The 144,179-nt window shown below is 38.3% G+C and overlaps 4 protein-coding genes, 1 long non-coding RNA gene and 1 other non-coding gene across 9 annotated transcripts; 3 read left to right on the top strand and 3 right to left on the bottom strand.

The window, feature by feature from the left end:
* The first annotated feature begins 7,166 nt into the window (after positions 1–7,166).
* On the top strand, positions 7,167–15,422 carry LOC126826767 (threonylcarbamoyl-AMP synthase). The gene is made up of 5 exons (XM_050555857.2): positions 7,167–7,395; positions 8,393–8,588; positions 9,973–10,207; positions 11,458–11,591; positions 12,465–15,422. The coding sequence occupies exons 1-5, from the start codon at positions 7,353–7,355 to the stop codon at positions 12,520–12,522; spliced, it is 666 nt and encodes a 221-aa protein (XP_050411814.1). The 5' UTR covers positions 7,167–7,352; the 3' UTR covers positions 12,523–15,422.
* Positions 15,423–16,098: 676 nt separating this feature from the next.
* LOC130013601 (uncharacterized) lies at positions 16,099–19,373 on the bottom strand. Its single transcript, XR_008788787.1, has 3 exons — positions 19,174–19,373; positions 18,626–18,684; positions 16,099–17,621 (listed from the first exon to the last, which is right to left on the bottom strand). It is a non-coding gene; the product is annotated as an uncharacterized LOC130013601 (long non-coding RNA).
* A 4,029-nt stretch (positions 19,374–23,402) lies between these two features.
* LOC126827863 (heat shock 70 kDa protein 14) lies at positions 23,403–34,010 on the bottom strand. The gene is made up of 11 exons (XM_050557431.1): positions 33,938–34,010; positions 31,817–31,897; positions 31,059–31,190; positions 29,148–29,253; positions 27,943–28,033; positions 27,578–27,682; positions 26,185–26,346; positions 25,454–25,609; positions 25,053–25,155; positions 24,644–24,685; positions 23,403–23,408 (listed from the first exon to the last, which is right to left on the bottom strand). The coding sequence occupies exons 1-11, from the start codon at positions 33,992–33,994 to the stop codon at positions 23,403–23,405; spliced, it is 1,041 nt and encodes a 346-aa protein (XP_050413388.1). The 5' UTR covers positions 33,995–34,010.
* A 19,102-nt stretch (positions 34,011–53,112) lies between these two features.
* LOC126826759 (uncharacterized) lies at positions 53,113–56,894 on the bottom strand. The gene is made up of 4 exons (XR_008788855.1): positions 56,301–56,894; positions 55,988–56,073; positions 54,374–54,580; positions 53,113–53,192 (listed from the first exon to the last, which is right to left on the bottom strand). It is a non-coding gene; the product is annotated as an uncharacterized LOC126826759 (transcript).
* Positions 56,895–64,544: 7,650 nt separating this feature from the next.
* Positions 64,545–101,650, top strand: LOC126826750 (SRSF protein kinase 3). 2 transcript variants are annotated; one of them, XM_050555826.1, is made up of 15 exons: positions 64,545–64,612; positions 64,702–64,777; positions 81,338–81,438; positions 82,046–82,157; positions 83,069–83,156; positions 86,094–86,181; positions 87,037–87,143; positions 88,037–88,199; positions 90,738–90,883; positions 91,534–91,807; positions 93,013–93,369; positions 93,893–93,984; positions 95,173–95,280; positions 95,851–96,013; positions 98,877–101,650. In XM_050555826.1, exons 1-15 carry the CDS (start codon positions 64,552–64,554, stop codon positions 99,059–99,061), a joined length of 2,121 nt encoding a protein of 706 aa, XP_050411783.1. In that variant the 5' UTR covers positions 64,545–64,551; the 3' UTR covers positions 99,062–101,650. The 2 variants fall into 2 exon arrangements, with proteins under 2 accessions (XP_050411783.1, XP_050411785.1); XM_050555828.2 differs by lacking the exons at positions 64,545–64,612; positions 64,702–64,777 and adding an exon at positions 73,511–74,165.
* Positions 101,651–116,819: 15,169 nt separating this feature from the next.
* Positions 116,820–135,679, top strand: LOC126826758 (uncharacterized). Of its 3 annotated transcripts, none has more exons than XM_050555843.2 (7): positions 116,820–117,024; positions 118,604–119,809; positions 125,442–125,462; positions 127,557–127,919; positions 128,424–128,894; positions 133,483–133,552; positions 134,233–135,679. In XM_050555843.2, the coding sequence occupies exons 2-7, from the start codon at positions 119,740–119,742 to the stop codon at positions 134,309–134,311; spliced, it is 1,074 nt and encodes a 357-aa protein (XP_050411800.1). In that variant the 5' UTR covers positions 116,820–117,024; positions 118,604–119,739; the 3' UTR covers positions 134,312–135,679. The 3 variants fall into 3 exon arrangements, with proteins under 3 accessions (XP_050411800.1, XP_050411801.1, XP_055958494.1); XM_050555844.2 differs by having other exon boundaries at positions 116,820–117,192; XM_056102519.1 differs by lacking the exon at positions 116,820–117,024 and having other exon boundaries at positions 118,476–119,809.
* The last annotated feature ends 8,500 nt before the right edge of the window (positions 135,680–144,179 follow it).

Below are 144,179 nucleotides of genomic sequence, written 5' to 3'. Positions count from 1 at the left end.
TTCTACTTGATGTGAAAAATTAGCCAATGAAACGGTCTGGCTAACGGTTCTTGGCCTTTTTATGCACGGAACTGTGGATAAACCACTAGAAACGCCAAGGCTGATTCATTAATCAATGTCTGACGTCATAGATCAAAAGCCGCTCGTTTGACCCCTGGCGTGAACTCCCATTATAACCTGTCAGATCTTCATGTAGTGTAGGCCATCGAAAGTATAAAAAACGAAACGAAATATAGATCTGTATTTTAATCTGATTGGTGCAGAGAACGCCAAGAACTCGCCGTAACAGACCGTTTCATTGGCTAATTCCTCACGTCAACTAGAACGCCTGTTATATACTATTCAAAAAAAGTAGGGGATATTTGATTTTGGGGGCATAATACTAAAATATGCAAATGACTACGAAAAAAGTCACTATAGAACCTAACAGAAGAAACATTTCCAGTTACATGTGACGCCCAAACGCACCAATAGCTACCGCATGGAATGCAGGTGATGCTTGGGATCATCATGGGGGTCCAACCCAAGATTTGCACGAATCTGACTTTGAATGTTACAGTCATTGTGGCATTGAATTCCAGGGTGGAAACATCAGTTTAATTGTTTTAGTGACCAGAAAACAAATTTTGATATGCGTCGGCTTACCCAAAATGAAAGGTTACGTGCCCTTGGCATGCTACAGATCGGCACAACACAGGCGGTTGTGGCGCGGACGATGAATGTTTCTCAGTCTGTCATAAGCAGGCTATGGTCCAGATACCGTGATACACAATCTGTACAGGACAGACCACGCTCAGGTCGACCAAGGGCGACAACTCAAGCCCAGGATCGATTTATCCGTACCTTGGCCTTGAGAAATCGTGTCATCACAGCAAATCAGATCAGCGCTCGTCTTCAAACAGACACTGGTGTGCGAGTGAGTGGCCAGACGATTCGGAATCGACTGCATAGGGGTCACCTTCGCGCCCGACGTCCTCGCGTAATCCCTTGTTTGAGAGATCATCACATTCAGGCAAGACGTCGTTGGTGTAGGGATCGTCAACACTGGGATAATCGACGCTGGAGCAATGTGATGTTTTCAGATGAGTCAAGGTTCACTGTTGATTTTTTGGACAGACGTAGGAGGGTGTGGCGTCGTCGAAACGAGCGCTTCCAAGACGTTAACGTCATCAGACATGATCGATTTGGGGGTGGTTCTGTTATGGTGTGGGAGGCATCACTGTTGCTGGAAGAACGGCTTTACATGTTGTAGCAGGGCGTGTTACAGGCCAGTACTACCGGGACAACATCTTGGCAGTCCATGTTGTGCCGTTCGCACCACGTCATGGCCGCCGTTTCATCTTCCAGGATGACAACGCAAGATGTCACAGGGCCAGGATCGTTACAGGTTACCTCCAACAACAGAACATCACCACATTACCTTGGCCAGCACTGAGTCCCGACCTCTCCCCCATCGAGCATGTCTGGGACATGCTTGGACAGAGGTTACGTCAACGTCAACAACGTCCTGCCAATGTCCAAGAACTTGCTGCTGCGTTGCAACAGGAATGGGACAATCTGGACCAAAATGACCTTAGACGTCTCATTAGGAGTATGCCACGTCGGATCAATGCTTGTTTGGCAAACAGAGGAGGATTTACCCGTTACTGACTTGGTTGTGATGCTGTGGTAACTTTGCTGTTTGACCCCGGGTATCATTTTACCCTTATAATGGTCAGTCTGTGCCTTACTTAGTCTAACGATCATTTGGAATAAATCGATGAATGTGAACTTCATTTCATTTTGTCATTTGTTTCTTCGTCAGTTTCATTAGGTGACTTTAATAACACTTAAAAATCAAATATCCCCTACTTTTTTTGAATAATATATATATATATATATATATATATATATATAGCGCGAAGCCAATTAATGTTACACATTAAATATATCTTTGTAATTTTTTACAGGTAATCAGCGGATGTCGAATTAAAGCCTCTGAAGAATCTAAAAGATTATGTAATCCCACTAATATAAAACCTGTTACATTAAGCAACACAAACCTACATTTTATTAACTTTCACTGTCTCATCTGTAATGGTTTTAATCCCAATCATACCACCTATTGGAGTCTTCAAATTATTCCCCACACAATCAATCTTGATTTAATTACTGGAGGTTTTGAAAAACTTATTCAAAGCGGTCAGTTCTCCGTCAATCCACTTCCTCAATCAGGAATTAATTTAACGTATTGTTGTAATAAAATAATTGATCACTGTGAAGCCCCAACTACCATGGAAGATAAATGTTCTAGTTCTCATAGTTTCTATCTAAAATATGGTCGTGATCATAAACATTGTCTTAAAAATCACTTCTGTGCTGAATGCAATAAGAATTTATATCCAGATATTTGTCAATGGAATGAAATGAATATTGCCGACATAAAAACGATACCGCGCTTGGCATTTTTAATAGAGATGGGGAATAAAGATAGTGTCAGCGTAAAATCTTATGGCACACGAAATATGATGCCTTGGTCAAGTGCTGAATGTAAATCACCTCTAAACGATGAATTTGGTGTAGACATTACTGATTGTACCCTTCAGGAATGTCAAAAAAACATTCAACTTACTGATGGCAAGTGTCTCTTAAAGAATAAAATCTTTTGTTTCGTCATTATTGCTAACTTATCACTGATTGACCAGGATATTAATATGGACAAGTTATCTGGAATATTGTCTAAGCAAGGGGTAGCTACGTTAAGTCAAATGAATTTTACTCTTGGATCGTTCAATACCACATTCTACAAAACAACTAAGTTAATACATTGCAAGCCGCAATTTGTAAACAAAACAAATGGGGTTAATATTTTGCAATTTCGTGAAATATATCTAGCATCTGTAGCAATAAGCCTTTCTAAAACTGAAATTTCTGGTAATATTTCCATTTGTGCTGAGATCAATCTAATGGCTTGCTCGGGTACACTTTTCTGCTCCAGGTATCATAGTCTTATAATATCACCACATCCGACCATAAATAAAGGGTCCAGCAAATTGATTGGTAATTATGTATTGGCTGTTGTTGTATTGATGAAGTTTATGGCCCCAATAATCGGGCGGTAGGGGTACTTGATAGCCTGTGCCCCAATCCCGTTGTAAATAGAAGAGAGCCCCAATATGATTAAAACCAAAGATCCTATTTCGTTTCGTTTTTTATAGTTCAAAATTTCTTTTTACTTTCTTCACTACACTAGGATTTCTAAGATTTGGTATATAACAGGCGTTCTAGCACTCGGCAAACCTCAGCAGATTCCAGTACCCTACATCTAGCCTCGGCTGTATGACGAAGTCCGCCATTGGAACTACTTTCAAGTTCCGGGATTACCAACGGCGTTGCCCATGACGACGCCCTTGTGGAATGTTTTATCATGCAAATATTTCAAAGTTTGAAGCTGTTTTTCTTTCAAGTTTGTCCGATTTTCTTCAAACAATGACAACTGAAAATTCTACACACGCATCGAACGACGCAATTTTAATAACTTCTTTTTAAAAACGGCAAGTTTTCCTAATAAGTAAACAAATGCCGCATCGGAATTGTATAGGCGTAGGTACATATCACTTGCCGCCATACAGCCGAAGCTAGATGCAGAGTAACGGAATCTGTCGAGGTTTGCCGAGTGGCGTTCTAGTTGACGTGAAGAATTAGACAATGGAACGGTCTGTTACGGCGAGTTCCTGGCGTGCCCTGCACCGAACTGTGCGTAAACCCACAGAAACCTAAACGCTGATTGATTAATCAATGTCTTACGTCATAGGTCAATAACCGCTGGTATGAGTCCTGAAGCGACCTGCCAGTACAACTGGTCAGATCTTCATGTAGTGTAGGTCATCGAAAGTATAAAAAACGAAAACAAAATATAGATCTGTATTTTAATCAGATTAAAAATGGCCATATAGAAATCACAATATGATAGTCTCAACATGATCAAATGCTTCTTGTATAAATGTATATCCAATGACTCTTGTTGATCAATACCAAAATAAATTTATTTATTGAAATTTTAGTAGAATTTATTAGTGTTATGTCCAGATCTGTATATTATGGTGACTGATTGGTATCATGTCGTCATGTCGTGGTGTCATCCTTCATAAGGCGACAACCCGACATCACGACATTTTAACCCGACATCACGACATTTTTAACCCACAATACATTTTCACCCGATACAACAACATTTAAAATGTCGTAATGTCGCAATGTCGGGTTGTTGTGGTGTCGGGTTGTCGTGGTGTCGGGTTATCGGCCATATTCCTCTCAATATTATGATTATATACACTGATCCTGGTGTTGGTCAAGAAAGTTCCCCGCTATTTTGCAGCGTGGTTTCTTCCTGTCAGTAGTGCAGGACAAAGGGTCGAGCAAAGTACAATGTCTAGTTGTGTAGATGGGACACAAACTAAGCTCCTGTGTACACATTGGCGTGCACTTAAAAGAATCCTTCACAGTTGAATTTCGATGAAGAAATGCCACGGATCATTGAAAATTTCCGTCATAGCACTCAGTATAGCGTATGCCTATCTTCAATAGCCCGATTGGTGCAGAAAAGTAGGAAAATAGAATGAAATGAAATTGTGTTAAACGTCCTTCTGTTCTGCTCCGACTGGGCTAATGAAGACGGACATACGCTATACAGTGTACTGTGAGGGAAACTTTGCCCGGATAGCAGCGCTACGGCCTACTCTTATATTGAATTCCAACTGTCAGGGGGTCGTTTACTTTCTCGGTAATATGTACACGGAACCTCGATTTTTCGTCCCATCCAAAAGACTATACGTTATCCCCTGTCAGGCCCTCCGTCCTGTGCCTCTGTAAAGTGGAATCACGCCGGAAAATTCCCGATGAGCTTTCTCGGTCAACGCAGTGATCGAACAGGAGACCTCAACGTTAGCGAGCCAACGTCTTTTTCATTGAGTCACCATGACTACCAGAAAAGTAGGACATTAAACCCCATTTCCGGAGTAATTCCTCTTTGACAGGGGGGGGGGGTGACAAAGGATAACGTATAGTCGTTCAGATGGGACGAAAAACAAACGTCCCATTTACATATTGGCGTGCACGCAAAAGACTCCCTGACAGTTGGGATTTAATATAAGAGTAGGCCGTAGCGCCGCTATCCGGGTAAAGTTTCCCTCATATAGTACACTGTATACGGTATGTCCGTCTTCATTAGCCCAGTCGGAGCAGAACGAAATGAAATGAAATGGAGTTTAAGGTCCTACTGTTCTCCACCGACTGGGCTAATGAAGACGGGCTTTACACCATTCAGTGTGTTATGAAGGACATTTCGCCCGGTTTTGCCAGGACAGCGGTGCTAGGGCCTACTCTTATATCGAATTCCAATTGCCAAGGGATCTTTTACGTGCACTCAAATGTATACACGGGACCTTGGTTTTTCGTCCCATCCGAACGACTAGACTGTTGTCCTAGTCAGACCCTCCTCCCTGCACCCCTGACAAGGAGAAACCACGCCGGAAAATATGATGAACTTTTTCGGCCAACACCGGGGACGAACCTGCGGTCACGTCCAGGTTAACGAGCCAGCTTCCTACTCATTCAGCCACTGTGGCCCCCGGAGCAGAACAGTTGGACGTTAAACTCCATTTCTGAACCAATCGGACTATTGAAAATAGGCATACGCTATGCAGAGTGATATTACGGAAATTTCCAACGGACCGTGGCATTTCAAGAGAGAGAGAGAGAGAGAGAGAGAGAGAGAAGGGGTTGAACGTCCACTCGACACAAACTAGGTCATTTCGGGACTAGCGTGGCATTTCAAATATGAAAGATTCTTTATGTGCACGCCAGTGTGTACGCAGGAAGTTGTTGGTTTTTTTGTTGTCCTATCTACAATACTAGGCACTGTTCTTTGCCAGCTAGGTCCTCTCCTGCACTATCGACATGGAGAAACCGCGCTGCAAAATCCCGGGGAGTAATATGTATTAAGAGGAATATGGCCGGTAACCCGACATCACGACAACCCGATAACCCGATATCACGACACCACGACAACCCGACATCACGACATTTTAACCCGCCAATACGACATTCTTACGCTACATTACGACATTTTTAATGTCGTGGTGTCGGGTGATACCAATCAGCCACCATAGTTTATAATGTCTGCTCAAAACAAGGGTACGTATAGACCCGAGAAAATTTGGTCTTCCTGGAATTGCACGCAAAAAAAAGAAAATTGTCCAACACAGCGAGTGACAGTTATGTATTCACTGTCTGGTTATAATATGAATCAAATAACTTGACAAACATCAATTACCTTCTCTTTATAAAAGTTAAACTACTGTTAATTATATATTATTTGGGAGCTATTAGTCGTGGTTATGAAAACTGTTGGGTATCGTTGTACGTACGATGGTCCGAATTTTGACTCGGAATATTACCGTTCTTTCACTTTAAAATATTGAAAAATTTGCGACGTTTAGGATGAGAGCGCACCCCATTAATATGATTGTGCTAACTTTTACTAATAATATTTAGAAAGCTTATTCAGTTATCTTTCAGAATATATATAGCTGGATGCTCCGAATTTTGTACGATGATCCGAATTTGGACATCGAAAAAAATACTGGTCTATCTTTAGATTTAGAACATTGAACAATTGGCTATGTTCAGGTTGAGAGCGCACCTCTTTAATATGATTGTGCCAACTTTTACTAATAATATTTGAAAAGCTTATTTAATTACTTTTTAGAATATATTTAGTTGGATCATCAGAATTTTGTACGATGATCCGAATTTTGACACGGGATTTAACGGTCTTTCCCTTTAAATATTTTTAAAAATTAGCCATGTTAAGGTTGAGAGTGCACCCCTTTAATATGACTGTGCCAACTTTTACTAATAATATTTGGAAAGCTTATTTAATTACCTTTCGGAATATATTTAATTGGATGTCCAGAATTTTGTAAGATACCGGTAATGCGAAATTAAACCTCTGTTCTGAGCTAAAGGAATGGATAAAAATAATATATTCTACTTTCATTTGATAGACGTAACGTTGGATTTTATTGGTTGATAAAAGTAGATGAGTTTGGGCGACTGTTGTCTTTATTCTGAATAGGTTGCCAACGAACAGCCCATTTGTGTTCGGTAAGTTGAGTTGTCTCCCTTGGAACATTTTCATATTTTAGTACCGTGAAATGCTGATGAAATTTGGATGCAACTTGACCGGAAGCACGTGTAATAACAAGAAATATGTCAACAATGATTGTAAACACATTGGGTTAGATTTTACCATAGAGACTGAGTGAAAACAGTAAGACGGACTGATGGTATAACACTGCTAGACTGGTGTCATGGCTAGAATCGTCAAGTTATTGTCTCTTCTGGAAGGGAAAGGTAAATCTAAATCCAAATGATTGTATTAATGATTTAAAGTAGCTAAGTCCGTAACTCAATATCATCCAAAATCTTCGACATTGAAAACACGAATTTTTTTTTCAATTTAAATCAGCATTTATGTTGTGATCTTACCTGGAAAAGATGGGCTTCTGATATCCAATATTTAAGACAAAATAAACATTTTACCATTGGTACACGAATCGTGTACCATAATGCGTTTCAGCGCCATTTGTAACAAGGTGCTCAAAGAATGAGGCTAGACATATTCCACAAGTCATGTCAAACGGTGATATCATATTCTTATTTGGAGAGCATGAGCAATAAACAATATCGGTGTTGACTGGAATAACCAGACGCTAGAAACTTACTTGCGGTTGAGACTTCAGGCGTATTTCAACGAACATAACTGATGACAATTCACAGTAAAACGGACACGATTGAATGTAAAACAGTTTATATAAATTCATATTACATTATTATATGTGTTGCGACCCATTTGTGCCAATTTCTAGGTCCAAAATATTAGCGATTTAGCTCCTTTAATTATAGGTTTTTTTTTTATAAATCTCCTTCACCAGTCTTCTTCTCCGTCTGTCTCTCACTCTCAGTGATGATGTCCGAATGGTTAGCATGTGCACGCTGTTTCATAAAGTCTGTCATGGTAACTGGCGTGGTTTCGAATCCCCGGTTGTACATAACAAACAGTGACGATGGCCGAATGGTTAGCATGTGCACGCTGTATCATAAAGTCTGTCATGGTAACTGGCGTGGTTCCGAATCCCCGGTTGTACATAACAAAGAGTAGGGTTGCTGACTTGCTCTGTCCAACTTCGTGGGTTTTCTCTGGGTCCTCCGGTTTCCTCCCACTGCTAAAACACCTCCTATGTGCAAGCGAATTATTGAAATTAAATTAAACCATATGTTAGTCCCGAAATGACCTAGTTTGTGTTGAGTGGACATTAAACCCCATTTCTCTCTCTTTCTTTTATTTCAGAACAACATTTATTACAGAAGTCTGCATCAGACGTGTTATTGTCTGGTGGTGTGATAGCTGTACCAACCGATACCATATATGGTATTGCTGCGTTATCACAGGATGTAGAAGCTATAAATAGAATCTATAATATTAAACAACGTGATTTACAGAAACCAATCGCAATCAGTGTCGGCGATATTGACGATATTTACAGGTAATGGTAATCCTACTTTTTCTCGGGGTAGGGGGTAGCCGAACGGTTAACATATGTGCGTTGCATCATAAGGTCTGTCATTAAAAGTCAAATGGTTTCGATTCCCCAGTTGAACGTGACAAGGTGTAGGGTCGCCCGCCAACCTCTTGGGTTTTCTCCGGGAGCTTCTGCCCCACTGTTGAAGACCCCTACGGGCAAGCGAATTATTGAAATATCCCCCCCCTCCCCAATTCAACCCAGGGGACTATAAAAGTTGGCCTGTAATTGTGCAGTGTATTATGTATTTTTAGTGCTGGGTATTGCGACTGCAGTCACGATACAATACATATTGCGATACTTTTGCTTCGATACGATTCATATTGCGATTTATAACCAGGACAATATTTACCAAGAAAATAACAGGATGAATGAATAGTTTTATTTTTATTGGAGTCACTAAAACCCGGAAAGAAAATTACAATTATTATTCAGGTCCAAATAAGGACCAAAACAATTTAAGGGAGAGAGAGAGAGAGAGAAATGGGGTTTAACGTCCACTCGACACAAACTAGGTCATTTCGGGACTAACATATGGTTTAATTTTATTTCAATAATTCGCGTAGGGGTCTGTAGCAGTGGGAGGAAACCGGAGCACCTGGAGAAAACCCACGAGGTTGGACAGGCGACCCTACTCCTTGCCACGTACAACCGGGGATTCGAAACCCCGCCAGTCGACTCAATGACAGACTTTATGATACAGCGAGCGCATGCTAACCATTCAGCCATCCAACCCCCCACAATTTAAGGGTGTTGTGTACCTATGGATAATGTATGAAATGAAATGGGGTTTAACGTCCTGCTGTTCTGCTTCGAAGTGGGCTAATTAAGACGGGCATACACGATATAGTGTGCTATGAGGGAAATGTTGCCCAGACAGCGGCACTATGGCCTACTTTTATATCAAATTCCAACTGTCAAGGGATTTTTTATGTGCACAGCACGACATTGTATACATGGGACCTCGGTTTTCTATCCCATCTGAATGACTAGACAGCTGTTCTTGTCAGGCCCTCCATCCTGAATAACTGACAAGGGGGAAACTACGCCGGAAAATCTGAATTATCTTTCTCAGCCAATGCAGGGATCGAACACCCGACCTCCAGGCTAGCGAGCCAGCGTCTTACTCACTTAGCCACCGTGACCCCATAAATAATTATGCTTTTAATGGATAATGTGTGACATGTAGAATTAAAAGTGACAGGTTACTTATTGATGCAACAAAAAAAACATTAAAAAAATAATTTAAAAAAAAATTGATTCAATACGCGAATCGTGATTCGTTGATTTAATGTTATATCGTGCTAGTATTTTTGTTGCTATGACAACAATGTGTTTTTTTTTTCAGGTGGAGTAAAGTAACGGTGAATAATGATTTGTTATCAGAATTATTACCAGGTCCGGTTACCGTGGTGATGGAAAGATCTGAGGAATTAAATCCACGACTAAACCCAGATACGAAGCTGATCGGTGTACGCATTCCCGATCACAAGTTTATTCGTAGCTTAGCACAACGATGTCGACAACCGATAGCTCTAACCAGTGCTAATATTAGTTATGATAGGAGCTCTCTATCAGTAGAGGTAAGAAAGACATTAGTTATAATTTTTTCCAGCGCAGTTTCCCCTTGTCAGTGTTGCAGGACGGAGGGCCTGACATGGGCAGTGTCTAGTCGTTTGGATGTAAATTTATCATAAATTATAATGTGATTTATCACCCAATAATACATTCTACAGTAGATATCGCTTGTGTGATATATTTCATAATCTACTGCGATATCTCCTTACATTTATTTATTTGTGCATGTAAGAAGGGATTGGGTGATAAATAAAATCTCCTACTCGTCTCTTTTGGTATAAAAAATATCAAAAAAGACTCGTAGGAGAATCTCTGTGTAAATTTATCATAAATTATAATATGTTATAAATTTATCATGAATTATAATGTGATGTAAATTCTATGACATTAGATAATGAGTATCAGGTTTATAACTGTTTAATTTCTCAAAAGATGTTGAGTAATTAACAGACTGGTTAATTACTGAACACTGATCCAGAAAGTAAACAGTTATAAACCCAACACCCATTATCTAATCTATTGTTTGCGATATCACTTCGGTGGAAGCGGACGTTAAATAAAGCTATTTCACACACATATCTAATCTAGACAGACCCTTTAAACTATGTAACAGTAGGAATCCAATGGTTTTCTATGATTCTCAACAGATTTGAACAGTTTTCCAACAATAGTTTGAAATTAAACATTAAATACAGAAACTCCTGATAAAACAATACAACTAAATAATACCATAGTTGTAGCGATTGTTGTATTCTGTATAATTGTTGTTTTATGTATTCTGTATAATTGTTGTTTTATGTATTCTGTATAATTGTTGTTTTATGATAATTGTTGTTTTATTTATGTATTGGGGGGGGGGGGGCGGTGGATGGCCGAATGGTTAGCACGTGCATGCTGTATCATAAGACCTGTCATTGAGTCAACTGGCTTGGTTTCGAATCCCCGGTTGTACATGACAAGGAGTTGGGTCGCCTGTCCAACCTCGTGGGTTTTCTCCGGGTTCTCGGGTTTCCTCCCACTGCTAAAGACCCGTACGCGCAAGCGAATTATTGAAATAAAAATTAAACCATATGTTAGTCCCGAAATGACCTAGTTTGTGTCGAGTGGACGTTAAACCCCATTTTTCTCTCTCTATGTATTCTGTATAATTGTTGTTTTATTTATGTATTCTATATAATTGATGTTTTATGTATTCTGTATAATTGTTGTATTATGTATTCTGTGTATATTTTTAGAATTGTTGTTTAATTTACAGGAGTTTAAACATTTATGGCCAAAGCTGGATCTTATAATAGATGGTGGTATTTTAAGTTCAAGTGGAGAGAGGTCAGGGTCAACTGTTGTCGATTTATCAACTTCAGGCTTTTATAGAATTATACGACAGGGGAGGTAATTTAATTAAACATACATTATACAAGAGCTAGATCTGCCTATTGCAAGTCTTTCTTTAGGCCTGAAATGTTATATAAACTATTAATTAACTTATGTAAACCATAATCAACCCTCAATGTTATCTTATGTGTTGGATTTTCACCGGATTGGAATCCAATCAATGCTCAACACTTATTGATGATTAAATCCAAAAATGGATAATCGAGACTATGTTTTTTAACTTACCGACTTTAGTAATGATGAGCGAGATTCAAAAGCTATAATTTCAATTCGTAGTGTAGCAATTTGACTGAAATTTTCAACATCGTCTATTTACGTTATCTATTTTTTAACTATTATAGCGAGAACAGTCAACTCTTTATCTAATCTCCCATAATACCTCATTAACTTTTAATAATGTATCGAAACAGGAGTTAACATCCTAAGATTCGAGTCCAACTTAAGTTGATTCAAAGACCCTACTTGCGACTCTACATATTTATCGCAACTTTGTGAAGACTTGGGGCTTAAATCGACTCGGTATTAAAGCCAAAGTCTTGTAACTCGACTAGCGGTGTTGCAACTTGGGAAAGCCAGGCAGTCTTTTCAGCACCACTGACGAAGGGGAAAGCCAGGCCCCCTGTTCAGCATCACAGATGAAGGGGAAAGCCAGGCCCTCTGTTCAGCACCACCAACAAGTAATTCTATCAGATTTAAAACTGGACTATCATTAAATGTTCGTGGCCAACAAATCAAACAGCAAAGATCTTTGTAAAATACTGAACACATGGAACCATTTTTGAACTGATTTTCTATTTTTAGCGAGTCATATTTCACAATATTGTAGTTTGCTCGGGATTTTAAATTAATGTATTGTTGTTTGTTTTTCAGTGGTTATGAGAAAACATTAAAGATTTTACATAAACATAAATTACAAGAGAAGTCTTAGCATCGCATCACAGTTTTCTACATAGAAATTTTACAATTTATTTATCTATATGGTTTGAACGATGGAGGGATGATTTGGCCGCAGTTCGATTTGAGCACATCTTTGTATAAACTCACATCTCAATGAATGCAGAGGATAAACGGAACGATTTGAGCACATCTCGATCAATGAAATGATTTGATATACAACTGCTCATGTAGGTATTTGAGTTTTATGAAAAAATACTGAAAATTGTCAAGTTTTTTGTCAAGGTGTATTTGGAAGAGGCGTCACACTAAATCTAACATCAACCTTGTATCATCTGATTTGATATCTATTGTTGATTTCTTACAATGTCTGTGTAGTTTGTGGTGTCCGCAGGTTTGTCTTATCTTTTTGGTTTTGTGTGTAGTGTGGTCTTCCTGCACTTACTTTATAGAATGATATTTTCATATTGTCACACCAAATCTGTAATCTCTTGGATATACATACAGCCGCGGATCCAGAGGGGAGGTTTGGGGGATCCACCAGCCCCCCACCCCCGCTCAGCTACATAAAAATTTTTGTAAAACAACCTTTTTTATGAGAAAAGTGTCATAATTGTGCTTTATCCTTTTTCGTCAGATGGTGCGACAGGATGGGCACTCAAAGCGTGAGATAATGATATAGACATATGTGATATCACAATTAATGCTTTGCATCAATAAAATTGAATCACAATGTCATCGTATTAATTCATAATAAAATTTGACGTCAAACAGGATGTTGGATTTCTCTGTTTTAAAAGATCAATGTGTGTATATACGCCAAAATGACGATAGAGACCATGTATTTCTCAAAAAATTTCAAGCCGAGGGGGGGGGGGGAAGGGAGGATACATTTTCTCAGGAAGCTGGCAAACTCCCTCCTGAAAAAATTCCTGGATCCGCCCCTGACATAGTGTCAGAAATAATTCCTGCTTTATTAGCCACAGTCCATCTGGTGTCTGTCAATTTGTCTTTTTATCAATGTTTTATTTAGTGAATTATTGTATTTTATATTATTTAAAACTGTAAAATATGGGGACCATCATTTAATATGAACCCAATGTAACTCAGGTCACTCTACAAACATTGTTTTTATAGTTAATTAAATCATGTATCAATATCAGACATTTTTGCATTTATTTTTAAAATAGTTTTATTTCGGTTTAGCATGATATATTGACAATGTTTGAAATTCACCAAATGATGTTTATTTATCTTTGTTAATAGTTTTATTTGGATTTAAAGGCTCAATACCACTCTTTTTGTAACTGAATAATATTTCCCAATCTTTATTCTGGTCAACAAATTGCACTATTTTACAATATTCCAATTAATTGATGATACAAATTTCATCTTAACACACCTAATTTAAAAAATTGGAAAAATTCAACTAAATGATTTGAAAAGCCTGACGTAAATCTTTTCAAATTTGACTTGGATTTAAAAATATTTTTGAACCCTTTGGACAAGTAAAATAGGATTTAATGGATAATTTAAAAAACAGGTAGGACACTAACACATCTAGTACTTAGAATAAGGCTATTTTTTATTTTCTGGAGCTGTCAAGACAGCACAAGTGTTATTGTCCCTTTAACATATGTTGACAATGTCTGAGATTCACCAAATAATGTTTAAGTCTCTTTGTTAAAAGCATTTACAGTTGACAATATGTTGACAACATATGTTGACAATGTCTGAGATTCACCAAATAATGTTTAAGTCTCTTTGTTAAAAGCATTTACAGTTGAGTTCATTGGTAGGACCAAAAGCGAAACACATGTTAAAACAAACACACCATGGCGATGCTCGATTGGACGTCCCGGAAACCCCTAAATAGAGACGTTTGAGTGAAAATAGGAATTTGGGGCTAGAACCGGTGTGCCGACTGCACGAGGAAATATCTCAACCAACCAGGACAGCTGAATCATGTTCGTGGTGTTTAATTACATCGTGATTCTACTCACACCACCTCCGTTGTCGGGACAGACAGAACTGTGACAGGACTGAATTCTGTGTCACTCGATTGCAATTCCGTCAATTCTGGACGTTCCAGACTGACAATCCAGCTTCGGGCGTCGCCACACCATACAACTGGTGTATATAAGCCACACCATACAACTGGTGTATATAAGCCACACCATACAACTGGTGTATATAAGCCACACTATACAACTGGTGTATATAAGCCACACCATACAACTGGTGTATATAAGCCACACCATACAACTGGTGTATATAAGTTTTACAATGCCACTCGTCTCTCGATTTCAATATGATGTCACATTTTAAAACAAAACACACTATAGTGATGTCCTCGGGCGTAATTTACAAAAGCTAAAACTAAGATATTTTAAGGATTGAGCCATTTCGTTGGTTGAGAGGTAAAAACACATTGTAGCTCTTGACCCATAAAAGGGCAGAATTTTTACAATATTTTAAGTTTTGATCAATCTGGTTAAAACACAGATCCTATTTCGTTTTGTTTTTCATAGTTCAAAATTTCATTTTATTGTCTTTACTACACTAGGATCTGGAAGAGTTGTTATATTGAGGAATTAGCCAATGAAATGGTCAATGCTGATTGATTAATCAATGTCTGACGTCATAGGGTGTAAAGCCGCTTGTGTGACACCTGACGCTACCTCCCAGTACAACTAGTCAGATCTTCATGTATTGTAGGTCATCGAAAGTATAAAAAACGACTTCATGTAGTGTAGGCCATCGAAATTATAAAAAACAAAATGAAATATTGATCTGTATTTTAAATCAGATTGAGTTTTGATGAATAAGGTCCCAGGTGTATATCTGTTCTAATATTTGTGAGATGACATCGACCGTGACGTTGTGACGTCACATAATTTAGGGAATTTTTGACTCAACCAGTGACTAACCAATGTGTTTATATAGAAATAAATAATTTTTTAATAAGTGTATTGAAAATATATTGTATATCGGGTTAAAATCATGTTTATATTTATTTTTTTTTAAATAAAATTAACAAATACTCTAAAACTTGTCTTGTTATGTTGCTGTAGTTGAACAAGGAACAGATCATCTTGGGGCGATGCTGTTCATAAAAGCCTGAGACTTGGCCAGTTTGAGTACGATCAACATAAAACTAAGTAAACTAAAACATCTAAACTATTTCAGGAATCCGAGGTAGTCAATATTTGCATTTACCGAAATCAAATATCGGTTATTTCCCATTTTATTTTATAACTGGGATACAAGCGCCACATCAGCTATTGTATGCACCAGAGGTTGGCCATTCCCGGTTTACAAGGGCCACATCAGGTGTATGCACCGGAAGTTGGCCAGCCCTAAGCTGCTAACACCGACAAACTTGAAATCATGCCTTGAAAATATTCTGAGAGAGAGAGGGTTAAACATCCACTGACACAAACTAGGTCATTTCGGGACTAACATATGGTTCAATTTGATTTCAAAACTCTTTAGCAGTGGGAGGAAACCCACTCTCTGCCCGTACAACTGGGGAATCGAAACAACGCCATTTGACTCAATGTGACTCAATGACATCCCCCGAAAATATTGTGAGTATATCAAATGAACAACATAATAAAGTTAAATGGTAATTTATTTTACATTTATACAAAAAAAAATATTATACACTCTTCACATCTTAAGGTGGGCATCAAACAGACTGTAACTACATTTACTTATATCCTAAAACACAAACACTGTTCGACATGCAGTTATTGTTTGTTGTCATGGCAACAAAACTATAACATTAATCAAATTAATTAACGATCAATGAAGAAACTTTAACTGAAAGTCAGTACACACCTATTGGAAATTTTGCTTACTATGTATTGACGGGAGAAAATAATAATTTAAACAGAAATGAAATGTGATTTAACGTCCTACTGCTCTGCTCCGACTGGGCTAATGAAGATGGGCATACGTCATACATTGCGCGATGAGGGATGTTTCGTCCGGACAGCGGCACTGCGGCCTACTCTTATATCAAATTCAAACCCTACTCCTTGTCACATACAACTGGGGAATCGAACCCATGCCAGTTGACTCAATGACAGACCGTATGATAATATGCGCACATGCTAACCATTCCCCCCCCCCCTGTCTTAGCAATAATGTTTAGGAAGAAACGTAGCCCCGGTTGCTCCGTGTGGAAGACACGGGCTTGATAACCTGGAGGTCCTTTATGCTGTGTTGGCTGCCTGGGCAAAATTTCCCTCATAGCATACTGCAGTAGCCCAGTCAGTGCAGAAAAGCAGGACCTTAAACCCCATTTCATTTCGTTTCACAAAGAAAAGCTACCAAAAAATTAAAGAGGTTTAGAAAACAAAGACCACAGGCCCCGAGTTCACAAAGACCACAGGCCCCGAGTTCACAAAGACCAAGGGCCCTGAGTTCACAAAGACCACTCAGACTTGAGTTCAGAATTTACTCAACTTTCAATCACTGTTATGAAAAATATCTTTGATCTAGAAACACACAACTTTGCACATAGTTTCTTATTGATGTATTTGATACATTAAATCTACAAAAGTTTTATAATGGGCTATAAGGCGAATAATTTTGAGTAAATTCTTAACTTAAGCTTATCTGTTAACAGTCTAGACCTGTACCAATCAATGTTTAAACGGAGAACATTTTCTTCCTTACTGGTTTCCGAATTTAGTCATCACGTATATATTTTTCTCCTGAATAAATATCCATGCAAAAAGGAAGAATATTTTTAAGCCTAGAGTCGGTTCTAAACAGCGCGTGTTTGATGAGAGATAGGTCTTCGTTAATAACGGTACATGTAAAATAAACAGCGCGTGTTTGATGAGAGATAGGTCTTCGTTAATAACGGTACATGTAAAATAAACACGGGAAACAAAATTTGCCTAAGCGTGAAACATTTCCCAAACAATTTGATAAAACAAAAATAATTTCTGGTGAAAGATGTCAGCCTGATTAACAAATGATGAAGTTCTGTACTGGCCAAGATAAATATGAATTTATAATAATATGAACTAGTTGCTGATTGGTCAACTGATTGCTATGGTTACTGATTCTTCTTTCTGCGACGTTGTTTCGTGACAAGTTATGTGAAGATCTCCGTCCCTACAACAAAAACACAATCAGAAGATTAGATTTTAAAAAACACAAATCAAAGTTAGATGCTTTGACGGAGAGCCTGGCAAGGACAGCTTCTAGTCTTTCGGTTGGGATGAAAACCCGGAAATCCTTCTAGATGTTGGCATGCACGTAAAAGAACCCTTGACAGTTGGAATTTGAAATAAGAGTAGGCTGGGCAAAATTACCCTCATAGCACACTGTATGGCATACGTCCATCTTCATTAGCCCAGTCGGTGCAGAAAAGTAGGATGACATTAAACCCCATTTCATTTCATTTTGGTTCTGATGCTTTGACTTTATTCAACTGACATCAAATCTGTACTCTATTAGATGCTTTAGATGCTATCAGTTCCTCTAGATGCTACATCTAAGTTTAGATGCTATCAGTCCAGCTCTAGAGGCTACCAATCTAACTCTAGATGCTATAGATCCAATTTAAGATGCTACGATCTAACTCTAGATGCTATAGGTCTAGCTCTAGAGGCTACAAATCTAACTCTAGAGGCTACCAATCTAACTCTAGATGCTATCAGTCCAGCTCTAGAAGCTACCAATTTAACTCTAGATGATACATATCTAACTCTAGAGGCTACCAATATGACTCTAGATGCTACAGTCCAGCTCTTGAGGTTACCAATTGAACTCTAGATGCTACGTGTCCAGCTCCTGAGGCTACCAATTCAAGCTCTAGATGCTACTGACCAGCTCTAGATGCTACAGATTCAGCTCTAGAGGCTACAAATCTAACTCTAGATGCTATAAGTCCAGCTCTAGATGCTACAAATCTAACTTTAGATGCTATAAGCCCAGCTCTAGATGCTACAATTCTAACTACAGACACTATAAGTCGAACTCTAGAGGCTACACATCTAACACTAGAGGCTACACATCTAACTCTTGATGCTATAGGTCTAGCTCTAGATGCTACAAATCTAACTCATAGAGAATACCAATGTAACAATGCAAAAAGATGATAGATAAAACCTTACCTTCTGAGATGAAAACTGGATTGTATTGTTGCACCAGCAGGTAAATCTCTCATAATTATCTACAACAATATAAACATTAATTAACAGAGACCACATTACATCCTTGTTATGTTACCATGGAAACATGAAACTCCTTACTTAACAGTAATAGAATAAATAGAAAAAAAACAAAGTTCTTACTTAACAGTAATAGAATAGTTAGAGAAACCCAAGTCTTACTTAACAGTAATAGAACAATACCAGAGTAATAGAGATATAGAGAGAGAGAGAGACAGAGACAGAGAGAGACAGAGACAGAGACCCTCATAAAACCCATGAGGTTAGATAGGCGGTCCTACGCCTTGTCACGTACAACCGGGGAATCCAAACCACGTAAGACCTTGTGATACAATGCGTATGTGCTAACCATTTGGTCACTCCCCCCCCCCCCCATAAGTAATAGAACAATTAGAGAAACCCCCCTAAGTCCTAGTTTTACAGTAATAGAACGATCTGAGAAACCTGTCATGTCTTTAATAGAACAATGGTAAAGAAAATAATTTGTATACCTTGGCTAATAAATCTTGACATTGATTATCTGAATCTGTTTCATATATCTCCATACGAAGAGTTGTCTGTTCTTGTTGTAAAATAAAACTATGTTGTTTCCGTGAAGGTATTAAACTTGACCTGGGTAAAACTATTAGAGGTTTATTTGATTCATTCTCCACCTTTACGGCAACACCATGAGATAAACATCTTATCTCAGCCGATTCTTCATGTATTGTAGGTCATCGAAAGTATAAAAAACGACTTCATGTAGTGTAGGCCATCGAAATTATAAAAAACAAAATGAAATATTGATCTGTATTTTAAATCAGATTGAGTTTTGATGAATAAGGTCCCAGGTGTATATCTGTTCTAATATTTGTGAGATGACATCGACCGTGATGTTGTGACGTCACATAATTTAGGGAATTCTTTGACTCAACCAGTGACTAACCAATGTGTTTATATAGAAATAAATAAAAAAATTAAAAAAAAAACCATTTTTTAATAAGTGTATTGAAAATAAATTGTATATCGGGTTAAAATCATGTTTATATTTATTTTTTTTAAAATAAAATTAACAAATACTCTAAAACTTGTCTTGTTATGTTGCTGTAGTTGAACAAGGAACAGATCATCTTGGGGCGATGCTGTTCATAAAAGCCTGAGACTTGGCCAGTTTGAGTACGATCAACATAAAACTAAGTAAACTAAAACATCTAAACTATTTCAGGAATCCGAGGTAGTCAATATTTGCATTTACCGAAATCAAATGTCGGTTATTTCCCATTTTATTTTATAACTGGGATACAAGGGCCACATCAGCTATTGTATGCACCAGAGGTTGGCCATTCCCGGTTTACAAGGTCCACATCAGGTGTATGCACCGGAGGTTGGCCAGCCCTGGTTTACAGTCTAGTTCCCATATCTAATCACTAAGCTGCTAACACCGACAAACTTGAAATCATGCCTTGAAAATATTCTGAGAGAGAGAGAGAGGGTTAAACATCCACTGACACAAACTAGGTCATTTCGGGACTAACATATGGTTCAATTTGATTTCAAAACTCTTTAGCAGTGGGAGGAGACCCACTCTCTGCCCGTACAACTGGGTAATCGAAACAACGCCAGTTGACTCAATGTGACTCAATGACATCCCCCGAAAATATTGTGAGTATATTAAATGAACAACATAATAAAATTAAATGGTAATTTATTTTACATTTATACAAAAAAAAATATTATACACTCTTCACATCTTAAGGTGGGCATCAAACAGACTGTAACTACATTTACTTATATCCTAAAACACAAACACTGGGTGACATGCAGTTATTGTTTGTTGTCATGGCAACAAAACTATAACATTAATCAAATTAATTAACGATCAATGAAGAAAGACAGTACACACCTATTGGAAATTTTGCTTACTATGTATTGACGGGAGAAAATAATAATTTAAACAGAAATGAAATGTGATTTAACGTCCTACTGCTCTGCTCCGACTGGGCTAATGAAGATGGTCATACGTCATACATTGCGCGATGAGGGATGTTTCGTCCGGACAGCTGCACTGCGGCCTACTCTTATATCAAATTCAAACCCTACTCCTTGTCACATACAACTGGGGAATCGAACCCATGCCAGTTGACTCAATGACAGACCGTATGATAATATGCGCACATGCTAACCATCCCCCCCCCCCCCTGTCTTAGCAATAATGTTTAGGAAGAAACGTAGCCCCGGTTGCTCCGTGTGGAAGACACGGGCTTGATAACCTGGAGGTCCTTTATGCTGTGTTGGCTGCCTGGGCAAAATTTCCCTCATAGCATACTGCAGTAGCCCAGTCAGTGCAGAAAAGCAGGACCTTAAACCCCATTTCATTTCGTTTCACAAAGAAATGCTACCAAAAAATTAAAGATGTTTAGAAAACAAAGACCACAGGCCCCGAGTTCACAAAGACCAAGGGCCCTGAGTTCACAAAGACCACTCAGACTTGAGTTCAGAATTTACTCAACTTTCAATCACTGTTTATGAAAAATATCTTTGATCTAGAAACACACAACTTTGCACATAGTTTCTTATTGATGTATTTGATACATTAAATCTACACAAGTTTTATAATGGGCTATAAGGCGAACAATTTTGAGTAAATTCTTAACTTAAGCTTATCGGTTAACAGTCTAGACCTGTACCAATCAATGTTTAAACGGAGAACATTTTCTTCCTTACTGGTTTCCGAATTTAGTCATCACGTATATATTTTTCTCCTGAATAAATATCCATGCAAAAAGGAAGAATATTTTTAACCCTAGAGTCGGTTCTAAACAGCGGGTGTTTGATTGAGAGATAGGTCTTCGTTAATAACGGTACGTGTTTGATGAGAGATAGGTCTTCGTTAATAATGGTACTTTGATGAGAGATAGGTCTTCGTTAATAATGGTACATGTAAAAAAAAAACACTGGACACAAAATTTGCCTAAGCGTGAAACATTTCCCAAACAATTTGATAAAACAAAAATAATTTCTGGTGAAAGATGTCAGCCTGATTAACAAATGATGAAGTTCTGTACTGGCCAAGATAAATATGAATTTATAATAATATGAACTAGTTGCTGATTGGTCAACTGATTGCTATGGTTACTGATTCTTCTTTCTGCGACGTTGTTTCGTGACAAGTTATGTGAAGATCTCCGTCCCTACAACAAAAACACAATCAGAAGATTAGATTTTAAAAACCACGAATCAAAGTTAGATGCTTTGACGGAGAGCCTGGCAAGGACAGCTTCTAGTCTTTCGGTTGGGATGAAAACCCGGAAATCCTTCTAGATGTTGGCATGCACGTAAAAGAACCCTTGACAGTTGGAATTTGAAATAAGAGTAGGCCGGGCAAAATTACCCTCATAGCACACTGTATGGCATACGTCCATCTTCATTAGCCCAGTCCGTGCAGAAAAGTAGGATGACGTTAAACCCCATTTCATTTCATTTTGGTTCTGATGTTTTGACTTTATTCAACTGACATCAAATCTGTACTCTATTAGATGCTTTAGATGCTATCAGTTCCTCTAGATGCTACGTCTAAGTTTAGATGCTATCAGTCCAGCTCTAGAGGCTACCAATCTAACTCTAGAGGCTACCAATCTAACTCTAGAGGCTACCAATCTAACTCTAGAGGCTACCAATCTAACTCTAGATGCTATGGATCCAACTTAAGATGCTACGATCTAACTCTAGATGCTATAGGTCTAGCTCTAGAGGCTACAAATCTAACTCTAGATGCTAAGAGTTCAGCTCTGGAGGCTACAAATCTAACTCTAGAGGCTACTAATCTAACTCTAGAGGCTATCAGTCTAGCTCTAGAGGCTACCAATATAACTCTAGAGGCTACCAATCTAACTCTAGATGATACATATCTAACTCTAGATGCTATCAGTCCAGCTCTAGAGGCTACCAATCTAACTCTAGAGGCTACCAATCTAACTCTACCAATTCAAGCTCTAGATGCTACAGGTCCAGCTCTAGAGGCTACAAATCTAACTCTAGGTCCAGCTCTAGATGCTACGAATCTAACTTTAGATGCTATAAGCCAAGCTCTAGATGCTACAATTCTAACTACAGACACTATAAGTCGAACTCTAGAGGCTACACATCTAACTCTTGATGCTATAGGTCCAGCTCTAGATGCTACAAATCTAACTCATAGAGAATACCAATCTAACAATGCAAAAAGATGATAGATAAAACCTTACCTTCTGAGATGAAAACTGGATTGTATTGTTGCACCAGCAGGTAAATCTCTCATAATTATCTACAACAATATAAACATTAATTAACAGAGACCACATTACATCCTTGTTATGTTACCATGGAAACATGAAACTCCTTACTTAACAGTAATAGAATAAATAGAAAAAAAAACAAAGTTCTTACTTAACAGTAATAGAAACCCAAGTCTTACTTAACAGTAATAGAACAATACCAGAGTAATAGAGATATAGAGAGAGACAGAGAGAGAGAGAGAGAGAGACAGAGAGAGAGAGACCCTCATAAAACCCATGAGGTTAGATAGGCGGTCCTACGCCTTGTCACGTACAACCGGGGAATCGAAACCACGCAAGACCTTGTGATACAATGCGTATGTGCTAACCATTTGGTCACTCCCCCCCCCCCCCCATAAGTAATAGAACAATTAGAGAAACCCCCCTAAGTCCTAGTTTTACAGTAATAGAACGATTTGAGAAACCTGTCATGTCTTTAATAGAACAATGGTAAAGAAAATAATTTGTATACCTTGGCTAATAAATCTTGACATTGATTATCTGAATCTGTTTCATATATCTCCATACGAAGAGTTGTCTGTTCTTGTTGTAAAATAAAACTATGTTGTTTCCGTGAAGGTATTAAACTTGACCTGGGTAAAACTATTAGAGGTTTATTCGATTCATTCTCCACCTTTACGGCAACACCATGAGATAAACATCTTATCTCGGCCGATTCTTCGTTTCTCTTGATATCTCCTTGTTCTTTACCCACTAAAAACGCCGCCTAAATAATAAAATGAAATGAAATGGTGTTTAACGTCCTACTGTTCTGCTCCGAACTGGGCTAATGTAAGGACAGGCATAAACCATTCAGTGTGCTAATGAAGACGAGCAAATGCCATACAGTGTGCTATGAGGGTAATTTGGCCCGGATAGCGGGCTAAGGCCTACTCTTATATCGAATTCCAACTGTCAAGGGATCTTTTACATGCACGCCAATGTGTACACAGGACCTCGGTTTTTTGTCCCATCCATACAACTAGACAGCTGTCCTTGTCAGGCCCTCTGTCCTGCACCACTGACAATCTTGTCCAACACAGTGATCGAATACCATGGCTCCTTGACGTATTTATATTCTATCTCCTGCGCTATAAAATATTACTGTAAATAAAAGCTCAGATAGTTATGATATCGTCTAAATAAAACCCTTTATTTAGTTAAATGTTTTAAATCTCAGTTTCTAACATTTTTTTATGTTGTCCCAATAAGCCATGGTCCCAATCAGCTTCCATTCAAGTGCAATGATATAATATGTAACACTTTCTGTAACTATCATCTAGGTGTCTATTATCAGCCAAAACCATACTCATCACTGTGGCTCCATTAATAACAGTATATTTCATTGAACTGTTCTTAAATCAACTTTTAACCTTTTCAAATCTACATAAATTACCTGAGCTAATTACATTATTTACCTAAGCTAATTACATTTACCTGATTTAATGACAATAATTGCCTGAGTTAATGACAATATTTAAGTTAATGACAATATTTACCTGAGTTAATGACAATATTTACCTGTTTAGCAGCACCTATAGCTATAACCTCATCACATGTTATAGATGTTAATAAAACAGAATCTAGAAGACAATCATTGATAGTTTTCTGTAAAATAGGGACATTAGCTCCACCGCCACATAATATCACCTGTAATATATAATATCACCTGTAAAATAGGGACATTAGCTCCACCGCCACATAATATCACCTGTAATAAATACATAATAAGTCCACACTCTAAAATTGAATTAAAAAAATATTCTTATTATGGTCTTCATTTTCAAGCTTGTTGCTTTATTCTTAACATGGTAACCCCTTGAAGACAAGCATTAGCTGAAAATAGCTTCTGCTGTAGCTGATTAGCTGCTGTTGCATTAGCCGATTAGCTGCTGTTACATTAACTGATTAGCTGCTGTAGCTGATTAGCTTCTTCTGCATTAGCCAATTAGCTGCTGCAGTATAAAATTAGATGTTGCATTTGTTTGATTGAAAATTTCAGCATGCAATTGAGATGGCGGATATTATTTTTCGACGAACTGTAAGCGGCTCAGCCCAGTACTGCCCTCAATACTGACCTTATTAATGTCTGATTTTGTTAGTTTGGTTTCTCGTAGAATCTGTTCTATCAACTGTACACACTGTTGTAATAAATTATTACATAATATCTCAAATCTACCCCTGAAAATACACAGACAAATAATAAACATAAATACACTTGATTTCTTTTTTCATATCATCCAACATACTAAGTATTAAAATGTAGATCCAATGTGGTCCTATAAAAGAGAAAGAGCAGTCATTTACAAAAGAAAAAAGAGTGTTTTCTAAAGAGACAGCGAGAGAGATTAGTCCTATAAGAAAGTTAGAGAGGGCCTATAAGAAAGTTAGAGTAGTCCTATAATAAATAAAAAGAGAGGGCCTATAAGAAAGACAAATATTGGACCTATAAGAGATAGAAATGTGTAAAATAACTAACCTGGATACGTTGTAATGAAAGTCAATACCATCGTAAAGAGAATCTACAGCACACTGAGCATTAGGTAACGTAGATAACGTGTGTTTACACATCTCCGCAGCTAGTCGTAATTTCGTCATAGATCGTCTGTTATCTCTAATATCACATTTAGCTTGTCTAAAATACAACAAAATACTAGGTTAGAGAGAGAGAGGGAGAAATGGGGTTTAACGTCCACTCGACACAAACTAGGTCATTTCGGGACTAACATATGGTTGAATTTTATTTAAATAATTCGCTTGTGCGTAATGTTCTTTAGCAGTGGGAGGAAACCAGAGAAAACCCACGAGGTTGGACAGGCGACCCTATCCCTTGTCACATACAAGCGGGTAATCGAAACCATGCCACTTGACTCAATGACAGACCTTATGATCTAATGCGCACGCATTAACCCTTCGATTATATATTTTCTGATTTAATTAGAAGCAGCAGATTGGGTTCAAATCCAGTAAAGATCGCAGGCTAGCGATGCCATCTAGAGTTGATTATGGTCTGGATAAGTTAATTAATGTCTAATAAATAGTATAGAAAACATTTCAGGCCTAAAGAAAGACCTGCAATAAGCAGATTTAGCTCCTGCATAATGTATTTTTAATCTGTTATACAAACTACATTTCACAATATTGGCACTTGTGTGTGATGACCGTATTTTTTGATCATGAGTTGAAATATCCACCTGATAACCAACCTACCTTTTAAATTCTGAGACTAAATTTTCTGTTAAAACATCTGTAAAATTCTCTCCACCATATTTCTCTAATGTGACGGAACTGACCACCTGATAAATCCCACGATTCACCTGGAGAATTGTCGCATCCGTGGACGTACCTCCTAATCTTAATACCAGAACACAACTAAAACAAATAAATACACCCATTTTAATAGTCAACAAACAAATATAATGTAGTCATTATAGATATTATACAAATAAAAATGAAATGGAGTAAGCCCGTCTTCATTAGCCCAGTCAGAGCAGAACACTAGGATTTTAAACCCCATATCATTTCAATTTTATGTCTGCGCCAATGAGAACAGAGTACCACATGTTTTTCGTCACATCCGAACGATGACAAGACACTATTTCTTGCCAAGTACATCATCCTACACAACTGACCAGGGGGGAACAACTCCGCATTAGTTGAATTTATTTTTCAAATTTTTGGTAGCCAATCAGATACCATTAACCCAATCATTAGCTTGGTTAAAGATATATTATATAAGATTTAGATAAAGGGCTGGTCGTTCTAGCTCAAACATAGACAATGCAAAATCAATATTCTCAGTTTTAAGGTTTGGCAAGATCTAGCATAGATTGTTCATTATCGTAACAACGGTACTTGGCAACCGACTTATCATCAATTATCCATTTTATCGTGAAATTCATAACACTGACAGCCATCCGATAGTCTAGAGAGTTGATTAAAGGCTTGTTATGTAAATAAATGTCTAATTAATAATTTATATAACATTTGAAGCCAAAATAAACAGTCAATAAAGACCTGTAATAGGCAGATTTAGCTTTTAAATGACTACATATGAGGATCAAGTTGTTATGAAAATAAATGGAAAACGACAAAAATGGTATCTAGTAACGTGGTATTCAGTCCTGTCACAGTTTTGTCAGTCCCGACAACAGATGTGGTGTGAGTAGAATCGTGACGTAATTAAACACAACGAATATATTTCAGTTGCCATGGGTAGTTCAGATATTTTTACATTAATAGCGGCGCATGCATTGTAGCCCGAAATCTCTTTTACACCCGACTGTTGCCAATTTTGGGATTCAGAGGATTTAATTGCGGAACGTTCAATCGAGTATACCTTTGTTGTCTCCCTTTAGTTTGTCAGGGGAGGTAATACATCAGGTTTTAACGTCCTACTATTCTTATACAACTGGGATAATGAAGACGGAGATAGTGTGCTCTGAGAGACATTTGGCCAGGGCAGCGGCACTACAGCCTACTCCTCCTGTCTTTATTAGCACAGTCGGCGTAAAAAAGTAGGACGTTAAACCCCATTACATTTCATTGCATTTATGGCCTACTCCACACACCAGGAGTGAACGGAAAAGATTATACTACATACCTTTCTTCGTTATGATTCTCTTGACCTAGATCGTACGCCAAGGCAGCAGCGGCAGGTTCATTGATCAATCGTAAAACATTAAATCCGGCTTTAACAGCTGATTCACTACAAAATAGAATCATATTTTATTTATCAACATACTGATAGACTTAAAAAACTCTCATTATACTCGGACAGTTGAAATTGGGATTTCCTTTATGTTATGTAAAAAGTTTGATGGAACAGCCAGGTTTGTCTTTTTACCTTATTAGTTCTTTTTGTTGGGAGTATAGTTTGATGGAATAGCCAGGTTTGTCTATTTACCTTATTAGTTTCTTTTTGTTTGGGAGTAAAGTTTGATGGAACAGCCAGGGTTGTCTATTTACCTTATAAGTTCTTTTTGTTTGGGAGTAAAGTTTGATGGAACAGCCAGGACAGCATCTTTAATACCCCGTCCTCCATGACTTTCAGCCGTTTCTGTAATCAAAATAAAAGGATTCAAAACAAATTGAACAAAATTAAAGTAAAGATGCCTCATTTGCATTTTTTGCCAAAATATCAAATTTCATCCATGCTAACACATACTCAGATTAAAAACAGAATCAAAACATCACTTTTAGATAATCTCTCGGATCAGTTGCAGTCGGATTAGAAACAGACCAATCAATTAGATTTCGCGAAACAGAGAGATGGAAGTGGGGTTTAACGTCCACTCAACACAAACTAGGTCATTTCGGGACTAACATATGGTTTAATTTTATTTCAATAATTCGCTTGCGCGTAGGGGTCTTTAGCAGTGGGAGGAAACCAGAGGACCCGGAGAAAACCCATGAGGTTGGACAGGCGACCCTACTACTTGTCACGTACAAACTAAGAATCGAAACCACGCCAGTTGACTCAATGACAGGCCTTATGATACAGTGCGCACGTGCTAACCATTCGGCCATCCAACCCGCCTTCGCGAAACAAAGATGGTGGTGTGTTTGTTTACATAGGGAGAAGCATATCTTTGTGAATACTGAACAGAACAGATCAGAACTAAGTCTTCCATATTTAGTTCACTTACCGGCTTCAAGTGAATAAAATACTGTCTTTGTTTATTTAATGGATAAAGCAAAACATTCTTGTAATAAGATATAGTTCATCAGTTGATCGAAAATAGATCTGTTTTACTACGACCAGTAGATTTCATGTACCCCTGACAAGTGGGGACGGGCCTGTGTAAGAAACCCATGAAATGAAATGGGGTTTAGTGTCCTACTGCCCTGCTCCTACTGGGCAAATGAAACGGGCATACATCATACAGTGTGCTATATGGGAAATTTTTCCTGGGCAGCGGCACTATGGCCTACTCTTTTATCGAATTCCAACTGTCAAGGGTTCTTTTACGTGCACGCCAATGTGTACACGGGACCTCGGCTTTTGTCCCATCCGAACGACTAGACAGCTGTCCTTGTCAGGCCCTCCGTTCTGCACCAATACAGGGGGAAACCACGCCGGAAAATCCCGATGAACTTTCTCGACCAATGCAGGGATCGAAACACGAGACCTCCAGCCTAGCGTCTTACCTGTGTGTAAGAGTGCCACCTACCTAACATCTTGGAATAAATATTAGAAGCTATTTCTACCGGGCTGAAAGATGCTGGTTTTCCTTTAAAATCAACATCAAACTGACAGAAGCCATCTTTATTGGTCACCTGGAAAAATAAACAAATAAATGACAACCAGAGGCCTTATTCGTGAAAAACTTAAAGATACATTATGGGAGATTAGATAAAGAGCTAACAGTTCTTGCTATAATAGTTAAAAACTAGATAATGTAATGGGGATATACTGAAAATTTCAGTCAAATTGGAAAACCAAATTTTAAAAACATGGTAGCCTCGATTGTCATTGTTACCGTTGTAACGATAATAAACAAAGTCTCGATTATCCATTTTTACGCTTAATCATGAACAGCCATTGAATCGTAGATTGAATTCAAATCTGTTTAAAATCATACCCATCAGATGGCATCGATCGAGTTGATTATAGTCTTGTCATGTTAACAAATGTCTAATTAATAGTTTGGTTGCCATTTGAAATCCTAGTGCAAATTTTTGTTCTTGGCCAATGAAAGGATTGAATTCTTAAAATATTTTAGTTTTTGTGAACAAGGCCCCAGAGACTTTAAAGTAACGAAGCAACATTTGCATTTTTTGCTAGAATATCAAATTTCTCACAGCTTAGCTCCTGGTAATATGTACTCAGATTGATTATTTAACATTTCATTAAGAAAACAAAATCATAATACCAACGATAGATAACCTCCCAGTTTGGATTCAGTCGATTCTAAATTAGGCCAATCAATAATCAATCGAGGACAAGAAAATACCAATGACAGATAACCTGCAGGCTTGGATTTAAATTAGGTCAATCAAGGCAAGGATTTGGCGCAACGGTTAGAGAGTAGGATTTGTGACCTAACGGTTGCAGGTTCGCGACCCGAATTGTGCGTCGAATTCTTGTGTCCTTGAATAAGACACTTCATCCCTGTATTCAAGTCTACCCAGCTGTAATTGGGTACCTGTAGGATGGTGTATGTATTACACAAAAAACTGTTGCACTCCTTGAAGCAGCATATGTTGGGGCTCTTTCTAACATTTAAAAAGAGTTCAGCGGTAAAGGGAGGTAATCAGGCTTTACCTGATAGTAATTGTGTAGCGCTTTGAGCATAAACTTAGTTTGTGGATATAGCGCATTATAAATATGCACATTGTTAAGAATTATTCGCAGACAATGAAATGGCAGCAGGCTTATTTATATAGTGAGCGCCATAGATCGATGAAATTTCATGTCAACGTATCTTTATAATAATGAATGGAATTGAACCATTTTTAGACTGATATTTATATTATTAGAGATTCGTCCTTTACAATATCATAGTTTGCAAGTGACGATAAAGCGCTAAAAGGATGTAGTGAGATGTTAATCATTATTTGAAAGTTGTATTTTTTAACCAGAGAAAGAGAGAGAGATAGAGAGAGAGAGATAGAGAGAGATAGAGAGAGAGAGAGAGCGATAGAGAGAGAGAAATGAGGTTTAACTGCCACTGGACATAAACTAGGTCATTTCGGGACTAACATATGGTTTAATTTTATTTCAATAATTCGCTTGCGCGTAGGGGTCTTTAGCAGTGGGAGAAAACTAGAGGACTCTGACAGGCGACCCTACGCAATGTCACGTACAACTGGGGAATCGAAACCACGCCAGTTGACTCAATGACAGACTTTATGATACAGCGCACACATGCTAACCATTCAGCCATCCAACCCCCCTATTTTTAACGAAGTACAAAATCTATTTTGTAATGTTATAAGTAGAGACGGAGAAAATGATGTCTCGGTGAGTAAGGTGTTGGCTCAACAACTGGGAGGTCTCACTATTTCATAATATAAATCGTTAATAATAAGTCGAGTCTGCAACAGAAAAATCCCATGTTTTACTAAAAAAGAAAACTTACAGTTACTGGCCATATCGATATATAATCTTGAACCAATGCATCATTAAAATCTCGTCCAATAACTTGTTTAACATGACAGATTGAATTATTAGCATTTCGTATAATTCCTTGTTTTGCAGCAGCTCCCACAGACTGGAAAGAAAATCATAATTATTAGAATCATTAGAAGGAAATCTCAAACTTAATTCAAATCAGCCATATTCGTGGTTTTTTTTTTATTCTTGTCAAGAGAGAGGGAGAAATGGGGTTTAACATCCACTCGACACAAACCAGATCATTTCGGGAATAACACACGGTTCAATTTTATTTCAATAATTTGCTTGCGTGTTGGGGTCTTTTGCAGTGGGAGGAACTCCGAGAAAACCCACGAGGTTGGACAGGCGACCCTACTCCTTGTCACGTACAACCGGGAAATTGAAACCACGCCATCTGGCTCAATGACAGACCTTATGATATAATGCACACACGCACTAACCTTTCTGCCGTCCAAGCCCCCCTGTTCTTGTCAAACACTGATTTATCTTCTTTGAAGGACGACAGTTTCATAAAATACAAACCATAAAAAAATGTTTTTAACTGCTTCCAATTCAAATTTTGTGTCCAGTTTCTTGGAGAAAAATGACTTAAAAATCAAAAATACTTGCTTGCATTTCTAAAAACCTTTTTGTTCCAAATTTTCAAATTTTGAAATTAGAGTCACATGGCATCTTATTTATCATGGACCCTGAAGATCTAAAAATAAATAAATTTTAAATTACCTGTTCATAGTCTGTAAAAGCTACAACACATGGTGTTACTCGATCTCCTAAATCATTAGCTATAACATCAGTTTGTCCTTCCTATAATAAAATTATAATTAATCAGTTAAAACACAGATTCTATTTCGTGTTGTGTTTTTATAGTTCAAAATATTGTTTTATTTGTCCTCACTTCTGGTTGATGTAAGGGATTAGCCAATCAAATGGTCTGTTAGTAGAGCGGGTAGACCTTCATGGTGATAGTTAAATTTCAAAATTATAATACCCATCACTATTGAATACACAAACCTAACAATAGTGACTCAATGACAATCTTATGATGCAGCGCGTACACGCTAACCTTTCGACCATCCAACCCCCCTCATTCAATAGTCTCTCTATAACACCTACATGTACTTAATGACTAATGTCTGAATACTAATTACATGTAAATACTAACTAATAAAAATTATCTCCCTTTATAAAAGATATTTGTTCAAAAGTCATGGTTTAATCAGTAATGTTGTAATTAATGGTTTCAACATGATAAGTAAACAACAGGCACAAATAATTGCTACTTATGAATGATAGAATGATGACTGTTAAAATCTCAATATATATATCAATGTCCTTAGTTTTTATTTGATCATATATTTTTGATAAACATTTTACTTCATCAATGACTACATGGACGATCTTTCCACAAAAATGTGAACCCAGTCAGTTTGGGTTCTTTCTGCTTTGGACCTAATTTTGTTTCCTTTATGAATATTATGTCAATTTTGGATTTAATAACAGGGTGGTTCAATTCTGTCAAACATGGTCCGAGACCATTGAATATACATAAGTTTTTAGATTATTTTGATTGGAGAGGTTTAATTCTTATTAATGAGCCAGTTAGAGAATTTGTTAGTATTTTTTTTGGACCCACGGTGGCTAGTTTGTTAAGACACTGGCTCGCTAGCCTGGAGGTCGGGTGTTCGATCCCTGCATTGGCCGAGAGAGTTCATCTGTATTTTCCGACGTGGTTTCCCCTTGTCAGTGGTGCAGAACGGAGGGCCTGACAAGGACAGCTGTCTAGTCCTTCGGATGACACGAAAAACAGAGGTTCCGTTTATACATTGGAATGCACGTACATGTAAAAGATCCCTAGGCGGTTGGAATTCGATATAAGAGTAGGCGATAGTGCCGCTGCCCGGGCAAAATTTCCTTCATAGCACTCTGTATGGCATATGCCCGTCTTCATTAGCCCAGTATAGGAGCAGAACAGTAGGACGTTAAACCCCATTTCAATTCATTTCATTTCTTACTTATTTTGTCATTGGCTGGTATAAATGGGTTATTTACGTCCATTTCTGTTACCTTAGGTAAAACAAAGACAAATGATTTATGTCTAGCTCAGATTACCTGATCAGATTAGAGGGGTGTGAAGTACCTAATTAGGGATGTGTTACTAGTTAATCACCACTAATCTATGTAGCCATCTTCAAAGAGAATTGAACTGGATGAGATGAATAGTTGGAAAAATGTTCACATGATTATGTTATGATGAATTGTTATTTTTGTCAAATGATTGTTATTTCTATCAAAGGTAAAGGTAAGCAATATTTGCTAAAATATATTGTTTTTCATTAAATTATTAATGTTTGGTCGTTATGACTATTTTTGGGGCAGGTATAACCAAACTGTTTGTCTGTTATGACCAAAGTCGGGCCATTTGGACCAAAATCAATTTTGGACGTTATGGCTTAGGGCCGTTATGACCACATACATGGGCATACAGCGCCAGTGCCCGTAATTTTCAATTTAAAATTATGAGTAATAATGCGACAAAGTGGAGTCTAATGATAACAGAAAAGTAATTAATTAAATTCTGATTATCAAATACCAGACTAGGAATGTTCTTTGTTCTAATATAAAGCATATATAAGATAGAAAATCAATGAGTCGGATTATGTGGGCTAATTCCCATATTAACGGACGGGTGGGGTGGGACTGAAATTCTTGAAAAAATCAACTTTTTTAACTGGTTTTCTTTGCCCGAATTTAATGGCCAAGACTTTCAAAATAACTTCCTGTGAATCATAAATTTTTATGTTATCGATATGATTGACCGATTTATAGTTCTTGTAGTTAAAATACCTTGTAAACGGCAAGGCAAGCAGAACACGTGCCGAAATGTATTCCGAACGCCGCCATTTTCTTGTAGTTTGACGCGAATCCCTTCTTTCCGGTATTTCATTTCCGGTCTACCCAATGACGCGTCCAGTCTATAAATAAACTCAAAACAGCCAATCAGATCTCGCCAACTGTACACTTATTTAGGAAACCACGTTTTATATCAAAACGACACACTAGGATAAGCCGGCCTCTGATACACGCAGTGAAAATACCGATTTTATGACTGAAACTAAACAAAAACTACGTAGAATTTTTGGTGTTTTTGAAATTTAACATATTTGTTAAGATTTCTTCTTGATTATTTGACAATAATTTGTTGAATCTATTTGATAAATAAGTTTGTAAAATGAAGAATTACTTGACAGCGTGTTGTGTTTTGGTCGTGGTGTATTTCAACTCGGCATCAGCTGCTTTGAAAGGCGACGACTGCGAAGGTGAGTACTTTCTCGGGTTTATTTTTTATTGTCACAAATTTTACCTTTGGGGGTTCGTGGAAAACAGAATCAACCTTATTCTTTTCTAAATATCCTTTTTTGTTACGTACGACCCTCATCCGCATACATGTGTTAAATTAAATTGCTTGAAAAATCAAAAAACCCACACTGTACCAGGGGGTTGTTCACAAAAATAAAATTTTAAAATTTAATGAATTAGAAGAAATGCGATAAATAAAGCTATTTCACATAAAGAAAGGCGTAATTGAAAAAAATAGAAAAAACGGTGGTCGTACGTCTTCAGAATGGTGATAGTCTGCCATTTGACGTCATGAGTTAAAACTTAATAAAACCTCTTATAGTTATAGGCCCAAGGCGAAGGGCGACACTATACAAAATCTTTGAAAGGCTAAAAATAAAATCTTATAGTAAATAGAGTTTATAGCTCAAAGTTCCATTTAAATTATCCATAATATTCAAAATTAAAAACATGAATTAGATCGAGTTTAATCTTGGACCGCGTATCAACCAATAGTGATGATGTTATAATTTGCCGTGAAAATATTGGCTCTGCTAGATAATCAGTAGATCATCTTGAACTTTTTAAAAATCAGTTTCCGATGTCAGTTTACATGATCGCATCTTGTAATAAACAAAGCAAAACATCCAACAAGTCAATAAACTATAACACATACTTGTACTTGCTTGAAAACGTTGAGAGAATACTCTTCGAAACGTCGCTCAAATAAATCAGTAATTGTTCTTCCATAAGTATGTGTTATAGTTTATTGCTCTATCCAGTTACTAAATGCCTCTAAAAGATCATCCAACAAGTTAATGAAGAAGTAATTAATTGGCTTTTCCACAAACAGCAAAAAGTTAAATTTAAAGATTATTTGACAAACACAACCACCATTTTATTTTTTGACTTCTCACATATTTCACCGAAGTGATAAGGCTTAGAATAAAACATTTAGGATGTAAATCAGTTTATACATTCACTTTGCATTACCGTAATTATAATATGTGTTTTTCAACCCATTTTTGTCTATTTTAAGATTCCAGTTCCAAAGAATGGGGCTAGGCCTATACCTTTTAAGTGAATTGGGGGGGGGGGGGTCGAATGGTTAGCATGTGCACGCTGTATCATAAGGTCTGTCATTGAGTCAACTGGGGTGGTTTCAATTCCATAGTTGTAGGGGTCGTCTGTCGAACCTTGTGGGTTTTCTATGGGTCCTCCGGTTTCCTTTCACTGCTAAAGAAATAAAATTGAACCATGTGTTAGTCCCAAAAATTTGCTGGTTTGCGTAGAGTGGACGTTAAACTCCATTTCTCTCTCTCTTTAATTATAAAAGTGAATGATTGAATGGCAAATTGAACGATTATCTCCATAATACAATGTTGTTATGTAGTCGTGTGCTGATTTAAAAGTGTTCATTGATTGAAATGGACCAATTTTGAATTCTGATTCATGTTTTGAATTACATGGGTCTGAATAATAATGAATGAATTACTATTAGAGGTTTAACTCCCTTAAAAAGGTTATGGGAACTACTTGTCAAATAGGGATTTTTTTTGGTCACAGAGCTAGGAGCACATGTAGGGAATGCTTGATTGTCAGTCTGGAACGTTCCGACTTAACCGGATTGCAATCGAGTGACACGGAATTCACTTCTGTAAAGGTTCTGTCAGTCCCGACAACTGAGGTGGTGTGAGTAGAATCGTGACGTAATTAAACACAACGAATATGTTTCAGCTGTCATGGTTGGTTGAGATATTTTCTTATGCAGTAACGCATGCGTTCTAGCCCTGAATCCCCATTGTCACTCGATTGTAACTATTTTTGGGTTTGACAATTAAATTCTGAACGTTCAATCGAGCATCCCCGTAATAAGAGAGAGAGAAATGGAGTTTAACGTCCACTCGACACAAACTAGGTCATTTCGGGACAAACATATGGTTTAATTTTATTTCAATAATTCGCTTGCGCATAGGGGTCTTTAGTAGTGGGAGGAAACCGGAGGACCCGGAGAAAACCCACGAGGTTGGACAGGCGACCCTACTCCTTGTCACATACAACCGGGGATTCGAAACCACACCAGTTGACTCAATGACAGGCCTTATGATACAGCATGCACGTGCTAACCATTCGGCCATCCAACCCCCGATGATGTGTAAGACTTTAATAGAAATGTAAACATTATTTTATTTATCCTTTCAGTCTGCCTGAAAACAGTGAAGAAATTTAAAGATGAATATGAAACAAAATTAGCCAGCAAAAATCCATCCATTGATGACATCGAAAATCTTTTCCGAAAGTTCTGTAAAAACCTGAAAGGCAAAGAAGAAAGATTTGTAAGTTTTTTAGCCGTTTTGTTTTTAAGACAATATTTTATTCTGATTTGTATGGTTGTTGCTCATTAAAAATCAGTCAGGCGATCACGTGGCTAAGGCTAAGTGGGTAAGACGCTTGCTCGCTAGCCTGGAGGTCGGGTGTTCGATCCCTGCATTGGCCGAGAAAGTTCATTCCGATTTTCCGGCGTGGTTCCCCCTTGTCAGTGATGCAGGACGGAGGGCCTAACAAAGACAGCTGTCTAGTCATTCGGATGGGACCAAAAACCGAGGTCCCGTGTACACATCGGCGTGCATATAAAAGATCCCTTGGCAGTTGGAATTCGATATAAGAGTAGGCCGTAGCGCCGCTGCCCGGGCAAAATTTCCCTCATAGCACACTGTATGGTGTATGCTCATCTACATTAGCCCAGTCGGTGCAGAGCAGTAGGACGTTAAACTTCGTTTCATTTTATTTCATTTCATTTCTATTTCAGTGTTATTATCTGGGTGGTGTAGAGACGTCAGCGACTGGAATACTCAATAAGATATCGGGTCCCGTTAAAAATCATCTACCTGCTGATTTAATCTGTGAACGATTGAAGAAAGCAGACAGTCAGATTTGTGAGCTGAAATACGGTAAGTTTACAGGGTTTATATTTTTTCATGTCATCAATTCTTCCAGGTTATTCGATCCCTGCATTGGCCGAGAAAGTTCATCCAGATTTTCAGATGTGGTTCCTCCTTGTCAGTGATGCAGGCAAGAGGGCCTGACAAGAACAGCTGTCTAGTCATTCGGATGGGACGAAAAACCTAGGTTCTGTGTACACATTAGCGTGCACGTAAAAGATCCCTTGAGAGTTGGAATTCAATGTGAGAGTAGGCCGTAGTGCCGCTGTCCTGGCAAAATTTCCCACATAGCACACTGTATGGCGTATATACCCTTCATTATCCCAGTCGGTGCAGAATATTTGGACGTTAAAAACATTTCATTTCCATTGATTGTTTTTTTCCAGAAAAAACTGTTGATTTCTTGACGGTGAATTTGAATAAATTGAAAGTAAAGGAATTAAAGAAGATTCTGGATGTTTGGGGAGAATACAACGCATGTAAAGGATGTGCCGAAAAATCGGACTTTGTGAAAAAAATCGAAGAACTTTTACCTAAATACGAACCAGAGGCCGCGAAAGCCCGGAAAGAGAAAAGTGAATTATAACAATTTAAAGATTAGGTTAATTTATCAGCTGTCTGTTCAAGTTAAGAATGATTGAGTTTCGTTTGTTTGTTTGTTTGTTTGAGAACTTGTTGGTTTTTTTTTTTGAATGTAAATATATATATACCGTATAGATAAAGATTTCATATACATGTGTATCCTTAATTCAACCCTCGAACCGTCTGTTACGTCTTTATCATCTGGTACGTATTTGATCATAAGGTCTGTCTTGGAGTCCAATTACATGGTTTGGATTCCTCTCTTGTACATTACAAGGAATAGGGTCGCCTGTCCAACCTTGTTGGTTTTCACTACATGCAGGTCTTCTGGTTTCCTCCCACCGACAAGAACCCGACCACTTAAGCCTATTATAGAAATACAGTTGAATCGTATAAATCAATGGCTGTTATCTTGCCTCAGACGTTTGGAGGGTTAAACAGTTGCTTCATTCATATTACTACTCGGGAAGGGGGCGGGGAATGGTCAACGCCTGCACATTAGACCATGAGGTTTGTAATTGAGTCAACTAGCGTGGTTTCGATTCCCCTCTTGTAAGTGACAAGAAGTTTGGGCCTCTGTCCAACCTCGTGCGTTTTCTCTGAATTATTGAAATGAAATTAAACCATATGTTAGTCTTAAAATTACCTAGTTTGTGTCAAATGGATGTTAAAGGGACAATAACACTCTTGCTGGCTTGACAGCTCCAGAAAATAAATAATAGCCCTATTCTAAGTACTAGATGTTTAAGTGGCCTACCTATTGTGTAAATTATCCATTACATCCTATTTTACTTGTCCAGAGGGTTCGAAAATATTTTTAAATCCAAGTCACATTTGAAAAGGTTTACATTAGGCTTTTCAAATCTTTTAGTTGAATTTTTCCAATTTTTTAAATTAGGTGTGTTAAGATGAAATTTATATCACCAATTAATTGGAATATTGTAATATAGTCAAATTTGTTGACCAGAATAAAGATTTGGACATATTATTCAGTTACAACAAGAGTGGTATTGAGCCTTTAAACCCCATTACTGTCCCCGGGTCCTGAAAATCAGTGTATTCATATACAATACCCAGAAATATTCTCGATTGTTGAAATTCGTTCCCACACACTGGGCCTAGGATTTGTTAATAATCAACCGAATAGAGAGGGGTATATTGAAATGGACTCCATTCTAGTGGTAGGGGGAGGGGGGGGGCTAGAGCATATCTAAATATCTAAGTTATTTGGCAACCTTTTCGATTCTCTGGTTGTACGTGTACGTGCCTGTCCTACCTCATGGGTTTTCTCCAGGTCCTCCGGGTTTCCTCTCACTGCTAGACCCCTTAAGCACAATCAAATTATTAAAATAAAATTGAACCATATGTTAGTCCCAAACTGATCTAGTTTGTGTCAAGTGGACGTTAACCCCATTTCTCTCACTCTCTATTTGGCAACCACTTCTTGTTTAGATCTGACTGGGGACAGGATATAAGTTGTCTGGCAACCCTGATTATATCTAAGGATACAAGACCCGGTTATTAATGTTTAAATGTAATATATATATATTTAAAATACAGATGTAACGTCATCCTTTAATGTTGGCATACCATAGTTTCTAATAATTTACAGACAACTTATCAATCGTACATTATCTATACTAGATGAAATATTGGACTCGCATGACGTATTTCATTGAAAAGCACGTGCAGGATAGTGTCTGTATTTTAAGTTGTTTAATGGTCTCCAAATAAAGACATTGCGTAATATATTGAAACAACACTCGACTAACTCCTCGTGCAGTATCAATATATTACTTAATGTCCCTCTCTTCACCATTAAACCATATGTAAGTGAGTAAGTTGATATGTAAGTGTGATATATATGAGAATGAGTGTGGGTTAAATGTTACATATTGTCATGTGTATTGGAAAAACATCTCACATTAAAAACTATACGTGCACATTTTACCTTTTTAAAATGAAGAAACAAAAATAAAAAGTCTAAAAAAATGTAGTGGAAGTGTTATGTTACCCTGTATTTAAATTGTGGCAGATTAGTTTTTGTGTGGACGTATATTGTCACCTCCCCTGTCCGTCTGTCCGTCCACAATTTATTTGTGGACATTCCACAGGTCACAATTTTTATCCGATTTTGACGAAACTTAAAATATTTCTTTATATCCCAAAGATCTTGGTTCGTTTTGATATTGTCACATGTTGGACCGTGACATCCTGAATTATGACCCCTGATTGTACGAAAATCGCTTTTTTAGCTTGTTTAGTTGTTCTCTGTCCATCTCTTGCAAAATGTGGGTGTATGTTGCATGGCAACAACTTGTATTTCAAATACAGCGATTGGATGGCTGAATGGCTAGCACTGTTTCTTAAGGTCTGTTATTGAGTCAACTGGCATGGTTTTGGTTCCCTGTTGTACGTGACAAGGAGTAGGGTCGCCTGTGTTTTCTCTGGATCCTCCTGTTCCCTCCCACTGTTAAAGACCCCTGGCCTAAGCACAAGCGAATTTATATATATAAATTGAGTCAAGTGACATCGCTTTGTTCCCTGCTTGAATGTGACGAGGATTAGGGTCACCTGTCCAACCTCGTGGGTTTTCTCCAATATCCCTCCACTGCTAAAGACCCCTACGTGCAAGCAAAATATTGACATAAAATGGAGCCATGTGTTAGTCCCGAAATGACCTAGTTTGTAGTGGACATTAAACCTCATTTCTCTCTCTGTCTGATATTCTATCTGGGGGTTATGTTAATAATAGATAAATTTAATAAATACAAATTCGGTGACTCCTGAACGGAAAGTTGTAGCCATATTGCTAGAATTTTTGCTCTTATAATTAATTGTATTAATTAATGTCTTTGGCAAATTGTTGGATTCACATATTTTATCTAATATGTATGTAAATCAATATGAGTGACAGATGGTTACATAAAAAAAAGTTATCATTTGGTAAGCATTCAATTCTAGGTTGATAACAGATATCTTCTGGGAAATTTCTACTGTAAGTTTCCACTGTTGGGTTTCGAGGTCATTAAACTAATTAACTAATCTGTATGATAATTTACGTCATATTTGACCAATTGGATAACTGAACGTCCAAACCCCAAGCTACAACTATCGTATTTGTGAGCATCCGTCAGACAGCAGCTTGATTCTAAAAGGGAGAAGATGTAGCAATTTCTATCAGTAGACTTGCCTTAGCGAGTCTGGCTGGATCGGGTTTGAGAGAATGACTTTAGTATTGTAATCTACTATGCTTGTGTCTATGTATCCAGCTATGATATATAACATGTAAAAACGAACTGTTGCATTGTTATTCCTTGTAAGACAAACGTCTTAAACTACTGAGATAGATCAGAAGAAGAGAATACACAACGTGAAGTGGAAGCAAAGACGACAGATGAAAATACTAGACAATCACAAGACTACTAAGATATGTAGTAAAAAAAAAGATGCATTAGTCATACGTAGGATGTGGCGACTGGTTTTTATTGTTGTCCGCTCTCCACGTCTGACAGAAAGACTCATGGTGCTACAAAGTTCCAAAACGCCTAATACCAATAGGGTTCATCTTCTCATGACCTCAATGCTTCCCACGAAAATTTGAAAGAAATCCGTTAAAAGCGGTCGGGGGGGGGGGGGATAACTTCGGAACGCAAAGTCGATAAGGTTCATCCTCTTATGACCACCAATTTTTTACAAACATCTAAAGAAATTCGCTAAAAACTGTAGCTTCTATCGGGTTCACAAGACTTTCGGGACGAAACTCGAGCAATGATGTCACAATAAATAAGAATCATCAACATAATCTCCACAAGTAGAGTCATCAACAGCAAGCATCTGAGTCCTAACATCATGTGCGCTGTATCATAAGGCCTGTCATTGAGTCAACTGGCGTGTACGTGAAAAGGAGTAGGGTCGCCTGTCCAACCTCGTGGGCTTTCTCCGGGTCCTCCAGTTTCCTCCCACTGCTAAAGACCCCTACGCGCAAGCGAATAATTGAAATCAAATTAAACCATATGTTAGTCCCGAAATGACATAGTTTTTGTCGAGTGGACGTTAAACCCCATTTCTCTCTCTCTTCCTAACATCACGTGTACAATTCACCATACACCGGTGTTTCAACTACTGATCATTGCTAACGTATACCTCGATTTTTCGTCCCATCCAAACGACTAAGCAACACAGAATTTGTCAGTCCCCTTGGCGCCATTCCTGACGAGTGGGAACAATGCTTAATATTATAATGGCCTATATTTAGGGTGTGTGGTGGGGGTGGGGGGCTTCTGGTTAATCAGTCACCATCTTTGTTCGGCCACAGGGAGAACTGGAAGGTGAGGCGGGATGTCAATCCTACCCTATCTTTTTTACAAGTTGAGACTGATTAGAAAAGTGGCTTAGGTTTACTAACCAAACGATCCTGATTTCAATCCTGGTTTTCCGTTCTTAAAACTGGGTCACTTGCGGGGTGTTGTAAGGGGCCTCACAGTTGGAATGACCTCCGAGCTGCACATAAATCTGGTGCACGGTGGCTGAGCGAGGAAGACGTTAGCTCGCTAATTTGGAGGTTCCGTGTTCGATCCCTGCGTTAATCGCAATTTTCCGGCGTGGTCCCCTCTTTTTCAGTGGTGCAGAACGATGGGCCTGACAAGGGACAAGTATAGTTGTTCGGGTGGGACGAACACCGAAGCACACGTCCACATTGACGTGCACATAATAGATCCCTTGACAGTTGTCATTTGATAGGCCATAGCCCCGCTGTCCGGGCAAAATTACCCTCATAACACACTGTGTGGCGTATGTCCGTCTTCATTAGCATGGTCGTAGCCGGAGCAGCAGAACAGTAGGACGTTAAACCCCATTTTATTTCATTTCATTTCATATATCCGGTAATAGGGCTAGGGATAATAATATATCATTAAACAAATCACACACGTTGAATAGCAGAAACGGTCGTCCGATAAGTATAGAACTGACGTGAACGAAATATTTCATTAGTTCCGGTTTAATGATGCACATTCCATTATAACTAAATACATTATCATTTTTAATTTGATTTTATTCAGCCATTGTGTTCGATGATTGATCTACTAACAGGTGCGCTGCTTGCGAACATGGGGCGTAACGGCGTTAATAATTACAAAATTCGCGTGTAAGCCATATGTGTTTTCTGACTTCAAATATTAGCAAAATATAAGATGAAATATTCTAAAAACAGGTTCGCAAAGGTCACAGATATTATTAACACGTTTTTGACGCCTTTGACACCAAGAATGACAGTGGGTGACTAGTTTTAGCCTACTCACTGCACCACGTCCGCTTGTTTTTGAAGAAAACACTGAAGTAGTTAGTATAAGGATTTATGTTTTGTTCTGGAAGGTCACATGGTTAATTTGTTTCAGAGGTGAACAGACGTGACCCGAGGCATTGGTAGCTGACCAGCGGGAGCTGACGATGTATTAATATTGAACGAAAAGATACACAGTTGCAGGAGCCGTCTTTTATAGAAGAAGGGAAAAAAAAATGTTTCATACGGATCTGAAGATTGGTGTTTGTGTTTTGATTGTGATTTGTTGCGTTTCGAATTCATCCGGAAGCCTGGACGTTCTTTTTAAAAGGTTGACTTCAATCAATGGACGGGCTGTGAGATCCTCCCGTATTCGACACCTTATCAGTATAGCTGTCTGTGGTCAAGGGTGCGCACAACGAAAACAGTGCTACCAATATCTTTACCGAGATGGGCTCTGTTACTACGTTACTCCCATGGAGGACTCGGTTGATCAGCGAGAGTTAACTCCCTTTGAACGGTCCTTACTGGGAAACCGGGTATCAGATTCTGAATCAGAAAATCGCAATAAAGTTGAGAGATCCGAAAAGGTTGAAAGACCCGAACAGGTTGAAAGACCTGAAAGACCCCAAAGAGTTGAAAGACCCAAGAGGGCTGAAAGAGCTGAAAGGTCCAAACGAGTTGGAAGACCCAAAAGGGTCGAAAGAGCTGAAAGATCCAAACGGGTTGAAAGACCCGAACAGATTGAAAGAGCTGAGCGGCCCGAAAAGGTTGAAAGACCTAAAAAGGTTGAAATACCCAAAAGGATTGAAAGACCCAAAAAGATTGAAAGAACTGAACGGCCCAAAACATATGAAAAAGCTAAAAGACCCAAAAGGGTTGAAAGACCTAAAAGGGTCATTGAAAGGCCCAAAAAGATTGAACGAGTTGGAAGACCCAAAAAGGTTGAAAGGCGAGCAAAATCAGGAAAGCGAGAAGGCAAAAAGTCACCAGAAGGTAGGTTTGTTCTTATATTTTGGGTTATTTGAAGTTTGGCGCACTCTCCTTGACGTAAGCGTATGAGTCTTTAGCTTTGGGAGGAAACCACCGGACCCGGAGAAAACCTACGATTCAATGACAGACCTTAAGATCTAACGCGCATGCATTAAACCATTCGGCCAACCAACCCTTCCTGTCATTCGGGTCACAAAGCAACTATCTGAATTTTCGGAGATACATTTCCAATCTTTACGTGTCATTTAATGGTAGGGGGCGAGACATTAAAGATACATTATGGGAGATTAGATAAAGAGCTGACAATTCTCGCTATAATAGTTAAAAACTAGATAATGTAAAGGTAATTTGTTGAAAATTTCAGTCAAATTGGTCCACTCTGAACCGAGATATCAGCTTTGTAAATTTCCGCCCAGCCTCGTTCATCATTACTAAAGTTAGTATGTTAAAAAGCATAGTCTCGATTATCCAATGTTTTGAATGAATTATCAATGAGCGTTTGCAGCCTACAGGATTCTAATCCAGTCGATATCGAAGGCTAGCCTTGACATCGAGAGTTGATTATGGTCTGGATAAGTTAATTAATGTCTAATTAATAATTTAGATAAGATTTCAGGCCTAAAGAAAGACCTGCGATAGGCAGATTTAGCTCTTGCATAATGCATGTTTAAGTAATATATTGAAACAACACGAGTGACGCTATTCACGAGTGTTATATCTATATAGGCTATTGCGCAAAGTCTTAAGTTAGAGACCATCAAACAAAAAGCTTTGCAATAAAACACGTCACATGGGTCCAAAATTTTAACTATTATAAATAATGTACGCATGGCACATTGCCCGTAGGCCTACCATTATTTTAAATAATGATACGCCAACATCAAAGATGAGGATGACGTCACATCTGTAGTTCAAGAGGAGTTAGAGACGCGCTGGTTCTATAGATTAACAATTGTCTTGCGTCTTGATTAATCTTTCTATACTTTTGTCTTCCAGTAAGAATTACAATTTGCAGGTTACTTGTCTCTTGGTAAAGTTTACAAACGAATTAGAATATTCGAGCTGATCGGGTCTCGCAATGAAACACTAGAAACGGTTTCGCGTCCTACTTCTCCGCACCAACCGGGCCAATGAAGACGGGTATACACCATATCATTTACTATGGGGGGGGGGGGGGATTTTGCCAGGACAGCGGCGTTTAAAACTGCCAAGGTTACTATTACGCTTACACCTTGGTTGTTGGCGTTCGTCCCGTCCGAACGACTACAACCCCATTAAGAATGATTTGGCACTTCTCCTTCTCAGGCCTCAGTCCTGCACAACTGGCTTGGGGCAACCAAGAACTTCTCTTCCAACACCGGGTTCGAACCCAGAACCTCCTGGCCCCCCTTGGCCACCGCTTTACAATCACCGAAATCGAACCCAGACCTCTCTGGCCACCGCTTTACAATTTTCACTACTGACAACAAGAGCCAAGCGCTCTAAAAGTGTTAAATTGTCTGCAGTGGAATTACACTCCTGTAGATTATGTTGTTGACCCCTTTGGACAAGGTACATATATCATTAGGCAGTGTATTTACGTTGTGCCGTTAGATAGTCGTCAATTCTTATTTCAGGGCCATGTGACGTCATTGATGATAAGTATTGCTTGAAATTCTTCCCGGATAAACGGACGTGGAAATCAGCCGACAAAATTTGTAGAAAAAAGGGTGGGAACTTGTACATTATACAGTCGGATGATAAATATAAGATACTGAAAGATTATATTAAGAAAAACGGTAAGAATTTCATTGATTAATTATATAGGCCTACAGTTTCGACCGATTGAGGTTGGTAGTTTAACGACCACTTCATCCGAGAGTGTTATCGCAACAGATGTTACCCAAGAACGTGCCCCAAAAAAGGTAGGACGGGAGAGAGAGAGAGAGAAGTGGGGTTTAACGTCCACTCGACACACACAAACTGAAGTTTATATATTTCACCGTAGAGACTTTTGGACCTGCACATACAAAATTTTCACTCGGTTTCTTGCAGCTGGTCTGCGAGTTACCAAACTCTACGAACCATGCGTGTCAAAACACGTACGGCAGCTTGTGATCTGGGGGCTGTTTTACGAAATTTTGACTAAGACAAAATCAAAATTTTAGTAGTTTGATTGGATAATATTAGATTGATTTTAGTGCTTAGCCAATCAAAATTGAAGTGCATGTATCTACTAAAATTTGGATTTCATCTTTAGTTAAGATTTCGAGAAACAGGGCCCAGGGCTTTAGTTAAAGGCGCAGATGTGCCTCGTGAGTAGCGCAGCATCCAAGGTAGCCAACCCTGATTTATATCAAGGCCCATTTATATCAAGGCCCCACTAAGCAACATTTTAGACGGACCTGTCACCCGCCATCATTTTCAGAATAAAGCAGTGGTTCTCAACCTTTCTGCCAACGACACACCTTGGAACACACGAATAAATAGCGGCACACCTGGCTAAATATATATAAAAAATATTTGAATTTTGCAAAATAAAAACATGGCAAGTCAGACGGTATACAACTGTAGACAGAGACTACTCATAGACACATGGAATGACTCAAACTAAATAAAGAAAAACACAGTTATGAACAACGGTGAATACTCAATTGGAATCACTTGGTTTTTCGCATTTTCTTAGTGTGCCGTTTAAAATTTCGCGGCACACTATGACTAAGGAAGATCTCGCGGCACACTGGTTGAGAATCACTGGAATAAAGGATGCTATTGCCAAAATTTCAAAGTCCATTCGGTAATCAGCTGGCGGCCGCTCCAGCGATTTGACTCTCTATTTAATTTATAATTTTAAATTTATTAACTATTAATTTTCTAGTGAAAAAGTTTCGCTCAATTCGCAGTATGGTTTATGTCGGCGCTGCTGATTGGACGGCAGAAGGTGTCTGGCAATGGGTAAATGGTGACGTATTATCGTCCAGAAGTAAACTGTGGTTGCCAGGGGAACCAAACAATTATCAAGACGAGGATTGTGCTGTTATATCACTACAGTATAATTATAAGATGATCGATGCATCGTGTAACAGGCGACTTCCGTTTGTTTGTGAATTTCCCAACAAAATCTAAGTAATTAATACACCAGTGGGTCATTTCATGGTTACCGACATTTTTTTCTTGTATTCAGTCTCGTGCTCGTTTCTAATAGCAATTGTCATCCATATTGGTAGGCCTACTCTCCACTACCGGAAGTTCTACATCAAAGATATATCCCAGTTTGCCATCTTGGGGTTCCCCATGGCCGTCGTATTTACAAATATGCGTTCATTAGTATAACAATTGTTCAGGGGACAAGCTACATGGCACCCTATTTTGACATGCTACACGGACAGTCCCCGCCCCTCAATATAAATTTTGGTCCGAGGGGCATGGTCATAACTACTCTAGATGTAGCTAACCATTTTTTATCAATATTTGGTTGGTTTGATTTCATCGCAAGGGGCGTTTCAAACTAATGAAGACAAATTTGTAAATTGCAAAGTTCCGGCGACACTGATAGTTAAATTTTCCCGCCGTAACTGCATTCTGCACAAAGAGATCCAGCTACTTCATATTTCGAGAATAAATCTCTGCCCTAAATGGCCGCCATATCCAAAAATTAGTATACTGTTTTGTAATGCGGTTCCACTCCGTTTCACATCTGTCAATGTCATACATACAAAGACTAAATAAACTTTTCCAGTTTTACTAAATGGAAGCAGAATAAATACTTAACAAAATTCTCGAAGCATATTTTTTTCGACTGAAATCCTCGATGTAGAACTTAAAATGTCGGTCAACTAGCTTAGTGTCTGTTCTCTTGCGGAGCTAGTTGTAGACAGGCAGCGTGAGTTTAGTAAGCATAAACTGTCGCGTTTTCCGACTCATGAATGAAGAGGTGAATGGCGGCCAGATGGGCTTGGATTCAGACCACAGGTTGTTTTTCCACAAACTTATAAATCAGGCTTTAATCTTGAAATGACCCAAATACGAAACATGACGCGGTATGTCCTACTATCTACTTCTTTAATATGGGTAATTTTACTATCTATAAAATCACGTGCTTTGGTCTGAACTGTATTTTGAATGATAAAATGTTGATGTTCTTGTGTTGATGTTCTCTCTTCGGCGTTTATTATGTTCCTATAGCAACACTGATCGTGCGATTCCTGGTTCCAGCGGGGGGTTTTCATTGTCAGTGGTGCATGACGGGGAGCCGGACAAGATACAGCGTCTAGTACCGTATATATGTTGGCATGTACACAAAAGCACCCTATGTAACAATATATAAGTATGGCCTCCATCTATTACTGGTTTCAAAATCATAAACAAGTTAGACGTCACGTAATCCAATTAATCTGATTAAACACAGATCCTATTTCGTTTCGTTTTTTATAGTTCAAAATTTTGTTTTATTTGTCGTCACAACACTAGGATCCGGGAGAGTTGTTATATAACAGGCGTTCTAGTTGATGTGAGGAATTAGCCAATGAAATGGTCTTACGACGAGTTCTTGGTGTCTCTGCACGGAACTGTGAGTAAACCCCTAGTAACGTCAACGCTGATTGACGTCATAGGCTTGTATGCCCCCTGACGCGACCTCCCAGTACAACTGGTCAGATCTTCATGTAGTGTAGGCCATCGAAAGTATAAAAAAAACGAAACGAAATAAAAATCTGTTTTTTAATCAGATTGTTAATCCAACGGAAATGGATGATATTTTTATATATTCGAGTGACCCATAGGACGTCAACAAAACACAACACATCATATCCTCTCTTGTTTATTAAACTCCACCAACGACTAGATCTATTTGTTAAGGCCAACTCAATTTTCGTCAAGGTCGCTGAGATGTCAATAAGGTTAAGACGCGTAATTATTGTTGGCGAGATTGTAGATTAGGGTTAGGTCCAGGGTTAGGATTGGAATTAGCGCTAGCCCTGTTTACATGTCGTGTTCTTTGACCAAACTTAAAGTTGGCATTATCAAATAGATCTAACCCCACCAACGCTGATGGAATGTATCTTGTTGATTGTTGGTTACCTTTTTGGTTGTTATACACATATCATTACTCGTAGAGTTATTGCATTTTAAATGGATATTTACCAGGTTGACAGTCAAGGTCAATGTCCATTGGCCATAATTAACTATTCCAATAATTCATAAATCGCTCATCCCAGAAATCGGGGAATATAAAATAGCAAAATTAGGCTTATCAAATGAGATGCCATTGAGATTATGAGACGTCCATGTTGTAGTGTTTTCCAGAAGTCTAGCCACTCTGGCTAGACTTTACAGGAGTGGGTTTGAGACAATGAAAGACGTGTTATTTTTAAATATTATGTAGACTATAATTAGGTATCCTGCTTCGATATAAAAACGTATATAAGAAACTCTTGTTATTCCTGATAAACATATGATTTGGCTGCTGTAAATAAGTACATAACGTGAAGTCCAAGAGTAGAGAGTTCCATCAGTATCCACTGCAGTCAAACATAGACGGGGGGGGGGGGGGCGGTCACGGTGGCCAAGTGGGTAAGACGCTGGCTCGCTAGCCTGGAGGTCGCGTGGTCGATCCCTGCATTGGCCGAGAAAGTTCATCGGAATTTTCCAACGTGGTTTCACCTTGTCAGTGGTGCAGGATGGAGGGCCTGACAAGGACAACTGTCTAGTCGTTCAGATGGCACGAAAAAGAGAGAGAAAGAAAGAGAGAGAGAGAGAGGGATGGGGTTTAACGTCCACTCGACACAAACTAGTTTTTTTCGGGACTAACATATGGTTCAATTTTATTTCCATAATTCGCTTGCGCGTAGGGGTTTAGCTGTGGGAGGAAACCGGAGGACCCGGAGAAAACCCACGAGGTTGGACAGGCGACCCTACTCCTTGTCATGTACAACCAGGGATTCGAAACCCCGCCAGTTGACTCAATGACAGACCGTATGATACAGCGCGCGTGCTAACCATTCGGCCATCCACCCCCCCCCCCCCTTGGCACGAAAAAACGAGGTTCCGTGTATACATTGGCATGTACGTAAAAAGTCCCTTGACAGTTGGAATTCGATATAAGAGTAGACCATAGTGCCGTTGCCCGGGCAAAATTTTCCTCATAGCACATTGTATGGCGTATGCCCGTTTTCATTATCCCAGTCAAAGCAGAACAGTACGAAGTTAAACCCCATTTCATTTCAAACCTAAACGATCATAGGCCAACACAAAAGATGTGTGGCAAGGATGTCTCACGTCGGATGTGGTAAGCTTTTGGCGGCTTCGCTTTCCGTATCCGCCCGACAGGTAGTGCTACACCTTGAACATTGGAATTGGATGCAGAGCAGCAAATGGGGTCATAATCCAGTAAATATCGCAGGCTAGCGATGTCATCGAGAGTTGATTATGGTCTGGATAAGTTAATTAATGTTTAATTAATAATTTAGAACACATTTCATGCATAAAGAAATACCTGCAATCGACAGATTTAGCTCTTGCATAATGTATGTTTAAACAGGTAAAAACTCCATTTACGCACTACCTCCATCTTTCTAAATAATACAAAACACTCATTATTTTATCATAAACTTTATTTTACTTTCTCAAAAATTAAAGAAAACAAAAGTAAAAATATAATATTTTTCATAAAATACTTTAGCACCATTTAGTTCATAAGATAAAATCATTATTTTTAAAGACATGTTTTTTGTTTTTTTCGTTTTTAAATATAAATTACATAATTATATAATATACACAAATAACCTGGTTCTATTTACAATAACAAAATTAGATAAATGTCTATTTCAAAACCAGATAATGTCAAATAGCCTTTTGAGAACGCTATTTGTTTTCTTAAGAGGCGTTTTTAGTATTTGATGACGTCATTGTTGAAATCGATAAAACGCTTTTAAATGGTTTACAAAAATGCTTAATCTGTTCTCATAAATAACAATTAAATTCTGTTATGACGTCAAATTTGCCTATTAGAAACTAAAAAGAATCTATAGTTTTTAAAAGATTGACTCGTACAAGAGACAACAGATAAATAAATATAGGCTGATTTATTGAAGCCCCGGTTACACCAAAATACATTGATTGTCCGATTTATTTATGGCACGGTTACACAAAATAACAAGTATTGCATAGACTGGTCTATTCAAGCCCCGGTTACACCAAAATACATATACTGTACAGGCTTTTTTATTCAAGACCCGGTTACGCCAAATTACAAGTATTGTGTAGGCTGGTTTATCAAGACCCGGTTACACCAAAGTTTGTTTATTCAAGCCCATGTTACACCAAAATACAAATAAACAAGTTTATTCAAGACCCGGTTACACTAAAATGAGATTGAGAGTAATGTATTACACGTGAAATTCAAATAGAAAAACGTAAATATATTATGAAAATACCCCAAGATGGTCTTATATACATGTAATTATTTCACGGAAATTGTTTCCGGTTATTTAATCGCGGCACAGGTAGGTTTGGTGATTTAATAAAGTACTTTAGAGTTATCAGTCAAATAGACGACATTTTGGAGCTATCAAGCCGAAAGAATGATGTTTAAATTTGACAGGTTGAAAAGATGGCGTTTCAGATTTACTATTCAAAAGGACGACGTTTTACAAGTCAAATAGACAATATTTTGGAGTTATCAGGCCGAAAGGATGGTGTTTATATTTGCCAGGTTGAAAAGATGACGTTTCAGATGTACTAGTCAAAGGGTCGACGTTTTGACGACGTCTTAGATTTACCGGTCATAAAGACGATGTTTTAAAGTTACCAGTCAAAAAGACGTTATTTTGGAGTTATCAGGCCTAAAGGATGACGTTTTGACGACGTTTTAGATTTACCAGTCGAACAGACGAGGTTTTAGCATTACCGTGCAGTCGAAAAGACGACATTTTTTCTGTAGCTCTTTAGATTTTGATTTCGTCAAACCGCCATTGACAGAAATGCTCTAAGCGTTTCAAATGATAATTTCTTTTAGGCTTTTGTTAGTGATTCACATAAACGTTTATTTATCTTTCGCTCTTTGGGCATTATCTGTCTTTTTCAAAATTAGGTAAATATACAAATTAAACAGGGTTGTAGTTAGCACATTATATGTTATTATATAATATATAAAAAATAAACAATTAATTATATACAAAAATATCATAAATTATAAATATTTAATAAATATATATCGTCAGGAGTCACGGCCCATACGGTGTCGTCCACGTTGTCAGAAGTCACACAACACCCTGCGTCGTCCACGTTGGCAGGAGTCACAAAACACCCGGCGCCGTCCACGTCGTCCACGTTGTCAGGCGTCACAACAAATGATTTCCAGAACGGGGCGGGAATGAGTCCTGTTTGCACAAGGGTCATCTTGATCTTGTCCTAGGTTCAGTACAGTTAGCTAATGGCGGTGACCCTCCCGTAAGCCAAGGAGAATACAGACAAGATGCGTTGGTGGGGTAAGGAGAAATGTTGAGGGAGAGATAAACGGGGTTTAACGTCCACACGACACACCTATATGTCATTTCGGGACTAACATATGGTTCAATTTTATTTCAATAATTCGCATGCGCATAGGGGACCTTAAGCAGTGGCAGAAAACCGAAGGAACGGGGAAAAAACCCAAAGATGTTGGACAGGCGATCGTAGTCATTGTCACGTACAGGTGTGGACTCCAAACCACGTCACTTCACTCAATGACATGCCGCGATCTAAAGCGCACGAGACATCAAGGCCGGGAAGGGGGTAAATAGGGCATTATATTAGGGTTAATATGACTACTTGAATACAACGAAGAGTTATCACCGGTAGCAAAGTTCGGTGTTGAACCAATGGGTGGTAACGGTCTGTATGACGTCATGGTATTAAATGATTCTTGACTGTCATTGGTTGAAACATTGGGTATTTTACTGCTACCCTTCCTTCTGGCACGTGCACGTTTGTTTTGGAACCATACCTGAAAAAAATAGCAGACAATAGCTAGTTTCTTTCACTGGCCGCTTTGGGTGGCCATATTGATAGTTTACAGGCAGAAAGCCTGGCTCCTTGCTTCTGGGTTTTCTTTGTAATAGGCCCATCTTGGCTGCGGAAAGCACTACAAATACCAGGAATAGATTCCAAGGGCTGATTGGAGAGTTTATTCTTACCCCTCCAACACAGGCATTGGCAGTTTCGGGTCTTCCTGATTTAATTATCATATTGCTCAACCATCGCTCAGATATTCGTCTTGGACATCTCGGCATAATATATCAAGGCTGTCCATGGTTCCAGAGGCACGTGTTATTGGCATGCGGAGCCAATCAATTTTTAAAGTGCAGAACAGACATACCGTCCTACACAATATTTATCTAGGGTCGTGTTCAGGAATTCAAGCAGTGGAGGGGTGGAGACATCGGAAGATACCCGAGAATTATATTAAAATCAGAAGCTCTGAGGCATTTTTCTGCTCATTTTGGGGCATACATGTATACGATTATAGTGCACCGAAGTCAAAACGGCGGGAAAGGTTTCGCAAATTTGTTCGACGTCATTTCGAAGTATGTAGGAGAAAGAAATGGTCTGTTATATTTTTTAGATCCAGTGCCGGAGTTCCTGAAGCCTTAGGGGGGGGGGGGGGGGCACAGTGGCTTGATAGCCTGGAGGTCGCGTGGTTTCCCACTGTCAGTGGTGCAGGACGGAGGGCCAAAGACAGTTGTCTAGTCATCCGGATGGGACGAAAAACCGAGGTCCCGTATACACATTGGCGTGCACGTAAAAGATCCCTTGGCAGTTCGAAATCGATAAAAGAGTAGGCCATAACACCGTTAGCGCGCCAAATTTCACTCATAGCACTCTGTATGGCGTATGCTCGTCTTGATTAACCCAATCGAAACAGAACAGTAGGACGTTAAACTCCATTTCATTTTATTTTGTAGCCTTAGGGCCCTCGAAGTCTTAATTTGAATCTGTTTAGTTCACTGGTAGTTGCCTACCAAGACAGTCTACACGGGGTAGATTCCCAAAAACTCCCCGCAGTACTACTTTTTGATTAGACTCAATCCCACTCAGCACTAATGGACTGCTTCATGATTGCTGTCTGGACTAACCAGGGTCATTGGTAGATCCATCCCTATAATTATTAGTGTGATGAATCCTTACCCTTATTTTAGCTTGCGGTATGTTTAATTCTAGAGCCAGACGTTCTACTACATCAGTGTTAGGGTAGGGTTGTTCTATAAAAACTCTGTCCATCGCCTTTAACTGTTGACTAGAGTAATTGATTCGTCCCTTTCTCTTCATCTTCTCCGTATCGTTACCAACAGCGACATCTACCGATGGGGGTTCCACTTTCACTTTCTCTACTTCCTGACAGAAAAAACGAAATGGGGTTTAACGTTCACTCGACACAAACTATGGCATTTCGAGACTAACATATGGTTCAATTCTATGTCAATATTTCGCTTGCATGTAGCGGTATTTCACGGTAGAAGGAAATCGAACAAGCTGGGAATCGAAACCATGGGACTTGTCTCAATGACAGAGAGAGAGAGAGGAGAGAGAGGGAGAGAGAGAGAGAGAGAGAAATGGGGTTTAACGTCCACTCGACACAAACTAGGTCATTTCCGGACTAACATATGGTTTAATTTTATTTCAATAATTTGCTTGCGCGTAGGGTTCTTTAGCAGTGGGAGGAAACCCATGAGGTTGGACAGGCGACCCTACTCCTTGTCACGTACAACCGGGGATTCGAAACCATGCCAGTCGACTCAATGACAGACTTTACGATACAGCGCGCGCACGCTAACCATTCGGCCATCCAACCCGCCTCTCAATGACAGACCTTGTGATCAAAACCACAGGCGTTAAACCATTCGGTCATCCAACCCCACGCTTCTCGAAATAATACAATCAATGTAACGTACAGTGTACTAAAATAACTTGTCTGCGATATAACTACTGTGGAAGCAGACGTTAAACCGACCTCATTAAAATACAGATCTATATTTCGTTTCGGTTTTTTTTATACTTTCGATCACCTACACCACATGAAGATCTGACCAGTTGTACTGGGAGGTAGCATCAGGGGTCATACGAGCGGCTTTTGACCCTACGACGTCAGACATTGATTAATCAATCAGCGTTGACGTTTCTAGGGGTTTACCCACAGTTCCGTGCAGAGAACACGAAGAACTCGCTGTAACAGACCGTTTCATTAGCTAATTCCTAACATCAACTAGAACGCCTGTTATATAACAACTCTTCCAGATCCTAGCTAGTGTAATAAAGACAAGTAAAACGAAATTTTGAACTATAAAGAACGAAACGTAATAGGATCTATGTTTTAATCAGGTTGATGTTAAACAATAAGGAGTCAGTCCGTCAGGATACAGAACCGGTGATCCCTGCAACACGAAGAAACTACTGGTTCCAAAATGCAGATCAGTAAGAGGCCATAACCGACAGGATCGGATTAAGTTTACATGGGACCCCTGGCTGAAAATAAAATGTCACTAGGGTCCTTGCGTCATCAGAGAAAAGGGGGCCATATTCTGGTCAATGTCCATCACACTCACATAAATGCAATTTGCATGTCTGTAAATGGATAGATTTACTTTGCACAAACATAATACAACAAAATAAATAAAATCATAAAATTATATGCTTTATATAAAAGAGCACAAATAACACATTAGAACTAATTTGGGTCCTCTGACTGTAGACCAGTCAGCCTTCCCCATAATTAGGTCAAGAACTGAAATGGGAAAACCTCACCTGTGACACTTGGCCAATATGTCCAAATGTTGGCACCTTGGACAACCGGCTATCCTCGTCTTCCGGTACAATACATTCTGGATGTCCTGAAATGATCGAAAACCAAATACAGACGGTTAATGACACATGCACGGATCTCATATGAACGTCATCGCAGCCATTTTGGACTTGTGTGACGTCATATCTAAAAGTCGAAGCGATTTCCTTAGGCTTTTTTCGAAGATCGTCGCCCCAAGAACAACATAGAACAAAATGAAAGTAGAAAAAGAAGAATGGTAATTCAATTAAGAAATTGGTTCTTAGGTGTTCTTACCTGCTGCTTCTTGTGGCGTGTGAAGATCCAATCCTACTTTCCCCGAGGCCTGACTAAATTGTACACGTGGAGAAGTTCTTCCATTGTTGGTCTGGTAATTGATTGGTTGGTGTTGTTGATTCATGGCCTGGAAGGGGAGACCAACTGGGGGTAGGGAGAATGGCGGGGGCATCTGTTGACTGTGAAGCCCTGGTTGTCCTCCTGGCATGGGATATTGAGGATACATTGGATTCGGTGGGAACATCATATTTTGGTGCTGCATAGCTCCTGCATACGGTGACTGGTGGTACATTGAAGAGGGGTTATAAAAGGGTTGGTATGGGTTTTGGGACGCGTGAAACATCTCCATACCCAGTGGTGAGTGATGTCCAGGTAAACCCAGATACCCGGATGGCGAGGTCTGGGATAATGGTTTGCCTTGTATATTGTTATAACCTGTAGGAGAAGCTTGCCGGAGCTGATGATACTGGTGTGTTGGTGGGGGATAGAAAAATGGATCGTTGAAGGGTGAAAGTCTGCCAGACATGGTCGGGATGTTAGCTGGTGATAATTTGAATCGCTTCCCGTGATTCTGGTTATCAGGTGACGAACCGGTCGTTATTCCAGACCCGGTTGAACAACTGCTCGGGGAGACTTCGAAATTCGATCTTTTAACTGTATGTTCAAAGTCTGGTGTTAGATCAGGTATTATGAGTAAATTACTGGGCGATAGCCTCGATCGTTTTGTGTGATGTTGAGTTTTTGGTGTGGATTCTGCCAAGCCACCGGTAAAAGGAGAAAGTCCTAGATGTCCGAGTTTCATATATTGGTCAGTATACGCCATATGACCTTTCGGGGAGACTCTCGGTCCGTGTGATGGAACCGTATTTCCAGCACTTGTGTAAATACTAGATGCAGTTCCTCTGTGATCATCCCAACTTGTTGACGTGGCATCCGAAGATGTTTGGGTGAGATGAGTGTGTTCAGATGCAATCTTTGGAATACTTAAACCACCGTTTCCCCTTGTTCCTTCGTTATCGCGAATCTGTTCTCGATTTTGAAGACCGTGAGCATTCGTCGTCGCAACGCTTACGTGTACATTTTCAATAGTGGCTTCTTCTGTTTGGATAGGGATACCATTAGCGTTTCTAGGGTGTTGTGAAAACACTGACGATGCATCATGCTGTGGATTGGTATGTGATATCCACGTAGGTAGGTGTGGATTGTGTCCATTTAAACCGCCATTAGCTGTTCGGACAAAACTATTTACTTCGTGACGAGAGAAATTTGCAATAGGCTGGTGATGAACAGGTTCACCAAGGGTACTTAATTTCGCCAGAGCTTGATATGCTGGAGCAGCAAATCTGGGTTGGTTCGATACCGTCATCAGCTCATGGTTTCTATCTGATTTTATGGACGGTCGGGGTTTTGAGAGATTTAAACAACCAAGATTATTTTCTACTTGCACTGTTATTTGGTTGTGCAGGTCTCGGATTCCTGTGGGTGTAGCGATAGAAGGTTGGGACGGTTCATTTTTAATCATTGAAGGAATCATATGGGAGTTTAGTTGGTTGTGTAGGTCTCGGATTCCTGCGGGTGTAGCGATAGAAGGTTGGGACGGTCCATTTTTAATCGCTGAAGGAATCATATGGGAGTTGATTTGGTTGTGTTGGTCTCGGATTCCTGCGGGTGTAGCGATAGAAGGTTGGGACGGTCCATTTTTAATCGCTGAAGGAATCATATGGGAGTTGATTTGGTTGTGTTGGTCTCGGATTCCTGCGGGTGTTGCAACAGAAGGTTCGGGAGGTTCATTTTTAATCACTGAAGGGACCATATGGGGTGTTTTTGATATATCTTTTGAAACATCGTTTGGGCGAATAGTCAGTTGTTCATTTGACTGAATATGTTCGGAAAACTTAGGGTTTTGCATTTGGTCATGTTCGCTAGATTGTTCAGGATTTGACTGTTCAGTAGTTTGCGGGGGGTGTAGTTGTCTTTTTCGTTTGGCTTTTTTCTTCTTAGTTTCTTGAACTTTTACTTTTCCGTCCTCGGTAGACATTTTCTGGTGATGTTCTTTCATTGCGTCGCTGGTAACCTTTGTAAGTGGGTTCGGAGTTTCATTTGGATGAGTTGTTATGTGTTCTCTAGCCGTTGCTTTATGATGGGGGAAATTCTGGCTAACAAACCTCGGAGTATTGGACGACATTGGTGGCCTGTGTGGATACCGTGGGTCTATTGTGACATTTGGAGGATACGGTTTGTGGGTGTCCAAACCTTGTTCCCCATTTGACGAATGATTTGGGGATATTTCTGTTGTATCCGATTTTATATTTGCTGGCGCCAAAAAATGTCTATGGTGCATTATTTGATGGTTGGAAGCCGGATGTGTAATATTGGGTGGTAATATGTGTGATGGAAAGTGTATTCTTTCTGGGTTCATACCAGTTCCATGTTGACCACGCGAAGGCGAATGAGCACTTTCTGTATCACCACCAGCTTGGTGGTATCCTTGGGGAAGCGATTGAGCACTTTCTGTGTGAGGAATAGTTTGATAATAACCTCGGGAGGGCGAATGAGCACCTTCTGTGTGAGCACTAGTCTTATGGTAACCCTGGGATACCGAATGACCACTATCTGGCTGGAAATCACTACGTCGAAGCGCAACACACTCTGGGTGTACTTCTTGTTTAGTTGCGGCTTCGTTACGAGAATTCTGATCTAAGTTCTGTAATTCTAATTCGCTTTCACTGTTCTTAGCATAAGATTCATCATTCGTTGCACCATTGTGTATTTTCGTGTCGCGCGCACCTGTTTTGGTGTGTATATGAATATAAGAGACATTTTCACTGGTGTGCCCTTCATCATATGTGTTTGTAAGTCGGGTCTGTTTAAGCACATCGACTGTGTCTGTACGGTCGTCGCATTTCACATTGTCTGTAATACAATGAACCGAATTTTGATTCGTACTGTCGCTTTGGTTGGAACCTGGTTCAAGGTGAGCTGCAGTATGATCAAAGATTTGTGGATGTTCTGTGGGAACTGATGGAGCTTCTGGACATTCTGCAAGCATTTCTTGATGTTTGATGTCGCTCAAGATAGCTTGAAAGGACTGGTGGAGTGTGAAGGTTTGACTGAGGGAATAATTCTGGAATGATTCCAGTTTGTCCAATAAACTATCATCTTGTGTTTTCGATCTATCTGGGACGTCATCAGTAACAACCACGTGGTCATTACAATGTGATGTCTCTAAAATAATAACCGATTGGTTCTCTTGTTGGCATGGTGACACGTCTTCAGTTCTGTAACGAAACCAAATAAATCAAATTAATGGAATTAATGGAATCAGGGTAATTAACATCGACACAATATCTAGGTCATTATGAGATTGGGTTTAAAGTCCACTTGACACAAATCATGTCATTTTGGGACTAACATGTGGTTTAATTTTATTTCAATAATTCAATGCGCGTATGGGCCTTTACTAGTGGGAGGAAACTGAGGGGACAGGAGAATACCCCCTTGGTAATTGTTTGCAATCATCTACGGTTATTTGCGAAGGATGTGGGGGGCTTTAGACGGTTTGTTCGTGCGCTCTAGATATTTCTGTCCATGTCTCGAGTCCAGGCCAGCAAGTAAATGAAATGAATTGAGAATCACGACAGGGTTTAGCGTCCTACTCTATACAGTACCAACCGGAAATAAGATGAAATGGGGTTTAACGTCCTACTATATAGAACCATCCAGAAATGAAATGAAATGGGGTTTAACGTCCTACTATTCTGCTCCTACTGGGCTAATAAAGGCGATTATACGCCATACAGTGTGCTATGAGGATAATTTTGCCCGCACAGCGACGGTACGGCCTACTCTTATTTCGCATTCCAATTGTCAAGGGTTTTTTGTGTGCACGCCAGTGAGTACACGGGACCTCTGTTTTTCGTCCCATCCGAACGACTATACGTAGTCCCTTGCCCGGCCCGCCGTCCTATTAAACATCATTGACAAAGAGGTGGTTGCGAGTCAAGTTTCGTGCACAGAAAATGGTCCTAAAATCAGACCTGACTTTACCTATAACTGATTGAACGGGTACTCTTCACCGCGATGGGGTTTCGAGGCAACGTGTTGGTCCGAAGGCCCATAGCTACCCCGTCCGCTATTTGCATTCAGACTAATAGTAATACAACGTCCAGAGTAGACCTACACGTAGGTAAGCATTTCTGTTTTATTTTTGAATATTTAATAAATTGACTATCAGTAACTCACCCGTCTGTGGATATGACGCGTCCATTCGCATCGGTTGTAGCATCTGAAGAATCTTCAACTATCAGCGAATCGTTTAATTCGCCACGAGGAAAGGGGCTAACGATAGCTTGAGCTTTACCCATAGTGCAAGGGAGATAACTCCATTTAGTAGCGCATTGCTCGTTCGGGGATTTTAATTTTTCTTGCTGGAAAAACAAAATGAACAAAACCTTATACAAATGTTAAGTCAATTTTAAAAGAGCCAAACTTTCAATAATATTGTTATTATTTTTTTATACACGAGAACATGGACCTCGGAGTCGGAGAGGGGGGGGGAGGGAATGGGGGTTTGCAGTCGATTAACCTGCATCTGAGGCCATCTCAGCCCTGTCTCTCCTGCATGGGCCCCACATGAGCAGTTCGTAGTCTTATTCCATGATTTGATAAAGGGAGATAAAAACAAGTTGTCAAGTTTATATATTTTGGCTGATATATTTTTATCCCACGGGCATAGGCTATATAGGTATTAAAGTGAATGGTGGACAGATTCTAGGAGAACATAGTCAATATTTGAATCAACATTTTCATCTTTTTGGGGGCCATTTTGAAACAAACATGGTAATTCATATCTCTATGCGTTACGGAGTAAGAATTTTACTTGGAATCTTCGATTTACGACTGTCAAGGTATATTTTTTTCGTTCTCTCCGAACGACTAGGCAAATTAAACTTGTAGGTTCCGCCGGCGGGAATCCTTGAAAGTAGGAACTTGGAATCTTCGATTTCCAACTGTCAAGGTATATTTTTTTTCGTTCTCTCCGAACGACTAGGCAAATTAAACTTGTAGGTTCCGCCGGCGGGAATCCTTGAAAGTAGGAACTTGGAATCTTCGATTTCCAACTGTCAAGGTATATTTTTTTCGTTCTCTCCAAACGACTAGGCAAATTAAACTTGTAGGTTCCGCCGGCGGGAATACTTGAAAGTAGGAACTTGGAATCTTCGATTTCCAACTGTCAAGGTATATTTTTTTCGTTCTCTCCGAACGACTAGGCAAATTAAACTTGTAGGTTCCGCCGGCGGGAATCCTTGAAAGTAGGAACTTGGAATCTTCGATTTCCAACTGTCAAGGTATATTTTTTTCGTTCTCTACGAACGACTAGGCAAATTAAACTTGTAGGTTCCGCCGGCGGGAATCCTTGAAAGTAGGAACTTGGAATCTTCGATTTCCGACTGTCAAGGTATATTTTTTCGTTCTCTCCGAACGACTAGGCAAATTAAACTTGTAGGTTCCGCCGGCGGGAATCCTTGAAAGTAGGAACTTGGAATCTTCGATTTCCAACTGTCAAGGTATATTTTTTCGTTCTCTCCGAACGACTAGGCAAATTAAACTTGTAGGTTCCGCCGGCGGGAATCCTTGAAAGTAGGAACTTGGAATCTTCGATTTCCGACTGTCAAGGTATATTTTTTCGTTCTCTCCAAACGACTAGGCAAATTAAACTTGTAGCTTCCGCCGGCGCGAATCATTGAAAGTGGGAACTTGGCTTCATTGCCTTATTTACCGTTTATAATGGATATTAATTGCAATTCTACATCGACCGCACGACGAGCCACCCCACCCCAACCACGCCATGACAAAAAACAAAAACAAAAAAACTCTTCAGGTGCCCCTACTTATTCTCGCGCTTTACAAATAAAAGTAACTATCTAATATCTTTCAAAGAGATGGGCAAATGGCTCTTTTCCGGCCGGTCTTTGATGACCTATGGGGACACAGTCCACAAAAATATTCGACCCGCTGGCGCTTACCGCACAGGAAATATGTCTTTTGAAGATGCCCCCCCCCCTCCATTTCTTGATCCATGCTTGACAAGACAAGAAAGATGTTTTAGATGGTCCGTCATTTTTGACTATACATGTATTCTAGTTAGTGAAGAACACTGAAATTGATATATTTACAGTAACTGAGCCTAAAAGATATTCATCATTAAATTTTGTCCTAAGCGTATGATCTGTGGTATTATATAGGCCTACCATTTTGAAATCTAAACCGATAACAGGTATCTTATAAGCCTATTGATGTGGGTTATTACCACACTGATATCCAGAGAGAGAGAGAGGGGGGGGAGGGGGATGGGTTTTAACGTCCACTCGACACAAACTAGGTCATTTCGGGACACTAACACAGTTTTATTTTAATAATCCGGTTGCGCGTAGGTGTCTTTAGCAGTGGGTGGGGGAAACCGGAGAAAACCCACGAGGTTGGACAGGCGATTCTACTCAATTGTCACGTACATGTACAACCGGGGAATCGAAACCACGCCAGTTGACTCAATGACAGACCTTATGATACAGCGCGCGCTAACCATTCAGCCATCCAACCCCCCCCCCCCTCACTGATATCCAATATATCGGCACTAAATATATAGACTTATAATGTTTATATTTTGTTAGAAAAACATACATAGTACTAAGGAAGGATATGAATCCACACCCACGATAGTTTGCGTTATTTTAAAGAGAATTTTTGTTTTATTTAAACAATACTTTAATTCAGAAGATCTTAATTGGGGTGGGGACAGACATAGCCTATGAAAAACCCTTAAATAAACCTACATTTTTTTAAAAAACAGAACCCAATATTTATGGGAAATCAATCACTCGACTTATTCTAACAGCGCGATGTTTCGACAACTATCCTCCTATCATGTTTTTAGAATAAAACCAGTGATTGAATTCCGATAAAAACCAGTGATTGAATTCCGATAAAAACTGTGCTGCCCAATCGGTAAATACTAATGACTTGAAGATTATAAACCTACCTCTTCCTGCATTGTCTTGAAGTATTTCTGTATCGTAATATTATCACCATTGAATAACACTATTGAATAATTGCATCTAATCGTTCAAACACCGTCTCAGCTTGTACAATTATTGTTATTGGTCAAAACTTGTTAAACATTTAACACAAAGTAGATAAACCTTTCTATCTTGTCAAGCGATCAATCTTTAGTACATGTTCTCTTGTCATCGACGCTTACACCTTTATCATTAATCTCTTTATTACTAACTACCGGAGTGTGACATCCCTGCGGCTTATAACAAAACTCATTAGCTGTTTATCAAGCCGCTTAATTAACACTGATTAATACTAATCACTGTTGATTTAATCGCTAGAAATTTAACTGAGCAATCAAGAATGGTATCAGTCCATATCGCACTAGTTTAGAACTAGAAGTACAAATTAAAGGAGAAAATTATTGGCTATAAAATGTTAAAGCCAAAATTCTGAATTATATATGTAGAAAACTAATGCAATAGGCCTAGTGAAAAATAAACATTAAAACGATTTTTAAAAAGAACAATCCAAAACAAACGGGCTTTAAAAATAGAAAAAAAGATCCCGATGCAGACTTATTTATTGCTTATCGAAAAATAAACGAAAATGTTTTAATTCAAAATAAATACTCGCGAAATTTAATACATGTTTTAAAACTGAAATAGCTTTAAAATTTGGAAAAGAAAAAATCATAATAATATTGAATCGTAGCTTGAAATTGTTTTAAGCTTGTTGTCAATACAAAATGATGTCATTAACCGTGACGTAATGGCATGAAAAATGAGATAATTTTTCCGGGAAATTATTATATTTTATAAACACGGTTTTCTGGGGGTATCGTCCGCTTTTTATTGTTTGTAAAAGTTAAAATATTAATAGCACAATGCGTCTGGTTTATTTCTGGGCGTTGACACATCATTTCAAGGTAAAATAACCAATTTTACGCAAAAAAATAACACAATTAGGTAGAAATTGCACACATTTTGTCTTTTCCGGCGGCTTAAATAATTTAATTAAAAACCGTATCACGAAAGAAAAGGAAATCTATATTGATCCGTATTTTTTCATAACATTACGCTTTATAATTGCATGGATTATTGCGATTAAATAATGATTAATTTGAAATTTCCCGCACTATTCGGAAGATTTTGGTCAATACAATCACCATTACCCACAATTCCAAGCTTCTCAACGCATGCGCAGTGGACCAATACACGGATCTCCGTTAATCATGAGTAACAAAATTCCACGAAAAGGTAAAATATATTTGAATTTATTGAATGTAAATTAATATTATAACATTAGTTACCGATATTTTCATTTTCACGTTCCTCTCTACTTTCAGCTTTGATCCTTCAATCGAGGAATAAACGCCGAGGCAAACCGAAATCTAGATTTAAAAATGAAGACAAGAAAAGATCGTAAGTTATTTTGTTTCATTCATGACTTCATTCTCTCAGCTGACAAACAAATAAAACCGATGTTTTTATTGCATCCACGCTGCATTATAAATATTTAGCAATTTACTTTTGCAGCTTTTTTTTTATTTGTAAGAATTGATTTTTTGCTATCGATTGTGGTCGTGTGAGAGCTGATGAAGGAAGTGACAATGTTGCTAACCAGGTTGATTTTGTTGACATTGTTTGATCATGATTATCACGTCGGCTGTGTAAACTTAAAGTACTAGTAAACTGTTAAGTAGTTCATGCACCATTTAAACATAAATGTTGTCATGCTATTAACTAATATAGGCCACAAGTTGTTTAGATTAATGAACTTAGCAGTAGTTTAGTGAGTCATCTTATGATCCGATCTACTACATTTGAAATCCACTGCCTGTGACTAGGCCCCTACTTCTGTTTGCAACATAAAAATACCCTGGTAAATGGTTAAAGTAACTTAAAGACTCAGTTTTGTTATTTGACAGTGGATAAGCTTATTAGATCAAAACGGAACTGTTCCCCGACCCATACAAACTAAAGAACTTGGCCTGACTCTTTTATATTATTACTATTAGGCATCTAGAAATGGTTCCACTACTCTGATGTCTTCCATCTTAGTTACTCTCCAGCCACAGTAGTGGATCTTCGAAGGACTTAGGAGTTCCTTTGTTGAGCAAGTTTTTTTTTTAGTCAAATGACTACAAAAGAATTACTGGCCTATAGCTTCCTTTATTTCCACATAAACTGACCCCAAACTGTACTGTACATAGCTTAACATTATATAATAAACCAATTCCCATTGAAATAAATGTGAAGCCTTACTGCATAATTAAACCCAACTGCTAGAGCTACACAAAATTTCTCTTCTAACCACCCTGCCAGAAAAAAAATGTGCACTCCATCTCACTTGATCCCACGTCACTTTCCATATATATATGGATACTTGTGAATGATTTGCCACAGTTGCAGCATTTATGCATTTTGGACAAAGTCTAATTTTAGTTTCGATTTCAAAGACCAAAGACACATGGTTTCTGTTATTGACATCTCAGTGAGTTCCGATGTTCTCTCGAAGTACTCTGGCATAGTAACATTTCCTTACAAGGCATGTGATACGGGGGGTTAACACGACTCGATATTTGGCGAGATTTCACCTGGGTGTTGTCATGGCGTCTTGTACATAAGAAATATCGCTTCGAAAATGTAGAAAGCATTTTATTACAAAGAAAAACTGTTCGGTAACTATTTTAGTGGTCCACTCGTCAGTATTTGTGATAGAATTACTTATTTCATTACAAACTAATAATATGTTTTGAGAACCTATATTTACTTGTGCAAAGCCTCTTAGACTGTATCAATTGTAGCAGTGAACACAGTATCACCACGACAATATTGTAGCTAATTATTATCATGTGACAGGAAACCAGAGCTGCAGTGGCATGTTATTTTTAATTATTAGCTAAAAAAAATTAGATAAAACTAGACTTTAATTTAATTGTCAGCTTTTAGTGGCATCAAATTCAACCATTTATAAATTTGGATTCATGTTTGGGGATGGTCACAATTTGGTTAATCTGTACCACTCCCTGTAGACTATTGCAGCAGAATTAAACTTCCATATTGTCAAGCTTACATTTGATACCCCTGTTAATGAGGTGTCAAATTCTGTAATTGCATCAATCACATTCCTTGTTGCAAATCAATGTTTTCCACGGCACAGGTTTGTTAAAATTTCCGTTACATTATAGAACATTAAAGATGCATTATGTAAGAGCTAAATCTTATGTGGGAGCCACGGTGGCTAAGTGGGTAAGACGCTGGCTCGCTAGCCTGGAGGTCGGGTGTTCGATCCCTACATTGGCCGAGAAAGTTCATCGGGATTTTCCGACGTGGTTTCACCTTGTCAGTGGTGCAGGATGGAGGGCCTGACAAGGACAACTGTCTAGTCGTTCAGATGGCACGAAAAACCGAGGTCCCGTGTATATATTGGAATGCATGTAAAAGATCCCCCTGGCAGTTGGAATTTGATATAAAGAGTAGGCGATAGTGCCGCTGCCCGGGCAAAATTTCCCTCATAGCACACTGTATTGCGTATGGCTGTCTTCATTAGCCCAGTATAGGAGCAAAACAGTAGGACGTTAAACCCCATTTCATTTCATTTCATTTCCTATTGCATGTCTTTATTTTGGCTTCCATTGATGTAAATTATTATTTAGATTTAGACAAGCCTATAATATAATCAACTCTCTAAAACATCGGATGGCACAGATGTTAACAAGATTAAAATACAATCGCCATTTATTGATTTAATATAAAAATGGAGAAACGGGACTTAGCTTTGATTAACAAGTAACGTTGCTGCGATAATAAATAATCTAAGTCCAAACATCAAACAGTGATAACAATGCTCGGAATAAAGTAATTTGAATGAAATTTTCAATATATTAATTTTGAAAAATATTTATTTTTGAACTTATTATATAGAACGACCAGCTCTTTATCTAAATCTTACATAATGTATCTTTAACAGTGGAAGTTTTCATGAGACTTGTCAAAATCAGTGTTATAATATTAATGGTAGACGTTTTTCCACGGCACAGGTTTGTCAATTAGTGAAAACATTTAACAGTAGAAGTTTTCCGCGGGGAAATTACTCATGCTTTGGTATAATCCGACAAGATTATCCAGACATAAAAGTTGTGGAATTTTAAAACAGAGTACTACTTAACTGGAGTTACCCCCCTTGAACTCAGAAATAGGAATGATCTGGAAAATAAATACTGACGACGAGAGTCGCATTTCATGATGTCATACAGTCTACTGTAAGAATAAGGGACATTTTGCCCTGGCAGCAGCATGTCTGCCTACTCTTTATCTAACACCAACTGTGAATGGCTCGTACACACTTGACACATGGCAAGGTGTAGGGTCGCCTGTCCAACTTTGTGGGTTTTCTCTGGGTCCTCCGGTCCTCCGACTGCTAAAGATCTCTATGCGCAAGCGAATTATTGAAACAAAATTGAACCATGTGTTAGTCCCAAAATGACCTAGTTTGTGTCGAGTGGACATTAAACCCCATTTCTCTCACTGTCTTACACTTGACCACGTTTTTTTTGTTTGTTTGTTTTTTTCGTTCCATCCTATTCATCAGTCGACCAGATACTGTTGTTTTATGCTGTCATCAACTCTGTCCGTCTGTCCACAATTCTTTGTGGATTCTCTGGAGACTAATAATATTATTTCATTTGTTGCAATTTGGATCCATTGTGAAAATGCCTATATTTGACGTATTTCTGTTTACAGTATTGTTATCTAAGTTATTGCCCTTGTGGGGATGTTGTAGAGTTAAATTATTGAAACGATCCTGACAGCGAAACAAATCACCACTAATGTTAATGAAAATACTGCGCAACCTCTACCTCCACTGGCACCTCTGTTCTCTGAGTCTATTTTTTTTTTTTTTTTTTTTTGATCATGTGGGTAAGACGCTGGCTCGCTGTTCGATCCCTGCTTTGGCAGAGAAAGTTCATCCAGATTTTCCCACGTGGTTTTCCTCTCGTCAGTGATGCAGGACGGAGGACCTGACAAGGACAGCTGGTTAGTTGTTCGGATGGTACGAAAAACTGAGGTCCCGTGTACACATAGACGTGTACGTAAAAGATTCCTTGGCAGTTGGAATACGTTTTAAGAGTTGGCTGTAGTGCCGCTGCCCTGGCAAAATTTCTCTCATAGCACACTGTATGGCGTATGCCCGTCTTCATTAGCCCAGTTTAGGAGCAGAACAGTAGGACGTTAAACCCCATTTCATTTCTGAGTCTATTTTGAAATCCTTGCCTACCATTTTAGACCGAAATGCTTCTTGATTTAAGATCCCACGCACACATTGATGTGCATGCAAAAGGTCCTTGGTAGTTGGAATCCGATATAAGAGTAGGCTGTAGTGCTGCTGTCTTTTCAAAATTTCCCTCATAGCACACTGTATGGCATATGCTTGTCTTCATTAGCCCAGTCAGAGCAGAATATTTCATTTTAATATTCTAATTCACTCCAGATTGTTTTAGATAACATGTACCTAATAATACGGTAAGACAGGTATTATTTAATCTTGTGTATCTATCACTAATTTCTTTCACATTCATTTGATATCAAATCTTTGTTTAAAAATTCGTAAAAATCGTTAAAAACCTCCCAGTATCATCTTATCTGTGATAATTCTCTCGCCTGTAACACGAACACCTCTCACCTGTAGGTTATAACAGTACTGTAAGGTAAGCTACCTGTAATATCCTGTTTGCACTTGCGTTGAATATTGGCCTGATTTCTTTGTATTTAGGGGTACACAGTATAATAGATCTACTGTAAACATGTAGAAATTTGATTGAAGCTTGTCTATTACATATTTCTATAGCGAGTGACATCCTAATACGCACATTTCTTTCTATTAAACATACATTATGCAAGAGCTAAATCTCCCTATTGCAGATCTTTCTATAGGCCTGAAATGTTATCTAAATTATTAATTAGACATTAATCAACTTATCCAGACCATAATCAACTCTCGATGGCATCGCTAGCCTGCAATTTTTACTGGATTAGAACCTGATCTGCTGCTTCTGATTAAATCAAAAAATGGATAATCGAGACTATGATTTTTATCGTACCAACCTTAGTAATGGTGATCGAGGCTGGGCCCAAAATTCAATCGCTAAATCCTTGGATCAGTGTGGATCAATTTGACTAAAATTTTCAGCAAATCCCCTTTACATTATCTAGTTTTTAACTATTATAGTGAGAACTGCCAGCTCTTTATCTTAATCTCCCATAATGTATCTTTAACTAAAAGTAGAATAGCATCTTACTTTTCTGCACGAACTGGGTTAATGAAGATGTCATGAAGGGTAATTCTGTCTGGATGCAGCAGTGTTTCCAACTAGCCTTCATCAAATTTAAACTGCCAAGGATTCTTTTACATGCGCTCCAACCTTTGGGGGAGGGATATACTACTAGTAGTAAGTTATTTGATCAATCAGTCACATTACATGCTTCACAGACTAAAAATTGAGTTCAGTGTCTCCTCAAAAAAGGAAGCCACAGGGGCTAAGTGGGTAAGATGCTAAGTGGGTAAGACGCTGGCTCTCTAGCCTGGAGGTCGCATGTTCGATCTCTGCATTGACCTCGAAAGTTCATTGCGATTTTCCGATGTGTTTTCCCCATGTCAGTGGTGCAGGACGGGGAGGGCCTGATGAAGACAGTTGTCTAGTCGTTCGGATGGGACAAAAAACCGAGGACACATGTATACATTGGTGTGCACGTAAAAGATCCCTTGGCAGTTGGAATTCAATATAAGAGTAGGCCAGAGTGCCATTGCCCGGGCAAAATTTTCCCTTATACTGTTATAGCACACACTGTATGGCATATGCCCGTCTTCATTAGCCCAGTTGGAGCAGAACAGTAGGACGTAAAACCATATTTAATTTCATTTCATCTCAACACAATATTTTGGTCATTCTGATACTAACAAATATGTACAGTAGGCTCAATTATCAAGTACACAAACCTGATAAATGTTATTGACAATTAAATGATACTGGATAATCATACAATCAACAATGTAATGATTGAAACAGGATGTTTATGAGAAGTCATTTAGCCCAGTAGTGATACTTTGACAAAATAAAATAAACAAAATAAAAACACTCCCACGTCTAATTTTTCGAGAGCATTTTCTGAAGGGGGGATGCCTGTTGTATCATAAGATCTGTCATTGAGTCAGCTGGCATGGTTTTGATTCCCCGGTTGTACTTGACAAGTAGTAGGGTCGCGTGTCCAACCTTGTAGGTTTTCTTCATGTTCTCCAGTTTCCTCCCACTGCTAAAGCTAAAGACCCCTACGTGCAAGCAAATTATTGAAATAAAATTGAACCGTATGTTATTCCTGAAATGACCTAGTTTGTGTCACATGGAGTATAAACGCTCGCCCTCTCTCTCTCTCTCTCTCTCTCTCTGATGAGCTGTTACATCATATTTTAATAGGATTACAGTAGATGTACATGTACATGTATCTCACTGTTGTATTTATGTATTGTAACTACTGATTTTCTTGGAAAGTTGAGTTAAAATCTTTCAAAGAATACCACCTACTTGACTTAACTATCTATTGTATGAAAGATATTTCTTCAAGCTAGCTGTAACAGGCCTTTAAACTTTTTCTTGGTAACTTTATATGAAAAGTTGGATTAAACTGTGAAATCGTGCAGAAAATAATACTTATATATATAAAGTGGCGATATGGATTTATGTATAGCTAAAACTTCTGAAAAAATTTGGATTCTTTTATAAATAAAAATCATGTTTACGTGTGTCTGTTTCTCCAAAGCCGGAAAGTTTTTGTTTTCGAGACCACCACACAGAAGAGAAATTTAAAAATTAAGTTGCATAATTGACGAAACTAGTCGTTTAGTTAAATTTCAAAGGAGTTTAAATGATAGTTAAAGATGTCTGCATGGATGACTCTAAAAGGAGTTGGTGATTTTGATCGAAAGATAAGAGGAAATTGTTGTCATTGTGGTGGAAAAAACCACGAATCTTATGAATGTTTTCACAAATTTAAGAAGTGTCGAATTTGCAAGAGAAAGGGACATATTGAAAGAGTTTGCAGGAGGAAGATGAAAAGTTCACACTTTTACCAAGGTCCTGGCTATCCTTACTCAAGAATGGAATATATTTATAGAGGGTCAGTTCAGTAAAGTTTCTATTGATTGGAAATATATTCTTTGAATGGCATTTAGATGTAGAACAATCTGATTAAAACACAGATCCTATTTCGTTACGTTTTTTTATAGTTCAAAATTTCGTTTTACTTGTCTTTACTACACTAGGATCTGGAAGAGTTGATATAACCTGCATTCTGGATTGTGTGAGGGATTAGCCAATGAAACCATCTGTTACGGCAACTTCTTGGCATGTGATGCATGGAACTGTGGGTAAACCACTAGAAACATTAACGCTGATTGATTAATCAATGTCAGACGTACAGTAGTAGGGTCAAAAGCCGCTCGTATGACCTCTGACGTGACCTCCAATACAACTGGTCAGATCTTCATGTGGTGTAGGCGATCGAAAGTATAAAAAACTGAAACGAAATATAGATGTGTATTTATATCAGATTGTTGTTATTCCATAAATAGTGTGTTATTTGATGATTGAAAATATATATAATTACATCGGGACTATAGAATAAGGTAGTACAGATACAATTATTCTCCCAGGCCTTTCGGAGGTACATGTAGTAGGGGACTATTAAAATTGGTCTGTTCATCTGTCACAGTTTTCGGAACATAATAACTCTGCTTTTAATTAAGGTAGAAAGTTCAAACTTGGTAGAAATGTTAATTAGGTAAATATCTTTACTGTTATGTTTGATGAAAAGCATTTTACGCCGAGGCTAAGCAGAGAGATGCACTTTTGTTGGTCGATCCTTTTGAATAAGTGTGAAACGTGGTGAATATTTTCATCACATCAGCAGTCCTTCATGTTTATGAAATCGTGTTGGTTAATTTGATATCATATTCATGGAGGGTGGAGCACGGCGATGAAAGCGTCCCTCCCCCCCCCCCCCACCTCCCCCGAGACACAAATCTGATTTCCTAAAACATTCACGCGGTGATGGAGGTTAATTTGATACCACACAATGTGGGGGTGAAACGCGGCAACGAAGCGTGATGGGCGAACACACACACACATACAAACATGTTGGTTTTACATGTATTAAAGATCAAGCCATCGCTAATTCAAACATCCATCCAGTTAGATTGATTTGACCCAAATCAAACCGATCATGTTCAGTTAATTAAAGACGTATTCTTTTGTTAAACTTGATTAAAGGGGAATATATATAAGATATAGATAAAGGGTTGACAGTTCTCGTTATAATAGTTAAAAAAAAAAAAAAATAGATAACGAAAACAGAATATGCTGAAGATTTCTGTCAAATTGCTTCACTTTGAACCAAGATATTAGCAATTCCATACTAGGCTACTATGGCTAGCCTCGATCGCCATTACAAACGTTCGTATGATAATAAATAAAGTTTGAGTTCAATGGCATGGTATCGATTCCCCTGTTGTAGTTGACAAGGAGTAGGGTTGCCTCTCCAACCTCGTTGATTTTTCTCCGGGTCTTCCGGTTTCCTCTCTTTCTTTCTCTCTTTCCCCACAAAAAAAATTTTGTGGGCATCTAACAAGAGTTGATTATGGTCTGGATAAGTTAATTTTATTAATGTCTAATTAATAATTGATATAACATTTACAGAAAAATGTTTATACCCCCAGTTTACAACATCAAGCTACAGACAATAGTATTTAGTTTTATAGATTAAATTTAACAAACCAATTAAATATAACCTTTTAAAACCAGACTCTTGTAAATTAGACAGTAAAATTAGCTGTATCCTTGTCTTTATTTTCTCAAGTTTTTCCAATATATTCTTCTGAAAAAGCTTTGAAAAAAAGATGGGCAGATTGCCAGAAAGATGGGCAACTTAGAATGTCAGTTGTCTAAGTGGAAGTATGTTTCAACTATTGACAATGTAGTATAAAGCTAGTGCATGCTCTAGACTTTTCCTACAACACACTAAACAAATGTTACACCATTATTGATTGGCTGGCGGTCGTTGTGACATCACAGTCAATTTATGAATGAATTCTGATTGTAGAATTCTAGACGCGCGTGTGTATATGGTGGGTTTGTATGACGTACAACTATTTATCTCGATGTAGACTTTCGGCATGTTTTTCCCGATAAACCAAACTAACTTGAGGGTTGATTGAGGAAGGGATAGAGAGATGCGATCGCCATTGAGGAGAATTATTGATTGATGTAGGTGGTTTGAGGAACAAGATTAACTCCATGATAACGCCAGCTAGTCCGGATGTTTTCTCTCGGTGTTGACCGGGGATATTCAAGTGAGATAATGGAATAGAGTGATGATGATGATTTAAGTCAGTCGTAATAAATCGTGTAAGCGTATTGCTTAGTTCTGTTTGGCAGGACATGCAAACTGCGCAACGAAATACAGACAGAACAAAACCAAGTTAGTTGCAGATTTTGGAAATCTTGTGGATTGGCGTTAAATGACAATAATTTTTCTTGGTTATCAACAAATGCAGGAATATTTGTAGAAATCTCTTTCGGGTTGTTTTTAGATCTGAGACGTCACCAGTTTGATGTGATTGTAGTAAATTTTCTTTTTGATTATTAAATGAGCTCAGATTATTTAAGAAAGTGATTTTGACATTTTTGATTCGATAATGTGTTTATATACCAGTTGATGTCGTCACCAGTTAGAGAATTATAATGGTTGTGCTCAGGTAGGAATTTGATATTATTATATGCATTACATGTAGTTATGTGTATTTTCTGACATTCATAAAGGGATGATTTGAAAAGGTGCGTTTTCCTATCTTTCTGATTTGAAGCTGCTATCTGAATTTTGATTGAATCATCAATGACTGAAGTTCTTTTAGAACTCTGGGGGGTTGGATGGTCGAATGGTTAGCACGTGACGCCATATCATGAAGTCTGTCATTGAGTCAACTGGCGTGGTTTCGATTCCCCGGTTGTATGTGACAGGGAGTAGGGTTGCCTGTCCAAGCTTGTGGGTTTTTCTCCGGGTCCTCTGGTTTCCTCCCACTGCTAAAGACTCCTACGCGCAAGCGAATTATTGAAATAAAATTGAACCATGTTAGTTAATGACCTAGATTGTGTTGTTCTGAATGTTAACCCCCCCTCTGTCTTCTCTATTAAAACTATCCATCAAATGAAATGGTATATTGTCCTTATTTTGTTGTCAAGTAAATTAGATATTTGCAGTTTTATTACTGACCTCCCGTAATTGTTAATACACCATTAATGTGTTTTATTTCCTGTTAGAGAGAGAATACTTTAAAACTATCATGTTAAATGAGTTTACCATGATATATTATTATAATAAATATCACAGTCTATCCTTGAATCAAATGTAATATATATCTACAAATAGCGTGATTATTATACTTTAGTCTAGAACGTAACGCTGATTTACGAGCTAGAGACCATTATAGCATTAACCAACTTACGAAGCTTGTTGGATGAAATAAATATATTCCAGGTATATTTATTAATGTGATTCGGGTAAAAATTGAAATAACTTCCTGGTTATAAAGTAATAAATAATTAAAGATGCATTTCCACGGAATTATTTATTGGGTAGTAATTTCATATTTTGATATATACACCCAATCTTACTAGTAAAATACGGGATTCCCTGAAAAACACCTGCTCAAGACAAAAATGTATGTTTATCCTATAAACGTGGGACGAAAAACCGAGGTCCTGTGTACACATTGGCGTGCACGTAAAAGATCCCTTGACAGTTGGAATTTGATATAAGAGTAGGCCATAGTGCCGCTGCCCAGGCGAAATTTCCCTCATAAGCACACTGTATATGGCATATGCCCTTCTTTGTTAGCCCAGTTGGAACAGAACAGTAGGACGTTAAACCCCATTATGATTTCATTTCATATAAACGTGCTTGAGTTATGATGGCTAACATTTGTGAAAACATAGAGAATTAAACATCCATAGAGAATTAAACAGCAGGAAAAGAAGTTGGCACCGGATCACCAAATTAAGGAAGGAGAGGTTTTAGTCGCCAGATAAATATGTAGAAAATGAGTTAAATTATTGAAATCGCATGGTGAATGTTTAAGGACCTTTCACCATGTAAAGAAATTTTAATCTTTTAAAATGTCAAGATGAATAATAGATCAGGCTTGTAGCGAACATCTGGGGTCCCTCAGGTTCCCTAGCTTTCTACAGTAACATAAAAACAAAATCTGGAGTCCCTCAGGTTCCCTAGCTCTCTACAGTAACATAAAAACAAAATCTGAGTCATAATGTTGAGATGAATATTAGCTATTGTAAATGAAATACATTTCCAAGCCTACAAATAAGGTCACCTGTCGCAGGTATTGTCAGACACAAATTAAAGACTTCATCAGTCATATTGCCTTTACTGTCCGTCGGCCAAAAGTTTGTCATTGATTGTTTGGTTCTAGATTTTTTTAATACACGTCCGTTAAGCCTAACGCAGACGATGGGACATTTATATCGACGAACAAAAACACTAAAATTGAACAAATGTTTTTGTTATCCGCAGATGAAGAAGCCTATTGAATTTCAACGATTTCCGATAATTAATGCCAAATTTATGGCCCTTGATCACAAGCAGTAACAACAAATCATGACAATAACATGACCGACCTGCTTGTCTATATATAATTGCCGTAATGCCCGTACACATTTGTTACTGTACTTACTGTTACTTTGCCTGCTTGAAATGTCATCTAAATAAATCCATAATTGTTCTTCCATAAGTATGTGTTATAGATTATTGCTCTTTCTAGTTACTAAACGCCTGTAAAAGATTACATGCACCTTGATATGTAATGAGTGTTATAGTTTATTGCTCTATCCAGTTATTAGATTACATGTACCTTGATAAATAATGGCCGCCTACCATCAGTATTGAATAATTGATGTGTTTTGTTTTTTTTGTCGATTGAATCATCTTCTTTCTTTATGTCACTGATGACGCTGTTTATAACATGTATCGTAAATATAGCTGAGTTGAGATTGAGAGCTAGAGTAGGATGACTAATACATAACAAACACAGCTACCATTTTATTAATTTATATATGTGAGTGACATAGAGGAGAAAAGCTAAATGCCATTCAGGTATGATTTTAATTGTAGTCGCATCAAATGCTTATTTTACTTCTCGAATATTCTAAGTCATTATTTTTATGCTATTCAAATAATCAATTCAACCCATTACTGAAATCCGATCTTGCATGCACTGCATAGGAATTCTTCCACCCATCATCTGTCACTGTAACCCGACTATCATTTAATCTTGTGTATCTAGCACTAATTTCTTTCACATTCCTTTAATATCAAATCTTTGTTTAAAAATTCATAAAAATCATTTAAATCACATGAAACCTTCTAATTTGTACTTGTGTCCAATTTAAAGCTGACTGATTAATTTTGGTAATGAGTGTCCAATTTACAAGTGTTTAATTTCTCGTTCACTGTTCAAAAATTAATTATGCATCAATAATCAATTGAGTTGTTTATTTTTTAACAGTGATCGAGAAATTAAACGCTTGTTTATTGGACACTCATTATCAAAATTGAATGGTCAGCTTTAAACTGGACACGAGTACAAATTAGATTATTTTTAGTGATTTTAAACAATTTTTAGGAATTTTTAAATAAAGATTTGATATTGAATGAATTTAAAGAAATTAGTGCGTACACAAGATTAAATAATACCCAGGATACAGTGTGTACTGTTAGTAAGTAAGGAGTTAATTTGTCACAGTCTTGGATTTTATTTGATTCGTCTGAACTGAGAGGTTAACAATAGAGCAGAAAAGTAGGATGGTAAACCCCATTTTATTTTATTTCATTTCATAATAATAGGAGGATTGAGTAGCTGAATGGTCTAACGTGTCCGGGGGGGGGGGGGGGGGGATGGCTGAATGGTTAGCATGTGCAACTGTACCATAAAGTCTGTCATTGAGTCAACTGGTGTGGTTTCGAATCCCCAGTTGTAGGTGACAAGGAGTAGGGTCGCCTGTCCAACCTCGTGGGTTTTCTCCGGGTCCTCCGGTTTCCTCCCACTGCTAAAGACCCCTATGTGCGAGCAAATTAAACCATATGTTAGTCCTGAAATTTCTCTCTCTCTCTCTCTCTCTCTCTCTTGTCAGCTTTAGGTCATAAGGTCTGTCATTAACTCAAGTGGCTGCCAAATAGTGGATGCCGAAAATCAGTTCGATTGCAATATTGCAACTACGTTTAATTTAATAAATTAATAGTTTTCTGACCACCATAATATATTGTCATTCTTTTATCCGATGATCTGTTTTGTTTGGACTCCCGTCTCACTTCCATTACATACAACTTAATATTATTCAATTGAATAGAAAGTTTTATTAAATTAATAGTTTTCTATGCCTGATCTATTGTCAATATTTTTATCTGATAATATGAATATTTTTAATTCTCGCTGCCACAGTAATATGAATATGTTTATCTGATTATCTGTTTAGTTGAGTTGTCCATGCTACTGTATATATTTTGTATAGTTCTTGCTGCCACTCTATACGAGTAATATGATTGAATGGAATGTGTTACAGGTGTTAAAGACTACCTGTATACGATCATATGGTTCTTATCAAAGTTTACATTCCTATCTATATTTATAGCTGAACTTTAGATCATGGACTAGCCTTTACATGTATTTAGTATTTAATGTTGTTCACACACCAGTATATATGTTTATAATAGGTTACAAGTCCTAGCTGACATTTTTAAAGTGGCAATACATTTAGATCTAGACAAGCCAGAATAATCGTACTAATTATGGAATATATGTTATTTTAAATTAGAAGTTAGGAAATAAGTTGGTCGGAGGGGGGGTGGGTGCTGGCAACACTTCCTTAAAACAGAAGCAATGCTTGACAGGCCGGGAGATCCATGTAGCTGCTGAATCATTTAATAAAGGTCTTTTAACCCAAAACGAGAGGGTCTTTGATAAATGTCTTTTAACCCGAAACGAGAGGGTGTTTGATAAAGGGTGTTTTAACTTGAAACGTCATGAAGATGAATAAACCACCACTCATATTTCTACATGAAGTCTGTCTTTGTCCGGCTGGTGTACAGGGATTTTTAAATATCTTTCAATTTAGAAATTATAACTGTTTAATCTCTGGTAGCTACTAGCAATATTCTAGAAAATACCAACCATTGTTTATACATGTATCTCTGGTAGTTACTAACAATATTCTAGAAAATACCAACCATTGTTTATATCTCTGGTAGTTACTAACAATATTCTAGAATATACCACCCATTGTTTATCACTGTTACCCGGGTATCATTTAATTTGTGTATTTAGCACTAATTTCCTTCACATTCGTTTAATATCCAATCTTTGTTTAAAATTTTTTAATAATCATTCAACACAAACTAGCTTATTTGGGGACTAAGTATCATTTCAATCTCTATGATTGACTTACCTATAAGCCTAGGGCTCTTTAGCAGTGGACTGAGAGAAGGCGAATGTTGAAGGTTCGATAGGCAATTTGAGGTTTGTCACATACTTAGGGATTCAAACCACAACACCTGACTCAAGGACAGACGCTCAAAGACTTGTAATGTAGGCCAACATAATAACATTGACTTGGCTAGAAGAGCCATTTGGGGAAGATTATTTTTTATAAACTTGCGTGGGAAGACTTAGTTGACTACAACAAGAATATATTTAAATCAATGCACGTAATAAGTTGAAAATCAATAATAGAAGAAAACCGTTTCGTAATTCACTTGTGACGTCAATGTGTACTAAAAAAAATAAATTGTCTGATACGGAAGTAACAAAATTGTCTGGAAAACTAAAACTTGAATATTTGGATAATAAATTTGGTTTGTTCTAGACAAAAAATAATCATTCCAATAAAAGCACTTTGGCTTGTTTAATATCGTGAAGTTTTACGCATAGATTGGGAAATGAAAATAAGATGTATTAAGGGTTTTTTTTACAGGCTTGCCAATGTGTACACAACACCTCAGGATTTTTTTCTCTCCCATCTGAACGACTATACGTTGTCCATTGCCAGTCCCTCTGTCCTGCAGAGAGAGAGAGAGGGAGAAATGGGGTTTAACATCCACTCGACACAGACTAGGTGATTATGGGACTAACATGGTTTAATTTTATTTCAATAATTTGCTTGCGCGTAGAGGTCTTTAGCAGTGGGAGGAATCCAGAGGATCCGAAGAAAACCCATGAGGTTGGACAGGCAACCCTATTCCTTGTCACGTACAACTGGGGATTCGAAACCACGCCAGTTGACCCAATGACAGGCCTTATGATATAGCGTGCACATGCTAACCATTCGCCCCCCCCCCCCCCCCCCCCCCCGTCCTGCAACACAGACAAGGCTGAACCATGCGTGAAAATCCTGATGAACTTTCTCGGCCAACGTAGGGATTGGACATGTGACATGTGACATGTGACCTCCAGGTTAGCGAGCCAACATCTTACTCGCTGAGCCATCGTGGCTCCCTGTTGACAGTCTTATAATAATAATAATGACTAGAACTGCCCGTTAACCTTTACTTCTCTAAAGCATTGTGGGTACATCTTTGATATGTTGCCAATTCGGTTGCGGGTTTCAATTCTATTATGGAATAAGATCAACTGCCATGTATACCCATTGAGCTCTGTTCTGATTCGCCTAACACAATAATCTACATGTATTCTTACAGACATGTAAACATCAATTATATTGGCGAGTCGTCCACATGGGACCTCTAATCCCATTCCAGAAAATATGAACCTGAATGTCAAAATCAACCTATAACATAATTGGAAGTCTTGAGCGTTTCCTTAAGTGTTCCATTTTTTTGTCTCAAGACTTCATTTGTCAGTCTGTGGGCTGCCATAGAAAATATTTCTGATTGTTTGGAAGGAAGTCTGGTGAGTTTATTTATAGAAACTAGTCAGCTGTGAGTTGGTTCTAGAATTCACAGCTTTATGGATGATTTACTCACAACCAGATGTGGCTGTGAGTATAATAATAAAATAAAATGGGGGTTTAATATCCTACACCTACCAGATTAACGAAGATAAACATACACCGTGCAGCTTGTGGTGAGGGATAATTAGGGAAGTCGAAGGTTATTTGAATATTCAAATTTGATTGCTTTTATTTTCATGATGACAAGACAGTGGGTGGGGGGATGGCTGAATGGTTAGCACGTGCACGCTGTATCATAAAGTCTGTCGTTTCGATTCCCCGGTTGTAAGTGACGAGGAGTAGGGTCGTCTGCCCAACCTCATGGGTTTTCTCCGGGTCTTCCGCTTTCCTCCCACTGCCAAAGACTCCTACTCGCAAGCGAATTATGGAAATAAAATTGAACCATATTTTAGTCCCAAAATGACCTAGTTTGTGTCGAGTGAACGTTAAACCCCAAGTGTACGATAATGCGTTTCAGTGCCATTTGTAACAAGGGACTCGAAGAACGAGGCTAGACATATTCCACAAGGCATGTCAAACGGTGACGCCATATTCTTATCTGGAGAACATGCACAGTAATGCTATCAGTGTAGACTGGAATAACCAGACACTAGAAATGGCCATTCGATTGAGACTTCTGGCGTATTTTACGAAACATAACTGATTTGAAATAAGAGTAAAAACGTAAACGATTAAATGTAAATCAGTTTATATACACTTACATTCATATTACATTATTATATATATGCATTGCGACCCATTTGTTTCAATTTCGAGGTCTCAAATATAAATAGAGCGATTTAGCTCCTTCAAGTGTATTTTGATTTTGGTGTGTATCATCAATTCTGATCTGGAGTTATTCCTCGTTAAGTATAATTTGGTCAAAGTTATTTATTATTTATATTGTTTATTATAGAGATGATCGTCAAGACCCAATTTATGATGAAGAAGAAGAAGATGAAGAGATTTTGGGTTCTGATGATGATGAACAAGAAGATCCACGAGATTATTGTAAAGGTTTGTCACTTTAAATAGATTATATACATGTATATACCATAGCAATTGTTATTTGATTGAATCCTGCATGCAGAATACTGTATGTAAAGGTTGCATTTTTGAAAAAAAAAAAAACCCAGTCAAAATGTGTCACAACGTTTAAGCCCCCTGTGCTCTCCCAGTCTCTGACTTTCAAGTGCTTGATTCAAGATCGGAAACTCGAATCTCAGGCGAGGAAAGGGTTTTGTCATGCAGCACAGTTGAAATTTACTCCCCAGAAATTTTAAAAATACAAAGATATTTAATTTTATATCATTGACAAATTGTCAGAAGTCAGTGTGTAAATGTGTTTGTTACTTAAAGTCCTGGCTGTATGGGCTCTTCATATAACTCCCTTATTTATCAAATCTCCCACCTTTTCCAAACTGAGAGAGCCTTTTTAGAGGAGTGATATTTGACGTTCGGAAATTACAGTGTATACACAAAACATTCTGCTTTTCATTTCCCCTGAAATATAAGCTCCTTGTCATGTAGAGGAGTAAATCATATTTTACTTATTTTATACATTATATTTATATATTACAGGGGGATATCATCCAGTGATTTATTTATATATTATATTTTACAGGGGGATATCATCCAGTAAAGATCGGTGATTTATTTCATCACAATAGATACCATGTTGTACGTAAATTAGGCTGGGGTCATTTCTCTACAGTCTGGCTCTGTTGGGATTTACAGTAAGTCTGTTTACATGTATCATTTTCTATTTAATCTGTGGGGGGGGTGGATGGCTGAATGGTTAGCGTGCGCGCGCTGTATCATAAAGTCTGTCATTGAGTCGACTGGCGTGGTTTCAAATCCCCGGTTGTACGTGACAAGGAGTAGGGTCGCCTGTCCAACCTCGTTGGTTTTATCCATGTCCTACGGTTTCCTCCCACTGCTAAAGACCCCTACGTGCAAGCGAATTATTGAAATAAAAGTAAACCATGTGTTAGTCCCGAAATAACCTAGTTTGTGTCGAGTGGACGTTAAACCCCATATCTCTCTCTCTCTCTATTTAATCTGTTTTCCACTGAAAATGTTTCAGCCTTAAAATTTGTTGTTTTTATACGCCTACGCCGACATTTTCATATGGACATATATTGTTGTCGCCCCTGTCCGTCCGTCCACAATTTGTTTGTAGACACTCCACAGGTCACAATTTTTATCCGATATTTATGAAACTTGAAATATAGGTCTATCTCCCATAGATCTCGGTTCCTTTCCATATTGGCATGTATCGGATCGTAACTTCATGGATTATGGCCCCTGAATCTACAAAAATCACTTCTTTTTTTTTTAGCTTGTTCTTTATCCATCTCTTGCAAAATGTGAGAGTATCTTGCCTAGTAACCACTTGTTTTATTTATTTTACTAGATTATAATTAATTTCAGTAATAACACTTTCTAATTTCATGTTTTAAATTCATAACAAAATGAAAATAATTCCATGTTAATTAAAAACAAACTTTAATTAAAAATCTTCCAGCATACATTTTGCTATTTGAATAAAATGAGCAAAATCAAAATTTTAATACTCAAAAATATGCAATTAATTCAACACGTCTGTAACTCCATTTTATTTTATGTTTTGATTGAATTTTTTCAGAGAAAAACGGTTTGTAGCATTAAAAGTGGTCAAGTCTGCTCAACATTATACCGAAACAGCTGTTGATGAAATTAAATTATTGAGATGTGTGAGTATATTATGTATATCCTTGGACCAGTCGGACCACTATAAATATAAACCTTCTGTTTTCCACCGGGTTTCGAATCCCAACTTGTAGGTGGGTTTTCTCGGGGTCGTTCAGTTTTCTCCCACTGCTAAAGACCCTTACACGCAAGTGAATTATTGACGTAAAATTGAACCATGTGTTAGCCACCAAATGATTTAGTTTGTTTTGAGTGGTTCACTACCAGTGTTCCCCAAGGATTTATCGACCGCGGTTCCCATTGTAAGTGGTGCAAGATGGAGGGGCCTGGCAAGGACAGTGTCTAGTCATTCAGATGGGACAAAAAAACTGATGTCCTGTGTTCAAATTGAAGTACCGTATTTTTCGGTGTATTAGGCGCATGCGTAGATAAGGCGCAGGGCGAGTTTGGCAGAGGTGTTTCAGGAAAAAATAAAAATGCATGGATTAGGCACACCCTTCTCCAGCGCCTTGTGAAACAGGTGCCATACCATAGTTACCATACGTGATTCAAATACACCTGCGATCTCCAGTAACTGGGCCAAACTTTACTGTTTACAGTTATAATAATTACCGATATTTAGCTGTATCAAGCTTTATATATATTTCTTTATGAAATTAAACTCTATATACATTTTTTGAATTGCATAAGACTTTATATTAATTACAACTTTCAATTGAATTGTTTCATAACTTAAGTGGTAATTCTGGCACTTGTACGGTAGTCATATTGTCGTTAGAGTCCCGCCCACAACACAAATGGCTGTCTATTACATCCTGTTAAATTCACGAGCAATTGGCTGTGATAAATGAATAGGTATTGATGATAAACAAATGAAATAAAAACTGTAAAAATAATTTATCATGATCAGTTACTCACGGCTTAAATCCTGACTACCGGTAAAAAGAGAAACAATAATTCTAGTTTATTTTATACTATCCAAACAACTGACAATCAAACGATTGTGTCAATTGTCTCGCCCACTACACGCAGCATGACAATACCTAGATTGAGGCCATTTATATCTATCAGTATCATAAGACAATAGCATTTTTAATACCAATCAAAGAAACAATGATTTTGTGAACAACAAACAACTTCATAAAGCATACGATGACAACTCACCGGTAGATAATTAACGATACCGGTAAATTATAACAATAGGTTAATCAGTGAATCTTCGTTGCATGAAAACTATCGGTAACTTGAAACGGCTAAATATATAAGTTACAGCAATGTATAGTAAATAAATTTATTCAGAATGACTACGAGACTGACAAACACTATACTGTACACGGGATAGCCTATTCATTTTACATCATCTACTTTCGAACTATTATAGCAAGAATGGCTAGTTCTTTATCTAAATCTTACATAATTTATCTTTAAGTGCTAGAATGATTCCTATGATTGTATAGTAGTAATTTGACAATCTAATATAGAAATAATTATGTTTTCACTTTCTTAGAAAATATTCAATTATCCCTTTAAATTATCACTTCTATGTAGAGAGATGGTGTAGAGGTTTTAGTATAGAAGGTTACAGTTCTTGGACGACTGTATGACATTTAAATACTGTTAAAACATGTTATCTACATTCAGTTTATGTCAATATAAACAGTCCTACTAACCTCATCTACTCTATTCATATACTAGACTAGCTCTACAAGACATCTAGTCATACTAACCTCATGTACACTATTCACTAGCTCTACAACATTCTGCACACAGAGAACAATCTACTTCATACTTCGAGAATAGATCTCTGTCCTAAATGGCTGCCATATCCAAATATTAGTATACTGTTTTGTAATGCGGTCCTACTCCAATTCACCTCTGGTATAAAGCTTACACAAACAGACTAATTAAACCTTCTCAATTTTACTAAAAGAAAGCAGACTAAATACTTCTCAAAATTCTTGAAATATTCTAAGTGTTTTCAACTAAAATCGTTGATTTAGGACTTAAAATGTCGGTCAACTAGCTTAGTGTCTGTTCTCAAGCGGAGCTAACTGTAGACAGACAGTGTTAGTTTAGTATGGCTCCACAACTTTAGTATGGCTCAACAAGACGTCTTGTAATAGCCATGCAAACATCAAGCTGTACAAAAGTAATAAGACTTGTAGGATTAATTTCCCTTTGGGGATGAATTCAGAGGGAGAGAGAGATCCACTCAACACAAGCAAGGTCATTTTGGGAATAACTTATTGTTCAATTTTATTACATGTACAAAATACAATAGATCGCTTGCCCGTAGGAGTCTTTAGCAGTGGGAGGAAACCGGAGAACCTGGAAAAACCCATGAATATGACAGACGACCCTACTCCTTGTCATATGTCTAAAGGGGAATCGTATCCCCGTCAGTTGACTCAATGACAGATCTTAGGATACAGCGTGCCCATGCTAACTATTCAGTCATCCAACCCCCCAATAAGCTTATATAAAATGTGAAATGACATTGGGGTATAAACGGGGCGGGTTGGATGGCCGAATGGTTAGCACGCGCGCGCTGTATCATACGGTCTGTCATTGAGTCAACTGGGGGGGTTTCAATTCCCCGATTGTACGTGACATGGAGTAGGGTCGCCTGTCCAACCTCGTGGCTTTTCTCCGGGCCCTCCGGTTTCCTCCCACTGCTAAAGACCACTACGCGCATGCGAATTATTGAAATAAAATTGAAGCATGTGTTAGTCCCAAAATGACCTAGTTTGTTCGAGTGGACGTTAAACCCCATTTCTCTCTCTCTCTCTGGGGTATAAACAAGGAATCGAAACCACACCACTTGACTCAATGACAGACCTTATGATCTAAAGCCCACATGTTAAACGATTCTGTCACCTAACCCCGACCCCTTTCACTGGATACAGTTTAATTGAATGAATTATATGTATTATATAATTATAGACAATAAATGAATTACTAAATAATACCTGTTTTTATAGGTGAGAGAAACGGATGAAGATGATGCTTATCGTGAGAAAACTGTTCAATTATTGGACGATTTTAAAATATCTGGTGTGAATGGAACCCGTATCCTTTTTTTCCCTGGTCCACATGTCAAGTGAAATGACACGATAGAAGTGTTTATAGAATTCAAGTCTATTTTAAGGTTGAGATATCAACACAAGTTGATAGTGTGAAGATCCATGGCTCAACCACAATCGTTTTTAAATAAAAACAAATTACTATAACAGTGATTGATTAACGTAATATTTCCAGAAGGAAATTCCACAGGTCATCTGTAGGGGGGGGGGGTTGGTTGGTACAAGTGCATTCTGTACACAGAGATCCAGCTACTTCATACTTCGAGAATAGATCTGAATGACCGCCATATCTAAAACATAGTATATTGCTGTGTAATGCTGTTCTACTCCGTTTCACATCTGTCATACACACAAAGACTAAATAAACTTTTTCAAGTTTATTATGATCTAAGTGGTGAAACAATGGGTAAGACCCTGGCTGGCTAGCCTGGAGTTCGCGTTTTTGATCCCTGCATTGGCAGAAAAAGTTCATCAGGATTTTCCGACGTGGGTTCCCCTTGTCAGTAGTGCAGGACGGAGGGACTGGCAAGGACAGCTGTCTAGTCGTTCGGTTGGGACAAAAATCGAGGTCCCGTGTTTACATTGGCATGCCCGTAAAAGATCCCTTGGCAGTTGGAATTCTGTATAAGAGTAGGCCATAGTGCCGCTGCCCGGGCAAAATTTCCCTCATAGCACACTGTATGGTGTATGCCCGTCTTCATTAGCCCAGTCGGCGCAGAGCAGTAGGACGTTAAACCCCATTTCATTTCATTTCCAAGTGGTGAATGGTTGAGAAGAAAATTCCACTGATTGTCTGTAAGATTGAGAATATTTTATTTGAAGCTTTAACCAAATTGTTTAGATATTTGTATGGTGTTTGAAGTATTGGGTAATAATTTATTAAAGCTGATTATTCGATCTAATTATCAAGGTATACCCGTTGAAAATGTTAAATGTATTATAAAACAGGTAAATAGATTATTTTACTTACATTTTGTCCTATATAGAATGTGACTCAGTGGGTTAAGGTGCTCGTTCTCTAACCTGGGGTTCTGGTGTTAAATAAGGGACAGTAGCAAAAATTTCAAGACTTGCGTCTAAATGAATAACTGATATATAGATCTCGACTGACCTGCTCATCAGCGTCAACATTGTAAGCAAATGTGAGGGGAGCCACAGTGGCTCAATCAGTGAGATGTTGGCTCGCTAACCTGGAGTCCCGTGTTCGATCCCTGAATTGGCTGAGAAAGTCCATTTGGATTTTCCGGCGTGCTTCCTCTTTGTCAGTGGGGCAGGACAGAGGGCCTGGCATAGGACAACGTATAGTCGTTCAGATTGGACGAAATTGAGGTCCCTTGTACACATTGGCGTGCATGTGAAAGGACTCCCGACAGTTAGAATCCAGGCAAAATTTCCCTCATAGCACACTGTATGGCGTAGGCCCGCCTTCATTAGCCCTGTCGGAGCAGAACAGTAGGACGTTAAACCTCATTTCATTTCATTGTAAGTAAATAATGACATGATTCTATTCATGATTCAACGCATGATTTATTATTCACGCTGTTGTTCTACCCACTCACCCAGTTCTACATGTTGGACGCAAGTGTTGAAATTTTGCAGGGTGGTCCCAAAAGTTGATTCTCTGATCATGAAGTTAATCGATGTTCGATTCAGGTGTTGACCGACATATGTTGGAAATTGATAAAGACTAGGTGGAAATGTTGCTGCCCCGGGCAAAATACTCCTCATCATAGCACACTGCATGGCGTTTGCATTAGACCCGTTTGTACAGAAAAGACCAACTTTAAAACCCATCGATATTTTTGTGGAGGTTAACGATATATTATGAATTGTGTTTTCAGGTGTTACAAGGTCTTCACTACCTGCACGTCAAATGTAAGATAATTCATACAGATATAAAACCAGAAAATATATTAATGTGTGTCGATGAAGCCCATGTTAAACGCTTAGCAGCAGAAGCCTTCGAATCTCAAAAAACAGGAGCTAAATTATCTGGATCTGCCGGTAAGTACAGTTACTTCCCCCTGATTAGAAAATATTTTTCCTGTTCGACCGAAATGGCACCCAGTGTATGTCAGAAACAATCTGAAAATACCCAGACTCAGATCTGGCCTCCCAGTTCACAAAGCATTCTTAGACTTAAGATAAGATTTTACTCAAAATTGTTCACCTTTTTTTTAACTAAAATATAGCCCCTTATAAAACTTTGTCGTTTTAATGTATCAAATACATCAATAAGAAACTATGTGCAAAGTTTTGTGTTTCTGCATCAAAGGTATTTCTCATAAACAGTGATTGAAAGTTGAGTAAATTCTTAACTTAAAGTAGCTAAGTCTCTAACTCGATATCATCCAAAACCTTCAGCGCAATTTGTAACAAGCTACTCGGAAGAACGAGGTTAGTCATGTCAAACGGTGACCCCATATTCTTATCTGGAGAGCATGCGCAATAAATACTATCGTTCTAGACTGGAATAAACAGACGCTAGAGATTGACATTCGATTGAGACTTCTGGCGTATTTCGCCAGACATAACTGATTTGAAATTAGAGTAAAAACGGAAACGATTGAATGTAAATTAGTTTATTTACATTCATATTACATTATTATATACCTTGCTACCCATTTGTGTCAATTTGTAGGTCCCAAATATTAGCGATTTAGCTCCTTTAAGTCTGAGAATACATTGGCCTTCTGACTATATTATCCAAAACCCTCAATTTATTTTAGCATATTTTGTTTTAATATCAAGTTGTTCCAAATTATTTAGTTAATTTTATTTTAAATTTATTTCTTTTGAAATACCTAATACCCTGTGCCAGGGTTGGAAAAAAGAACTTTTAACAAATTTATAGCCTAGATAAATAAATTATTAAATAGTGATCTTGATAGTTAATTATGGGCTTGTCATGTTAAAGTAGCTAAGTCTCTAACTCAATATCATCCAAAATCTTCGACATTGAAAACACAATTTTTTTTGCAATTTAAATCAGCATTGGTATTGTGATCTTACCTGGAAAAGATGGGCTTCTGATCTATCTATATATATATTTGTGACTGTCGTTTGTCTGTCTGTCTGTCTATCTGTCTTGTCTGTTCGGGGTTGGCGGCTACACTAGGTCTGCCCCGAGTCTGAAATTTGGGGTATAGGGGTAGCTCGGACCGGGGAGTAACATAGGCCAGGTGGCGTTAGTCTTCCGGTTTCGGAGTTATGACCCCCGAGCGAAGTCTGTCTGTTCGTGGTTGGCGGCTACACTAGGTCTGCCCTGAGTCTGAAATTCGGGGTATAGGGGTAGCTCGGATCGGGGAGTAACATAGGCCAGGTGGCGTTAGTCTACCACTTCCGGTTTCGGAATTATGACCCCCGAGCGAAGTCTGTCTGTTCGGGTTGGCGGCTACACTAGGTCTGCCCCGAGTCTGAAATTTGGGGTATAGGGGTAGCTCGGACCGGGGAGTAACATAGGCCAGGTGGCGTTAGTCTACCACTTCCGGTTTCGGAGTTATGACCCCCATGAGCGAAGCCGGTCTGTTCGGGGTTGTCGGCTACACTAGGTCTGCCCCGAGTCTGAAATTTGGGGTATGGGGTAGCTCGGACCGGGGAGTAACATAGGCCAGATGGCGTTAGTCTACCACTTCCGGGTTTCGGAGTTATGACCCCCGAGCGAAGCCGGGTATCCTGCTAGTATCCAATATTTAAGACAAAATAAACATTTTACCATTGGTACACGAATCGTGTACCATAATGCGTTTCAGCGCCATTTGTAACAAGGTGCTCAAAGAATGAGGCTAGACATATTCCACAAGTCCTGTCAAACGGTGATATCATATTCTTATTTGGAGAGCATGCGCAATAAATAATATCTGTTTTGACTGGAATAACCAGACGCTAGAAATTGACTTGCTGTTCAGACTTCTGGCGTATTTCGCCAAACACAACTGATGACGATTCACAGTAAGACGGAAACGATGGAATGTAAAACAGTTTATATAAATTCATATTACATTATTATATGTGTAGCGACCCATTTGTGCCAATTTCTAGGTCCTAAATATTAGCGATTTAGCTCCTTTAATATATAATGTCTAAATGAATATTTAAGATTTGAAGTCAGAAAAATGACCTGCAATAGGCAGATTTAGCACTTGCTAATGTATCTTTACTTACATAATGTACCTTTACTTACATTTATAATGTATCTATCTTACATAATGTATCTTTACTTACATTATGTATCTTTACTTACATAATGTATCTTTACTTACATTATGTATCTTTACTTACATCAATGTATCTTTACTTACATCAATGTATCTTTACTTACATTATGTATCTTTACTTACATTATGTATCTCTTCTTAAATTCTGGATCTTTACTTACATAAAATTTATGATAAATGTATCTTTACTGGCATAATGTATCTTTACTTAAATTTATAATGTGTCTATCTTACATAATGTATCTTTATTTACATAATGTATCTGTATTAAAGAGTTGAATATTATTATACGGTATATTTGTACTCAGATTGTTTTTAATTGTAGTGAGTACTGCTCCTAAAGAAAAACCCGTTGATCCCTCCAAAATGTCTAAAAATAAACGGAAAAAGATAAAACGCAAGATGAAGAAACAGTTAAAGTTAATAGAAATAAATGAACAACAAATGGAAGAAGTTACAAAACAAAAAGAAGTAAGTATGACACCGAATAATTTAAATATGTATTTCTCTTGTAATATGGAATTTGGTAGCTGAATAATCTAATGTCTGTACTTTAGATAATAATTGGTGTTATTGGGTGGTTGTGCGTATGGGATGAAAAACTGGGCTCCGTAAAAGATCCCTTGGTAGTTGGAATTTGAAATAAGGGTAGGATGTAGTGCCGTTGTCTGAATGTCGTATGCCTGTCTTCATCAAGTTCCTGGACTGGTCTGTGATTCTCGAACTTCGAGCTACGTTATTTCCATTACCGCAGTCGCATGAACATTGGTGTCTAATCAGAGGTTGTGACACTCAAATCAAACTTCCCTTTTACCGACCTCCACGGAAACCTTGACATTGATTGATAGAATCTTGAACTTTGCAACTCAATTAAAACCGGTAGACATTTTAGCTGGAAAGCGCGAGACTTGGTATTTGCGATGATCGAGGAATCTGATAGGGCCCCAGCTGGTTCGGAAACCAATTGAAATTAGTGCCGAAATATTACGTGAAGGCCTTGATAAGATGTACGGAGTTAAAGCGAGATCAAGCCTTCTATTGATGATGGTCCTCATTAGCCCGGTCAGTGCAGAATAGTAGGATGTTAAACCCCATTTCATTTCATTTCATTTTTATTTCAGAAACTACCGAGTTCTGATAGCATTAATAGTCTTGGACAATCCAGTCAAGATATGCCCGAGAGTAGCAGTAGTAATAGTCTTCAACATACCAGCCCAACTTTCTCACATAGTGATAGTACTGCCAGTCTAAGTAACGGGTGCGGGACCATAGAAAATATTGGACGTCTTGAAGAAGACGAACAAGCCCATATAAACGAAAATCCAGTTGTTATGACAACCGATAACAAAAACAGTGAAGAGAGTAAAACAGAACAAACTAATAACAATGCTTTAGGTAGGTATTGATTAAAGTCTTTCACTTTGTGGGGGGTTGGATGCCCAAATGGTTAGCGCACGTGCACTGTATCATAAGGTCTTTCATTGAGTCAGCTGGCTGGCATGACAAGGACCAACCTTGTTGGTTTTCTCCGGGTCCTCCGTTTTCCTTCCACTGTTAAAGACCCCTATGCGCAAGCAAATTATTGAAATAAAGTAGAATCATATGTTGCTCCCGAAATGACCTAGTTTGTGTTGAGTGAATGTGAATCTCTCTCTCTCTCTCTGGTATTCTTCAAATGTAGCACTATTCTTTTGGCCCGATCACCTCAGGGTTGGTTGCCTCTGGGCAGGCTACTGTTTTATCTCTTTTTTTAAGGACTTCACCATTGTGTTTTCTCACGATACCGACTCAAATATGTAACAGGAACAACGATAGTTTTTTTTAGCCATATGTTTTTATGCCACAACAGTTAGTTGAGTTTCACAATAGTCTACATTACATTATTTAAGATTAACATCTCTTTCTCTCAACCCCACTCCTATAAAAGTCTAACCAGCATGACTAGACTCAGGAAACCACTACATCGTGAAATGGTCGTCTAAAGAATTCAATGCATGTCTGACTATTCTACCCCTCACTCTCTCTTTTATAGGTGCCTATTCTTTTGTCTGTGGTGTTTACGTAACAGCTATATTCCAAATATGGAATGGACATACACCCCACCCTGAATATCGACAGGGATTGTTACCTAATATTGTCAACAAATATGATATATGTTTTATAACAAAGAAAAATGGAAATGACCAACATGTTCATTAATATATAGCCCAGTTAGCGTATGAAAATAACCAGCATATACTTTCTATATTTTGGTTAAGAAGTTAGAATCAGTAATTTGTAAAGATAACAAGATTATTTCAGCCATCATATTTCTCCATTCCTTGTCTTTGAATTTGAAAACAATGTCGCAACAACAATATTGTTAAACAAATTGTTATCTTTACAGAAGGGGGGTTGGCTGGCTTAGTGGTTGTACGTGGCAAGGAGTAGGGTCGCCTGTCCAACCTCGTGGGTTTTCTCCGGGTCCTCCGGTTTCCTCCCACTGCTAAAGACCCCTACGCGCAAGCAAATTATGGAAATAAATTGAACCATATGTTAGTCCCGAAATGACCTAGTTTGTGTCGTGTGGACTTAAACCCCATTTCTCTCTATCTTTACAGAAACTGTCTCACCCACGCCAGAGGAAGACACTAAAGATGAGAAAACGGAAACCATGACAACCGTTGAAGATAACAACCTCAATAATCAGATTATACAACAAGAGGTGACGGTCACAAACAGTCTGAGCGAAACATCGGCCATCGCAAAACTTAACGTAACCGATGACGATGAAGAAGAGAAACCAGTGTGTAACGGACATGATAGCGGAGTTATTTCACCCATCATGGAGGAAGAAGAGGTTTTGGATAATGGAGAAATGGATCACTCGCCGTCGGATGTGAATGTCGCGAAATCGGAAGACAACAATGATGAAGATGGAGAGTTTGTCTCGGCCAGTACTAGTAATGAGGATCAAGGTTTGTAATTAAAGATACATCATATAAGATTTAGATAAAAAAGCTGGACATTTCTAATCCTGGTTAATGGATCAGAAGATCAGGGTCGTCTGTCCAACCTCGTGGGTTTTCTCCGGGTCCTCCGGTTTCCTCTCACTGCTAAAGACCCCTACGCCCAAGCGAGTTATATAAATGAAATTGAACCATGTTAGTCCTGAAATGACCTAGTTTGTGTCCGGCTGACGTTTTATAGTAAAAACAGAGGTGTTTCAATTATTTTCTACATCGTTTGTGATTAAATTATAAAGACTATCCGGTTGGTTAAAGACCTGAACTTTGGATTCTTTTCATCTCTGACAGATAGGTTAATTATCCAGGTATTCGATCGGATAATAACTTTTGTAGTTTAGTCTAATATGTAATTTATTAGGTTTAACGAGGTGTTAACAATATATTTATAGGTAATTTATCTAGTAAAAGTTCTCTAGATGCTGTACATGTGTAATTTATCAGGTATAACAAGGTGTTAACGATATATTTCTAGGTAATTTATCTAGTAAAAGTTCTCTAGATGCTGTACATGATGTGTTTGAAATACCTGTTAAAATAGCTGATCTTGGTAATGCTTGCTGGACGGTAAGTATATATATACCTTTACCCCCTGCCAACAGTCATTTCACAATGATAAAAAATTCAGATGAAGAAACCCTTAGATTTAAATTCATTACAATCGATATGTCGACTGTATTTTGGCTGTTTGCATATATGTCAATACATCCCGAGTTAGTAATAATATTTAATTATCAATTAAAATCGTGAATGTTATGATTTTGTTTGTGAAATCCCCCCTTTGCGTTTTTGGATTGCCTCGTGAATTTGTGTTCATTTGAGTTGATGACTGTATCACTGTAACATGGAAAATCTATTCAAAATCACATGAAGCCAGTCTGATTAAAACACAGATCCTATTTCGTTTTGTTTTTCTTAGTTCAAAATTTTGTTTTATTTGTCTACTACACTAGGAATTGAAAGAGTAGTTATATAACCTGCATTCTGATTGATGTGAGATATTAGCCAATGAAACGGTCTGTTACAGCGAGTTTTTGGCGTGCGGCGCACTGAACTGTGGGTATCCCACTAAAAACATCAACGCTGATTAGTTAATCAAAAGTCTGATGTCATAGGGTCAATAGCCGCTTGTATGACCCCTGACACGACCTTCCACTACATCTTCATGTAGTAGAGGCCATCAAAAGTATAAAATAAAAAAAAAAGAAATATACTTTAATCAGATTGGATTTTAATCAACTTTATAAAATTCAGTGGTTTCGAATCCCCGGTTGTACGTGGCAAGGAGTAGGGTCGCCTGTCCAACCTCGTGGGTTTTCTCCAGGTCCTCGTACTGCTAAAGACCCCTACACGCAAGCGAATTATGTAAATAAAATTAAACCATATGTTAGTCCTGAAATGACCTAGTTTGTGTCGAGTGGACGTTAAACCCCATTTCTCTATCTCTCTTATAAAATTCAGGGTTCAATAACGCGTCTATCAGTAGATATGATATACATAGGTGAGAAACATCCTGGCAACGAAAGGTGGGATCAAAGTACACTAATGCTCAGCCAACGATCGAAAACGTCTCATTTGTTTTTATTTATTTGTTGTCTAAGGCCTCTTGTACCTTTGAGACTTGAGGGAATGAGATCGGCTCCTTATTCAGTAAAGACACCAGAGGGACGAGATCACCACGGAGATGACAAATGTTACTAACGAATGCAAGACTGACATTGTGAACTATCACATATTATTTTATTTTATTTATAGCATCATCATTTTACGGAGGATATACAGACTCGACAGTATCGATGTTTGGAAGTTTTGATTGGTGCTGGTTATGGCCCACCTGCAGATATTTGGTCAACTGCTTGTATGGTAAATAATTAAATCATGATATGATTGAATTCCAACTGCCAATGTGTACATGTGACCTCGGTTTTTCTTCCCATCCTGCACCACTGACCAGGGGAAATCCCGATAAACTTTCTCGGGCAACACCTGTAGCGAACACGTGACCTCCAGGCTCGCAAGCAACTTGATGTGTTGAATTCTATCTATTTGTTAGTGTTTAATTACGAAATCGATGTGTAGAAGCTGGTCAAGAGGCTGATTGTGTGTGATAAAGTATTAAGAAATGACTGTTGGTATCTAGAAGGATCATTCCTGTTTCTGGCATGAAAAGTTCCCCATTTGGTAGTTCGAGTCATGGAAATTTATTAAAATAAACACAACAGTTCTATGGATAACAATTACTGTATTTCTATTAAAGCAACGTTTCAACAATGATTCTCTTGTCGTTAGCAAGCACAATACTGATACAGACAGAAGGAACGAAATATATATACTATGTATAATCCAGATTTATCAAATTCGGAAAGAACCTTAGAAGAAAGTATTGTATCAACGTCGTTATTCAATTGTTTGGGTTTTTTTTATATTTTTCAGGCTTTCGAGTTAGTGACAGGTGATTACTTATTTGAGCCTCATTCTGGTGAAGGTTATAGTCGTGATGAGGATCATCTAGCGCATATCGTGGAACTTCTCGGTCCGATTCCACGACATATAGCTCATGCTGGCAAATATTCCAGAGAATATTTTGATAAACGAGGTAGGTTGAGTTGGGGTTAATTTCTTTTAAGGCAGGACACTACCTAAGAATTTTACATTGATAACAGAAACTTGCCATTTAGTGTAATATTAGTATATGATGTCCCAAATCAGATTTGATAATTTGAGCGCAAAATGTATATTTGTTGCCATGGAAATGGTGGCCATATTGGATATTTTTATATATTCACGGTGGCTATGTTAGGAAATCAAAATCTTCAACAATTTTATTGAAACAAACTATTTGTGATTTGGAATAACATATATAGGCATTAAAGAGTGCAATAAGGCATAAATTTTACTATTTGAATGTTAATAAAGAACATTTTGCATCCCACATAAAACAAATGGGTGTGGCCGAACACACCACTAAAAAGATTTTGTACAATAAAATGTCCAAATGTATAACAAACACTTTGAAAATCACCTTATTGCAAACAGTAGCTATAGCACTAATTCGTATTCCAAAGATGAGACCATTATCTCTCATAGATTTTGAGAATTTGATTTTCTAAGACCTGATATGGGTGAAAAATTGAGTACGGAAAAAAGCAAGTTAAAAGTTAAAAATTTGATTTACCTATATACAAGACTAAATATTTAACACTATATAATATAAAGGCTGGACACGACTTGAAAAATCAACAAATTTTAACTATTTTGGGCAATTTTAGCCAATATCAAAATTTGACAGATCAATCTATACAGAGTCTTTTATAAGGTAGTGTCCTGCCTTAAAATACTGACACTGTAATCCAGGTATCGTTTAATCTTGTGTATCTAGCACTAATTTCTTTCACATTCATTTAATATCCAATCTTTGTTTAAAAATTCATAAAAACTGTTTAAAATCACCATAAATTGTTTAATTTGTACGTCTGTCCAGTTTAAAGCTGACCATTCAATTTTGATAATGAGTGTCCAATTTACAAGTGTTTAATTTCTCAATCATTGTTAAAAAATAAACAACCCAATTGATTAATGATTAATTTTTGAACAGTGATCAGGAAATTAAATGAAGATCTGACCAGTTCTAGTGGAAGGTCGCGTCAGGGGTCGCAACAGTTGCGTTCGATCCTATTTCGTCTGGCATTGATTAATCAATCAGCGTTGACGTTTCTAGTGGTTTACCTAAAGTTCCGTGCATCGCACGCCAAGAACTCGCCGTAACAGACCGTTTTATTGGCTAATCCCTCACTTCAACCAGAACTCGCATTATATAAAAACTCTTCCAGATCCTAGTGTTGTGAAGAAAAGTAAAACGAAAATTTGAACTATAAAAAACGAAATTAGACCTTCTGGTTTGAATTTAGCAAAATGTTACCATAGTGGCTAATATAGACAATCAAATGTCAGTGAACCCTATTTACTTAGCCCTTGGGGGTGGTGGTCTAACATGGTTGCTTTGAATCACAAACTTGTACATGGCAAAAATTAGGATCGTCTGTTTTACCTTGTAGGTTTTCTCTGGGTTATCTGGTTTTCTCACACTGCTAAACACCCCTACGCCGAAGCGAGTTATTTAGATAAAATTTAGATAAAGTTTCTAGTGGTTTACCTACAGTTCCGTGCATCGCACGCCAAGAACTCGCCGTAACAGACCGTTTTATTGGCTAATCCCTCACTTCAACCAGAACTCGCATTATATAGAAACTCTTCCAGATCCTAGTGTTGTGAAGAAAAATAAAACGAAAATTTGAACTATAAAAAACGAAATTAGACCTTCTGGTTTGAATTTAGCAAAATGTTACCATAGTGGCTAATATAGACAATCAAATGTCAGTGAACCCTATTTACTTAGCCCTTGGGGGTGGTGGTCTAACATGGTTGCTTTGAATCACAAACTTGTACATGGCAAAAATTAGGATCGTCTGTTTTACCTTGTAGGTTTTCTCTGGGTTATCTGGTTTTCTCACACTGCTAAACACCCCTACGCCGAAGCGAGTTATTTAGATAAAATTGAACCATATGTTAGTCCCCGAAATGACCTAGTTTGTGTTGAGTGGATGTTACATACCATTTCTCTCTCTAGGTTTCCAGGTTGGTTCAGGACATTTCCGCAATTATGGAAACTCCTACAATGAATGAGCTCTAGTACTCGATGTATTTTCCATATTATCCTACATGGCATCGGCAGTACATGACAGCATTTCAGCATTAGACCCATTTCATTCTCTTAGAGATACATTATACACTGTATAACAGCTAAATCTGGGATTAAATGAAATGAGGTTTATCGTCCAACTGTTCTGCTCCTAAACTGGGCTAATAAAGACGGGCATACGCCATGCAGTGTGCTATGAGGGAAATTTTGCCCGGGCAGCGCAGCTACGGCCTACTCTTATATCGAATTCCAACTGCCAAGGGATCTTTTACGTGCACTCCAATGTGTACACGGGACCTCGGTTTTCCGTACCATCCGAACGACTAGACAGCTGTCCTTGTCAGGCCCTCCGTCCTGCATCACTGACAAGAGGAACTTTCTCGGCCAATGCAGGGATCGAACAACCAACCTCCAGGCTAGCGAGCCAGCGTCTTACCCACTTAGCTACCGTGATCCCCATCTGCAGATTACAGGTCTTTTTTTCTAGCTTCAAATGTTATATAAGTTATTATTTAGACATTTATTCACACGACAAACCCATAATCAACTCCCTAGATGATCAGGTGGCTGCGATGTTAATTGGATTAAAACGCATGCGCCATTTAATCGGCTGATTATCGTAACATTGACAAGCATTTATCATAACTTGGTTCCAAATAAAGTATTTTGACTGAAATTTTCAATATTTCATTTTCTGTTATCTTTGAAGTATAAATGCTTTTAAAACAAATTGGTTATATTTTGGTTTGTATTTTTACAGGAGAACTACGTCATATCACCAAATTAAAGCCGTGGAGCTTATACGAAGTCTTGATGGAGAAATACGAATGGGATTCTGAAGACGCAGAGGCATTTTCCGATTTCTTGATCCCGATGTTAGAGTTTGATCCAAATCGTCGTGCAACAGCTGAAGAATCTTTAAAGCACCCGTGGCTCTATTCGTGACCTTGATGATGTAACGTTGCCGCAACGTTACTTGTGTCACGGAAGTTCAATCTTTTGTGTGATGATTATAATTTTTAAAAAGTTTAAGAGAAAAAAAAAAAAAAAAAAATGATGGAACGTTGTTTGAGACGAATTCGGATTTAAAAAAACTGGAATTCACTTAATACATACAGGCTGTTGTTCATGTTCAAGTTGAAACTTAGCTTGTGAAATAAACAGAGTTATACTATCACAATATTACCGCCTATCTTGTTCCTTCTATCCATGTCTCGTGTATATTTATGTAGGTCAACATGGAGGATGTTACTATGGCAACTAGTGTAGCATTATTTACCCATAATTCACCAAATAAAGATGTCCGTGTCAAGCCATTATTATCATGTGTATGTTACTACAAGGTGTCATGTGATTATTTATCAAAAAAGGATATATTTTATAAAATTATTAACCGTATGTATGATGTGATAGCTGGTGTCTCGTATCCTGGCAGTAGAATTTTACAACAGTATTTACATAACCTTTAACCTCTGTCTCTATCACGCTGTTAGACATTTTCCGACTATCTTTACTGAGATTTTAATATTTTCCGTAACCCTTGCCAACAGTCATATCATAATGATAATAGATTCAGATGAAAAACAAAACCCTTAGATTGAAATTCATTATAATCAATATGTCGACTGTATGTTGGCTGTACAACTCGAGTTAGTAAGCAGTAGCGAGTATAGATCTGCGTCCAGTATGATTCGTGGATACTGTCATTTCATCTTCCTGCCCCTAAAACCAGCAACAATTTTAATCTTTAAAATATTTGCAGACTAGTAAAATATTTACAGTGATATTTTTCCATTAGGACTAAGACTAGTAATAGTCTCTCCATTGACCACAATGTAAATCAAAGACAAGGGAGATAATAAACAGCCCTGTATGGAGTCAGACTACTAATTCTCTCTCCATGCCGTTTCTTTACCAGTAACATTTTTTCTTTGAGCATTCCAATGATCGTAATCTTTATAACCACAAACGTTTTATAAAATTATCTTTTAGAGGGGTGGGGTTGTGGGGGATGGCCGAATAGTATCATAAGGTCTGTTATTGAGTCAACTGGTGTGATTTCGACTCACCGGTTTTACGTGACAAGGAGTAGGGTCGCCTGTCCAACCTCATGTCTTTTCTCCGGGTCCTCTGGTTTCCTACCACTGCTAAAGACTCCTACGCGCGAGCGAATTATTGAAATAAAATTGAACCATATGTTAGTCCCGAAATGACCTAGTTTGTGTGAGGTGGACGTTAAACTCCATTTCTCTCTCTCTACTAAAAGTAATAATATTGTCATTAAGGGGAGCCTGGTTTCATTAGCTCAGTCAATGCAGAAAAGTAGGACGTTAAACTCCATTTCATTTTCATCTCATTAAAGGCTCAATACCACTCTTGTTGTAACTGAATAATATGTCCCAATCTTTATTCTGGTCAACAAATTGTACTATTTTACAATATTCCAATTAATTGATGATACAAATTTCATCTTAACACACCTACTTTAAAAAATTGGAAAAATTCAACTAAATGATTTGAAAAGCCTGACTTTAAGCTTTTCAAATGTGACTTGGATTTTAAAAAATTTTCGAACCCTCTGTACAAGTAAAATAGGATGTAATGGATAATTTACACAACAGGTAGGACACTTAAACATCTAATACTTAGAATAAGGCTATTATTTATTTTCTGGAGCTGTCAAGCCAGCAAGAGTGTTATTGTCCCTTTAAGGGGAGGGGGGGATAGGGAGAGAATAATAAGAAAGAATTGCTCCATATAAAAAAACTACATTGGGTTATTTTGCAAAATTGTTAAGCATTGTATATGCTGTAATTTGAGTAGTGGGTACTAAATTCTAGTTAATAAATAGTTCCGAGGACCCAGAGCTCCCCAGTCGACCCCTGTTGGCCAGTCTTGTTTGATTTTTTTATTTGTCAATAGAGTATTTAAAGGGTGATATATTTTCATAGATTAAAGTAAATATAATAAAAGTACTTCTACTTTTATAGTAGATAAATAAATTAAAAATACATGTATGTCCAGTTTTAAAAAATCATCCACTTTTACTTCTTTATTCTGATTTACATCAAATGATAAACCAATCTGGTTAAAACACAGATCCTATTTCGTTTCGTTTTTTTATAGTTCAAAATTTCGTTTTATTTGTATGTACTACACTAGGATCTGGTCAGATTTTCATGTAGTTTAGGCCATGGAGAGTATTAAAAAACCCGAAATGAAATATAGATCTGTGTTTTAATCAGATTGATGGATGGCTAGCTGTCTGACCTCTATAGGCTTCTCCAGGTGTTGATGCATTTAAATAATTGTACATACTATACAGTGATACATATGGTTTGAGTATAAGATAATCCCAGTAATATGGAATACCAAAGTTTCTATTTGTAGTGCTATACTAGATTGTAGGGTGAACTAGTGCTAATGCGTCAGTCCGTTCGTTCGTTCACTCGTTCGTCTATTGGTGAATTATTGTTATAGTTCTATATAACGTGACTACAGTAACTGTAAAATAATAAAACATTTCTAATGGTATCTTGTCATAGTTTTTATTTCTTAGTTATACAGGGTTTGGGTGGTCTTAACGCACGTGCTTTAGATTATAAGCTCTGTCATTGAGTCAGGTTTTGTGGTTTTGATTCCCCTCTTGTACGTGAGGAGGGGTAGGGTCCCCTTTCCAACCTTCTTTCCTCCCACTGCTAAAGACGAAATGAAATGGGGGTTTAACGTCCTACTGGTCTTGTCCTACTGTTATACTCCGACTGGGCTAATGAAGACGGGCATACGCCATACCGTGTGCTATGAGGGAAATTTGCCCCGGCAGCGGCACTATGGCCAACTCTTATATCGGATTCTAACTGCCAAGGGATCTTTTACATGCATGCCAATATATACATACGGGAGATCGGTTTTTCGTCCCATCCAAACGACTAAACAGACCGTCCTTTGTGCACCACTAACAAGGAGAAATTACTTCGAAAAATCCCGATGAACTTTCTCGACCAATGCAGGGATCGAACACCCGACCTCCAGGCTAGTGAGCCAGCGTCTTACCCACTTAGCCACTGTGGCTCACAAGAGTTGTGTGGTTTTTATTCCACACTTGCACGTGACAAGGGGCAGGGTGCCCTTCCAAACCACGTTTCCTCCCCCCCCCCCCCATTATTGTAAAAGTTGAATCTCTGAAAGGAATATCAGTTTAAAAATGGTTAAATTCCGTTCAATATTTACAATCTGAAAAATTAAAAAAAATTCAACATTCGACATCTCGTCAGATGATTAGAAGGCGTGCATAGCTTCCAAAGTACTTGCTTATTCCCTAGTCGTTGAGGGGGGTTGGATGGCCGAATGGTTAGCACGTGCACGCTGTATCATAAGGTCTGTCATTGAGTCAACTGGCGTGGTTTCGAATCCCCAGTTGTACATGACAAGGAGTAGGGTCGCCTGTCCATCCTCGTGGGTTTTCTCCGGGTCCTCCGGTTTCCTCTCACTGCTAAAGACCCCTATGTGCAAGCGAATTATTGAAATACAATTAAACCATATGTTAGTCCCGAAATGACCTAGTCTGTGTCGAGTGGATGTTAAACCCCATTTCTCTCTCTCTCTCTCCCCTAGTCGTTGGAAATAGCGAATTTGAGAAAGCCAGAAACTAATTTAGAGAACGATGTGATCGAGGGTAATTTTAGAATCTTTGAAAATGACGGATTGATATATGGAAATATTGAAGAGTGCTTGTGGGTTAAAATCTATAGAAAAACATAGAGAAAAAAAATCAGGTTTGCTCTCCTCCACCGCCTCCTCTAAACTCTCTCTGGATATTAATTTTCGTGCCATTTGGAATTACAGAAGCCCCCATTATATTCCAATTAGCTGTGGATGTTTGCGTAAGGGACATAGTCAATTTCAAATAACTAATCCATGCTTCGAATTGTAACAAATAACATACTAATGTGTCGGTAATATCCGAAGGAATAAAACTGAATAACCGTTGGGATACGATTTAGAAGTTTTCCTAGAATTCGTGCCGTCGCGAATCGCTACTGGGAACGGCCATTTATATTCTGATTTCATTTGCTTTGTTATGATTGCATGGAGAGTTTTGCCGGGATAACGGCGGCATTCGTGCCTACTGTCATTTGAACCAGTTGCCAAGGGTTTTAATTCCTACACGCCAATATGTACACCAGTGGACCTCGGTTTTATCACACCACCCGAAATACTAGACACATTTCTTTGTCCACCTTGTCGACGCCAAACAGTGAGAGCCAGAATTGAAAAAACCCGAAGGGTCTTCTCGGACTCCCCGTGATCAGTAGCAATATGGTTTCCACGGAAAGACAAACAACACATTGAAAGAACAAGTGGCGTTTGTTAACGGTCCGTTAAATTTTTGTTAGTATTTTCCTATAGAAGTTTCAGCATAAATCTGTAGGAAGAATTATAGGATTTACACTACAGAAACTGTAGAATAACCTACAGGCCCTCAAAATTTCGTCCTATGGAAATGGAATAGCCCCCCCCCCTCCCCCAACCCTCTAGAATGTTCTATAGAATTCTGTAGAAAACTAGGTGTACACCAGAGGATTACGAAAGTCTTCTAATATCTCTGTAAAAGATGACGACCTTCAACACGTGACGTCTCATCACGCGGCGTCAATCATTGGCTCAATGGCGCGTGCATTGTTTACATACGACCTTACTGGGTCGGGCAGAATGGAGCCTTTTACACATTTTAATACCCATTTACACTAAATAGGAAATAATTTTTACTTACTAATACTTCAAACGTCTTTATTTATTTTCTAATACACAAAAAAAAATGTTTAGGATTTAAAGTGCACATAAGATGGGTTTTGGAACTTTTGGATATGTGTAGCCAATGGTTACTATATCAACTTTACGGCAAGTTCACACCAATCTGATTGAAATTAATTCGGTCATCTTCACTCAAAGTCGTAAAAATGGACCTCCCGTGAAAACGACTTTGCCAATTATCGAAAACACTCTTAATCCCCTCAGACGCCAGTTATCACTTTTAATTATGTATATTTTTGATTCCCCCCCCCCAGTTATTAACTTTCAATAACATATATTCTCTGAACTTTAACACCTTGAATCGTGATTACTATGTTAACTTAGTATATTATTATTAGCCTATATTAGATCCTTCAAACCCTTGGATCAGTTTTATTGTGTTATCTTAGTGCTATTATGCTATGTTTTCATAACATTTTGTGAATGTGGTTTTAATTGCAAGACCGTGTGTTTATAAGCTCTATCTGTTATATACTGTTTGTTTAATGTATGGTTTCCCCCTAATCATTTTTCTTTTTCAATATCAGGGTGGTTTTAAGGTTCATGTACAACTATATCCTTGTCATCACACGGTGCTTTTCAGATCTTAGATGTTAAATATGTCTGTTAATTGGTTGAACTCTTCTAATGATTAGTAATAAGAATGGTTTCGCATTGTACATATATATATACCCTCAAGTTTACTAAATGTCATTGTGCTTGATAACGATAAGAGAATACTTATCGAAACGTCGTGCTTGTGTATAATAAACCAGTGATTGTTGTCCCATATAACTGTATAGTTTTGTTTTGGGATTAAGAATGTTGATTAGGTAATTATCTTTTTTTTTACGACGGCCATAATACCTCATGAACGAACTAATGGTAGAATCGTACACCCACACATTAATTGTATAAAATCATTAAGTTTTACTCATCAGTTGTTTATAATTATTATTTACCTAATAATTATTGCTCACCAGTGTTTTTGTAATCAAGTAGCCTCGTATTATTTGTTGATTGGCGTTTAAACAACAATCGTTTATCTTCTTTTTAATAAAAGTATTTTACAATTGCATTGACAGTTTAATCACTCACCAAACGGCACCAGGAACTCCACGTATGATCCCGTGCAATTTTCGTGCCGAAGTTTAACCCCATTTACTACACCCGTAGTACATGTAACCGTAAATGGTAATAAGATTCCCAGCGTTGATTGGCTGAGAAATGAGGGCGATCTATTGTACATGTTATGCATAATCATCGGAAAATTCCATATTCACTGTAAATTTCAAATGGAGTTACGATAAAAGCTGTTCTTTATGTATAGAAATGGTTATTATTATTATATATAGCTAATAATGAATATATCGACAAATGACTGGCGCCATTATATCAAGTATTACGGGGTTATCCAAATTACCGGTAAATGCGCTAATTTCTTGAGTCGTCTTCATTTGACATGTGGCCTATTTAAACGGCATTTGAAATTCACTCTAAAATATTCCAATCACAAATGAAAGACGATAATTCGGTGATTATGATTAGGCCAGTCACGTGGTAATTGGAACGTCAACAGACGCTTGTCAACTTATCTATATTGTATAGATAATGTATATTGTATGTGTAGTGCCTGTGACGTCACCAGCCAATCAACCGGATTAAGGTCGTAATTGAAAAATCGAAAAGCGTTTTGGCGTGTCGGACACTTAAACGTTAACCGCCGATTTAATTTTAATCAGATTGGTGAGAAGTTGCCGTAAAGTTGATATAGTAACCATGGGCTATACATACATGTAATTTAGATTTTTGATCTTACGTGGTCTTTAATTTGTCGGAGGAAAAAAGTTAATATTTGTGGTTCATTAAGTCGCATCGATGTCATCGTTATCAGTGATTGTCGCGGCCTAGCGAATATTCACTGCTGATCAGTGTAGGTGTACCCGGGTAATCTATATCTATGACTTTTCCTAAAGGTAACTCCATGTTAACGAGTCGTTTATAAGTTAGCGAAGCTTTGAACAACAGGCCCAAGGTTATTATTTAATTTATTTATGGATATCATAAACAATAATGATGACTCACTGATTCTAATGGATGTTTTTCTTGTTGGGATATTTTTCTGTTTTTGATGAGAATTATAACACCGCGGTCAAGGTTATGGGGGAAAAAAGGCATAATTTAATATTTTAATAAAAACATCTATTTGTAAACTGTTATTAAAGGTCAATTATTTGATTATTTATAGCTTTTATTATTATTGTAATTACATCCAGTGATTGTAATCTGCTTTATTTAAATTGTTATTAAACCATTCGTTCCGCCCTAGACTCGGAATATTCATCAGTAATTATGAATAATTAATTCTAGAAAAACAAGATCAGTAAGAGATAAATAAGTCGCTTCGAGTAATAAAAATACACCTGTATTGAGAACTGACTATTAAGAAGATTATAAATAAATTGTTTCTGCATCCATTAAATAGATTGATTTTATCTACATGTAATCTGAATAATTGATAACGTATGGATAATGAAACGAGTATTGATAGTTTAATCATCGTTATTATATCTCCGGTTTCGAAATAGGGTTGAATGCCCATTTGACACAAACTAGGTCATTTCGGGACTAACATATGGTTCAGTTTATTTTATTTCAATAATGTGCTTGCGCGCAGGGGTCTTTAGCTGTGGGTGGTAACCGGGGAACCAGAGAAAACCCACGAGGCTGGACAGGCAATACCACTCCTTGTCACGCACAAGCGGGGAATTGAAACCACCCAACTTGACTCCATGACAGAAGACCTTGTGATCTAAACCGGACGCATTAAACAATTCGGCCAACACCCCCCCCCCTCCGCCCACGTCTGAACCTTTAACCTATTTCTATCCACAGACATCGAGGCCAAGATGGTATCAATCTACCGGTACTTTCCCTTTTATTTAATCGCATATAATAGCTATGCATGTTAAAACCTTCATCTTTATTCAACTATTTTAGGGGGCTACCTTGGCTCACGAACCAAGGGTACATAGGTTTGAATCCAGTGTTGGCAGAGAGAGATCCTTGGTATTATTTAGCATGCCCCCCCCCCTTCTTAGTTAGTGGACATAAAACCGTGGTCATGTGTGCACGTAAAAGAACCATTTGACAAAGAATTCGACGAGGAGTAGGCGATACTTCATCTCTCTGAGGCAGTGATTCTCAACCGGTGTGCCGCGAGATCTTCCAAAGTGTGCCGCGAAATTTTGAACTGCACACTAAGAAAATTATTCATTAAAGAAGTCAGCTATTTGACTGGTGAAATTCGAAACACTGCAATAAAATAAGTTCATAGCTGTGTGTTTCTTTATTTAGTTTTGGTCATTCTACGTGTCTATAACTAGTCTGTGTCTACGGTTGTATATGCCGTATGACTCGCCATGTTTTTATTTTATAAAATTCAAATATCTTTCACATATATTTAGCAAGGTGTGCCGCTATTTTTTCATGTGTTCCAAGGTGTGTCATTGGCAAAAAAGGGTTGAGAACCACCGCTTTGAGGGGTGCCCACAACACAGAACTTATATAACATGACAAATTACAAAAAGTTAATTAAAATGAATAAAACCCTACATTCCTTCCATGGTCCAGAAGAAGACGTGATTTTATTAACTTTAACAATAACTTTGACTACATTCCTCCCCCAACGTATTTCTATTTTCTGACTCGACCCCTACTAAGGCCAAGTAAGCAATAAGTAGGGCCTACTTCAGATATTGTAGGTCAAACATGTAGAATATAAACTAATCGCCATTCAGTATGCTGTATTCACGTCGACTAAATACCATTAATATATTCACTGTTGTTTGTATGTGTTTATAACATGGATCTAGAATACTATAATACGATGGGCGTTCCCGTTAGTTCTGTGTTTATGTGTATGTATATCATTAACTGTGTATTTGCTGTAGTAAATGTATGACACAGTAACCCAGATGGTGCATATATCGTTTACTTAGTGACGTCACACTCCATTCCTTTCTATATTCACCATCTGTTCTTATGGTGAGGTGACGTCACACTCCATAACATTCCACACCACCCATGTGTTTATGGTACCGACGAGCGCCGCATCCATGTGTCCATTTGGATGGAGACAATGCGGTTATGTACGATGTTGCGCGCCTAGCGTGCGTATAATGGTTTAACCTGCGTTGTAAATGTAAACCTGGTTGAAAACTGTGTTATAAGCTGTCCTGTATTGTTTACATGAATTGAATCGACACATCAACCAATTCCATGACAACCAGATTACAAACTAGTGATCACAGGTCACGCTCCGACCTCAACGTGCGGAGTAATATTCGCAGATCACAGGTCACCCTCCGGCTTTCAACGTGCGCTGAGTAATATTTGCAGATTACAGGGCACCCTCCGACTTCCAACGTACGCGGGGTAATATTCGCAGATTACAGCCCCCCCCCCCCGCCGATATCAACGTACGGAGTAATATTCGCAGATCACAGGGCACCCTTCGACTTCAACGTACGGGGAGTAATATTCGTAGATTATTTGTCTGAATGACAGACTTGTTATTATATACATCAACATACACCACGTTACCCCCATTCCATTCCATATACACCATCAACATACACCACGTTACCCCCATTCTATATTCATATACACCATCAACATACACCACGTTACCCCCATTCTATATTCATATACACCATCAACATACACCACGTTACCCCCATTCCATATTCATATACACCATGTTAAACATGACGTTAAACCACATTCCATATTCATATACACCATCTATTTTTGTGTGGACTAGAAGTTAACAATCTGATTAAAATACAGATTTATATTTCGTTTCGTTTTTTTTATACTTTCGATGGAGATCTGACAAGTTGTACTCGAAGGTCGTGTCAGAGGTCGTACTAGCGACTTTTGACCGTATGGCGTCAAACATTGATTAATCAATCAGCGTTGGCGTTTCTAGTGGTTTACCCACAGTTCCGTGTAGAGCACGCCAAGAAGTCGCCGTAACAGACTGTGTCATTGGCTAATCCTTCACTTCAACCGAAACGCCGGTTATATAACAGCTCTTCCAGATCCTAGTGTAGTAAAGACTAGTAAAAGGAAATTTTGAACTTTAAAAAACGAAACGAAATAGGATCTGTGTTTTAATAAGATAGAAATGAAATGAAATGAAATGAAATGGAGTTTAACGTCCTACTGTTCTGCTCCTAACCTGGGCTAATGAAGACGGGCATACGCCATACAATGTGCTTTGAGGGAAATTTTGCCCGGACAGCGGCACTACGGCCTACTCTTATATCGAATTCCAACTGCCAAGGGATCTTTTACGTGCACGCCAATGTGTACACGGGACCTCGGTTTTTCGTCCCATCCGAACGACTAGACAGCTTTCCTTGTCAGACCCTCCGTCCTGCATCACTGACACTGAACTTTCTCGGCCAATGCAGGGATCGAACACCCGACCTCCAGGCTAGCGAGCTAGCGTCTTACCCACGTGATCCTCATAATAAGATAGAGAATTTATATCTCGTTCCATTCCATATACACCATCCTATTTTGTGTCAAATTTACACCGTTAAGAATTAATATTGTTAAACCATCGTCCGAAAGCCCAGAAGGCTCATTCTAAATTCCAGATTCCAAATTCCAAATTCCAGATTCCAGATTCCAAATTCCAGATTCCAAATTCCAGATTCCAAATTCCAAATTTGCTGCTGTAGCAAAAAAAAAAAAAAAAAAAAAAAAATGCCAGTCCTAGGATACCGAGTAGCAGAGTAGCTCACTGCAGAGGAACTTTGCCCCAAACTGTTCACATCTGCCGAGGCAAACCTGAACTGGAATATTGTTATTATACTCTAACTGATTGGGGGGCGGGGGGTGTATGGCCGAATGGTTAGCACGTGCGTGTTGTATCATACGGTCTGTCATTGAGTCAACTGGCGTGGTTTCGAATCCCCGGTTGTACGTGACAAGGAGTAGGGTCGCCTGTCCAACCTCGTGGGTTTTCTCCGGGTCCTCCGGTTTCCCCCCACTGCTAAAGACCCTATGCACAAGCGAATTATTGAAATAAAAATTGAACCATGTGTTAGTCCCGAAATGACCTAGTTTGTGTCGAGTGGACCTTAAACTCTCTCTCTCTCTCTCTCTCTCTCTCTCTCTCATCTCTCTCTCTCTCACACACAAAACTGAAACAATACCGGCTCCACGTCTTTATAACATAACACTAAACAACAAACATGCTTTTGATTTTATCGACTTTTTATTCTCCTGTGAGAACTGTTACATGGTAGTTATTGACGATCTCATCAATTATTTATTTATTTCAATAGGCCTTATATATATGATTCATCGGGTCGAGCTAACTTTTAGATTTCAACAACTGATCGAGTAATAAACAGGAAATGCAGTTCATAATCAATCATATAATAATTAACATATACTAATTAACAGCGGGGTTTCTTTAGGAGAATAATAAATAACGACAATGAAAAAACTTTTTCTGCATCAAGCGGGGTAATGACGACTGACAGACGCCACGATAAGTGCTATGAAAGACACTTGATCGCCTGTCCAACCTCGTGGGTTTTCTCCGGGTCCTCCGGTTTCCCCTCACTGCAAAAGACCCGTACGCGCAAGCGAATTATTGAAATAAAAAATTGAACCATGTGTTAGTCCTGAAATGACCTAGTTTCTATTGAGTGGACGTTAAACCCCATTTCTCTCTCTCTCTCTCTCTCTCTCTCTTGATCGAATTTCAACGGTTGTTGGTTATTTTACGCGCTCACAAACGTGTAAACGCAATCTGATTAAAACGCAGATCCTATTTCGTTTCGTTTTTTATAGTTCAAAATTTCATTTTACTAGGCTTTAATACACTAGGATCTGGAAGAGTTGTTTTATAACCTGTGTTCTAGGCGTTCCATGCACGGAACTGTGGGTAAACCACTAGAAACGCCAACGCTGATTGATTAATCAATGTCTGACGTCATAGGTCAAAAGCCGCTCGTATGACCTTCGACGCGACCTCCCAATACAACAGGCCAGATATTCATGTAGTGTAGGCCATCGAAAGTATAAAAAACGAAACGAAATATAGATCTGTATTTTAATCAGATTGTTATATAACGACAATGAAAATACCTTTCTGCATCAACTGGGGTAATGACGACTGACAGACGCCACGGTAAGTGCTATGAGAGAAATTTTGCCAGCACAGCGGGGGTTCCGCCTACACTTAATCGAATTCCAACTGTCTAGGGTTATTTTACGCGCACACAAACGGGTAAACGCAACCTCGGGTTTTCGGCCGATCCTTACGATAAGGTGTTGTTCCTTGTCAGGCCCTCCGCCCTGAACCACTGACTGACAAGGGGAACATTGGAAAGTCCCAAAAGCAAGTTTCAAGAAAATCTTTATTCCAGTACAACATTCGAAACCTATTTGTTATTGTGTATTCGTAATTACACACTGGCGAACTGGGTGTTAACTTTAATTACTGACTTATGTGACAAAACGGATTGAGTTTCACTGTGGTGAGAAAATATTTAACTACTTTTATTGAAATAAATCAGAACGAACAACCAAGTAAAAGGTAATGTAGCGTTTAACCTGGGTGTTAAAAACTAATTAGTAATGTATGTCAAATATTAAAGATACATTATAATCCACGAGATATCAGTAATTACCGAAAACAAATTGCGAAAGAAAGAAATTTTGCTCTCATCAACTCGTACGAATTTATCTAAAATATATAAAAATCGCCGTCGCTAGAACCTGTCGTTGTTGATATACAGGTAAAACAAATGTGTCACTTTAGTAACTCTAAACTAAGGCCTCGGTGGGCTTCCGTAGTTGATTAATTCGTAGCCGGAAGTAACTATATAACATTTTAAGTGTGATAATGACACCTATGATCGTATAATTGCGAGTTGACAACCTAATGAGCAAAAGATATAGAAATAATTACGTTTTGACTTTCTTAGAAAATTTGCAATTTCCGCTTTAATAAAGAGCTGACCATTCTTGCTATAATAATTCAAAAATAGATTATTAAAAAAAAAGAAAATGTTGAAAACTTCAGTCAAATTACTTTGTTCTGAACGGAGTTGTCACTGTTGGAAGTTTGAGGTAGAAATAGGCATCAACTGTGTCCGCACCGTCTACGAGAATTGCCACCCACATATTCTCAATTATCAAGTAATATTCTCAATGGCTATGGTACCTTCGCTTGGCAGGCCTTTTATCGGCAGTGTCCGGTAGTGACGTCAGTGACTAACAGTAAACGTTAGCTTGGTCGGCCATTTATTGATTTAATTTTAAATGGACGACTGTTTAAATCCAAGCCATCCGGGGGTCTACAGAGTTGACTTTTAGCTTGTCATGTTAATAACGGTCTAATTAATAATTTCTATAACATTTGAAGCCTAAATAATCATTGTAGGGGTTTGAGTGACAAATCGTTTAACGCGTGCGCTTTAGACCATAAGGTCTGATATTGAGTCACGTGGCATGGTTTCGATCTCACACTTGTACGTGACGAGGAATAATGTCACCTGCCAAACAGTGTAAGTTTTTGCCGGGTTCTCCGACATTCCCCCACTGCGAAAGATCCCTACGCCCAAGCGAATTTTTGAAATAAAAAATTGAACCATATGTCCGAAAACGACCCCAACTTCCCCGCCCCCTCCACCAACTCTGTCTCCCCATCTCCCCCACCCCTCTCTCTGACCAACTGTGTTTACGTGGTCTATTCCTGAAATGAAAACTGGTGTTTCACACGAAATATTTCCTACACCAAGTAGACCTTTAATCCACGTCTATTATGAATAGAGTTTAACGAGAGGGGCGTGGTATAAAAGGTCAAACGTGAGGTTATTGTCTAGTACAAAATACTTATAGTTTATAGTCGTGTACTGGGTATAAAATACTTGTAGTTTAATACTGTCACTTGTATGTCGGGATCGTAATGTGACCGAACGGCCTGGATAACCAAAGTCACTGCGTGGCGGCACTATCAGATTCGTTGGGTGTCCGAACTGTCTGTATAACCCAGGTGGCTGGATGACCAAACGATCCGTGACTTTCAGCAGTGGATCACCTGTTATCTATGTATGTCGTGACTTTCAGCAGTGGATCACCTGTTATCTATGTATGTCGTGACTTTGAACTCACGACTGCTTGTCCCGCTTTATTACTTGCTTTTATTTTAGGCACATGTAAGCCAATCATTTGAAGGTAATAAACTGAAATATAAGGATACATTCAACACCAGAAACGAAAGGAACCGCTTTAGAGAGAGAGAGAGAGAGAGAGAGTGAGAGGGGGGAGAGAGAGAGAAATGGGGTTTAGCCTAACGTCCACTCGACACAGACGACCCTACTCCATGTCACGTACAACTACGCCAGTTGACTGAATGAGGGACCTTATGATACAACGCACATGCGCTAACCATTCGCCCATCCAACCCCCGTCTAGCACCAAACATGCGTGCATACTACGGGGTGTGAGGCAACCTAATTCTGAAATTAACTAGAAATTGAACCTTTAAATGACTGTAGTATGGGGCATTGGTGTATTTGATTCCCCACCCCACAGCTCACATCTATTTGTCTTCGTGATCCTTGTAACATATGATTACCAGGGAGTCTGTTTATGTGTATATTTACTTGGCCAATCCAACTGCCCCACATGCACCACCCATAACACGTGAGTACGGATTCCTCTCGTTCACGCCGTGGTTCAAACTGTGGCATTCTCCAATGCCGTACCGCTCGACCACCTAACAGCTTGTAATTAAGAATGACGTGCAGTCTGTTATGAAATTAAATGCTTTGTTATTATCTACGTAATAAAATATTTTATATTTAAATCAATTCACATTTCTATTACATCAATCAATATATATATATCTACCACCCATGGTATATAATATTTTATGTTTTATATCTACCAAGAGGTTTGAAAGGGTATATTAGATAATATTTAATATTTGGGACCTAGAAATTGTCACAAATGGGTAGCAACGAATAATGTACTATGAATATTGACATTCAATCGTTTCTGCTTTTACTGTAATTTCTACAGTAAAAACACGAAGATCTGACCTGTTGTAGTGGAAGGTCGTGTCAGAGGTCATAAGAGCGGCTTTTGTCCCTATAACCTCAGGCATTTGATTAACCACACAGCGTTGAAGTTTCTAGTAGGTTACCCACAGTTCCGTGTACCTCACGCCCATAACTCGCCGTAACAGACCGTGTCATTGGCTAATCCCTCACATCATCCAGAACGCCGGTTATATAACAACTCTTCCCGGTCCGTTATTCACGAAAACTTAAACTAAGTTACAACCGAAATTTTAAGAAATACTGCAACTTCATTGGATATATGCAAATTGATTTTACTGGTCAGCCAATCGAATTGCAGTATTTCTTAAAATTTCGATTGTATCTTAGTTTAAGTTTTCGTGAATAAGGGCCCAGATCTTAGTGTAGTACAGACAAATAAAACGAAATTTTGAACTATAAAAAAACGAAACGAAATAGGATCTGTTTTAACCAGATTGTTTCCGGCGTGGTTCCCCCTTGTCAGTGATGCAGGACGGAGTGCCTGACAAGGACAGCTGTCTAGTCATTCGGATGGTACCAAAAACCGAAGTCCCGTGTACACATTGGCGTGCACGTAAAAGATCCCTTGATTGTTGGAATTCGATATAAGAGTAGACCGTAGTGCCGCTGTCCGGGCAAAATTTCTCTCATAGCACACTGTATGGCGTATGCCCGTCTGCATTAGCCCAGTTCGGAGCACAACAGTAGGACGTTAAACCCCATTTCATTTCATTTAATCAGATAATGAGTCACTGTTTATAAATCATGCAATAAACTTTAAACATGATTCATTAGATGTGAGTTTTACGTTAATTTTATTGTAGAAGAAATCTGTACGGATATTATAGTTTTATGATTTATTACCTGGTAACAGGTGGACGGAAGTTGAGATCGTTAATATACCTAGATATATTATACAGGTAAAAATATACACGCTTATACAAATATACACGGAAATCGTTACCTTTATGAATATTCTGAATATATTATAATAAAAGAATGTGAATTGCACGCGCCACAAGAAAATAAAGCCATATTTTACAAGACAATATACACCACCCTATAATCCGCCATTAAGGCTTATTGCGTTAGAAGGCTAATAGCCATTTTCCGTTCTTAAATCTAACTTAAATAAGGTGTGAAAGGCGTCAAAGGCGTTCTTTAGATAAGAAAAAATACACCACCGACGAATATACAGAGAGAGAGAGAGAGAGAGGGAGAGAGAGAGAGATTAAAACGTCCACTCGACACAAACTAGGTCATTTTGGCACTATTATATGGTTCAATTTTTTTTCAATAATTCGCTTGTTCGCTTGAGTGTAGGGGTCTTTACCAGTGGGAGGAAACCGGGGGACCCGGAGAAAACCCACGAGGTTAGCCAGGCGACCCTCCTCCTTGTCACGTACAACCGGTGAATCGAAACAACGTCAGTTGACTCAATGACCTTATGATACAACGCACACGCGCTAACCATTCGGCCATCCAACGTCTTCCGTCAGTCGAAATAAGAATATTTATTACGATTCATATGTAGATTTTACAATCTCGAGTGGGATCACGTGGCTAAGTGCATTCTGATTGATGTGAGATATTAGCCAATGAAACGGTCTGTTACAGCGAGTTTTTGGCATGCGGCGCACTGAACTGTGGGTATCCCACTAAAAACATCGACGCCGATTAGTTAATCAAAAGTCTGATGTCATAGGGGGGATCACGTGGCTAAGTGGGTAAGACGATGGCTCGCTAGCCTGGAGGTCGGGTGTTCGATCCCTGCATTGGCCGAGAAAGTTCATTCTGATTTTCCGGCGTGGTTCCCCCTTGTCAGTGATGCAGGACAGAGGGCCTGACAAGGACAGCTGTCTAGTCCTTTGGATGAGACGAAAAACCGAGGTCCCGTGAATACATTGGAATGCACGTAAAAGATCCCTTGGCAGTTGGAATTCGATATAAGAGTAGGCGATAGTGCCGCTGGCCGGGGAAAATTTACCTCATAAAACACTGTATGGGCTATGCCCGTCTTCATTAGCCCAGCATAGGAGCAGAACAGTAGGACGTTAAACCCCATTTCAATTCATTTCATTTCATTTTACAATCTCGAGGACCTTTCCCGACCAACACGGGATTAAAATAAGTTAGCGAGCACCTTAATCACTGAGGCACCGTCGTATCAATGGATAATGTGTATTATAGAGAATGACGACAATAAAACGATAGATCTGTAGATATGTAGGCTAATACTAACACACAATAAAACATGAATACAAATATCTCTTTCATTCCCCCTACAACTAACCGACATCAAAAAGTCATTTATAGTTTTATATAAGAAACATATTCTTTACAAAGACGATTCATTGTCAATACTATCACATTGTCGCTAAACCACGTCCACAATCCGTCTCAACAATATACACAAGAAACCGTGCATCTGGAGTATCAATCGTGCGAAACGACGATATGCTTTCTCCATACTATTTAGATGATACCAAAAATACTGTCACATCGTCGCTAAGCCGTATCCTTAATTCTTCATATCACATACATAATAAAGCGTGGACGTGGCGTATCAATCGTACGAAACGACGATAGTTCTGTATCCATTTGAAATAAAATGTAACATCATCGCTAAGCTGTGTCCCTAATTCTTCATATCACATACATAAAAAAGCGTGGACGTGGCGTATCAATCGTGGGAAACGACGATATTTCTGTATCAATTTGTTTTATATAGATCATACTAACGTATATAACAACGTGGTTGCTACCAAATACTGAATTATACAAACCGGTTCAAATTATCACACAGTCATGTCATACTTTTTATAATGTCAAACTTTGTTTAATGGAGATGTTTTCAAGTATTTGGTGCTAAGAATAAGCCTAATAACATATTGACAGGAATCAAATAGGAAGGTGACCAAGACATCCACGAGAGTTTGAATTTTAGACATTTCCCGAGTCTACATGTCTAAGGAAACGGTTTGTAAACTTTGAATTTTATTTAGTATTTTTATTTCGATAGCCGGAAGTAAGGAATTTTATAGAAGGAATTCACAGACCAATGTGTGTTCAATGGTGTTGTGTCGTGATTTGAAACCAGATGTATTCTCATCCAAAAAATGACTTCCATGTTTACTGCTTCATCTGGTAAGTAGCCTAAAAGTTAAAAATATAAACTGAGATTGGAAATGAAATGAAATGAAATGGTGTTTAACGTCCTACTGTTCTGCTCCTAAACTGGGCTAATGAAGACGAGCATACGCCATACAGTGTGCTATGAGGGAAATTTTGCCCGGGCAGAGGCGCTACGGCCTACTCTTATATCGAATTCCAACTGCCAAGGGATCTTTTACGTGCACGCCAATATGTACATGGGACCTCGGGTTTTCGTCCCATCCGAATGACTAGACAGCTGTCCTTGTCAGGCCCTCCGTTCTGCACCACTGACAAGGGGAAACCACGACGGAAAATCTGGATGAACTTTCTCGGCCAATGCAGGGATCAAACACCCGACCTCCAAACTAGTGAGCCAGCGTCTTACCCACTTAGTCACGTGATCCCCAAACTGAGATTTGGATTGAATTAGAATTAAATGAAATGATGGTTTAACGTATTACGGGTATACGCCATGCAGTGTGCTATGTGGTGTTGGGGGGAATTTTACCCGGACAGCGACACCCCTATCTATTCTTATTTCGAATTCCAACTGTAAAAGATGTACATGAGCCTCGGGTTGTCGATGCAGGACAGCTAAGGACAGCTGTCTAGTTGTTCGGGTGGGACGAAACACTGCGGTTGCGTGTACACATTGGCGTGCACGTAAGAGAACCATTGGCAGTTGGAATTCGATATAAGAGTAGGCCTTTGCGCCGCTGTCCGGGCAAAATTTCCCTGATAGCACACTGTATGGCGCATGTCCGTCTTCATTAGCCCAGTCGGAGCAGAACAGTAGGACGTTAAACCTCATATCATTTCAGGTCTTCGAGTGACTGACCGCCTTTCCTTGTTCCGCTCACAAGGGAAACTAGACCAGAAAACCCGAAAAGCCGGAATCGAACCCGGAACTTCCTGACTAGTGAGTCGGTCACCATGCCCCTCAAATGATTTTAAACACCATTTTCTGCTTCTAAAGGCAAACAAAACTGAATGCTAGCTAGTAATGTAACGGAATTACACTGCACTCAACGATTAGCTTTGATATTTCTTTCTTTCAGCTCCAGAAATAATGATAGATAAGCGACTGAAGTCGATAGAAATTAATTAAAACCGTGTGTAAAATTCTAGTGATTTCGTGATAAATTGTCACCAGTAATAATGACATTTCTAATGTAAACCAGTTGATTGTATTGTTATTGTATAAACGCGAGAAATGGAAGACACAGCACGGCTAGAATAGAGTATGATCAATCAGAATACGTCGATACGATATTCTAGCCTTTAAACTCGGCGCGTGCTTCATAGAAGGAGACATCGTGCGAGAGAATCATAACATAATCAACGCGACCTGCCAATCATTCTATTAGAAATACTCACGTCTCCTTTCTCGTGTTTATTTCAGATTAAAACCACTTTACATTTGTGGAAAACGACGAAGATTTTAATGGAGAAAACGAAACTTGAACTTGATGTACGAGACTAACAGCTCAGCAGAGACTACGGGATAGAATAGGAATTTAAACAACTGGATGTAAAAAACAAAACTGTAATCTAGTGGGAGATTGTATTTATGGATGTAAAAAAACTGTAATCCAGTGGCGATTGTATTCATTAATGTAAAAGAAAACTGTAATCCAGTGGCAATTGTATTCAAGGATTAGTTAATACCTGATACACACCTTGTCATAACCAGTGTGTCAAGATTCCCGCGGAATGTGACTATAAAACGAACTGAATCTCGTGACCCAACTAGTCTGCGAATACACCCTATGTGTAAGCAGACGTTAAGCTAAAAAAGAACAAAAATCGGATTAAATTCGCAATATATATGTGTCGTGAATAACGCGTCTTAAATCGGGCGTGGACCGACATATTCTATTCATATAGTATTTATAGATATTGTCACACACAAGTATTAACACAGAATAGCACGGAGATTATGTAAATTTCTAAAAATACAAGTAGTATATGTTGATGTATGTTTGGGTATCGTTATAGCAACAACTTCTTTTAAAAAAATCTGTCTTAAGGAATCCAAAGATGAAAATAAAACAATAGTCAAGCTTCAGTTATCTTGCTTGTCAACCAGCATCAATATTGATTCCTAACAAAATATACTTATTTATCGGTTTGAAGGTTACTTTCGTCCATTATCTGTTTCTAGTACCTGAGGCTTGTTTCGTAGTTCAGACATCAATAACGGAAAGCAGAGAAATAAACAGAGAACTCTGAAAGGTTTATCGATATTATAGGAATGTCGGTAGAGAAATGTACAGTGGCTAATTAGATTAACAAACAATTAGATCATATGTTGATTTTATTATTATTCAAAACTACCTAAGTGCTTGTAGAAATTATTTTCTGGTTCTAATTGTAGCTATACGGCAATTCTGTGTTATTATCTGAAACTGTTGTGGGATGACCATTTTAAAATAACGGAGTATTGTGAAGAAAGAATTACCGTTATTTCTAAATCTCTAAGCTTGTGGATGACGTAGAATCAGGATTTAATTTAATTGTGTGCCTTAAAAGTGAACCATGTGTTTGTCTGTGACGGGAGTTATCGGCCTTGTGCTGACCACCATGTTACTGCACGTGCCTTTAAGCGGTGAGTATGAAATTAGAGTAAAAGTAAATTGGACCCAAATAGAATCCAACATGATCGCATTTCTTCTACAAAGGGTTAGGGTTGGTATTCCCAAAGTAGACTCATTTACATGCGGCGGCCATATTGGACTCTACTTGGGACTACTTTACCGCTGACCATGGAACTAGGTTTGTGTATTGGGTATTGGTTCATATTAACCTATATGGTTAAAATAGGGTTTAACGTCTCGTCAACATAATACATTCCGCCATTTTGAGACTAACATATGGTATTTTTGATTTCTATCGTAACTTGTGCAATACAAGGTAGAAGAAACTTGCCCGGGCTGTGAGCTTCCAGACAACTCTTCAGACAACTCTTCTTTGATTTTCATATGTCAAGGTTCTTTCACGTGCACGTGAATGTAGACGCAGGTGGAGCTCCGTTTTTCGCCCCATCCAAACGGCTACGCACATTGTCTTATAATCTTCAATTAGAAAGCTGTAACTTGACCACGAGAAGACAACTCTAACGTAAACGTTGCTCAGAACATGTTAGTATTGATTTTAATATTTGGAAGGATCGCAACCCAAGGACCAGACAGTTTTATCTCCACTTTAGGGGAAAATATTTTAGGACCGCAGTTATCATTGTAAACTCAGGCTGTTCTGCTGATTCTTAGGTAATACTCTTATTTCGAATTTAAACTGCCAACGTGTACACAGCACCTCGGGTTTTCATCCAACTCGAATGATTACACTCCTTTTGATTTCAGTTGAATACTTAAAAGTTCTGCGTTCTGAAACTTTGAATTAAATTTTCTCGGAAATAACTTTTTTTGTTCGCGGCTAGCGGAATATTTTGAATAAAGATAAACGCGCATTGTCTCTTTAAATGTATCGATTCCATGATGAAAGCACATTGTCTCTTTAAATGATCAACTCCTTGATGAAAGCATATTGTCTCTTTTTAAAGAGACAATGTGCTTTCATCAAGGAATCGATCCATTTAAAAATAGATCGATTCCTTGATGAAAGCACATTGTATCTTTAAATGATCAGGTCCTTGATGAAAGCGCATTGTCTCTTTAAATGACCAACTCCTTGATGAAATCGCATTGTATCTTTAAATGATCAGTTCCTTGATGAAAGCTCATTGTCTTTTTAAATGATCAGTATCAGAAGAAGACTAACAAGGTAAATATTAAAATCATCGATCATTTATAGCCTTTCTTCTCGTAACACAATAGATGTGTCATTTGATCCTCATCGCGCGTGATTGTGCAATTGGTGTTGCATGTTATACAGTTTACAGTTAAAACTCGATGAGCCGAACTTCAACAAGAGTGTGATTATATTCGAGATAAGTAGGGTTCGAGTAAATATTCTTTGATTACTGTATGGCGTGGAATACAACAAAATAGATGGTTGAACCATAAATATAACAATACTTTTATACGAATATTAAAAAACTTCAAGAAAATATCCTTCCTTGAGGCGTTGTCTCGTATTTATTGTAAGGTTACTATAGTAATCGATATTTCTGTACCCATGCCCCCACCCCCACCCCCTCTCTACATCCATCAACCGAGAGGTTCTACCACCTTCTCCCCATCCTCGGTTACCCAGTGTACTCATTCCGTTCTACTCCACTATACCCTGGGTTAATCTATGGGGGAGACACGTTTTCAAGTTATCCGCCCTTGATGATTATGCTATTTTTATCGACCAATCCCATCAATTGTTATTTGAAAAGGAAGTTGGCAAGTAACTCTCATCCGACAATGTTAGGAGTTGGCCTATTCTAAATGCGTAATTATTAACAACCAATTATATATTATGTTAATGAAGACCGGACGTTCATATAATAATGTAGGGTCATTAGTTTTATTTAGAATTGTTCGTTCGTTCCCGGAATTTTATGTCCACGTGATATCGTAGACAAGTTATTGTGAATCAAATTGCCAAGTATAAGTTCAATAATAATAAACATAACAGAATGACATATTTCAGACTAAGAACGAATAGTAATAATAGTAACAAAAATCAAACATATAGATGTTAAACATATTTGAAATCAACAACACATACTACAGATTTTGATAATACAATTAAATATAAATAAATTATAAATATATACATTAATTACATAAATCATTCAGTAAATGGACATGAATATGGTTATCTACCCTTATAAAAACGAAGGCGAAACGATTGGTTTGTAAACTGTTTTCTGATTGGTTCGTAGACTGTAGCTACATTATAGGCCAGTGCAGATAATTTGAAATCGTGGAAACCCTATGGATTAACCCAGAGTATAGTGGAGTAGAACGGAATGAGTACACTGGGTAACCGAGGATGCCTTCTCCCCGACATTTCCATCGAACTATATGAACCCTGTATATCGTGCAGTGATTAGCCTGCATCTAGACCTAATCACTGTTGATGATCCAATCCGATATCTTGATAGGAAATGAACCCTCCCTCTGATGTTAATCTTTCCGCATATAAATGCAAACGCTTCGGAAGTTACCCGAATTTATCGATATATACACTGACATGAGTTTTTCTTACAAGGTATAATTAGCGAATCATTTAAATTATTTAACACTGGTGTGCACATACCATTTTTTGACGACCATTATAACGCATGACAGTCTATCACTATCATTAAAATCGGGGTAGTTAGCCCATTAGGGAGGCTGGGGAGTCGGGGGATGTTACCACGAAATGAAATGAAATGAAATGGGGTTTAACGTCCTACTGTTTTGCTCCGACTGGGCTAATAATATGGCCTACTCATATATCGAATTCCAACTGCCAAGGTATCTTTTACGTGCATGCCAATGTATACATGGGTCTCGGTTTTCCGTGTTACCCGAATGACTAGACAGCTGTCCTTTTCAGAAACCACGCCGGAATATCCCGATGAAATTTCTCGGCCAATGCAGGGATCGAACACGCGACCCCCAAGCTAGCCAGCCAGCGTCCTATATACCCACTTAGTCACCGTGGCTCCCACGATGTTAAGACAAAAGTGAGATAGATAATACTATTGTCATAAGATTCTATATCTGTTGATTAAAAGAAAGGGATTATAAATAATAGAAGCCATAATTGTAATGTATCTGGTCTATTTACCCTGGTTATATATAACAATATTGTGTCAGTAATATCTCTCTTTTTCTTAACAATCGATTATCTATGTTTAGTTCCGTCAACAAAATGAAATGAAAGGGGGTTTTACGTACCGTTGTCCAGGCAATCGATTATCTATGTTTAGTTCCGTCAACAAAATGAAATAAAAGGGGGTTTTACGTCCTACTGTTCGATATAAGCCGTAGTACTGTTGTCCAGGCAATCGATTATCTATGTTTAGTTCATATGAATGAAAAGGTGGATTTACGTCCTACTGTTCGATGTAAGAGTAGGCCGTAATGCCGCTGCCCAGGCAAAATTTCCTTCATAGCACACACTGTATGACGCATGTGAGTTCTGATTACCTCAGTCGCGCAGAGCAGTAAGGATGTTAAACCTCAGTTCATTTTATTTTATTTCGACCTGAAAGGAAAGAAGATGTTTTCATGTTAAGTCACCATCACTCGTTCTTAGTTCAAATCGATTACTGCTGTATATAAACCGTTGAAGATAACGATTTTTAAATGAACAATGTTTATAATAAAATCAATATCAACACACTTAATAAAACAATAGAAAACCAAGGTAAACAATTCTAATCACGTGATTATAAACCAGACATGGACAGACCAGGGGGTCTTCGTCCTGCACTACTGACCAGGGAGAATCACGCCGGAATATACCGATGAACTTCCTCGGTCAACACAGGGATGGAACACGGGATCTCCAGGTTAGCGTCTTACTGAATGAGTCACCGCGGCTCCCTGACCAGGAATGTACTGAGAAGAAGGCTGTGTGTAGGGTAGACTCGGGGCTAATGTTCTTGACTTGATATAATTTTGATGAATTGTTGGTGAGCCATGCAGGCAGTGCCGGATTAAGGCTCTGCTGGCCCTAAGGCACATTTTGATAGGTGGCCTGAAACATCATTTACAGTCAGGGTGTCAAACATCATTTACAGTCAGTGTGTCAAACATCATTTACAGTCAGTGTGTCAAACATCATTTCAAACATCATTTACAGTCAGGGTGTCAAACATCATTACAGTCAGTGTGTCAAACATCATTACAGTCAGTGTGTCAAACATCATTTTACAGTCATGGTGTAAAACACTACCTCCCACACCAGACCAGCCCCGGTTTAGCCCCCTTCCCCCGCCCCTGATCCCCAATCCGTACCTGTTTGATTTAGACCATGAAGTATGTGATCGATCCAAGTGTCGTCGTTTCGATCCTACGCTTATGGAGTAATCGAGGTCCCGTGTACACATTAGCGTGCACTTAAAAAATCCCTTAGCAGTTGGAATTCGATATAAGAATATTCCGTAGCGCCGCTGCCCGGGCAAAATTCCCCTCGTAGCTCACTGTATGGCGTATGTCCCGTCTTCATTATCCCTGTCGGAGCAGAAGAGTAAGACGTTAAACTCCATTTTAAAAAATGATTATGTAACATATAATTAAGAAAACAAAATCACAAATATACCCAGGGTTGGCACGGAACTTGTTTTCCGAATTTGATGAACCAGAATATGAAGACAGTAGATTAATGTTGTCCTGGAGATATTGGTCATCCAACACGAAGATACTGTTTATGATTAATGGACCATGGTTAATGATGATGATAAATAATTCAGTGTTTATAATGTTCACCAGTTACGAATAATATCAATGATATTTAATAATGGAACAGGGAATACACAGGTCACATTTCTATGGAATACAATTACTACTGTCTGTTACTGACTGATGTTTCAGCTTATAGTGACGGACGTTTGTAATATAATCATTGACTTCATCTCAAGAAGGACGTAATGATTAAGGGTGAGGAGGTTGGATATTTTAAACGTGCATTCACTTTTAACGAGAGCATATCACATGTAACATGATAGTCTCATAATGACCATATGTTAGTCTCATATGACCATATGTTAGTCTCATAATATGATAGTCTCATATGACCATATGTTAGTCTCATATGACCATATGTTAGTCTCATATGACCATATGTTAGTCTCATATGACCATATGTTAGTCTCATAATATGATAGTCTCATATGACCATATGTTAGTCTCATATGACCATATGTTAGTCACATAATGACTCTATGTTAGTCTTAAAGTGACCACATGTTAATCTTAAAATGACCACATGTTAATCTCAACAGGACCATATGTTAGTCTCAAAATGACCGAAGTATTGACGAGACGTTAAACCTCATCCCCTTCCATTGTCACGAGTAATGTTTGTTATATTATGTTATAATGACGATTGTCTAGTCTTGGTTATCCAGTCATCTCGCTCTCGGTTGTTAGAAGGCTGGTTTAACAAGACTTATTGTTGTTTAAAGAAAAAAGTATTTTTAAAAAAAAACAAAAAACAAAAACAACCCTAAACGAATTTTCTAATTACCCAAAATCTAAAAACCCAAGCAATGACTTTTTACAGTAAAGTATTTTGTGAGCGCGTTTATTAAACATCTTGATAATCGCCATTATTTTTGTTTTATTTTTTTTCAGATTGCCAAAACTGTGATGCTAGTAAGTTGATATAAAATATCATTTTTAAACATCTTGTAACATACCATGTTTCTGATTTCTCCAACAGAAATTAGTTTCTAATGGTCTCGAGACCTTTATTTCTTAAATATAACCAAGCAAGATATACAGACAATGATACGTGATTTAAAACAATATTTTATTCAGAAATTGAAAGTGATTGAGGAACAGGCATAGTCTATATCACCTCTCTCATAATAATTAAGCAATCTGATTAGAACACAGATCCTATTTTGTTTCGTTTTTTATAGTTCAAAATTTCGTTTTACCTGTCTTCACAACTCTAGGATCTGGATGAGTTGTTATATAACAGGCGTCCCAGTTGATGTGAGGAATTAGCCAATGAAACGGTCTGTTAAGGCGAGTTCTTGGCGTGTTCTGCACGTAAGTGTGGGTAAACCCTTTGAAACGTCAACGCTAATTGATTAATCAGTGTTTGACGCCATTTTGTCAAAAGCCGCTCTTATGACCCCTGCCGCGACCCCACAGTACAACTGATCTTCATGTAGAGTAGGCCATCGAACGTATATATAAAAAAAAAAACGAAACGAAATTGAAATCTGTATTTTAATCAGGTTGTATCTATATATATATTTGTGACTGTCGTTTGTCTGTCTGTCTGTTCGGGGTTGGCGGCTACACTAGGTCTGCCCCGAGTCTGAAATTTGGGGTATAGGGGTAGCTCGGACCGGGGAGAAACATAGACCAGGTGGCGTTAGTCTACCACTTCCGGTTTCGGACTTATGACCCCCGAGCGAAGCCGGGTATCCTGCTAGCAATTAATAATTGTTGTATTTACATAGCGGCACATTTCAAACAAAAGTCTGTCTTGTGTCCTTTTGAGAACTGTCCTAACACTGGAAACTTTTAAAACTGTAGTCTGCCCTGTGCGCATGTGCGAGCCGTTCTAACACTTGAAACTTGAAAAGTATGCCCCAGCAAATATTTGGATTTCTGTTCCGTTTGAACAGATTTAATACTCTCGGTCGGTTGTTCCATGACGTATTATAAGGTGCATGGCGGTTCCATAAGGCAGCATTATTATAATCAAAGGATCGTTTGTCAAATGCTAATGCCTTTACACAAGGACGTTTATATAGTATCTGGTTTTGAGATCTCGGAGTGATGATGCGCTTTACAGACCGTTATTCAGTATTAGCGCGCTTTAATATTATCATATTATCACTGTTATGTATTGAGGTATTTTATAAAAAAGGGGCCTGTTTTGAAACTATTAAACACGGCCTAGCTATATTTGTGTTTTAATAAACACGACCTAGCTATAGATATTGGCCACTATTAAACACGACCGAATTATAGCTATTGACCACTATTAAACACGACCTATAACTATATGAAACAGCATATAATAGTGACGTGTCTATTATATAAAATGGGCGTAGGTCACGTTTTCTATAGAAATACTTTTAACAATGTCTCTGATCAGAGTCATCGAGAACAACTTAATCACACAATTATCTGTTGAAAATAAACGAAAGCTTTCACCGCCCTCTATTCAGTACAATGCTCATTTTATTTACTTAAAGGCCCATACTATGTTCATTTTCTTCAAGAAAACCGATCGAACTCATGCCGCAATGACATTCAGTAATGGAACGGTAAATACACAAGATACAGTTTATGGGAAATAATTATACGGTTTATTAATCAGCAAAGATTCGATGATTTGCTTGATAAAGACTCAATAATCGTAATGGAAACGTTGCTTAGTAACAGACAGTAATTAAATTATATAGAATTCCGTCCTGTTTGCTGCCATTAATAGTCGATCTTGTAGACATGTGTCCAATAAATAGGCTTCTGTGTAGCAGTGGTTAATGGGATTATGAATGATGCTCGTTACCACATCTTCACCACCATCACCACCACCCAACCACAACGATCAATCCCAACCCACCAATAATATTCTTATATGAACACAATTATTCAATACGATTGTTGTCACTTCCCCCATCCCCTACAACTAACATCTTCACCCCCCCCCCCTTCTCAAAAAAAGCAACAGCCCCACACAAAAGACAAGTATTTATTACAATTGTTGTGATATATTTACAGATAAAGATGCAGTGCCTGTGTGTAGTGGTTTAACTAAATCAGGACGATTCGCGTATCTATCGGGTATTGAAGATGGTGATAATACAACCGAATGTTTCTGTTCGTTTAGTATCGATAACTCTAACGTAGACAACGATCTAGGTGATGTCGCTATTAATAATGTAACAATACCATCAACTAACTGTGACTTTTATTTAGCCTCAAAATACAAAGACGCTACAGGGACGTTATATTCTTGTCAGGATAATACTAATCTCAAATCCTATACCCTGAATCCTTCAGAAACCGTGGAAATAGGTATTGCTAAGATCAGCAATAATGGCAATGGTTTTAAATTTTGTTTAGAGTTTGAAAGCTCCCGAGGTAAGATGATTGTTTTTCCCGTAAATTTCCCGTAAGATAAAATGCCTGAGTTAGATTTTAATTATTATTCTGTTATATACCTGTATGTCTTGACAGCACAATAATTTAGCCATTTTGAAACTAATGTGCGTTTTTCTTTTTTTGTTTTCGGGACAATTTGGAGAATTTACTTTTACATGTAGAATACATAACTGAATGATAATCAAAAGCCAAATTTTGCGGTGCAATTTGTTTTAGGTTAGAACTTTTTGAGCTAATTTTACTAGTCTGCAAGTATTTCCAATGTGTCAAACTCCAACTACCAAGAGATCTTTAACGTGCACTTTACAGATTGTGAGGTCTCGCATAAAGCGGGGATTATATTTAATGACAAAGATCCAAAAGAAGGGCAAAGGGTTCGCATGCGAGGGACGGTGCTCTAAAGAAGGGCCTACATTTTCATTCTGTCTCAAGGTCGATATAACAATGTCCGCATTGTTCAATGTAATTTTTATTTTGTATTAGGTTCCAGCGTTCAGCTAAATTGTGAAACATTCATATCGTTTCTAATCCCACCAACTACTACTAAAGCTACCACGACGACTTTATTTCCTCCGTCAACAAGCGCCGGATCAACAGCCGCTACATCAACCTCCACCACTTTAGACGAAACAACAGCAGCCACGACAATAGCTGCAACGACCGAAAGTGCTGATCAGACAACAGCAGCCACGACAATAGCTGCAACGACCGGAAGTGCTGATCAGACAACAGCGGCCACAACAATAACTGCAACGACCGGAAGTGCTGACCAAACAACAGGGAGTACTAGCAATGTCAATGGCGGGGGCGATGAAACCACAACTTCTAGTAATAATAATGGAGGCGAAACGACTTCTAGTAGCAATAATGGAGGTGGTGGTACCACTTCTTCCAATAATAATGGCGGGGGAGAGACTACGGCTAATAATAACAATGGCGAAGATCCAGATACAGGTAGGATATTAAACTTTGTGTTTACGTGAAATCTGACAATAATCAAATATATTTTCGCCTCTCTCTGCTCGGCAATTATATATATATATACTGTTTCAAAGAAATACCATCTTGAGTTTGAGTGAGGGGGGTAGCGATTATTGAAATACCATCTTGAGTTTGAGTGAGGGGGGTAGCGATAAATACCATCTTGGGTTTGAGTGAGGGGGGTAGCGATTATCTTGAGTTTGAGTGAGGGGGGTAGCGATTATTCAGTCACTCATTTATTTGATAAAGGTTATTTTTCGATCATTTTGGATTGGAGAGCCACGGAGAATCAGTGAGTAAAACAATGACTCGTTAACCCGGAGGTCCCGTGTTAGATCTTGATCTTGGCCGGGATTGTTAGACGTTATTATTCCGACGTAGTCCCCCCTTCCAAGACGGGGAGCCTGGCAAGTGATAATGTATAGTCGTTCGGATGGGAGGAAAAACCGAGGACCCGTATACACATTGGTGTACATGTAAAAGAACAACTGTCAGCTGGTATTCGATATAAGAGTAGGCGGAAGTGCCACTGTCCGGACAAAATTTGCCTCATAGCACACTGTTTGGCGTATACCGGTCTTCATTAGCCCAGTTCGGAGCAGAACAGTAGGACGTTAAACCCCATTTCATTTCATTTTGTGGAACTTGATTTGCTTACCTATAAAACAAACCAACCTAATATGTTTGATTGTGCCTTTAAAATAATGTATACAGCTCGGTTGCCTTGGTTACACTTCCTAGTTAGTGTATAGCCGACATTATATATATAGCTATAAAAATATTTGTTCAGAAGAGAATACAACTTCAGTACGGAGTACACACTTGGCCTTTGTTCATAAAACGAGACAATAGCAACACAAATCAAATCTTTTAAAGACCGATTTGGATTTTGATCTCATAAAATATTAAAACGGCTTTTAATACGAAAGGTCAACATGTACTGCTGAACAGACAAAAGCCCAATGGCTTATAACGTAAGAGGGCCCCGGCTACCTGCCTTACTAACTTATTAATGCTTAAAACAATATTTTTATCAGTGCTTAAATGTCAGAAATAATCAATTATTTTACATAAAATCTAACAATTTTACATAAAATCTAACAATTTTACATAAAATCTAACAATTTTACATAGAATCTAACAATTGTACATAGAATCTAACAATTTTACATAAAATCTAATTATTTTACATAAAATCTAACAATTTTACATAAAATCTAACAATTTTACATAGAATCTAACAATTTTACATAAAATCTAATTATTTTACATAAAATCTAACAATTTTACATAAAATCTAACAATTTTACATAACATCTAACAATTTTACATAGAATCTAACAATTTTACATAAAATCTAATTATTTTACATAAAATCTAACAATTTTACATAAAATCTAACAATTTTACATAAAATCTAATTATAATAAATAATTATTACATAGGAGGGATTTAAAATTAGTTTGAATATGTTTTTAATCCAAATATATCATCAAATCTAACATATTGTACGTGGGAAGTCATCTTTAAATAAAGAAAATCACAGTCACCAATGAATAAGAGCATTTTAATGCGCATTTTAATAAAATAATCCATACCTTCTGCGCATTTTAATAATCTATATATTGACTTAAAGACGACAATACATCGCGTGCGATTACTCGACATTATATTGATTTAATCAATTCAAAGTTTATTCTAGAAATATTAAATATTGGCAGTAAGTATTACCTTTAAAGCGAGAATTTCATATTTTCTAAGAAAGTCAAAACATAATTATTTCTATGTTATTTGCTCAATAGGTTATCAACTCACTATTATACGACCATGGGCAATATTTCCCACCCTTAAAAATCATTGATACAGGAAATAATAACACAATTACATCCCTTGTTTTCATATTGCCTCCATGCATTAGCTACCTTCAAACGTTGGAATTTGAAGTTGAAAATGATATTTTTGCCAATTTCTCAGCTGGCAATAGTGAATTATAGGATTAATAGGATTATTCTTTAACAGGGTAGGACGGTTTATGGATACCATCTATTTTAAAGCTTTATTTTAATAAATTTTAAAAATATAACTTAAAAATATGAAATTGCACCTTTAAGTTCAGTCCAATAGTTTGTTTAACGTGCACGCGTTTTAAACTACAGATATGGCATGTGGCCTAATGGTGTTTGGTTTTATTATCGAAATGACTATGTTTAATTCTAATTACGTTCCCACCTTAAATAAAACAAGCAACGAAATTCTCAACTTAATGTATAAATATCTTTACTAAGATCTTAATAATTGTTATATAATTAAATGTTTATGGTTTGAATATGTTTACTCGGATCTTAATAATTAAATGTTTATGGTTTGAATATGTTTACTCGGATCTTAATAATTAAATGTTTATGGTTACTTTGTAGACTTAAAGGGACTATCCCTTATTTGAACAGAGTCTCAAAAATAAAAGTCTTGAGTATGTATGAAATTTAAGCGCCAAAATATAGAGGAATGGTGTATTGACCTTATTGAGTCGTTTGGACGTGACCGTCAAAACTGCTTATCCGGACACGTAACCCTTTTAAGATTTCGGGTCAATGTTTTCGTTGTGAGACCTGATAATCGATTCCCGTTTATTGAGAGGTCTATACAGTGAATGACCTAAATGCTGTACTTGATAACGAAAGGTAAATTTCACCTACACATTATTTTTATACAAAAAATGTCTGGTTTTATCTAGACACCGCATAATATAGCTTGGGACACTGGTCTCCATTTCCAGATGAAGATTGACGGGTTTAAGTTTTTGAAAACTTATCACAAATATTGAGTTAGTTGCTCGGCTCTTAGGTAGAGGATTTTAAGGGATTTTAAAACAAAATTAAACAGTTTTATTCTCCAAACAATTATCGGTATTAGCCCTTGAAGGAGAATTTTAATCACAATATATTGATGTTTAACGTCTTACTGTTCTGTACTAACCTGACGAATAAAATCAAATCATGTTTAACGTCTTACTGTTCTGTACTAACCTGACGAATAAAATCAAATCATGTTTAACGTCTTACTGTTCTGTACTAACCTGACGAATAAAATAAAATCATGTTTAACGTCCTACTCTACTGCACCGACTGAGATAACGGGGGCGTGGTGACCCATGATTTTGCATGGGGAACAAGATCCCATCCGAACCCCAAGAAACAATATTTATATGTGTATGCGGTGGGGGGGGGGTCCCTCCCAGTGCCACCGGGTAATATTGGGCTGTATGGAACATGCTAGAGTCGATTTGTAGCATATCTGACCCACGGTATATGTTTGACACTGGTTGAGCATTATCATTATAATTATAATGTTTAAAACCATATTGGAACCGCGTGAATTTTTGCTGTTTGCGAGGGGGCACAAAAACTCAAGGGGGCGCAAAAACTCAAAACCATGACGCAAAGCTCGTCATTGCGTCCCTCTCACTTATCACCTGTGGGCTAATGAAGACGGGCACATGGCATACAGTGCACTATGTACTTGGCAGGATAGTGATGCTATGCCCACTCTTATATCGAATTCCAGATGCCAAGGGATATCTTACGTGCACACCAATGTGTATACAGTGCCTTGGTTTTTCGTCCGATCCAAACGACTATACGTTGCGAATTTCCACGCCCTCCGTCCGGCACCACTGACAAGGCGGGGCTACGCCGAAAATTCCCTGGGATCTAACACTGGTCCTCCAAGTGAGCGAGTCAACGTCTTACCCATTGAGCCACCGCGGCTCCCCGGGCTAACGAAGACGAGCATACACAATGCAGTGTACCATGGGGGAAATTCTGCATTGAAAGGGAAACTACGCCCTATTCATACTTCCATTTCCATCTGTCATGGACGTTTATGGTGCTGACGTGGTATACAAGGGTTTTCTTCCCAACCGAAGGACTATACACTCGGTTCTGTACAACTACTGACAAGATTTACATAAATCGGGTTTTATAAAAGAGAAATAATAAGCCGTCTGGGCCCTGTTTCACGAAATTTTAACTAAAGATAAAATCCAAATTTTAGTAGATACTTCAATTTTGATTGGCTAAGTACTAAAATCAATCTAGTATTATCCAATCAAATTACTAAAATTTGGATTTTATCTTAGTTAAAATTTCGTGAAACAGGCCCCTGGTTTCTAGACAAAGTAAACATTTGTTACTTCTGCGGTTGGCCGGGGTGTTCTCACTTTCCCAGCAGCTATTGTTTTCCAGGTAAAATCATTGGACCAGTACGAATTATGGTGTTAAAACTATAGTCTTTTTCATATCAATATTAACCACTTTACATAAAAGTTATTTTATTAACAAATTTAGCATGTACATATATATTTTTCATACCAATATTAACTACTTTACATACAAGTTATTTTATTAACAAATTTAGTATTGTACATGTATATTTAAAATCCGACTAAATGTGATATCGAATTTCGGTATTCGCCACCGTCAAATTGACTGTCCCAAAAATAATTTTTGAAAATTTTGTAATTATATGAAATTGATATATGTTTTTATTTTATATTTTCCAGAACTTGGTATAATTATTGGATTTGTAGTGGTTTTAATTATCCTGATTATAATTATTATAATTGTTGCAATGTAAATATACGGATTATTTCCTTTATATAATACGGTGCTGGATTTACCTTGACAGGCTGAAACCAAGGGCCTCCAGGTCTAGGAGTTACCTGAAGTCTAGGGTCTCTAGATCTAGGAGTTATCTATAGACTTGGCTGACTGAAGCCTTGGCCCTCCAGATCTAGGAGTTACCTGAAGCCCAGGGTCTCTAGATCTAGGAGTTATCTATAGTCTTGACAGACTCAAGCCTTGGCCCTCCAGATCTAGGAGTTACCTGAAGTGTAGGTCCTCGAGGTCTAAGATTTACCTATAGGCTTGACAGGCTGAAGGTGTATAGGCCTTTCTTAATGCAATGTAGTCTTAAACCCCCGCCATCATCCTTGATTTTGCTCAATTGTGTCTCAAACACACTTTCGCCTTCCTTTAGTCGTGGAGTTGAATGATTGGAAAGGGCCTCATAAGGACATGGCCTCTTTTTATCTAGAGCCCACTCTGACTACGTCTTTAATTTAAATTATCTCCCGTGTTGTAGCTAGTATTGTTGACTTTCTAGCTTAATGACGTCATGCGACAGACAACATTCGACAGCTATCTTTTGCATTGCTTGTTTCTTTCTTGTGCTCAGTACATATAAAATTGTCAAAAATCTGGACATGCGAATTTTTTAATAGATTAATTGATATGTTTTTATTTATTTTCAGTTTTTATATGAAACGAAAGAATAGTAGGAGGAATCGAGTTGATATAACACCGCCAACACCAAAAACACCCAAAAAATAATAATAAATTTATGTTATGTTAAATCTAGTGAGATGATCAGATTAAATAAAGTGCTTTAACTTGTCAAAACACAGCATCTAAAAGAGCTTACACCAAACTTTCTGCTTTCATGACTTTCTTGCGATGGTCGGATGAAATTCAGTGCGCGACCAGTGTATCGATCACATTCCTTTGAAAATTCAATCAGGTGCAAGCTTGATAATCACGACTTCGTGATATTGAGTGCGAAACTAAACATAACAAAGTGACATTCAGTACGGGACCAGTTTACTAAATACCACAACGTGAAAATTAGTTCGGGACCAGTTTACTGTACATTACAAAGTGTAATGAAGCGCGGTACTAGTTTTCCGATCATTACAAAGTGAAATTCAGTGCGGGACCAGTTTACTAAATACGACGAAGTGAAATTCAGTGTGGGGCTAGCTTACTAAACATGACTAATTTGCTATACATGATGATGTGACCATAATAATAGTACACAGGACGCTAGGATTAACTAAATATACCAGTTTAAAACCAAGTAAACACAGTGGACCGTGTCGTGAACTGTGTCGTTAACCGTGAACAGTGCCATGAACTGTGCCATGAACTGTGCCATGAACCGTGCGAAATGTTTCAACGAAACCTTAAAAGTAGGAAGAAAGGGAAACAACTTTCATTATAAACAAATGTGTGGATACAGCACGTGCCATGACTAAGCGAATTGTCAAATAATTAAGCAACCGGTGTTCTACAAAGCGAATGCACACCCTGTCACGTTGACGACACCCGCCACTACTGATTAGTCATCATTAATTGGATTCAAAGAAAATGACTGAACATGACACACACACACACACACACACGTGCCAATTTAATATTAGCCTGTTTGACACATACAGTTGGAATAAATTCCTGGACGATATGTTAGACCAAAGACTTGATGGACGATAGGCTAGACCAAAGACTTGATGGACGATAGACTAGACCAAAGATGCGGGGGAACATAGATGATAGAAACGTTCACGTCGATTATAAAGTTGTGGAGGTAGTATATCTGGACGAGGGAAGCGAGGCACCAAAACCTTGTTCCTATATGATCTCCATAGTGTACATGTTTCTATTAGTTAACGATATACTATGTAACCATAGACAATGGTAACTATAGCCAATTAAAACCACAGAGTTACTATGTAAATATGTATAAATATACTATACTGTCCATCTTTATACAATAACATTATTTATGAATAGTCCCAAGATGGACGAAAAGTACTTTAAAATGTTAAAATTTTATTAAACCAGTGTTGAAATCAGTTTGTTTCGGCATACCTTTTTTATCTTTTCATCATTTACCGTGAAACAAAGTAGTGCAGCTTTGCGGTTGTGCTAATAATTTTGGATATATATATATATATATATATATATATATATATATATATATATATATATATATATATATATACGTGTGTTCGACAGGATGTGGTAATGTGGGGTTGTGCTTGACAGGAAGATGGTCCGATGATCCTATATCATCTCCGTGTTCGACTGGATGCGGAGGAGGTGTGTTATGTGTAGTTTAATGATCGAGTGCGAGACATTAAGTAATATATTGCTTTTGTACGAGTGCGTTTAAACAACTTAAAATAAAGATGCTATCCAGCACGTGCCTTTGAATGAAATACGTCACGCGGGTCCAATATTTCAACTAGTATAGATAATGAAATAATGGTACGGCAACATCAAAGGATGACGTCACATCTGTATTTTAAATAAGAAGATGGTCTGACGTTCCTGTATCTCCATATAAATATGGATGCGGTGTAGCAGTTGTGCTAGATAGGAAGATCGTCCGAGGCCACAATTCACCGTCGTTTAACACTAAACAAACAACCTCTATGGAAATAGGTGTTAAAGATGTACATAAAAACACGTTTAATTTTCATATCGAGAACCGGTAATTTATTATAAATGGATTCTTTTTACATAATTATTTTATTCTATAATTTTCATGTTAAAATCTCGATGTACCAAATTACCATGATATATTTTTTTTGTTAAACATTGTTAAAAAATAAGGAATGGTAGGATACCATCTTGGCCTTGATGTGCATGAATAATACAAGTTAATGTGGACTTTATATGGCCACACGTGTAACTAATTAGTTTTAATAATTGTGTCAGCGTGCTCTCTGGTAAGACTACTTTTGATCATATATGATCTGACAGTCTATATATGGTCTGACAGTCTATATATGGTCTGAAAGTCTATATATGGTCTGACAGTCTATATATGGTCTGACAGTCTATATATGGTCTGACAGCCAATAGAGAGGTTTCGTAATTTTACATTTACACTAATTTACATTTACACTTAGACGGTTAAACGTCATCAGTTTTTGTGACGTGAAGCGTATGTCATAAAAGTGTGTCCGACGGATAACAGCCTCAATAACTGTAAGTTCACAACACTAAGATAAACCTTGTTTAATTTCTATAATCCAGTCCATAATGTACCTCTGAATCGTGATTTTCACGAACTAAATCCACAGAGAAGACCCTCTCCTTCATGTTGACAAAATAAGAAGAGGCTGAGACAAAACATGTGCGTGCTTTACTAACCTATCCGTGTTGAAGGCCTATCGAGATCATGGACCACGTTTGTGTCGCCACCTACTAAGTGTAAACGTAAGTGAGAATTTAGTGCGAGAGAGAAAAAATTGGCGTTTAACGTCCACTCGACACAAATTAGGCCATTTCGGGACTAGCATATGGTTTAATTTTATTTCAATAATTGGCTTGCGCGTAGGTGTCATTAGCAATGGAAGGAAACCGGAGGACCCGGAGAAAACCCACGAGTTTGGACAGGCAAACCTACTCCTTGTCACGTACAGTCGGGGAATCGAAACCACGCCAGTTAACTCAATGACAGGCCTTATGATACAGCGCACCGGTGCTGACCATTCGGCTATTCAACCCCCAGAATTTAGTGAAAATTCATAATGTAGGTTCCACCTACACTTATCTAAATATAAATGTAAGTGTTAATTTGCGAAACCTCTCTAATATATATGTGTCATTCTATATATGGCCTGACAGTCTATATATGGCATTTAGTCCAGGCCATTAACATATACCCTTAATCAGTATCTACCAAAGTACGTTTTTACCATGCCTTAAACTGGATCTTCTGTTATAAATATATAAATATATTCCCCAAAAAACATACAGGAGGGGAAAAACTGGTATATCATATTCCGGAAGCAATATTGGCATGTATTACTAGGTCATTGTTCGAAGCCATTACTCAATAAGCCAGAGAGAGAGAGAGAGAGAGAGAGAGGGAGGGAGAGAGAGAGAGAGGAGAGAGAGAGAGAGAGCGAGAGAGAGGGAGAGAGAGACAGAGATAGAGAGAGAGAGAGCGAGAGAGAGAGAGAGAGAGAGCGAGAGAGAGAGAGAGAGTTTAACGATCACTTGACACAAACTGTGTCACAATTTTATTTCAATAAATCGCTTGCACGTATAGCTGTCTTTATCTGCTTGAGGAAACCGAAGGACCCGTAGAAAATCCATGATGGTTGGTCAGGCGATTCTACCTCTTGTAAAGTACAAGTTGGGAATCGAACCCGCACCACTTGAATGAGTGACAGACCCTATGATCTATCGCGCATGCGTTAAATCATTCGGCGACACAACCCTCTTACTCAGTAAGCAAGACTCGACCATTACTATCTCGTGCACTTCCTAGTCCCGAAATGACCTAGTTGTGTCGAGTGAATGTTACCCCCCCCCTCTCTCTCTCTCTCTCTCTCTCTCTCTCTCTCTCAATGTCAGACTTTGTTTCCATAGGAAAACAGAAATTAGTAAATCCGAGAAGACATGGCCATTGACAAGGGCTCTTTTACGGGCACGCAAATGTGTAAACCGGACCTCAGTTTTTCGTCCCATCCGAACGGCTATAGTTTGTCCCTGTTGCTTCAGGAATATGATGTTAAATCCTTTTCTCTTGATAAGGAATTAGTTAGAAAATTGTGCCTTAACATTTTCCAATAAATATTTGTTATTTTGTACACCCATTGTGAATGTATATATGATATTGTCACCAGGGCCCAAGGAGAGGAGAGGGGTTCCAAATCGTACATAGTGCTGCGACCCATCAATCCCCAGAACAGATGGGGCAGGGTGGCCTGGGTGGGGGGTGGGGGGTGGGGGGCGGAGGATGTCTTACTCCCAATCTGATTAACATACAGATCTATATTTCGTTTCGTTTTTTTTATAATTTCGATGGCCTACACTCCATGAGGATCTGACAAGTTATAGTGGGAGTTCACTTCAGGGTTCAAACAAGCGGGTTTTGACCTATGACGTCAGATATTGATTAATCAATCAGCTTTGTCGTTTCTAGTGGTTTACCCACAGTTCCGTGCATAAAAAGGCCAAGAACTCGCCGTAACAGACCGTTTCATTGGATAATTCCTCACATCAAGTAGAACGCCTGTTATATAACAACTCTTCCAGATCCTAGTGTAGTAAAGACAAGTAAAACGAAATTTTGAACTATAAAAACGAAACGAAATAGGATCTGTGTTTTAATCGGATTCTCTAACTCCGGAACATCAAACAATTTCTCGGTGGCCCTGTTGTCATATAAATCTGTCGTTCCAAGGTCCATCTTGATTTATTTCTGGTGATGTTTCAGCGAGGGTTCTCCCGTCGAAAAGTCGCCAGAAATAAGTCCTTTAAGTAACTTGTATTCCATATAATTGTGTCTTGTGTTATTGTTGACTAATTTGAGAGATTTGAATAAACAGGGATATCTCCCTGTTTGCCTTTAGCATCTGAACTGACGAGTGTGGATACAATACCCGAGAGAGTGTGTGTGTGTGAGAGAGAGAGAGAGAGAGAGAGAGAGAGAGAGAGAGAGAGTTACGCCCAGTCGACAAAAATTAGGTCATTTCGGGACCAACATATGGTTCAATTTTATTTCAATAATTCGCCTGCACGTAGAGATCTTTAGCAGTGGAAGTTTCTCGGAATTGTCCGGTGAGGTTTCCTGTTGTCAGTGCTGCCTGGCAAGTGTCTAGTCGTTTGGATAGGACGAAAAACCAAGACGTGCACGTGGAATTGGTCGTAGATCCGAATGGTTAGCACGTGCGCGCTGTATCATAAGGTCTGTCATTGAGTTGACTGGCGTGGTTTCTATTCCCCGGTTGTGCGTGACAAAGAGTAGGGTCGCCTGTCCAACCTCGTGGGTTTTCTCCGGTTTCCTCCCATAAAAGTGAACCATATGTTAGTCCCGAAATGACCTAGTTTGTGTCGAGTGGACATTAAACCCCATTTCTCCCCCCCCCTCTCTCTTTCCTAAACTTATTACTGATACGGATTTATAAGCATATTTTGCGCCCCCAGTAGTTTCAATAATGATGGAGGGTTCTGCATTGGTTAATCACCCACTCAACGGAAACAATTTACTTAAAGCAATAAATTGTTTAATAATCATTTTTGAAAATATTATCTGTAGCCCTGGGGCCGATAAAATCTGATAGTGGGACACATTGGACAGACATGTAATGGGGTTTAACGTCCTACTGTTCTGCTTCGACTGGGCTAAGAGAGCAATTTTGCACGGACAATGGCACTACGACATCTCTTATATGAAATTCCAACTGTCAAGAGTTCTTCGAGTTAAACGCCAATGGCCAATGCGTACATGGGACCTACGCCCTACTAATATCTAATTCCAACTGCCAATGGATATTTTATGTGCATGTGTACACGGGACCTCGGCTTTCCGTTCCACCCGAACGACTATACGTTGTGCCTTGTTGCCAGGCCCTCTGGTGGTGTTGACCGACAAAATTCTCCATGATTTTCCAGTGTTGTTTCCTCGTGTGTGTGTCGCGGGACGGAGAGTATCTAGTCGTTCGGATGGGACAAACAAGAGGTTCTGGGTACGTGATCGTGCACATAAAAAAAGATGGTTTGAATTCGATATAAGAGAAGGCCATTGTCCTCATAACCCACTACATGTATGTCGTTGGCTCGTCTTCATTAGCCTTGTCAGTGCTGACTATAGTAGGACTTTAAATCACATTTTGTTTGTAGTAAATAGTACTAGGATGTTAAACTGTTTACGGATATACGGATATATCAAATAGTATATCCTATTTACTCACATGATATCCCAAAAAGACGGATTTCATATATTTCATATGTATAGTTTGTCCTGGTTAATGTGAAATCGCCATCGTTAGGCTTCCAAGTATTTTCCGTGAGCGGTTCTGTTCAAGTACTTGGCTGATCCGTACTTACTAACCGAGCCACCGCGGCTCCTCAGTGGAACGCAAGTGATGTGCGATTCGCACTAGTAGTCCGGTGGCTGAAGGGGGGGAATCGCCACCCGAGCTGTGAATTTATGGGACCAAGTTTTTCTAGACCAGTTTTTTTCGTAAATTCCGAATCTGGGTGGTGATCAGGCGTTTGAGGGGGCGTTTTCGAGTTATAGGGAGTCAAATGTCTACAATGGGGGGGGGGGATGTCATTATGTTGACGTAATATATTAATAAAACATAAATTTCTAAGACTGCCCATCTATAAATAATAAGTGTTTATGATGCCCCTGGACAACGGTTTTGATTTGTGGGGTAGGGGTAGCAGGTGTGCGTGTATGGATGGGGGTGGGGGGGTACAATTGGCGGGAAGTGAGTTCACGTTGATGATTTTCTTAGAGCTTGGTAAAAACATTACTTTTTAATTCCACTGCACATCTCTAAATATGTGTATACGATTACCATTGTATGGGGGAGGGTAAATGATATGCCTCAGATACCCATTCACATTGTAAATCTTCATTCCAGCCTTGTATCGCAGCGTCATCTTGTTCGATCATTAATTTTGCAACCTGTATCCATATTGCTACAACATACCCGGGCAAAATGGTAATAAAGAAAGAAAGTTTTGTTATTTCTCATCACAATTAAAATTTCTCCAGAAGATCCTTCTTCTAGTGTCATCTACTGATGTAAGTCGGTTTTCGCCGTACAAGGTACATATACAAACAATTTTTTTCTAAACCAGCAATTACGCCATCAGAAGCATCATTTGTCTATCCCAGCTCTTTAAAAATTGTTAGAAAGTTGGGATTATCTTGAAAAAGAAAGACAGATAGTCATTACCACTGAAAGCATGTAGGCCGAGATATTCTCGACACTTTCAATACTAATCTTGATTGGTCAAAAAATATCAAGATTAGTATTAAAAGTGTCGAGAATATCCTAGAACTGACAACCAACCACGAGGACACCAAAATATCTTACCTACTCCTCTTCGCATTGCAAATTAATGGAGGTGCTGAAACAAATTGTATTTTGCGTTCTTGCTCGGGCGAAATAGGCATCCCAATCATTCTCTTCGCAAACGATGATCCAAATATACAAATTTTGATCGATAATGAGACTGGCAAAGGTAGAAAATATCGCGAAAGACGACTTACATCACTAGATGACGCTAGAAAAAAGAATTTTGGGTGAAAAATAACAGACCTTTCTTTATTACCACCTTGTCGTATACGTGGTCCTTTGCTACATGGCTGGATTGAAGATTTACAATGTGAATTAGTTTCTGAAGCATATCCAAAGGATATGCGAGCTGTTGGCCAGCAACCAAGAAAATATTTATCTCGCTCATATGAACTTTTGATTTTGAATCTTCTGATGAAGACAAAGAATAAACTAACAACTAAACATCTCTGAGTTAATGTGTTTTTGATTTACATTTCCAGATCTCTTGAAAAGTACCATTATAATTTAATATTTTGAATGAAAACGCTAACGAGATACCAGTTTAAGCTCAATTATGAACGATGTGATTTCTGTCCACAAAAATACATGTTGCCACCCCCCATCACCCGCACTGCCCCACCCCCTCGACGGGCACTCACCCCGGCGTCCACCCCTATACAATAGGAATCTTATAAACATATTTAGAGATGTTTCATCAAGCTCTTAGAAAATCATCATTTAAATCAACGTGAACTCATTTCCCCGCCAATTTTATCCCCACCCCACCCCTCACACGCGCACACCTGCTACCCCCACCCCACCTCCCCATAAATCAAAACAGTTGTCCAGGGGCATCATAAACACTTATTTATAGATGGGCAGTCCTAGAAATTTATGTTTTATTAATATATTATGTCAACATAATGACATCACCCCCACCCCCATTGTAGACATTTGACCCCCTATATCTCGAAAACGCCCCCTCAAACGCATGATCACCACCCGGATTCGAAATATACGCAAAAAACTGGTCTAGAAAAAGTTGGTCTCATAAATTCACAGCTCGGGTGGCGATTCCCCCCCCCCCCTTCAGCCACCGGACTATAGAGCGGAGAACGAATGCTACCGCATAGATAATAGTAAGTGTACCAAACATATACAAACCTCCATAAAACAAACCCACCCCTTTTTCTTGGGACTTGGGGCCCTTTTATTGTACTAGGGACCCCTTCACTGGACTTGTGGGCCTTGATTCGGGGGCTTCATTTATTGTTTTATTGTTTGAGATTTTTAAAATGAAATTCGGGTCCAATCTGATTAAAATACAGATCTATATTTTGTTTTCGTTTTTTATACTTTCGATGACCTACACTACATGAATATCTGACCGGTTGTACTGGAAGGTCGCGTTAGGGGTCGTAAAAGCGGCTTTTGCTCTCCAACTAGAACACGTGTTATATAACAAGTCTTCTAGATCGTAGTGTTGTGAAGACAAGTAAAACTAAATTTTGAACTATAAGAAACGGAACGAAATAGGATCTGTGTTTTAATCCGATTGATTCGGGTTAGAGGTATAATTATAGATTGAAATAAAACACTGTTATGTGGTCGACATTGTTGCTGGTGAGGTTTATATCAACTTTACCTAACAATGAACAGGTTATAATCCCTATTTGATAATCGAGACTACACTATGTTCGAGTGTTATAAGGGGTTACAATCCCTATTTGATAATCGAGACTACACTATGTTCGAATATAAGGGTTCGCCATTTGAATCGTACCACGGTAATTTCAAGATGGAGTCGTCTAGTACCACATGACCATGGTGTTAGTTTGTTGACTGTTTAGGGGCCGTCGACCGTCGCAAAATTTCATCTCTTGCTTCGAAACGAATAGGGGATCACGGTGGCTAAGTGGGTATGACGCTGGCTCGCAAGTCTGGCGGTCGGGTGCTCGATCCCTGCATTGACCGAGAAAGTTCATCCAGATTTTCCGGCGTGGTTTCCCCCTTGTCAGTGATGCTGGAAGGAGGGCCTGACAAGGACAGCTGTCTAGTCGTTAGGATGGGACGAAATACCGAGGTCCCGTGTACACATTGACGTGCACGTACAAGATCCCTTGACAGTTTGAATTCGATATAAGAGTAAGCCGTAGTGCCGCTTTCCGAGCAACATTTCTCTCATAGCACACTGTATGGCGTATGTCCGTCTTCATTAGCCCAGTTCGGAACAACCGGCAGACCGATGGAGTATTAAGTAAGCTACATTTAATTTTCATTTTCTATCATTATCATCTTCCACCCATCTTCGTTTGGACTCAAGTGTTGAAAATTTTGCGTCGGTCCCTTAAATGTTATTGTATGTATTGTATAAATATGTAAATAGTATTATTGAAGATAAATTATTTAACATAGATATTAAAATTGTATACATCTTTGGGCGCGGCGTAATTCGTCCAAAAGGGGAAGATCGGGAGTTGGGAGGGCTAGCTTGAATCACATGTTTGTTATCAATGCAAGCCGTGATTGTCTTGATAGCCCCCCCCCCCCCACTCCCCTCCTGAACCACAAGCAAGGGGGTGAGCATGCTGGAAGATTCTGGGGAA

Source organism: Patella vulgata, chromosome 7 (genome assembly GCF_932274485.2).
Source record: "Patella vulgata chromosome 7, xgPatVulg1.2, whole genome shotgun sequence".
NCBI classification, from domain to species: Eukaryota; Metazoa; Mollusca; class Gastropoda; family Patellidae; genus Patella; species Patella vulgata.
This window is presented reverse-complemented; position numbering and strand designations above follow the sequence as displayed.

Excerpts from the sequence above, each read along its gene's own strand:
- LOC126826750 (XM_050555826.1), top strand. The coding sequence starts at position 64,552 with ATGCGCAGTGGACCAATACACGGATCTCCGTTAATCATGAGTAACAAA. Across the intron at positions 82,158-83,068 it reads TGGCTCTGTTGGGATTTACA|AGAAAAACGGTTTGTAGCAT; the intron begins GTAAGTCTGTTT and ends GAATTTTTTCAG. Across the intron at positions 93,370-93,892 it reads TACTAGTAATGAGGATCAAG|GTAATTTATCTAGTAAAAGT; the intron begins GTTTGTAATTAA and ends ATATATTTCTAG.
- LOC126826767 (XM_050555857.2), top strand. The coding sequence starts at position 7,353 with ATGGCTAGAATCGTCAAGTTATTGTCTCTTCTGGAAGGGAAAG. Across the intron at positions 7,396-8,392 it reads GTCTCTTCTGGAAGGGAAAG|AACAACATTTATTACAGAAG; the intron begins GTAAATCTAAAT and ends CTTTTATTTCAG. Across the intron at positions 11,592-12,464 it reads AGAATTATACGACAGGGGAG|TGGTTATGAGAAAACATTAA; the intron begins GTAATTTAATTA and ends TTTGTTTTTCAG.
- LOC126827863 (XM_050557431.1), bottom strand. The coding sequence starts at position 33,994 with ATGGCGGCGTTCGGAATACATTTCGGCACGTGTTCTGCTTGCCTTGCC. Across the intron at positions 31,898-33,937 it reads CTTGCCTTGCCGTTTACAAG|GAAGGACAAACTGATGTTAT; the intron begins GTATTTTAACTA and ends ATTTTATTATAG. Across the intron at positions 29,254-31,058 it reads TATCGATATGGCCAGTAACT|GTGACCAATAAAGATGGCTT; the intron begins GTAAGTTTTCTT and ends TTATTTTTCCAG.
- LOC126826758 (XM_050555843.2), top strand. The coding sequence starts at position 119,740 with ATGTGTTTGTCTGTGACGGGAGTTATCGGCCTTGTGCTGACCACCATG. Across the intron at positions 127,920-128,423 it reads AGAGTTTGAAAGCTCCCGAG|GTTCCAGCGTTCAGCTAAAT; the intron begins GTAAGATGATTG and ends ATTTTGTATTAG. Across the intron at positions 128,895-133,482 it reads TGGCGAAGATCCAGATACAG|AACTTGGTATAATTATTGGA; the intron begins GTAGGATATTAA and ends TATATTTTCCAG.